We start from the raw sequence: 144,179 nt of genomic DNA, 5'->3' as shown, positions 1-144,179 counted from the left end.
CGGCGGTGGCGGCGGGCGGGCGCGCACGCGGCGCCTCCGTCTCACCCGGCGCGCGCTGCCGCGGGGGCTTTTTAACGGCTGCGGGCAGCGGCTGCCGGGGGCCGCGCGGAAGGCAGCGGCGGCAGCACTGAGCGCGGGAGGGGAGGGAGAGGGAGCGCGCGCGGCGCAGCGGCGGCGGCCGTGCCGTTGGATGGCGGGGGGGGAGAAGGGAGCGGGGGAGGGTGGAACGAGGAGAGGGCTCGCGCTTACCTGCCGCGCGCGCGCGCGCGGAACCGCAGCTCCGAGGGAGCTGGTGGGGGCTGGCGCCGCCGCCGCCGCCGCCGCGCGGGAGGGGGCGAGGGGGAAAGGGGAAGGGAAGGAGGGAGGATGGGGAAGGGGGGGGGAAAATTGGGGAGGGGGGGGCTCTGCGCGCGTCTCTCCGGCCGTCGCCGCCGCCTCCAGCACGAGCGCGCAGTGCGCGCGCGCGCGCGTGCGCGCGCCGGCCCAGCCGGGGGTGCGTGTGCATGCGCGGTGCGAGCCCGGCGCGACCCTGCCGGGGAGCGTGGAGGAGGGGAGCGCGCCGGCTCCATCTCTTCCCCTTTCGCGGCGGCCGGGAGGGGGAAAGGGAGGGGAAGCATCCCTCGCCGAACGGGCGCCAGGGAGCCGCTCCCGCCGCTCCGCGGGCACCCGCCCCGCCCGCGTGTGCGAGCCCGGGGCGGGAAGAAAAGGGGAGCGAGCGGTCAGGGGGCGCCGTTGAGCCGCGCTCGCGGAGGCGGGGCCGCGCGCCGGGCCGAGAAGGGCGGTGGCGCGCGGCGGCGGCGCGGGAGCCGCGCTGGGCGCGCGGCGGCCTGGGGGGAGAGGGAGGGGCGGGGGGAGGTTGGTGTAGGCGGGATTTTCAAATAGCCGTTAGCCGGGAGCGCGTGCCCCGCCTGTGCCCGCGCCGCGCACGGCGCGCTCGGGGCAGCGGTTAAACGGCGGCGGCGGGTGACTGATTGTTGTGTCCTCTTGAAGGAGGAAATCATAGAATGGTTTGGGTTGGAAGCGGCTTTAAAGACCATCAGGCTGCCCAAGGCCCCATCCAACCCGACCTTGGACACCTCCAGCGTTGGGGCAGCCACAGCTTCCCTGGGCAACCTGTGCCAGTGCCTCACCACTCATGGTGAAGAAATTCTTCCTAATGTCTAGTCTAAATCTGTCCCTCTCCAGTTTATACCCACTCCCCCTCGTCCTATCGCCACAAGCCTTTATGAACAGTCCCTCCCCGGCTTTCCACTAGCCCCTTCAGGTACTGGAAGGTTGCTGTAAGTTCTCTGAGCCTTCTCTTCTCCAGGCCCAACAACCCCAGCTCTCTCAGCCTGTCAAGGATTTGTTATAAGATACTAACCTATTATATAGTTGAATAGTATGTATAGGTTTTGTGCTTTTAGAACTAAAATGTAAGATTAGCTTGAGTAATAACTTTTAGCTAGCCTGTGTCTGGGTACTTATGCTTAAATAGGGAATCTTAACAAGGCTTCAGTTAGAAAGAATAGGAAAGAATGTGCCTTTATCTAAGCCAGATAACAAGGACTAGCACAGTGATTAAAAAAAAAAAAAAAAGAACCAGCTAGGACTAGATGCAGCCTTGAAGAGGTGCCCAAGGAGTCTTAAGAGCATGCGCAAGGAGAGTTGAAAAGTTCAACTGAGGAAGATCTATGGTCTTCATCCAGACACCCCTGAAGAAGACCCCCAGAGGGCAGAGCACATGTGCCAAAGGGAGGAAACTTATGTAAATAAATTCTAGGAACTGATTATAGTAGATACACCTGTTCCAGGAAAATTTATGAATATGTATGCTTTGTGTATAGCTTTTGTGAGTTGTACTGGAAGTTGGATACTTATTAGGTGGAACGATCCCGTGCATGCCTGGCATTGCATTAAAGGATACCTTAATAATCAAATTGACATTGATTACTGAATATGGCTTTTCACAGCATCACCCTTGAGTGTCACAGAGAGAAACATGCCTGCCTTCCAGAACGCGCTGTACGCATCAGCTGATGTTATGTTGTTTAGGCATGTGGGGGTCTGAATTGTAGAGAAAAAACATCCTCACTAGAAAGAGGTAAAAGCTGGTTTTGCACCACTCATTTTCCAGCTCTGACTTTTCTTTTCAAAAACAGTTCATGAGATGCTAATCTGGTGGCACAGCATTCAGTAGAATAATTTGTGGATAAATAAAACTTTAAAATGTTGCCATTAGTGTAAAATAGTGCAATTCTAGGAGAAAAGTGAAATCTCAATATAATAACTACTTGTGTGGAAAACTACAGCACTTTTAACAAGTTACTGGAATACTGGAATCAACATCTGGGCACAAAGTAGTAGATACTTTCATTACGAGGATAACTCTTGCCCTTTCCTGAGTCACGTGCATGATGTTTTTTATAATACAGGAACATATGTTTTGAATTGCTCTCTAGCTGGGCCATTCTATCTATTTTAAATTACTAATTAAAAGTTATCTTTTTTTCTAGGCGCTTTTAGGTACAATGAAATGGAAAATCTACAATTTTCTTGGGCATTAGAAACTGCTAGGCTTTATTTGTAGTAATATTGGTGGTTTTCATTCAGAAGGCAGAACTGTCTTAGGTCTTTTAAGTGTTCCTGAATCCTGTACAAGAATTCCCTCTAGAGTGAAAGGAGCTTCCCTTTTACCGTTTCATGAAGTGCTGTTTGTTTCTTTGACAGTGCTTCAGACACTCCTGTGATACCCTTATTAATCTTGAGAAATGTTAATGCTGGGTCTACCATGCCAAGCAGCATGTTCATAGAATCATAGAATGTTTTGGGCTGGAAGGGACGTTAAAGATCATCCAGTTCCAGCCCCCATGCTGTGGGCAGGGACACCTTCCACTAGGTCACATTGGTCAAAAGACCCATCTAACCTGGCACTGAACACCTCCAGGGATGGGGCTTCCACAATATCTCTCGACAACTCATTTCAGTGCCTCCTTACCCTCACAGTTTAAATTTTCTTCCTAATATCTAATCTAAATATCCCCCCTTTCTGCTTGAAACCATTACCCCTTTTCCTACCAATGCATACCCTGATAAAGAACTCCTCCCCATCTTTCCTGTAGGCCCCCTTTAAGTACTGGAAGGCTGCTATAAGTTCTTCCTGGAGCCTTCTCCAGGCTAAAGAACTCCAGCTGTCTTTGCCTGCCCTCATATGGTAGGTGCTCTAGCCCTCAGCCTTCTGATCATATTTGTGATTTGTGATTTGCTACTCTCAATCCATATTATGTCTCTTTGTTTTATTAAGCTCTCTATTTCTACTTTATCTTTACATCTCCTGGCACAGTATGGATACACATAATATCTAGGGCCAGGTTATGCTGTAGTGTGAGTAGTAAGAATTAAGCTGATGATGGAGAAAAGCGTGGTACCATAGGAAAGGTATGGCGATCTGTTTTTTCTCTCAGGTTTTCTGTGTCATAGACTACTTCTGAATGTGTACTGCGTGTTTCAAATGTTATTGTTAGTACCTTTCACTGAGGCACTGAAAGTGTTCAATATCCAGATGTGATCCAGCTATGAATTCTGTAGAATGAGAAATAAAGCATTGTTGCTGCCTGTGTCATATTTTTTGTTAGCTATGATATCCCAGGTATTTGCCCTCTGGTCTGAATTTGGCAGTGCTGTCTGGTGTGCTTGCAAGCAGAGGGAGACTTCCTTATTTCTGTGTGGAAGTGCTGCAACACTGCTAGATTGAAAATGTTATAGATAATATTAAAAAGCATGTACAGTATGCAGCAGGAGTAAACATTAAAAATTAGCAGTTTCAGGTAATAATAATAAAATGGCTGGCGCAGTTCAAACAGTTGTTAATAAGTGGCTTATTTAAACTACGCTATGTGAGACAACACATTTCCTTGTGACTACTTTTGCTGAGTGATTAAAGTGGACAAGAAATAGAAACCAGAGGCACACCAAACTTTTGGTGAAACCTGCTTGTCTAATGTGTACCTTTGAACATGTATGGACACTATGCAGAAAAGTAGCAGAGGAGCCTACAAGTCATCTCAAGTGCTGGTAACAAGTCTGAATCTGTGTGTGTTGCACTAGGTTTTGGAAATAAAGGACAAGTTAAAGGTCGCAGAAATTTCCTTTGAAACTACCTGGGATTGATAATGTATATTATTGAAAGTAAAGCATAAGAATAAGAAAAGACGTCTCCACTAGCATGACTGTGGGCTAATATATGTAGTCATGTCGGTTGCCCAAAGCAGTTATTTTTTCAGTCTACTGGAAAATACTCTTCTGCAGAGAAAGTGTAACCAGGAGGAAAAAGTGTCCTGACCATGTATCTGACTGAAACACTCTTCCTATGAAATTACCCTGTACCCAGCTAACACAGATATTAATGTTTGGGCTTTGAAGTAGTTTTGCTGTTTTCCTATCTGATGAACCAGACTGTTGATACTGTGGAACTGTTTAATCAACAGGCTATTTCCAGCCTGTTTGCATTGCAGGGATATCTGTGCAGGGCATGAGCCCTTTGTAGGATGTGCCTGTTTACTTAGAAAATGTTGCAGGAGCGAAGAATGACAAGTGCCACTATCTGCAGCCACGTGTGAGGCATAGGAGACGGCATACAGGAGAGGTTGAAGGTTTACATCTAATGTGTTCTAAGTGGTTTTAAAAGACTGGTTTTAAAATGTATATTGTCAGTGGGTTCTTGAGTATTTGTGATGGTTAGGTTTATAAAGTCTTTATGAGTTACAAACAGTGATACAAACATCCTAATATTATGGTTGGTTTTCATGTATTCAAATTGTGATTTGGTCTTGCAGAAATGGTCATCCTACAAGGACATAGATTTTCTGTGTTCGCTTTTCATGGGTCAGATTTCTCATCAGGCTGAGCAGGCAAAAAAAAAGTGAAGATACAAAAAGTCCGGTGTTAGTGAGAGGGAGTCACAGAGCCTGTTAGTTTATTCCCACATGTCTATGTAAGTCTCCACAGAGTGTAAGTGAATGTGCTAGGACAGAGGAGGACAGTCACGGAGCAGATGCTCCTTGCAGTGTGTGTTTCCCATAGCAACCTGGCAAATTTCCCAGCAGAAATTTGCATGTGAGTTAGTCATGTTTTTGCATCGCTTACTCACTTCTGTATTTTCAAGTATCCCCACAAAAGAGGGAATAGTAGAGACAAATGAGGAAGAGCGGAGCATAGATGATGGAGGCTGGCAGCACAAACCTTGGCTAAGTGATACGAACATAAAGAGTTGGTGAGAGGCCATCTTTGCCCTCTGAATGATTGAACAGCACTCATAGTTTGTACTTGTGCCAAAAGGGACATAAGTCCTCTCTAAAGAACCTATTCTCTAAAATTCTATTTAATAGTATTGTATTCTAAGTAGAACATCCTGATTACATGCTTTTCTTTCAAATTAATTCTAGTGTACCTTGTGATATGTTTGTCTACAGTCATGTATGATTTGCATTTGTGGTATAGTAGTTAAGAGATGTGACTCTGTGAACATCACAGTTCATGTTCTGTGCGTGCACAAGGCACTCGATATTCTTTTTGTTTCTGAACAAAATAGTCATGTGTAGCTGTAATTTGAATAATTTTGCATGCCTTATTACTGTTACTGTTGGACTGTCTGCCTCCATCTTCCCCCTCCCACCCTTTTGTTTTTTATATATTCATGGTTTGGGGTTTGGACTCCATTTCTTTACTTGTTTTCTCAATTTCTTCCCTGTATCCTCGCAATCCTTTCATTTTTCCTTTTCCTTTTCCTTCCTCTCTTTCACCTTACTCTACACCCACTTCAAGGAGCGGTCTCACCAGTGCTGAGTACAGAGGGAGAATAACCTCCCTGGACCTGCTGGTCACACCGTTTCTGATACAAGCCAAGATGCCATTGGCCTTCTTGGCCACCTGGGCACACTGCTGGCTCATGTTCAGTCGGCTGTCAACCAACACCCCCAGGTCCCTCTCCTCCAGTCAGCTCTCCAGCCAGACTTCTCCTAGTCTGTAGCACTGCACAGGGTTGTTGTGCCCCAAGTGCAGGGCCCGGCATTTGGCCTTGTTAAACCTCATGCCATTGGACTCTGCCCAGTGGTCCAGCCTGTTCAGATTCCTTTGCAGAGCCTCCCTACCCTCCAGCAGATCCACACTTCCACCCAGCTTAGTGTCGTCCGCAAACTTGCTAAAGGTGCATTCAATGCCTTCATCCAGGTCATTGATGAAGGCATTGAACAGGGCTGGACCCAGCACTGAGCCCTGGGGAACCCCACTTGTCACTGGCCTCCAGCTGGATTTAACACCATTTAGCACCACTCTCTGGACCCGTCCATCCAACCAGTTTTCCACCCAGGAGAGTGTGTGCCTGTCCAGGCCAGAGGCTGACAGTTTCTCAAGCAGAATGCAGTGTTCGAGGCAGTGTCTTTCAGTACACAGTTAATAGAGGAGACTGCCATTCAGTGAATTATTTATGTGGTGGCCAGTTTGTTTGTATAAGTAAGGCAAACAAGTTTTTTTGGATGAACGATCTGCTGATGTGAGAATGGGCAGGGCAGAACAATTTAACTCTTCTTTGAGGTGGAGTTGTGGTTACCAAGTTATCACGAATCTTGTCATAGCTGTGCAAAACTGATTTTTATTCAAATGTGAATTTTTGGACATGACATTTTCTGGAAGAAGCCAAGCCTGCCAAATGTAAACAAGTACTGTTTACTATGATGGATTTGTTTTGTCAGAAACCTCAAGCCTTTAACTTGTGTTTTTTTATTGGAAATTGTCCCTCACAATTACGAATAGGCTATAATTGAAAAATCAGTCATCTCACAGCTATCTCTACAGCTCATTCTTTGTCTACCTCACGTTTTGTTAAAAAAAGTTAGATGTTTATTGTTTACTACATGTTTATTGTTTAATAGGTCATGAAATTCTCCATTGCTGTTTTTGTTATGTAATGCTCTATAGATAAACTAAAAGCAATATCTGCTTTGATAGTTTCATGTCAGTCAGCTACACAGGGCACAATGACAGGAAGAAATGGAGCCTTGTCCATGCTACACGAAACGCTTGAAATTCCGTAGCTGAGACTGAATGACCAGCATTCATAAACCTCTCACAAATGCCACAAGTAGAGAGGAAGCAGGCAGCTTGCCTGCTTCTAGGTGATACAGCTACTTTCTCCATTAATTGATTGCAGATGCTTTTGTTTGTGGATGTCTTTCTAAGCAGTTGAGCATATTTTGGTGTTCACCTTCTTAAAGAGAGGTGGACAACTTTGTGCAGTGAACAACTTGTGTGGCTCTCTCTAGGATATTTTATTTAAAGGTCATCAGGTTTTCTGCACATTTGCAAATAGCCATCAACTTTCGTGTTTTAAAAAGTGCAAGTTTTAGAATGGAGAACACTTTCACTGACTGTTCTACTTTGCACATTTCAGGCTTTCATCAGCACTTTCCCCCAATGAGATCAGAAAGATTTTAGCCTTTTAACACCTGCATTTTTGATCTCACTGTTGAATCTGAATATTGAATCTGGAAACAATTTTATGATAATGTAAGAAGACTTCAGAACTGATCTCATCTAACAGCAAAGTCATTAAAGATCACTGGAAAACACATCACTGAAAAAAGCATAACCACAGAAAAACATCTGAACTGAGCTAGATTCACACTAGAGGCAAAAAAGCTCAGTGCTCTGTCAGAACTGTTAAATATCATTGATTGTAACCTGTTCAAGAATAAGAAAGATTTAGATAATAGTAGAAGTGTTTGATTCTTGTTGAGGAAATAAATAAGCCTTGAAAGCTAAAAGAATTATCCTGATGTCATACAATATTAAGGAGTTAAGATTTGGCTTTTTAACTTTTTCAGTCCCATGGACTACCACGCAATCTTCCTAGCTGGTCATTAGAAGTACAGAAAAGGAGGAATAACTTCTTTATACACTTCTCTCCCTGAGCTGTCTTTGGTTGTATTAAAGGTGCCATTAACTCTTCTGGAGAACAAATTAATTCTAATTTCAGTTATTCAGACTAGCTTCCTTATAATCACCTTCTAATGACAGGCATACATAGAATAATAGCAAACACAAATAGAAGTTGAAGTTCTTCTGGGTCTTACTCTTGCTTACAGCCTTTCCCCTTCAGAAGAACAAACTTCACACGTGTCCTTCAGGCAACTCTGAGATGCAACTAATTTGCACCGACACTACAGCTGTTTAAGATGCTGTTAGAAGCAGAGGAGAAATAGGAAGAGAAACAAAAGAGGAAAAGCTAAGGTATAGAAGGAAAACAATACAGAAGTAGGAAGGTGAAACCTAAGGTAAGAACCTACAGGTCTGGTAAAGGCAGCAGTACCAGTGCCCTCCCCTCAGCTTAAACTAGTCAGAGCATCCTTGGAGCAATGACCAGTGTTTCCACAAGGGATCCTGGCTTTAAAGCAGTGGGAGGTCTCATGGTAAAGTGGTCCTGTTACCGTCTGATTGTACTTTTACTATTGGTGGCAGCAGGCTTGTTGTTCAATGAATTTGGTTTAAGAGGCTGCATAATTTTTGCCCCCGCCTCCCCCCGAATATATATATGGGTAAGCTGAGATAGGGAGGTGATGACAACATGGTTGCTGTTGGTGAACTTGTGATTGATATCAGTTTCTCATTTGCTGTTGAAAGACAGCATGCAATTCTGGTTCCTATGTTCTGAAAAGGATGAAAGAAAAAAGGTAAGAAAAAAGACAAGAAAGGAGCTTCAGGAAGTGTTTTGCAGGAGAGACTTTAAAAGCACAAGCTATTTGGCTTCCTCAACAAGAATGCATTAGGGTGATTTGATTACAAGGACTAAGACACTTACTTAACTTAATGGACAGAAAACACCAAGTGAATAAAGGGATCTTTAGTTCGAAGACAAAAGACCTGAATTGCCCATAGCTGGAAGCTGAAACCATGAAACTTCAGATAGGCAATGAAGCATACATTTTTTAAACAGAGGGAGTGATTAACTGTTGGAACAAACCAGCAAGAAAACTAATGGATTCTCCATCTCTTGAAATCCTCAAGTGAAGAAATGAATGCCTTTGAATGTTATGCTTAGTCACACGCCAGTTAATTGGCTCGAAGTAAAAGCAGAAAGTGACATTGTGTCCTGTTTTATATAGGAGGTCAAATTAGATCATTATAATAGTTCCCTTTGGCTTGCTAGTCTATGAAATACTGCAACTGCCTAAGGCCTACATTAGAAGAAAAATAATGCTTTGAAGTTAAGCACTTCAAGGGTAAAGAAGGCAGAATTAAGGTTACTCTATTAATCTTCGCTATGATCCTCTGTGCATTTGCATTATGATGCACTTTTAACTGCTCGGTCACTCAGATTTTCCTCTCAACATGAACTATTACGAAAGTTAAAATCTTAAATCCTTAGAAAAGAGACTCTTCTATTGCTTGATTTAACTAAATAGCTCCTACTTTCCTGTTATGTGGGTCAGCCCATAACAAAGTGTGCAATGAGTTTTATAAAGGACTGCAGAATGAAAGGCACTTTGTATCAATGTCAAGTTAAGGAAAGCATGAGAACTCGGGATCTTGAAGCAAGGGATACCCCATTAGGCCATCGAACTTGTCCTGCATATTCTGAAAGGCAGCATGGGTATGGAGAAAGCACAATCCTCTGATATTAAGATCAAATATTCTGTATATAAATGCAGGTAGAGGACGTTAGTCACAGCCCAATTGCAGAATACAATGTATTTTTGCAGGGAGAATTTTCTTTCTCATATTTATATATGTTACATGAGATGCAGACAAACGTCATGAGACTACCTTTTAGGAATAGGAATGATATTGGGAAATTGTGCTCCCTGTCAATTTGCTTCAATCCATTTTCCTTACAGTTAGTCAGAACGATGCCACTCATAAGGGAACTAGATATGAACCCGTAATTTATTATCCAGTGTACAGATTAAACTATCTTATCAATTAATATGAATTTTTGAATGTGTCTCTTCATATTTAGAAAATATCAAATTTTTATTGAGAATAATGAATAGATCTATGCAATTATCTTTTAAACCCGTTATAATGATATCCCTTTCTATGGCTTTGCTCATAATAGAGTATTTTGGAAACAGATTTACTGATTTAAATAGATTTACTAATTTAAAGTAAAATAATGGAGTAAGTACATTTTTAGGGGAAAGGAGAAAGAGAGTTTTAATTTATAATGTTGCCTGTCTCTGTCTCTTATAATCTCAACTTTAAGTTAATAAGTGGCACATTAGAGTATGAAAGAAAAACCTAGAACTATACCCTGTTTATTTCTAGCATGAACCTATATTTTTTAGGTCTGCCCAAAATTTCATAGTTTTCAGAGATCTTGTCCAACAAAGTAACTAGAATGGCTCCCACTGATTTCCATGCGTGACAGCGTCAAACTGTGTTAAGGATATGACTGAGCACATTCTAGCTCTTTCCAGATGTAGTAGAGTTTTATTCTGCTGAATCTAAAGCTATCACTATCTTATTTAATAATCTTATTAACAATAAGATTATTGTTTAATAATCTTATTTAATATAAGATGAAAAAAAACCCTACTTCTCCATTTAGTTTGTTGAGAGATTGGAAAAAGAAATAATCCCATATTAAAATCAATATAAGTATTATTACTGTCCTTTTTTCTCTGCTTTCTCAGGACTGGATTTTGCAAAAACTATTTAATTAAATGATTACTTCTAGTAAATGTATTGAAGCTACTTGCATCCTTCTGTCTTACTCAATGTGAACAAAGTTTGTGGAATAATACAATGACTATGCTGTATCCTATTAGATTTACCATTTAAAATGGAAACAAGTCCTCATGAACTGGTCTGGATCTCCTCCAGTGTTCATTGTTAGTATATGCTTAATCTCTGTATCATGTGACTAATTGCCCAAAAGAAACAATGCATTAATTGCTTGGTGGTTTTAGCTCTGTCCTCTATTAAAGTTTAGCAATCCTAAGAATTCCCAAATACTTTTACTTTTAAATTACTACTATGTCAGAATATTGGAGCTTTTTAGTAGTGTAGGATCACATGGTTAATACAACTTTATACTTCTTTGTTTTTTAAAGAGAAATAATAAATAGTAAGACCATTAACTTCTTACATGAAAATAAAACAGTAAATTACGTATTGAAGAGTAAGACAAAAGGGAAAGTATTTGCTATGGTGATGGACTGGGAACTCGGCTGGGAATCAGAAAGCTGTGTTCTGTCTTTGATTCTTTTTTAAGAGGTCATGACCTTGGTCACTCACCTTTATTTTCTTCTCTTTCTTCCTTTAAGCTGTGTTCATTTTGATGTTTAGAGTATAAAGGTTACTAAAAGAGGCATTAGCTCCAATTATATTGCCCAGCACATAGGAATAAAAATCCTGTAATCATTTTTGGACCTCATTGTGATATTTCAATGTGAAGAGAAATTAACTGTAGGTTATGGGATTTGGTGGGTATAGAGAAACCCCTACTGATTCACAAGTATATATACTGTAGATAAGAATTATTTGCATTATCTCAGGAACACCCAAAACCACTTTACATAAGATCAGAATTTAGTGTCATATTAAGTGAAAGCTGTAGGCAAAATAGCTATGGGAAAACAGTTGGCAATAACTCACTTTTTGTATGCCAGCCATTCCTCTTGTAAATACTTTGAATAATCTCCCAAATATATCCAAATTAATAGTTCTCACTTTAAATTCAAAAACATATCCAGAAGGAAAAGGATTATCTGATAGGGATAGTAGATTAGAACCATGATCAATACTTCTTTTGTTGTGCAATCTTTAACAAATTGCTTTGCTGCAGTTTTCTAAATTATCAAGAGATCCAAAGATGAGTATGTCAAAGTGATGATGTGCAGAAAATACTAACTGAAGACAGCATAACTTAAGTAGCTTTTCCTTCTGCTTTCCTCCAGTTGTTCCTTGGTTGCTCAGCATCTTCCAGAGGCTTGGCTTGTTAGAGAGTCCTCAATATTTGCTGCCTGCAAAAAAAAATGCGGTAGTGAGCAAATAATATGCAGTGCTCAACAAAGTACTTACCTCCACTGCTAGTATGGACCACAATAACAGGTATGACAGGTGTTCACAAGTGATTTTAAGGGATTACATTATTCACTAGTTTAAATTCTCCTAACTTTGTAGAGACTTATTCATTTTGCCTTTATATGACCACATCATTTGTATCAAATCCCTCAAGGAGTTACCAAAGCAGGATATTCCTAGTGAAGTGACTAGGGTTTGAGGGGTGGAATTTATTTGTTTGTTTGTGGGTTTGGTTTTTTTTTCCAACCTGGTCTTACTGGAACTAGATTCAGAGCATACACCACCAATTCGTTTTTTTCAGCTAGTTTCTTGTGAAATCCAATGCCAAAACACCTAATACTATGGCTTTCTGAAGCTTAGGTCTGCCTGTGTCTTTGCTATTGACTTTAAGTACAGTACTCTCTATCGGAGAAGCTTCAAAATATCCCAGTGTATTGTAACTGGTAATGTTTAGTCTATGGCAGAATAATCTGACTGTGGCCTCTGAGAGAACTGTTTAGATGTATTTGACTGATGTACAAGAATATCTAAGGACAATGTATGACCTTACATGGTTGGTAAATATAGTTACCAAAAGGAGAAACGAAATGACTACAGTATCAGAAAAATATAGTGCAACAGGTACTGCAAACGATTAAATATGCAATTGGTTTGCGGCAGCAAAAAGTTACAGCACTGCAGTCTGCTTCTTGCTGAGGCCAGAAACCTGTGAATTTTCCAAATCTGAAGAACTAGCAAAACAGGGGAAGATTGGAAAAGGTCCATGGGATGTAGCTGCTGCATGCTAGAATGATAATTGACTGTGATGTGTCAGTTCTCCTAGTGTGATGATATTGTACAGTTGGATTTGATCTGAGAACATCATTAGTTGTTCAGCCACAGGATTGTCAAAATATCTGCCAAAACAGACTTTTCTTACCAGCTTGTTTGACCAAAGTTCTTTTAGCTGCTTCTGTCTCCACTATATGTGGATGTATTAATATGTATAGTTAACTCCAGCTGGAGGCTGGTCACAAGTGGTGTCCTCCACGGCTCCGTGCTGGGTCCAGCCCTGTTCAATATCTTTATCAATGACCTGGATGAAGGCATTGAGTGCACCCTTAGCAAGTTTGCAGACGATACTAAGCTGGGTGGAAGTGTTGATCTGCTGGAGGGCAGGGAGGCTCTGCAAAGGGATCTAAACAGGCTGGACTGATGAGCTGAGACCAATAGCATGAGATTTAACAAGACTAAGTGCCAGGTCCTGTACCTGAGACACAACAGCCCTATGCAGTGCTACAGACTAGGGGAAGTCTGTCTGGAAAGCTTCCTGGAGGAGAGGGACCTGGGGGTGTTGGTTGACAGCCGACTGAACATGAGCCAGCAGTGTGCCCAGGTGGCCAAGAAGGCCAATGGCATCTTGGCCTGTATCAGAAACGGCGTGACCAGCAGGTCCAGGGAGGTTATTCTCCCTCTGTACTCGGCACTGGTGAGACCGCTTCTTGAATATTGTGTTCAGTTCTGGGCCCCTGGCTACAAGAAGGATGTTGAGGCTCTGGAACGAGTCCAGAGAAGAGCAACAAAGCTGGTGAAGGGGCTGGAGAACAAGTCTTATGAGGAGCGGCTGAGGGAACTGGGGTTATTTAGCCTTGAGAAGAGGAGGCTGAGGGGGAGACCTTATTGCTCTCTACAACTACCTGAAAGGAAGTTGTGGAGAGGAGGGAACTGGCCTCTTCTCCCAAGTGACAGGTGATAGGACAAGGGGGAATGGCCTCAAGCTCTGCCAGGGTAGGTTTAGACTGGATATCAGGAAAAAATATTTCACAGAAAGGGTCATTGGGAACTGGAACAGGCTACCCAGGCAAGTGGTTGAGTCACCATCCCTGGAGTTATTTAAAAGATGGGTAGATGAGGTGCTGAGGGACATGGTTCAGTGGCAGATAGGAATGTTTGTACTTGATGATCCAAGAGGTCTTTTCCAAGCTGGTGATTCTATGATTCTATTTTCAAACTGATACATGATGTTGAATGCATGTGGGCTTTGTGGTCAAGATCAGGTTGCGTGCTTCTCTACTGCCCAAGCTGCATGAAATTCAGGGACCATAATTTGCCATAAGATTTAGACTTGCGTGTATTATTAGTCCCATGGAAATAAGCAGAAGTTACATTTGCTTGGTTTGAACAATTTATGTCTTATAACCACAGTCTGTTAGAGTCATTTCCACAGAACACATACAAATATTTCCAGCATTGATAACTGCCAAATTACTTGGAGCAAGTGAACATTGCCCAGTCTCTATAAGTACAAAGTGATTAATAACAATCATGCCTTATGCTCATCCCAAACATTCCTCATTCTACTTTACCTAATGCATACTTTGGCCTTAAAATGCTCACGGACATCTCAGCCAAAGTCGTTAATGGTATAACTACAGACTGTGATGATAATATAAGAAGACCTTTTGCTTGATATCTGCTATGATTTCAAAATAAGGTAAGGTTACAATAATCACTTATAATACATCTGCAGCAGAACTTGCAGACTTACAGACAAAATATTTTATGCATTGGCAACTAATCTAATCTGAACTTACTGTTTCATCCAAATTTATTATTTATGTAGTTCAAGGTGGATGTCTAAGAATTGTCTGCTTTATAGTTTCTGCAGTTTTCCTTTGGTTTTTTTTTACATGAATGCAGAGAAATGGTCTCAGAAATGGGGGAAGAGAAACACATGCTAGAAAAATAACCTGGTTTTGGAATACCTTAGAGGAACTTCACAACCAAGAAGTCAATAACCTGACTGTGATACTGAAAAGATAGAGCAGCTTATCAAAGAACTTGCATAAATAACACAATATACATACTCAGTTCAGGAATTATTATTACAGCCCTTCTTAGTCCCAATATCTGTGTATAATACAAGTCAAAGGAGGAAAGGACTGGGAAGATAAAGGAGAACAGTTTTCATAGCATCAGCCTAATAGCTTCAGCCACTGTCTGTCAAGTACTGCAAGTTACAGAAAGTAATACATTTGATATGGATCATTTTTGGATGATGGGTCTCATGCAAGTGATGTCAATGGAAAATCTGGAGAGATTCTGCCCCTACATAAACTTTTCAATTTCACGTATCATCTCTCCCTAAACCAAATGCCACTAGGCACTGCTGATGTTCATACCTATGGGGTGGAGATATATGCAAATAAAGCAGGTGTGTGGTGCACTGCTATTGCATCTGGACTATCATTCTCTGAGCTTCTCATTGTCAAAAGAGCATTTTCCATATGCTGGCCAGCACTGTCCATAATGGTGGCACTCACTGAAATTATAATTATGGTTATTTATGCACTTTTTTAGTAAGAGGTATTTTTTAACTGCAGCAATTTCCACATTTGCTCTGATATTAATGAGGTATAGGTTTAGTAATGGAAGAAAACTGATTTTTTTCATGAGCCTTATGTGCATGCAGTTACATGCTGTCATAGCTGATAAAATAACAAGCAAATTTCCATACACGTCACGTTAAACAGGTGAGATTCTGACAGGTGGCTAAGGAGACCCTTCTGTCACATCACGAGATTGAAAATCTCAGACTTGGTTGATGGTTTATGACTAAAGGGTTATGTGTGTGTGCTTATACGTGTCTCTGCTGCAAGTCAGAATCTGTTTACCTGTGAGAGTCTCCTTAGACACTCATACTCAGAAGGTTAGTTTGATTTGGGGCCCAAACAGGGTGGGATGGGATGTCCAGCAGCCACTTGCAGAAAAGCCTATCCGAGAGAGAAAATTTCACAATGCTGGAGGCAGTAAGTAGTTTAATTCAAGTGACAGATTAAAACAATTTTGGAATTGCCTTGATAAATTCACTGCTGCATTAGCACTTGAACACTTACAACTCATTAACAAGTAGATTCAGAGCAAGTAACAGTAAAAACTTGAGTTAGTAGTTATTTTCCTGTGGAAACATCTGACAGAGTCAGAGACACGATTCTTACCAAATCATTTCTTGGTGGAGGAAGAGAGGTCCAGGCCCGTCAACCTGTCTGTCTTCCCCAAAGAAAAGGGTTTTCAGGTGTCAATTTTATACGTTTTGGAAACCTTTAGGCACCTCTTGGTGAGGCGGGGACTGAGTCAAATAGTGTGTGTTGATTTGCCCTTGGCAAAGCCACTTGTGTTTTCAGAAGTGGGGACTCAGCTGTTCGCCACACCTTCTAGGTGGGGAGCTCGGTCTGTGCTTTTGGGGTTGTCTTTTTTTTTACCTGAAGTAACACCAGGCTGTGAGGCCTTGTGTGGCACCATAGGTGCCACTTAGCTGATATGAATGTCAAGCCACCTCCCAATCTCTTTTAAAGAAAAAGAAAAAGAAAAAGAAAAAGAAAAAGAAAAAGAAAAAGAAAAAGGAAAAGAAAAAGAAAAAGAAAAAGAAAAAGAAAAAGAAAAAGAGAAAGAAGTAAATTTATTACCCTAAAAGCATACAGGTTGGCAAGTTAGTGCCACTTTTAACCTTTTTTTTTTTTGTTTAATTAGTGGCTTTACACTCACAATATTTAGTTCATGCACCACACAACTCAGGAAAACCTGTTAGAGGTTTGGATTGGTATGCTATTAGCCTACTACACTGAGTGTTAGCATTATTATATATATTTTCATGTTTTGCTGTGATAGTTACAAGATTAAGTTAAACAGGGTTGTGTATGATCAGTTTGGTAGCTAAATATATCATAACAGTCTTAGGCATTGCAGGCTGCTTTTTTTTTTATTCTCTTGCAGTCCTCTAATATATATTAAAACTTTTTGCTTGCTTATTTTGCAGGAACAATTTAACCATGAACTCTGCTCAACCAATTATTTTGCTTTTTTTTTTTTTATTCTGAAACATGCAGTATGTCGCTTCCAGGAGTTTCACATAACTCAAGTAAAACTTGGGTGCTATTTCTCCCTCATAAGATCACTTGTGCAGAAAGACTAGAGTAAGGATGTGGTAGCATTCTCTTTCTACTCTTCTTACTTTCAAATGCTCTTGCCTGCTCTGACTTTCAGAGCACTTGATCTCACCTGACTGTTCTCTTGTCATCTCCTAGGTACCTAAGCCCTATAGGCTCTGTCTCCAATTTTGACTTCCAGTTCTCTGTTGAATGTCTTTCTCCTCTTCTTAAGGCCCCTCATTCTCAGATACCCGTGACTTCCTTGTTGATGACTCACCTTAGGTGCCCATTTCCTCATCCTCACCTCTGTTCAGCTTATAAGCTTGGCTCAAAACTCCCCTCAATGCTAATTACCCAGTTTGGATTTTCACAGTATATGTGATCTCTGTGATCTTTAGTTCCATTCCACCTTGTAATGGTTAAGTCTCTTACATCATTGCTCTTGGACCCCATCATTATGTTCTGTTACTAGTGCAACCCATCAAAATTTGTGTCTTAATTTCTTTTAATTTACCTGGAACTTAAATTGAGATGGTCCTTGGTTTCCTCAAGATTAGTTCTCTCTCTGCAGAAAGGACTCATTTTCCCTCCATTCTGAGGTCTGCTGCACCCTGACTGAAGCTTACCTCTTGTCATTGCTTCCTCTGCTCCTGCTTTCATTCCACAGAATATCTTTGGTGGAATGTCCTCCCCCTCTAAATTAATTTGGGTTTTTTGCTTCTGCCACCTTTCTGGCTAGAAAACCCTGATGTTCTCAGTTCTTTTATTTTTCTCTTAGGCAGGCCATTGTAGGATTATTTTTGGGTTTGTGAATTCTCTATAAGCATGCATAAATTATTCCTCAAGCCTCACTTAAAAATTCTCCTTTCAAAACACTTAGGAAAGCCACGAGCAGTGGGGTCCTTTATCACTAACATACCTTTGCAATCACCTTTGCGTCTTTATCCAATCATCTCTTGTACTACTGTTTGACTGTAAGCTGTTTGGTGGAAGAATTCACATTCTTGTTCTGTATGTTGCAAAGTGGTATCCTGGTCCATGACTGCAGCTCCAAGACAGTATGGTAAAAGACCCATATACTATAATGATGATGAACTTAATTTGTTACTACTTTCTGTCTTTTTACAGTGTTACGGTATGAAATAAGTCAGCAAACATCATGCCAGATGTACAACTTGTGTTCAATATATTGGCTTAAACCTAGTGGCATGACTAGGATGTTCTCAATTGTGTGTTTGCACTGTTTCCCATAGGAGAAAAAGCATAAGCATACTCGCATTATGAATTACATTCACACGGTAAAATTAGCTTTACCAGTTCAGACCATCAAATATATATGGTTTTCTGACCATGGCTAGTTTTGTTTTCATTTGAAATCTGTGCTATAATTATGAGGCTGCTCTGTAGTTTTAGTAATTTGATCTGGGTTACTGCTAGATACCAGGTGGAAACACAAACAGTTTTGTGAAACATTTGGAGTCATATGCTTTTAAAGGGAAAGAAGGCTTTAGAAGGCATAATTGTAGTTCCTGCTAATAGTGGAATGTACACCTTCTGTATAAAGTTTACCAAATACCCAAAAGACTGTACCTAGAAACAGAAAAACCTTGCAGAATTGTTTGCTGCCCAAACAAAATATGCCACAGCAGAATTCCTGTCTTCTTTTCTCACTCAATTTCAAGTCGTGCTCCAACTGTTTTTTTTGTTAATAACACAAATAATGTCTCCTGCAAGTTCTGTTCATATGTTTAGATCTTACAGCACGACCACTTAATGAAAATTCAGTCCCAAATAACTTTTCTTGCTTTCAGTACAACCTTCCATACAACCTGTATACTGCAGCCTTTTCTTAGGGTTATATCTTTCTGATCCATTTGTTCAGGCTAGTTCAAATCCCAGAAGTCAGGGTCTACAGACCTTCTCTCTAAACTAAATATCTTTTTAGAGACAAATATTTCTGTTTATCTGTGTGATATAGACAGATGCTATATTTTCTTCTAGATCTATCATAGCTCTTTCCCTGCCTGGCACTGTAAAAAGGAAATTGAGTTCTTTAATACCTATCTTACATGTTTCCACGTCATGAGACAACATCTCCTGAGTGAGATTTCCCCCTGCATATTTGAAGCTGTGCACCCCAATTCCCGTTGTTGTGCCTAATTCATTTGTACTTGAAGTGGGAGAAAGACACAGAAAATAATATCAAATCAGAATCATGGGTTTCCATTTAGCTGATATTTTTTTGTCACAGGATACTTCTGGCTCTGTACAATAAGACCATGGAGAACATATTACAGGCTGTACAATCTACATACTAATAACATAATAACATATAATAACATATAATGTAATAACATATAATAACATAACATATAATATATAAAATATATATAATACCCACAAACTAATCTCCTATATTTACACTTGCCAGTCACAGATAACTTTCCCTGCCTGAAGCATGGCTTTATAGACCCCGTGTGCCCAAACTTTACCACTTCTGTTATAAACACCAAATCAACCCTAGCAGCTGAACCCACTGAGCTTGTGCAGAGAGTGGCACTGTTATAATTTATAGTGAAAATTTCATCAACTAAATTCTTATTCTGTTTTACTTGCATATCAGATGAAAATGATCATTAACCAAGAAAAATGCCATCTAACCTGCACTGCTGAGCTTTCAGCATTGCTGCCTTGTGTTGTGTTATTAACAGCCATTGGAGTGCTGTAGAGCAATGAATGCAGAGAGAGTCATCAAGAGCAAGATCTAGAAAGAGAAATTACATCAGAGGCAGTATTTTGGAAGGCCTGAGAGCTGTTACTTGCTTCTCAAATGTATTTTAGGCCTAGAATAAAGTTTTAATAGGTCTGATCTGGTAATTGATAATTGTGTTTAAAATGTGATGTATAATACTATAGAGAAAGGAGAAATAAAGGAGGTGTTCTTAATGTTTTGGCAGTCATAGGATCTGCAAAACAACCGAGCTTACTGTTGAAGTTGTATATGTAAATTTGAGAGAGCTGGCTGTTTCTGTTCACCAGATGATGGAGCTTAGTTTAAAAGACATTCCTGTTAAATATATTAGACTTTGTTTCCATCAGCCTTGAGATTAATCATTGATACTTTAATATTTGCAATGGGATATGTTGAATTCAGGCTTACGTTAGTTTTCTGATTGACTGTAGCTGGCAGTAATAGTAACAGACCCTGCATTTGTGAAGTTCTGCTCATCAGCCATAGCAGAAGCATATGAATAACTATGAATAATGGTAGGCATTCCTAGGGAATATTTGTTGATAAATGGCTATAGACATGTTGTTATAGATGTCTATAATTGAAAAAAAACATTCAAAACTTTGGAAGAGAGAGTTACATTATTTGGGTGTGAGCTTCTATTTTGGTAGGTATCACATGCATTTCTGTTCAGCTCACAAAAAGATTAGTGGTCAGTCATATCCACCAAGAGGCCCAACACCCAATATATGCATTTTCATAACATGGGAAGATCCTAGTCCTGCTGTGAATAGCTGCAGGTATTGGCTGACAAGCAAGTAGGCATGAGGAAAGTTTCCCTGTCATCCAGCATGGATGTGGCTGCCTATGAAAGTTTCTGTCATCAAGATGGTAGGAATATTTTATTTACAAGTTGAATGCAGAAAACTAGGAAGGTTAGATATTAAGGTCTTGTGATTTGTGTCACTGTTTTCTTTGCCAGAAAAAGCTCAGCAAGAAGTGTGATCATGACTCCATCCCAGAGAGTAAGAAGCTTTGTTAGAACAAAGATGACAGTGGGTGTTGAATGCCAGGGGGCCCATCATACATTGGAAACATTGAAGAATAGAAGGTGGGGGTGGGATATAGAAAGCAGAAGCAGAGCAAGAAGGGCAGGTTTCTCAGTTTCTTCCCACTGTAGTTCTAGATTAGTTAAGATGTAATTGAGCAGGGAAGGCTGCTAGCCAGATAGAAAAAATACCAACAGATCCAATGCTCTCAAATACAGGCTTGCCCTGTCATAAGCAAAGCCTGCAAGGGGTTATGACTTCTATCCATCAGTAAGTTCCTGGGAGAATCAAGAGAGAAATCCTGCTGTCTTTGTCTAAATTTTCCTTCCTTGGGGGAGAAATAGATGCAGAGGATTAGGGATCTATATTAGAAAGTCTTAGAAATAGCTGTTTTCTCAAAAGATCATTATTAGCCTCTCTTTGGCAGCAAAACATCGCAGGAGGTAGGATGGTATGGAGGAATTTTAATTGTTGGTGCCAATATAGTGCACATCAATCTTAACAAATAATATTTGCTTTACCAACTGATATATAACGCATTTGTCAGTGTTGCTGAGCACATAGAGGTTTGCTTTGACCCAACAAAGATTTTAAGATGGACATCAATAGCCAGGAATGCACAGTGAGGATTAGATCACTTTGGAGTCTCAGCAATAGACGCTTTGCATAATTTCATGTAGGTATAGAGATCTTACTAGCTTAATGTAGAACTAATTTGAGCTTGTTCGCACAAATTTGTAGTTTCATGCCTGCTTATGCCGGGGCAAATGCATATAGGCATACTACTGCATCGTGAATCTAGACATCACTTGACATTTGCGCCTGTGACTGAGTCATCAGCAGTAGCTTCACTAAGACAGTAACTGGGGCTGTGTGTGCATTTGATATTGACACTCTTTCCCCTGTTACCTCCCTGGTATGTGTCAAATATATCATCTAATAATAAGACAGTTGTCATTATCTAAAGACATGATTAGAAATATGGTTTAGTACTATATACACTAAAAAAATGCTTTAGAAGTTACCAGCATTTATGTGGGTGGCCTTTTCTATTCGTACGTCTATTCATCATGATTTTAAAGCAATAGCCTGAAAAGATGAAATATGCCTGTTTAAGATTGTGGAAGGATATTAGTCCATCACTATTTTAACTCTTTTTTGAGACAACATTACTGGTAATTTATGACTGCAGTGAACACTAGGAACACATCAAGCTATTTTTATATGATACATGCTAACAGAAGAGATGTTCTCTTGCATTTAAGAACATATTTTATTACTCCTGCAGTACAAAATTTTGGCTGATTTAGTATTTCACTAAGTGTCACTTGGACAAGTAGGTTACATTCTCTCTATGTAAGCCTTGAACTAGCACTGTACCCAATACCTCACTGTCCATAAAAAAGGAAGTTTTACAAACCCCACCTAGATACTAATTTTTCTGTACCACCTTGAAGTATCTAGTACAGTAACTGTACTCCCTTATTTTACTTGCATATATCTGAAGAGGGTTTTTTCCACATGATAGTTCTCTTAGGAATAATTACTAGATTTTTCTAAACCACCACCACCATCATTTTTGTATTAAAGCACAAAATTCATGCTATAGATAGAGCACGAAGTGTGACATTATAACAAAGGGATATATAATGCTAAAATTTGGGTAGGAAGCCAACTGGTTCTACTGTTTTCCCAACATCCATTAAATTTAATTGCTGGAGTGATTGATGTATTTGACAACACAGTTGGAAAACGCAGGGTGTCAGCCAAGGTTTCTCTCATCCACAAGGCTATGTCAGAGCTTTTGCTCTGGCTGTCTCTCCTCTGTTGTCTCTTCCTTCTCCTAAAACCGCTCAGACATATATGTGAATGCAACATTAAATGCACCAAAGAAGAGCTCAGTGGCATGGCTGAAAAAATAGTGCTGATGCACCATTTCAGTACAAATGCAGTGAGCTGATACCTGACTTGTTCAGCCTGTGTCACAGCAGCCTGCCTCACATGGATAGTATAGTTGCACTGCATTCCTAGGGTTCATGTAAGGGTCATGTGTACAAGAATAAGAGAAGACAGTCCCATTCCTCAGCCCGCACTCTGAGCAGATCAGGCAGAAACCAGCTCCAGGTCAGAGGCTGTGCAATGCTCGGCCCCAGAGAAGATGCCCTTTTGGTCCTGGGGCTTTGTCATCAGCCGAAATAAAACTGGCCATTTATTCCGGAACAGTTTAGATCTCAACATAGCAATGATATTATCTTTTTAGTTTCATACATTAACAATTATCATATTTCTCAGTGGTGTTTCCATTTTGCCTTCACACAGGAATTGTACTGGTCATGTGAGTGACAGAGTGACAGAGCTCTTTTGTTTTTTAGCTGTAAATTCACATGAATTTGTTAAAGAGAAGCAATACTATCCTTACTTTCAACAAGTGAGACAGAAATGCGGGCTGGCTGAATCCATATTCATGGGGAAGACTGCAGTGAGTTGGTATAAAGGGGGATTGGATGCACACTATGAGATCCTAAGATTCCTACAGAAAAGTGGATTGAAAGAAGGGGAGCCTGCTGCTAGTAGAGTTGTTGGAGAGTTAGGAGGACTTAACTGAACACAGAGAGGAGGACAGGATTCAGATAGAAAAGTGGGATATGTGTCTACAGAGAGGACAGATCATGGAGGATGACAGTAGAGTACTGGTCCTGAGCTGGAGAAGACAAACAGAGATGCTGTGGTAGCTGCTGTGGGGAGAAAACATGCTGGCCTGTAAAGTACGAGAGAGCAGCTCTAGATAATGCCAGCAACATGGTCCTGGATATGAAACTGAGAGTTGGTGGGGATCAGAGCAGACGTTTTTAGAATTAGAGGAACTATAGGTTTAGGAAATAAACCTGATATCATGAGGGCAAACATTCCTGGGGATGCATATGTTGAGGCTGCCAGAAGTGGAATAAGACAAGATATTTCTATGTCTGTGAAAAGGGCAAGTAGCAGCTGAGAGTGAAGAAGACAGTTTGAGAGGGTGATAATTCTGCTTTAAATCTGCTCTCCTTGGAAGTTATGGGCAGGACCCCATTCTGAAAAAAGTAAAGGCAACAGGGAGCATATATATTGTCTGTTTGGGGGAATTTATTTAAATAGAAGAGTGTTGTTTATCATTGTAGAGAAAATAATGTTTATTGTACTGAAGGGAAATTATCTACAGGTTTTTCATCATGCACGCTTTTCAGTGATGGGTCAGAAAGAGGATTAGGGAAAATAGGGATAGGGTCTGAAAGGCCTGAAAGCATATAACAACCCATCAAAGCTAATGGACCAGAAGACATGACGGGGCCAAGTGTCATTGTGAGAGAGAATGGGCTGATGCTGAAAAAGATCAGGTGATGGCTGAAGAGGAAGAAAGTGGCTATAGAAAAAATCAGAGTACTGCGTGGTAAAATCAGTCATGGGAAAGACATCAGTGGTAAACGAAGAATCAACCAAGAGGCTGAAATTTGGAGAGAGATATGAAAGCAACAAAATATGCACTTAAGGGTTGGATGTATCATGATTGTAGGAGCTGAAGTTGTTAAGGGAAGACTGCAGGAGAGAGGGAATTAGCAATACTCTAAAAAGGGTTGATAGGATAGAATGTAACAGCAGAATGGCTGGTGAGAGAAGCAGCAGATGCAGTCTGCTCAAAAGCCAGGAGAAAATTTATAAAGGGGAGAAGATTACAGAATCACAGAATGGTAGGGGTTGGAAGGGACCTCTGGAGATCTAGATTAGTCCAACCTCCTTGATAAAGCAGGTTCACCTACATCAGGTTGCACAGGATTGTGTCCAGGTGGGGTTTGAATATCTCCACTGAAGGAGGCTCCGCAACCTCCCTGGGCAGCCTGTTCCAGTGGTCTCACAGTCTTAGTGTCACCCTCACAGTAAAGAATTTTTTCCTCATGTTCAGGTGGAACTTCCTGTGTTCCAGTTCATAATCATTGCCCCTTGTTCTGCTGAGAAGAATCTGATCCCATCCTCTTGACACCTGCCCCTTAGATATTTATAAGCATTGATAAGGTCCCCTCTTGGTCTTCTCTTTTCCAGGCTAAGTGGACCAAGCTCACTCAAACTCTCCTACTAAGAGAGATGCTCCAGTCCCCTCATCATCTTCGTGGCTGTCTGCTGGACTCTCTCCATTAGTTTCTTGTCTTTTTTGAACTGGGTAGCCCAGAACTGGACACAATATTCCAGATGTGGCCTCATTAGGGCAGAGTAGAGGGGGAGGATACCTCCCACAACCTGTTCGCCACACTTCTCTTGATGCACCCCAGGATACCTTTGACTTTCTTGTCCACAAGAGCACATTTCTGGCTCATTATCAACTTGTTTTCTAATAGGACTCGCATGTCCTTCCCCACAGAGCTGCTTTCCAGCCCATCAGCTACCTAACCTGCATTGGTGCAGGGGGTTACTCTTCCCGAGGTGCAGAACCCTATGCTTGCCTTTGTTGAACTTCATTAGGTTCCTCTGTGCCCAAATTTCCAGCCTGTCCAGGTCTCATTGAATGGCAGCACAGCCTTCTGGTGCATCAGCCACTCTTCACAGTTTCCTATCTTCAGCAAACTTTCTGAGGGCACACTCATCCAGGTCATTGATGAATATGTTGAACAAGACTGTGTTGAGTACTGACTCCTGGGGAATACCACTCACCCCAGGCTTCCAACTAGACTGCTGATGACAACCCTCTGAGCTCTGCCATCCAGACAGTTCTCCATCCATTTCACTGTCCACTCATCTAACCCACACCTCCTAAGCTTATCTATGAGGATGTTATGGGAGACAGTGTCAAGCCTTGCTGAAGTAGACAGCATCAAACCTTGCTGAAGTAGACAGCATCAAACCTTGCTGAAGTAGACAGCATCCACTGCTCTCCCATCTATCCAGCCAGTCATGACATAATGACCTGTAGAACAGAGGAGCCTTAAAGATCAAACACAAATGGGTTAAGTTGGTCAATATGAAATAAAGCAAGAAGGGACAAAGAGAATTCAAACTAACTGTGAAGTGCTGGGATAAGCCACCATTACAGGCTGTCTTCCCAGAGCCTGCAGAAGCTTCCTCATCACAGGATCACCTCATGCAAACGTTCAAGACAATCCTTTATTTCTGTGATGGCAAGCCACATGTTGCAGTGTTTTCATGTTACAAATTCACTTTAATAGATCAATACGATAACAAGCATTTGTACTGACATACTGCATCTGAATTCAGGAGAAAAATAATCTTGTGACATGTCAATCACCAGATGGCATTTTGAATGGAAAAAGAAACAAAAAAAAATCCATTATTTAATGCATTTTCAAGGATGATTTCATAGAAATACTGTTGGAACAAACAATGTTCTGTGGGAACACGTGTGCGTATTTGTCCAGTAGCTTGGTATTAAGGAGATCTAACAAGTAGTGGTGAAACTGTCAACACTGTGACTATATAAAAAGATTCATAGAATCATAGAATAACCAGGTTGGAAGAGACTCACCGGATCATCGAGTCCAACCATTCCTATCAATCACTAAACCATGTCCCTTAGCACCTCGTCCACCTGTGCCTTAAACACCTCCAGGGAAGGTGAATCAACCACCTCCCTGGGCAGCCTGTTCCAGTGCCCAATGACCCTTTCTGTGAAAATTTTTTTCCTAATGTCCAGCCTAAATCTCCCCTGGCAGAGCTTGAGGCCATTCCCTCTTGTCCTGTCCCCTGTCACTTGGGAGAAGAGGCCAGCACCCTCCTCTCTACAACCTCTTTTCAGGTAGTTATAGAGAGCAATGAGGTCTCCCCTCAACCTCCTCTTCTCCAGGCTAAACAACTCCAGTTCTCTCAGCCATTCCCCATAAGGCCTGTTCTCCAGCCCCCTCACCAGCTTTGTTGCTCTTCTCTGGACTCGCTCCAGAGCCTCAACACCCTTCTTGTGGTGAGGGGCCCAGAACTGAACACAGGATTCGAGGAGCGGTCTCACCAGTGCCGAGTACAGAGGGAGAATAACCTCCCTGGACCTGCTGGTCACGCCATTTCTGATACAAGCCAAGATGCCATTGGCCTTCTTGGCACACTGCTGGCTCATGTTCAGTCGGCTGTCAACCAACACCCCCAGGTCCCTCTCTTCCAGGCAGCTTTCCAGACAGACTTCTCCTAGTCTGTAGCACTGCACAGGGTTGTTGTGCCCCAAGTGCAGGACCCAGCATTTGGCCTTGTTAAACCTCATCCCATTGGACTCAGTCCAGCGGTCTAGCCTGTTCAGATCCCTTTGCAGAGCTTCTCTACCCTCCAGCAGATTGACACTTCCACCCAGCTTAGTGTCGTCCGCAAACTTGCTAAGGGTGCACTCGATGCCTTCATCCAGGTCATTGATAAAGACATTGAACAGGGCTGGACCCAGCACTGAGCCCTGGGGAACCCCACTTGTAATTGGCCTCCAGCTGGATTTCACACCATTTACCAGCACTCTCTGGGCCCGGCCATCCAACCAGTTTTCCACCCAGGAGAGTGTGCGCCTGTCCAGGCCAGAGGCTGACAGTTTCCGAAGCAGAATGCTGTGAGAAACTGTGTCAAAGGCTTTACTGAAGTCCAGGAAGACCACATCCACAGCCTTTCCCTCATCCAGCAGCCGAGTCACTTTGTCATAGAAGGCGATCAGGTTAGTTTGGCAAGACCTGCCTTTTGTGAACCCCTGTTGACTGGGCCTGATCACCTGGTTCTCTTGCATGTGCTTCATGATAGCACTCAAGATCACCTGTTCCATGACTTTCCCTGGCACTGAGGTTAGACTGACAGGCCTGTAGTTCCCTGGATCCTCCCTGCGACCCTTCTTGTAGATGGGCACAACATCAGCCAGCCTCCAGTCCAGTGGGACTTCCCCAGTCTTCCAGGACTGTTGGAAGATGATGGAAAGGGGTTTGGCCAGCACATCCGACAGCTCCTTCAATACCCTTGGGTGAATCCTATTCGGCCCCATAGACTTGTGGGTGTCTAGTTGGGCTAGCAAGGCTCTGACCACCTCCTCTTGGATCATGGGAGCCTCATTTTGCTCCTCTAACTCCTGGGTTTGTACACAAATGGAATGACTTTCTTTACAATTAAGGACTGAGGCAAAGAAGGCATTAAGTACCTCAGCCTTTTCCTCATCCCCTGTCACTGTTGTTCCTTCTGCGTCCAATAGGGACTGCATATTCTCCCTAGTCCTCCTTTTATTATTTATATATTTATAGAAAGATTTTCTGTTATTTTTCACAGACTTTGCCAGTCTGATTTCTAGCTGAGCCTTAGCCCTTCTGATTTTTTCTCTACACAATCTCCCTTCCCTCCTGCAGTCCACCCAAGAGGCCTGTCCCCTCTTCCATAGCCCATAAACATTTCTCTTCTTCTTGATATCACTCAAGATCTCTCTGTTCAACCAAGCTGTTTTTTTCTGGAAAATGGGGATGGCTTTCTCCTGAGCTGCTAGGATTTCCTTTTTGAAGAGCTCCCAGCCCTCATGGGCTCCCTTGCCCTTAAGGACTGTCTCCCATGAGACTTTGCCAACCAGCCTTCTGAACAGTTCAAAGTCTGCCCTCTGGAAATTTAATGCTACTGTCCACCACTCTAGCCACCCTCTAGCCACCCTCTTCACTTCACCTAGAACAGAAAACCCTGTCATCTCATGATCACTTTGTCCTAGGCATCCACCTACTGCCACATCCCCCACAAGGCCTTCTCTGTTCACAAACAGCAGGTCCAGGAGGGCAACCTCCCTTCTAGGTTCATTCACCAACTGTGCAAGGAAGTTGTCTTCCATGCACTCCAGGAACCTCCTAGACTGCTTCCTTTCTGCTCTATTGTACTTCCAGCAGATATCAGGCAGATTGAAGTCTCCCACAAGAACGAGAGGCATTGATCTAGAGATTAACCCCAGCTGTTTATAGAAGAGCTCATCAGCTGCTTCTCCTTGGCTGGGTGGTCTGTAACAGACTCCCATCACAAAATCTACCTTCTGGTGGGCTCCTCTGATTTTAACCCACAGGCACTCAATCTCCTCATCACCACAATCCATCTCAATGGTGTCCAAGTCCTCCCTTACAAAGAGGGCTACCCCACCTCCTCTCCTACCTTTCCTATCCCGCCTGAAGAGTTTGTACCCCACCATAGCTGTACTCCAGTTATATGAGTCATCCCACCACGTTTCCGTGATGGCAACGACATCATAGGCTCCTTGCCCTACGACAGCTTCCAGCTCTTCCTTCTTATTCCCCATGCTGAGTGCATTGGTGTAAATGCACTTCAGCTGAGCTGCCAGGCCTTCAGCCCTCTTAGAGTGAACAGAGTTCATTCCCAATTGCCTGGTAACTGGAGTAGCTAGCTCCAGAGTGCCTGTATCTCCCTTAGCACCCCCAGGTGTGTTCTCCCCCACTTTCTATGTGGTGAGGTACTGGTGGTCCTCACCAGCACACCCTCTCCCAATCACCATTGCCCCACATCCAGGCTCGCTCCTGTCTAGCCTGGTTTCAACCCCTCCCCCTTCACATCTAGTTTAAAGCTCGATTTATGAGCCTAGCTAGGTTTCTAGCAAGGGCTTTAGTCCCCCTAGGAGACACACGTGTCCCATCCTTAGCAACAAAGCCTGGGGTGCGTGAGCCACCCCATGATCAAAGAAGCCAAAGCCCCTCTCCTCACACCAGGCTCGGAGCCAGGCATTAATCGAATTCTTCTTCCTGACTTCCAGCTCCTCTCTATTTAGCCTTGGGATGGAGCAGAATACTACTTGTGCCCCAGAGCCCTCCATCATTTTCCCAATGGCCCTGAAGTCTTTCTTGATGGTTTTGGTCTTTCTGTTTACTAGATCATCATTACCAGTTTGGACTACTATCAGAGGATAGTAGTCTGTCTCGTGGACCAGGGAAGGAAGTTTTCTAGCTACCTCCTTCACTGATGCCCCCAGTAAGCAGCAGACCTCTCTGTGGAGCGGGTCTGGTCTGCAAATGGGTTCCTTCGTTCCTTTTAGGAGGGAGTCCCCCACAACAGTCACCATCCTCTTCATCTTAATGGAGGATGTTTTTATCTTTTCCTGAGGATGGTGCGGCCTAGGGAAGGATTCTAGGCTGTGGGAGCCATCATCCTCATCCTCAGGGTTGGATTCCACCTGCAGCACCTGGTACTTGTTCACCAGGGGGATCTGGGGTTTTGGTGTCTGGGTGAGGGGAGCAGGTTTCTTTCATCTGACAGGAACTTGCTGCCATTCCCCATCTCTTGTTCCCCCAACCTTGCAGTTTGCAGGTGGATGGTGTTTGGACACACCAGCTCCAGCAGGCTGCTGAGTTAGTGAGAGGGCCCTGCTCCACTGGTCTATCTCCCTCTCACACTCCCTGATGGCCCTCAGCCTCTTTACCTCCTCCCTTAACTCCTCCACCATGTGAAGGAGCTCTCCCACTTGAGTGCAGCTTTCATAAGTGGAGCCAGTACCAGAGGCACGAGCTGGTGTGGGAGGGGGGCACTGCCTGCAGCCCAGGGTCTGGGTAGCTGCCTGCACCCACTGTGGCTCTGTCTGGGTGGCAGCATCCATCCTGCCTGCTGCAGCACACGGAGCAGCCTTAATCTTCTGCCGGGTGGCCACCATGGTCTTCAGCGTCTTCTGTCTAGTCTCTAGGTCCTCTCTAGGTCCTCTCTGCACCCTGCTCACTCAAACTGCCCCACCCCTCCTCGCGGTGCTCCCGGGGGACCGTTTAAATCTCCCGCGGGGGCCGCCGGGACCGCCCCTCCCGTCAGGCCCCGCGCGGGACAAGCGTGTGGGGCTGTCAGGAGCCCCGCCCCGCCTGGGTTTTTCTGGGATTTTCCCGGCTCAGGGAAGCTCCCACCGCCTCAAAATGTCCCCCCACCACAGAACTCACCGTCCTGCTGCCGGGTGCCGCCGAAGAAGCCACATTCGTCTAACTTGTATATGGATTGGAAATTGCACTAAAGGAATATAAATGCCTTTAGAAGCCTCTATATACCAAATCCATCAACTGAGCTTGGTCAGAAAACCAGTATGTTCAAGAAACAGCCTCGTAAATCCACTGAGGAAGGATATCTGTGCTAGTAGTACTCTTGATTTAAGGAAACGGAGATCATAAGATTAGCTGGACTCTTCCTACTGGAAGAAAACTTTGTAAGTTTCTTAATTATTTGCTTTTGTACCTTCATATATATTGCTTTCATTTTTTCCATTGCTCCGTTGTATGATGTATGATACACCCTTCCCTGAGACCTTTAATGTTTTGTCTAATATTGTATCTTTTATACTGTAGTCACCCAGGATTATCTGCCCAAGAATTCCTACCCAGCACTTAACAGCAACAGGTGCACAGTAGGGCAGAACTGGTGTGGAAACACGTCACTCTGTGTTATAACTCAGGCAGCTCTAAAGCTCCACATTCTCCAGGATCTGTGTTTTGCAGTTCAGATTAGTTGACATCGTTGCTCCAGCTTTGGTTTAGTACGGAAGTTAAGAGCCATGGCACACCTCACTACAAAAGCAAACAGCAAAGATACTACTAGAAAATGACAAACAAATTTCTACCTCTCTGGACAAACAGAAACAAGAATAAAAGGTTCTTATTAAGTTCTGTACTGGAGAAAACAGAGCTGGCATGGTACACATAAAGGTCAAATGTGTTTAAAAAATAATTTATACTGTCACTACTCTTTTTTTTTCTCTTTATAGAATCATAGAATCATAGAATAACCAGGTTGGAAGAGACTCACTGGATCATCGAGTCCAACCATTCCTATCTGCCACTGAACCATTCTCCTTAGCACCTCATCCACCCATGCCTTAAACACCTCCAGGGAAGGTGAATCAACCACCTCCCTGGGCAGCCTGTTCCAGTGCCCAATGACCCTTTCTGTGAAGAATTTTTTCCTAATGTCCAGCCTAAATCTTCCCTGGTGGAGCTTGAGGCCATTCCCTCTTGTCCTGTCCCCCATCACTTGGGAGAAGAGGCCAGCACCCTCCTCTCCACAACCTCCTTTCAGGTAGTTATAGAGAGCAATGAGGTCTCCCCTCAACCTCCTCTTCTCCAGGCTAAACAACTCCAGTTCTCTCAGCCGCTCCTCGTAAGACCTGCTCTCCAGCCCCTTCACCAGCTTTGTCGCTCTTTTCTGGACTCATTCCAGAGCCTCAACATCCTTCTTGTGGTGAGGGGCCCAGAACTGAACACAGGATTCGAGGAGTGGTCTCACCAGTGCCGAGTACAGAGGGAGAATAATCTCCCTGGACCTGCTGGTCACGCCATTTCTGATACAAGCCAAGATGCCATTGTCCTTCTTGGCCACCTGGGCACACTGCTGGCTCATGTTCAGTCGCTGTCAACCAACACCCCCAGGTCCCTCTCCTCCAGGCAGCTTTCTAGACAGACTTCTCCTAGTCTGTAGCACTGCATAGGGTTGTTGTGTGTCATTCTCAAAGACAGGCCATTAATCCTACTTAAGAGTCAGTGATGGTCATTTCACCTGCAAGAGTGAAGTCATTGATTTATGGAGGTTACAGCTCCATTTGGGAGCACGAGATGAAGGAAGAAACTTAAATGAAGCTTTAAAATTATGCAGCCATTAGTTCTAGCTGAGAAGCAGGACTGCTATGGAATGGGAGACAGAAAAAAAGACTGGAGAAGGAAATCAAGTGTCATAAACTAAAGTAATTTGGGGTATGAACAAGAGTTAACAGTATTTCCAAGATAACAGATTAATCTGGTTTCATTTAATGAATAGAGTAATTTAGAGAAAACATTCTTATATAAAAACATGCCTCATTGTTTAATTTAAACCTAAATCCCTATTTGGGATATAACTAAAAAGATTCATAAATATTAGCAGCCCTTCTAAGTGCATGACCAAGTTTTTATTAGGATGGCTGGCATTCTATGTTGCTCTAAGGGAACCCAAACCAACAATAGCCAACCCCTTCCCTGATGTGGCTTAACACTAATGACTTTGCAATACAGCAAACCATTGTGAAACCTCATCTGGAGTATTGTGTCCAGTTCTGGAATCCTCAACAAAAGCAGGATATGTAGCTGTTGGAATGGGTCCAGACAAGGGCTACAAAGATGATCAGAAGGCTGGAGCACCTCCCATATGAGGACAGGCAGAGAGAGTTGGGATTGTTCAGCCTGGAGAAGAGAGAGCTCTGAGGAGACTTTATAGCAACATTCCAGTACCTGAAGGGGCTACAGGAAAGCTGGGGAGGAACCTTTTACAAAGGCTTGTAGTGATAGGACTAGGGGCAATGGCTATAAATTGGAGAGGAGCAGATTTAGATTGAACATAAGGAAGAATTTCTTCACTATGAGAGTGGTGAGTCACTGGCACAGGTTGCCCAGGGAAGCTGTGGCTGCCCCATCCCTAGAAGTGTTCAAGGCCAGGTTGGATGGGGCCTTGGGCAGACTGATCTAGTGGAAGATGTCCCTGCCCATGGCGGGGGGGTTGGAACTAGATGATCTTTAAGGTCCCTTCCAACCCTAACTATGCTATGATTTGCAGTGTAATACTGATACCACCTTTGGAATATATACATTAAAGAAGTGTCCTTCACTTCCTCTTTCTTTAAAAATGTGTACAGTTGAGTGTTTCTCATATTCATCCATTAGTCCATTTATAGTCATCTCATAATCTGTCAAACCAGCACTATACCTTGGGATCTATACAGGATTTTGGGAGGTAGAGTGCAGCTCCTGTTGTCATAGAAAGCATTTCTTCATGTTCACCCAGCCCCAGATCCTGTTTGAAAGGACTTTGGTCTTACTCCAGTTGATGGAGAGTTTGTGTTCAGTGTCATTTCATTAGCACATAGCCACAGAAAACATCCACACTGGAAGCCTGTAGCTAGAGATAGTGGGTTTCAGGAACAAAAGAAATTGCAAAGGCATCTCAAGAGATTAAATTAGCAGAGTTATCTGAAGGAGGATCAGTACCAACAAGTAATACATGCTCCTTTATGTAATGGAGGGAAACGGAAAGAAGAGAATCTAGGAAATGGTTTTAATCTCCTCTTATTAGCCATGTGTTACTCTTTCATGTAGTTCAGGACAAAATGGATCTCAGACTTGGGAATGGGAAATTACCCAATTGAGAATTTTCTTTAAGGTTAACAATGTAGAAGAACCGATATCAATTTTCAAAAGTGGGCTGTAGTTTGGGACACATATAACTTCAAAAAACACTCTTAATGCTTTGTAATAGCTAAAATCAAATAAAAATATGACTTCCTTTGGTATTGGTTCGAGCTTTGTTCATAGGAGATATTTTTTTTGAGTAGGGTCTCTGACTGTATGGTAACTAACAATATAAAAATGATGCCTGCCAGTTTGATCAAATGTTTTGTTAACTGAGTGGGATTTTGTTTGGGCAATACAGTTAAGAGTATATATGCGTTAAGCAAACGTTAAAAAACCTCACACAATGCATGTCAGCATTGCCTCGGGCATGTTGCAAACTTTTAATAGACTAGACTAGGAAAAAAGATCACAAATTAAGGTTTGTTTCCTAGCTTTGCAGATCCTAGACCACTACTGCTTCTGTACAAAACGGGGGAACACATTTCCTTAACTCATGCTTATTACCTGTGAAGAAGGAAGATGCAAAGGTGAAGCTTGTAATTGGTCCTTGTTATCTTAACTGACAAAACTATTTTGGGTTAAGGTAAGAAATCTGCAGCAAGATTTGCCAAATTGCAGGGTGTTTGCCAAACTGAAGCCATGAGGAAGTATTTATTAAGGAACTATAATTTCAGCAGGTACAAATTGTTGTACAGGTGAGCCACATTATCTCACCAGCTGTCTAAATCTGTGCTGGGAAGAAAAAAGAGTAAGCTGTGAAACCCCTGCTTTGATCCAGTATCTGGATTTAGAGGCCCATTAAAACTTTTTGGAGCTGCTTGAGCAGCTCCGAAACGGCCATTACTTGCCGTTTATGATGGGATATCCTTAAAAAACTTCAGAGATAAATGCTAAGTGATTCCAAACAGCATTAAAAATAACAAGGCAACGTATTCATTCTTTCCGTATCCATAATGGTTACAATTGCTGTGATTGCTTGCTATGCCCATTCTTGCTTGGTGTGCAAAGCCCAGCCTGGTCATCCTGGTCCGTTACGTCTACAGCGCAGAACAGCCAGGACGCATGGGGCTGAAGCTGTGACTCCGGGCTGTCTCCTGTACTGGTGTCTGTGTCATCAATGGTGCTTTCAGATAACACAATATTTGATGGTTTGTTTCTAAGCTGTCCTACTTCAAGAAGCGAGAGAAAGAGCAACAATAAATGAAAAGAGACAGAGACAAAAGATGGTTGGTAGAAACAGGCAGGTGTTCTTTATTTCATGTGGCACAGCATTAGGCAGACAACCCAAGAAATAGTTTCTAACAAAAACCAAAACTGTCACTCCCAGGAACCATCCCCCAAACAAGGGTCTACTGCCAACAGTGGCACTGAGATGTCCTTGCCTGTCCACTCTCATCTCATAGTTTGCATAAGCTTAGGCCGTATCTTAGCTGTGAGCGTCCTTTCCAAGGAGACTAACTTCTCGAGATACAATATCTTTAGACAGCGTACATACTGCATGGTATCACCAAGGTACAATCTCCTAAAGCCATGCTAAAATACAATGCTAACTCTGGAGAGAAGGCTGTCCAATCACCTTGCGCCTCTTTGAGGTAATACAATGCTGTTACTTAGCTGACAACGTGAGGGGCACCTGAGGGAAGATCTATATGGCTTCAGAGTCTATTTTTAAACTCCTGTTGCAGTAGCAAGAACCTGGCATGCTGTCTGCTGAGACACAGGGTGAGTACATCCTCCATCCCTGGCTGCTGCTGGGTCTTGGCAGCACCAGAGAGCTTGGCCTACTATCACCAAGACAGCTGAAAACATCTAATAAATGCTCTTGGACTAGTATGGGGAGAGGTCAATTGAAGATCACAACAGAACATAATCTTTGCATTGGTCATTAGGCAAGAGGTAAGCAATGATGGCGGTAAGGGAAGTTACATAGTTAGCACTCTGGATTAAAGGCATAAAGAATGACTGGTGGAAGGAAGACATTTTAAAGACTAAGAGCAAAGCTTTAAAAGCCTTGGGATATTACTTTTAATTATTATCTACAGGTTATTCTCTCTGTATATACTATTTTTCTTTCTAAATTAAGAAAATAAACATTTATTAACAAGTCACTGGGTCAAATCCTACTCTCCACTGATGCCAAATCCATTGACTTCAATGTGAGGAAGCCCCGTGTAAACAATGAAGGGCAAATTTGGCCCTTTATATCCTGAAAAGTCTGCTTGTACCCATTTATTTTAATCCTGCAAGGAAACACATATTGAAGGGTGAATTAATTGTTATGAATTTCTCCTGAACTACTAGGGAAGTGCCAGCGAGACATGGCAAAGGAGCAAGAAAAAGGATCAGATAAATACTGCTATAAAGAGAATTTTAGCCATGTTTTGGAGCAAAAGTACAAAAGAAAATGGATCTGGATCAAGTGCTACTGGCCTTTACTTCCTAAGCAGCCACAAAATCCTTGGTTTAGCTTCAGTGAAACTCTACGCAACCAGAGAAAACAGAAGGAACCAAATACTCCTTTTCTTTTGCAAACATCATTTGCCCAAAGGTGCACACTGTCATCCCTTTGGATGCTCTGCTAACTCCAACTGTCTGTGCAGTGCAGTGTCAGTCGCTGAAGACAAAATGTGTCTACTGTGTAGGTGAGTAAAATCTGTGGTGTCTTACAAATATAACTTAACATTTTGAGCATTAAAAAACACTCAGTGCTTTTAGACACAGAACAATACGATTTTGGATGCATTTACCACTTTTATTTCACTATGCAGAAACATACATTCACCATGTGTTGTGATGCAGCTGACAGTGTGATGGACGCTATCCCTTCGATGGGGATTATAGCTGGACACTAACGAGTTTTCAGTGGATGTTCTGTACAGGTTAAGGCTTGACTGAACTAGATAGTAAATGCTGACCAGATTCTCAAACAGACATTTTTTCTTTGTTTCCTCTGAGAACAAAGGGGAAATCAATAGAAAACCATCACGGTTATTTCAGATTAATAGTTTTCTAATGTTGCAAACTAAGTAAAATAACAGATTTTTCTTCTCCAAAATAACTACATATAATTTACAAGGTTAGGATCTGTGAAGGGTGACTGGAAGCTGACTCCGAACAATGCTGACAAAAATCATTAAAGTTAATATACTAAAATCATTACTACCTCATAAGGTATTCAGTCAGGTATACAAAGCACACTTTGTAAGCATTTAAATATTTTGGTAAGAGTAAAGAGTCATCATTGTTTATCGGGCAGTAATAAAACCAGATGAAACAAATATAAGATTCAAGTTGTTTACCAAATAAACTGTGTTATTGGCACATCTAATGTGTGGTAAAACATTATACACAGTACCTATACAGCTTCTAGCATTTTTGGGGTAATCTTCATTTATAATATCTGTAAACAACAGGCTTGCCACCTAACAAATTTTAATTTGTTTAGACTTTTCATAAAGTGTGAAAGGCATGAACTGTTTATGTGTTACATGAGATCACTGTTTATATTGTTTATGAACGTGCAGGTATAGCAGAAAAATTTGACATTTTAAGAAAATTAAAAATGCTGCTTTTCTGTAATTTTATCGTTGCTTCATGCAATATTGTTTAACTGCTGCTGATTCAGATTGCTTTCTATGGGAAGGTATCTCTGCCAGTTTCTTTGTTAACGGCCAAGATCAATTCTTCTGTACTGAAATTTTCCATAGACAGATACAAGTCAGTCAGGTTGGAACTGAGACTCCATATAGGCTCTCGTATTCCTACTGGTGTGGATGTCTGGATTCATATGGAATCTAGGTTATTCCTGCAGGAAAGAGAACCAAGTTAATTAGCTGAAGCAACTGCTCTCTTGCAAAAGAGATTTTGTCTATTTGTTTTTGTGGCAAAAGCCATTTGAAAATGGCATCATCCCAGTATAAGCAAGTTGGCCCAAATCCAAAGTCCAGTGATGCCAATGGGAAGAATTATTAACACTGATAGTCTTTGAAGCAAGCCACATTGTGTTGTCTCCGAAAGAATTAGCAGAATACCACAAGAATCACAGCTACTCACTCCTCAGTGAACTGGTTCCATCTTCCAAATAAATAAGATACTGACATTCAGTTTCCTTTAGAGTCTGTATATCCAATAGCAGGAACAGCAAAACAGCTTCAAAAGGTGCTGTGCATCATACTCTGTTACTTACACCAAATGCTAGGGAATATATATTGTTTTAAGAATATAATGCTGCTATTGATTTAAACAGAAAAGCAGCTTTTTTTTTCCCCCTTCTGCATACAGCATTCAAAGCAATTGAGCAATGGTGCTGGCAGTAACGGCTATTGCATAGCAGGTTAGTATGCATGACATGTTTTTGCACACAGAATAAATATAGTAATATTAAGATATCTGTTTAGCCAACCACAACTAGACAGCATGCCTTTACTGAATAAAAGCTTGACACAAGAAAAGCTGCATTATCATCTCATCCTGATAAACAATGCTGCTTTAAAACATAAAACGTTCTTTCAAATACAAGAAAGCCGAGACATCCAAATACTGACACACTAATTCACTGGGTTTAAAAGAAAAATTAAAGGCAAGTTGGACCATACCTTTGCAAGTTAGGAATTAAAGTTTAACTTGTAACAAATCTGCATAGGACATTTATAAAGCAGCTGTTGGTTTTTCCCTTGGCATTTTAAAACAAAATGCATACCTTTAAGAACAAATAATTTTTGTTCTTAAATGACATAAAAGCAGACAACAGTTTGACTTCAGAATTAAAAAATTAAGACTATATCAAAGCATGGACAATGAAGACTTTCTAGGGAGCCAACAAAAGCAAGTGAATAGTTTCTCCAGCTGGCATCATTAAAAGAAGAACAACATTTAGAGCTGAATGTGGTTTACATTCAAACACCAGAGCTGGTAACCAGCATAAATGCGATTTGAAAATGCCAGTGAGAGAAAGCAAACAGTTAGAGGTGAATTATGGTAGGAAAACCACCTTTGCAACATGCCAGCCCAGTAAATGCCTAGAAAAATCATCTAGTCCTCTTACCTGTGGTCAATCCTCTCCATCTTCTGGTGTGATTTCTGTCTCTTTATGTACCACTACTTTGGTCACTGACATGTCAGGGTGCTGCTCTTTGGCTTCTTTAATTGCCTGAGCCAGCGCCTATCCCAAGGAAACCACAGAAGGGCAAAAACAAAAAGGAGGTGGAACATGCATGATCAATAGCAAGGTGGAAAGATTCATGAGATATTACACGATTTCCAAATGAGGAAAATGATTAAAATATGAAATATACCATCACTGATTTAACTACTAATCCAGTTTGGTTTAAGGCATGCCAGTATGAATAGTATCTTTTAACGCAATGTTTAGAACTGTTCTCTTTGGCAGTCTTCAGGGAAGCTTTTAGTGGTTTATAGATTTTACCTGATCATGATCAATATCAGCATCTCCTGTGATGACTATTCGTTTTTCAATTCTCGTCTCTGAGATGCCTCCTTTCACAGTCTAGATGGGAGGGACAAGTGCACATCAGTAATCTACTTTAAAGAGTGCTGCTACTCACACAGAGAATGATCAGTGCAGGAACCCAGACATGACTGGCCTAAACTATTATCTCATGAGTAAAAGATTGGACATAAAGACAGCTTATATTGAGACCTTGTTAAGTCCACCTACAGCCTTCAGAAGGACACAGAGAGTGGAATGGCCCTTGCACAGCTCATCTACTGAAGGGTGAATTTCACTACAGAAAAGAATGAAATCCTGTACTCAGTGAATATTGGTAGGGGAGCTGTCACCCCACTAACAGTGTTTCTGCTTAGGGAGGAACCGTTACTGAGATGCTATCTTGGAGCTTAGACGATCCAAAGTCACTTGTCTGTGCAGGCATACGCGATGCAACCACAGCATCTGAGCTGACTGTCCTATTATGACTATATGATACAGATTTACCACGTGCTTTCAACACTGTGTAACCCAAGACTCAAAGGCAGTACAGTCATGTCAACAGGGCTTCATGCTCAGGCAAATTATTGCTTCATGGATACCGTATTATGCCAATGTGGCTAAACCACTTCTAGTTCCAGACAGTATTTGCAGTTAACTCAAGCATCTCTGCACAGCAACATTTTCTGCTTGCATAGACATACCGTAAGGGTTTATGGCTCTGGGGACTCTTTTCAAGTCCTTGGATGATGCAGTAATGAAGCCAGTATGGCAAAAGACAGATGAATGAAGACAGGTACCCAGAAAAGACATGACTTCTTCCAGAGAATATTAGCACGTGTCCACATTTTAAAATAATAGAATTGAAATTAAGAAAACACAACCCTTGTAAAAAAAAAACAACCTCTCCATGTTCTAAGGACTCACTTTGGTGATATGTGTAGTGGTTGTAGTGCTGGTAGTTTCAGATGTGATAGTTTGTGCGCTCATCAATACACCCGGTTCTAAGTCAGCACCACTATCCACCTAGGGGAACGAAAAAAGAAAACCAGACATCAACACATGCTCCTGAGAACAGGGGAGGCAACAACCATGTAGGCTGAACTTCTCTATTTCTACATAAAGCTCTTCATAAAATGAGTATCTAATGGTCAAGAACTAACTGCCGTTAGGGTGATCATGTGTCAGTATTTCTCTCTGCATGTTAAGCCTCCCCTTCCCTTCTGGAAGGACAGATGAGTAGCTGGGGCCTTGAAATCTATAGTTTCATCAATGTTCTCTAAAGGCCCTGCATGAGGACATGAAAGTCACCCTCAGGTGAGCTACGCTTACATACATCCTCCTCATGGTAATATTTAACACCTGAACAACTTAGAATATTTTACAATAAAGGCATACACGTAAAGATGAGTGAAGAAACATGGGTTCTTTAAGGCCATGTTGAATTAGACTCTGTGTTTTGCAGAATTTCTTACCTGAGAAGACTCATACGTAATAGTTTTTGTTTCTGTATGGACTACTGGCACTTCCTTTGTTGAAATTTCAAGGTTTTCCCCACCAGCAGAAACACTACTGAAACTGATAGTCTCAGTCTTCACAACTGGTGACTGCATGAACAAAAAAATGGAATTGGAACATTAAGCAAAGCTTATGGATTTCTCAGAATAGTTTGTTTTGTTTTTTTTTTCTCAGGACAAGGAGGTAAACCAACTAAAAAGTGCTGTGCATTGTTCGGTTTTTTTTAAAGGAAAATTCTCTTCAATATAGCTGTACAGACGTGTACATAATGCTGGCAATGTTTAGCACTGTCCTGGATTTCATGAAAAAAAAATCAGAAAACATTAAACTCTACACAAGTAACACAGAAGGTTCCCTCTGAACATAAGGAAGCACTTTCTTATACTGTGAAGGAGTCTCAGCACTTGCACAGCTGGCCCTGGAAGATTATAGAGTTTCCCTCCTTGACTCAAATGCCATGTGGTCACATCTCTTGGCAACTGCCTCTGAGTGACCCTGCTTGAGTAGGGGGGCTGGAACAGATGACCTCCAGAGGTCTCTTCTAACCTTAACTAGTCTGTGATTCTGTATTTTCTTAAAATGACAAGAGAATGAATCCTCTTCAGGCTTAGACTTCCATTCAGCTCTCAGAAAAAAGAATTAAAAAAAGGTTTTTTTAACCCCTCTGCAGAATAGTTCTTGAAATTTTGTTAATGGGGCTAAGATAAGGAATCTGTTCTGTTTAAGACACAGTGAATTTATTTACAATTGTGCCAAGCATGGAAAAATCAACACGTTTTCTGACTTAGAGGACGTATGAACTTCGCCAATCTTGATGGACTTCCCCAAAGAGAATGCCAGCTGAATTCCTGTTATCCAATGTACAAAATGCCACTGAATTAGGCATTTCACTGTAGCATGAAAAGCACTTTTAGGTAAAATAGGCATGGTACTTGGCCAATAAAGGAAACCAGCAACAACCCTTGAAGGTGCTGTGCAAGGAGGAAATAGGAGGAGAAACAAACTGCCTGCTGTAAAGATGGAATCATACAAGCCTGATACACTTAGTGCACTATTGCCTACATTCACAGTTCAACAGAAAGTTTAATTAGGAGTTACCTCAAAGTGAGGTTTTCTTTCCGAAGACTCTGAAACGTGGACTGTTGTACTGTGCTCTGCCGCTCGCTCGCACGAAGCAGCAGCTGTAGTGACTCCTTCCTGTTTGGTTAGGGCTTTCCCAGCCTCCTCCCTCTTTTCCTCCTTTACCCCCTCAGTCCCAGCAGAGCCCTCCTTCCCTTTCATGCCACCAGCCACCGCCGATGTTGTCTCAGCCTGGGCATCCAGTACAAGTCCAGCCGCTTTAGTGGGATCCCTGCTCACATGAGCAGGGATCCCATGTCTCTCCTCGAAAATAACAGTCTCCTGTACAACCTTTTTCACTGTATCTTGATGTGGCTGAACTGCTTGCTTCATTTCACTGGAAGTTATCTCCTGAGATGTTGTTGTGTCTATTCTCTGCAGGGGATGAGAATAAAAACCTCTCAGAATCAGAAAACACTACTTGTAACAGTTCCTCAGCTTAATGTACTGTGAACATAAACAGAAAAATGGGTATTACATTTTGCCAATTTATTTTCCTCATGTCGCATGGATTTTCGCTCTCAGGACATTATCAGAACAGAAGAAAAGGAAAATAAAGCAAGAATCACAATTTTTAGAAGTGAAGAGAAATGCCAGGGTGTTCTTCTCATTGGTATTTTTGCATGAGTTTTATAAAGGCAAAATACAGCACCCTGCAAATGATCAAAATAAAGTGAAATGAGACAAAACCTGGAGTTTTTTTTGTTTTTCTTTTTGGTGAAGCTTCCATTGTGGTCTATTTTAACAAAGGAAAAGGCACACCAATACATGCACTAGTTATATAGGTTCCAAGTTACATATAAAAGCAGGAAATGGAAGAAAACCAAAAGTAATCAGCGTGCAGTTATAACATTGATGGAGGGAATCAAATGGCCACCTGAGCCCAGCTATGTGAAGAAGAAGAAACCCCTCCTATGAACTCAGTCGGTTTTCTGGCAGACTCTATTAAACTGAAGATATCTGACCCATCCAAGGTTTTTTCACCGGTGGACTGTTTAGTCTAAACAGACAAAGAAATGTAGAGTCACACACAGAAGAAAGGCAGGCCCACACGTACCGACATCAATTACCAAAACTGGAGGCAGAAACAGAGGAAAGGGAGAGAAGGCTGAGGGGGGGCACAGAGAGGTTGGAAACAGGAAAAGAATGGGAAAATAAATCAGAGCAAATTCATAATGGCTGTAGTAAGCAACAGTTATGAAGCACAGTTGTTAGCATTGGCATTTTGCTGGTTCAAGCAAACCTTTTATGTCCTTTTATTAACAATCCACAGCAGCAATACTACATTTCAGTAACGTGGATCTTTAAATAAACCGGAAAGGTTGAAAGCCTTACAGAATGTCCACTTCAGACTGTGGGTCAGATTCAAAGTATGAGGGGGAAAAAAAATGAGCTGGGTTGGCTGCTGTCAACATAAAGCCAGGTAGCAAGAGAACCGAAAGGCAGGGTGGTGCGAGGGGATTGCCTAAAAGAAGTCATGCTTTAATCTTTAAACCATGGCATGAAGTCAAAGCCCCTTGTTACCACTACTTTTGACGCAGATGACTCGGTAACATAGTGAGCAGTAGCAATGGTAAATGGCTGTTCTCTGGAATATCTCCACTCAGACAGGCTCTTATCTCTCCGGGCAAATGCCCCTGCTTTTACAGCTTCACTGCCAAGGTGTTTTTCTGCTTTGCCAAGCTGCAAGCTTCCCAGTGTACCATGTAACTGCAAATCCTGGTCCATCTTTAGTGTCTTTTTCAAACTCGCTTCTTCAGGGCTTTGCAACTGAGATTCTGCTTCCTTTATAGGTGTCAGAGAGTCGGACAGCTTTCTTTTCGAGCTCTGCACGTCGGATCCCCACCTGGCTTTCTCATCAGTGACAGGCTCAAGGATTTCATACTCAGCCACTACTGGAATGACTTTCACAGATTCTTGCACTTCCCTTTCTTTTTTTTGCAAAGCTTCTACTGAAGGCTGTAACGCTTTCTCGCCTTCTTTAGCTTTACTTGTCATGGTTACAATTTTCCCGGATACTGTATCATAGGACTTTCCTAGTGTGAACATTTTCTGCTTATTCTCTTCCTTAGATTGTATTTCACTTTCCAGGTCCTCAAAGCTCTGCATTAGAATGGTACTGGATTTTAAGATCTCAGGTGGGAAGGCAGTTTTACTGCTCACAGTCACTACTTTGTATGCCAGATTTTTTTTCGATTCACCATCAACTATCTCAGAGGGTATTTTGTCTATAATAACCCAATCTTCAGAGCCCTATATTTGAGATATAAAAGCTAAATTAGAATATCTGAACGTTTATCTATACTTCAGGAGCACTGAAGTATGAAGACTTCTAAGAAATCAATACTGTCTCTTCTGAAAGCATATAGTAATTTTTACCATTGTACCTCTTAGAACAGCTATCAAACAAATAAACAGAATCACCTTAGGCAAAGTATGATTTCTTTGTATATTCCCTCCCCTTATTACAGACCTATATAATGTGGACACAAAAGATTACTTTTGCCACACTATTTCTGTATTAATTGGAAGCTGAAGAGCGTTTTAGTGCATCATTTAAAATGATGATTGGAATCATCCTGAGGTTAAAAATCATATATCACCATGGTTCAGAACACTACAATCAAAAACAAATTACAATAGAAAGCAAATAAGTCCATTTAACTATTCCCCAGTTGTCATGGACACAATGTTGTTGAGATTTTAGAATAGTACACATTTATATATAGCTGTAGCTTGCATTGAATTGCCTTGTTTTTGTTAAGAGTAACATCAACCCCCTTCAGGATTTTTTAAATTGAGAATTACAACACAGTAAACACCATACTATTAAAGATCACAAATGGAACTTAATGCAGCATCTTTTTTTCCTCCTTATGCAAATATTTTATGTGATCTGTTTTGACTCTGCAGTCAGCATCCAGTTATCTGACCTTAAGACTGTAACTTCTGTATTGAACTAAGCACATGAGGTAGTTTGAAATCGAATGAATTAAAAATGACCTCTAGGGATGATGGGATACTTTTCTGGATAATGATTTGATGAGAAGTAACCAAAGTGCCAGCAGATTCTCCTTCCTGCAGCTTCTTCTCTATGACACTTGGCTAATAGAAAAACCAACAAGAACACAAAGTTCACCATCACTCAGCATAATCTAAATTTACTTGACAGTAGAAAGGAAAGTCATTCTAGTGACAGAAGTGCCCCATTCACCACAACATTCTCAGTGAAGCTTATGCTGGAAATGCATGCACAACTGAAAACAATACCCACAAACAGCACCATGCAAGTAGATTTTTAACTAGTGGGGAAATCAGGCTCTACTAGGAAGACACAAGCTCTGGAAGGGACTCATCCATCCGAATTTGGCCCCCAGATTATATCTCTCTTTGGAACTTAGGAAATAATAAAAAAAAGGGAAGCTTGAAAAAAAAAAAAAGATAATAATAAATCATTGCCAGCCTATCTGACTGTATTTCAAGAAAGCATTTATTTTACCTGCAATTCAATGAATGTAGTACCTCCCTTCTGCAAAAATATGAGTTTTTCTGATTTTTCTCTTTCTTCTGTGGTCTAATGTCAGGGGAATAAATGGTTTCAGTAAATGTAGGGTATAAAGCCCACTATACTTTACAATAGCTCATCATATTTCTCTAATCTACAAATCATTAACTGCATGGTAAATTAGGAAACAGAATTAAACAGAATAATTTTACAGCAAAAAGGTTTCCAATCAAAATTGAAATCAATGTCTTTCTGTGATGAATGCGAAGGATACTAATTGTATCTTTTACGTAGCAGGAAAAATAGTTAACTGAAGAACACCCTGGTGTGGATGCACTGTATTTGGTGCCAACATCCATGGCTTCCATCAATAGCCTAAGCCAGGCCTCTCTCCCTTCACTCTGGACCTAGGTCTTTCCTGAGTTTGCAGCCTTCCCTGCTGAAGCAGGCAGAAGGTGTGCCCTGCAAAGATTTCAGCTCTCTTTTCTCTCTGCAGGTGTAAGAGGTGTCACAGTCTTGTTCCCACACAGGAAGCTGACCATTGCTATATTATCCTGTACAGAGTGACACCAAAACCCTTGTCACCTTTATCCCATCTCTGCCTTTATCCCATCTCTGCCTTCCCAATGCTGTGAGAATGAGAAGAGTATCTCTGCAACTTGACCAACTGAGTCAGTTTTAAATGTTGGTTAAGACTTATTTTCCTAAGTTACCATTCCTAATCTACCATTTTAAATAAGTGTACTCCACCTATTCAAGCAGAAATGCACACATTTGGAGAAAGATACAAAACTTCTAGAAACTTGAGACAGAAAGACACCCCCTTGACTGTTAGAAAATGCATAAACTCTTTATTTCTAAAGTGCTGGTTTAATCCAACCCAGGTCAGACTAAACATTGTAAAGGAGTTCATTACTATGATGGCTTTCATGTTCTGCAAATATCTGGCCACCAATATGGCAGATATTCTAAATATATTTTTCACAACTGAAGGAAAATAAAGTATTTCCCCTATGGTTCTAAGAAACCAGCTGTTGACTAGACAGGCTGAAAGTCAAACTGATCGAACACACACAGGTGCCAAATGCTCAAAGTACACATTTTGAAAAGGCATATTTTTCTTTCTGTTCTTGTTTTATTATATTAAAGAGCTATAGGTAACAGCACTGAATACATTTTTAAAGTAGATATGCTAAGTTAAATGAGTAACTTCCTTGACCAGAAGAAGCTACTGCATAACACAGTTCTATGTTCCCTCTATCCCGATTGCCTCTGCATTTCTTAGAAGACATCAAGGTGCTGATTTTGACCCATACTTGGCTTCTTTTTATTCTTTTCCTAAAAAATTCCTCTCTCAGCAGGACATGTGAACTGAAAACATCCCACTTAGCTGTACCAAAGAGGATGGTCAGATGTTACGACCAGCAGGCACACTTTAGTGCCAGGAGTCACCTCAGAGTTAGGCTCTGATACCTCAAATTCATTAACATTTTTTCCACAGAAATGCCTTCACTTGGATGATATTCTGTGGGACTGCTGTAGTTTACTTAGATCCATAGAAGATACAGTAACTGGATAGTGCTTGTGAACGAGTACTTTTCTTCCACTAAGACAAGAGGTACCAGATAAGGATAACTCTTGCCATTTTCCTTTCCAAATGAATGATTAAATTCAGATGTGTTTCCTCAGGGTGAAGCCTATTTAACCGTGAAATGCTTTGCTCCTGCTTGTGCGTTTTAATTAAAAATTGTTATTCAATTTCTAAAGTAATAAAGACATGAAATGAACTGGGGAGGTATATGTTTGCTTCACCTGCACTCCTTTGATTCAGGTTCAGCTACCCAGCTGCTCCCTTTTCAACAGTTCCTTCTATCATTAATAGATTAAATACATCCTCTTCATGACACTTACAATTTACTTATAAGAAAGAAAGCCCTCATTTTCAACTACAACCAAGCATCTATTATGGCTTCTGAAAATAGCAGTAGAAGCAACATAAAGACTCTCAGTGCTCTCTCCTAAAGGTAAGTTTTGGGCACCGAGTTCGCCTTTTAGATATTTTAATCCAGCTTGACGGTCACTCTAACACATCTGAAACCTGTACTGGCCATTGGTTCCATGAATATACTGTGGGGCAAGAGGAGCTGGGGTCTTTTACTTGGCAACATCCCTTTCCCTAAGATGAGAAGTTGATATGCTAATTGCATGTCTCCAGGGATCCATTTCCCATTACAGCTGTGGGTCTGCCTCCAAGGTGGGAAACCAGAAGACTCTTTTGAATTATACTTTCCAGCCAATTTTTGCTGAGTTCCTTACAACATTACATCAGTGCTGGGAGGACAGAAGCAAATTTTATGACCATTTATTAGTCTGTAATGCTAAAAAAAAGTGGTGACCATAAAGATGATTCCTGTGAGACAGAAACCAGACATCCACAACAGAATAAAAAGACTAACCTTCATGCAGCGCACACAAGCATATTTCTTTTGGCTCCACTGAATTTAAATCAAGACTCTTCACTTTTTTTTGAAGTTCTGTGTGCTTTACAGCAACATGAATGTTACATTGTCACCTTTACAACTCATTATCTACCCATAAACTAAATAAAAGCCATTTTTTTAATTCGCAAGTTTCTTGCAAACACTTTAAGACTGCACAGTGAGCAAGGCTTTTTCATGCATGCACACTGCATGAAAATGCACATGCTTAGCAATCTGTGTTGGGTCTTCAATGAAATGGTACCCAGCAGACTGCAGCAACAATCAGTTGCATTATGGAACTGGTCAAGCAGGTCTAATTATCATCATTATTTCTTCCCTGTCGTCAAACGCTGAGAGACTTCTGCCTCTTGCTCTGTATTTTCTTGTCAAGTTTGGTACTGTACCCCCATCAGTCCTGCTACACAGCTGCTCCCAACCCGTCACCACTATTTAAATTTTCTCTCCATCACCCTCATGGTTTCTTTCACGCATGGCTGGACTTCCTCAAGCTTACTGAACCTGTAAGAAAGCCTGCATTTTGCACCCTCAGAGACACCCAGTTCTGCCACGTGGCTTCCAGTGAATGTTATACTCTTAACTACACAGTAGATAGATATACATGAAAAGGGTATCTGTTCTTCCTTGCATGCCTGCTGCTACAGCCTGAGTCCTGAGTAAAAGAGAGCACCTTAAAGTGGGGAATGGCCTCTAAACCTACTGAGCACTAAAATAAGTGAAAATGAATACACAAATACGTAATGAAGACTTTCAGCTCACGCTGACCTCTTCAGGCACTAGTGGTTCAATCATAGGAGCTTCCTCCTGCCTTGCTGCAAGCCGAACGGGAGATGTGGAAAGCCTCTTCTCCCACTCATTAGACACAGTCGTTTCTGTGGAGGTTTCCAAGAAGGTGCGTTTCAGCTCGCTTATATTGGTCTGATGTTTCATCAGATCTTCCTGGGTTTTGTCTAGGTCCTGGACAGTTTTAAAAGAATAGAGCAGTTTGTAATACATCCTAAGCCAACCAAATTTTAGAGCCAAAACACATAATTTGGTAAGTAAAGAGGGAAGTAACATCTCAAGGAGCCGGGTTGCACAGCACTAACACAACACTCTGTGAAAATGTGGCACTTTGAAAGAACAGCATAGCATATCTTGTACAAGTGATATAAATACACTCTCTTAGAGAGCTTAACCATATCGGTATAATTTACACCTGATAAAGTGGCTTCAAACAAACATACATATGCGCGTGGACGCACACACACATATGCACACGCTTTTATATATATTTATAGTACAAGTTAGAGGAGTCGTCATAATCTGAGAAAAAAGTTCTATTTGATTTATTAGCAGGTGGGAATACATGGTTCATGCATCATAGTGCAGATTCACAGTTTACCACTAAAACTAACACACATGTACGTACATGCACTGGTATATACCAATACCAACCTCTAACATAAGATTACTATGTTTGACATACACATTTTCACCCTGTATTCGCTTAATCAGACTATTCTGAAAGAAGTGAAAGAGAAAGGGAAAGGTAAGGGACACAGTATTGAAAGGATACAAAATGCTCTTTCTACACATTTCTTCACAGAGAACTGACAGTAACATGCTGAGAGAGGTGAACACCTCCAACATTGATACTTGAGCAATATGTGGGCCTTTCATTTCTGTACCTGTGCCTTTAGATCTCCATCCTCCTCTTGATCCGACTGCCAGCATGAGAAAGATTGGAAAAAACACCTTACCCACTTGTATGGTTGAAGGCTTTACAAAAATGGTGAGTAGAACACGCTAGGTTAAGGTCACATTTTGTCTATGCAAAGAGTTTAAGGAGAGAGACAGTACACAAACTGGTTTATCTGACTCACAGTAAGCCTCTTCTTTTTAAATTTGTTCATTGTGAATGAAGGAATATTAAACATTTTCCTTTTATAAATATTATTGGTGGGCTCTACTTTATAGATCTCTATTTAGGAGCAGCAGCTGGACTTTCTCAATACGATGATGGCTGGTTTAGGACTGAATGGCAACAGCAAATTCTTTGGAAGTCCATGATCCCAGAGTTTAAACAGATGACATCTCCTGTGCCACAGACAAAGCTTTGCATAAACTTGCTGTAGAATGTGGGTAGAATACCCACAACACTTTCCAGGGAATGAAGCACATTTTATTCACTTTAAATGCTATTTCCATAGCCACAGTTCCTTTCCTTATTTATATAATTTCTTCTTATATTTCGCTTGTATCTATTCTTTCAGGATCTATCTGCAGTGGTGGTCTTCTGGAATGGCATACATATCACATCTGCTTCAGCTCACATTTTCAAAAGCAATGCAAGATGGACTGCCTAAACAGCCCTGTTTCTGAGGGCTGAATTTTCAAACAGCAAGTATACCATACTTTTTGAAAATCAGCTACCCATAAGGAAAACTGAGATTCGCATAATCTTCTCCCCTAAAATAAAGATGGCAGCTAGGAAGATTATTGGGCATTTTTTATTAATAAACTGGTATTTTTAAATGTCTCAGTTTTAGGATTATGTTTTACTTTCTGCATGGCTCAAGGTCTGAAGCCATACAGCCCAAGAGACACTTTAAAGCATTTGGTACCCCTGAGTCATCTCAACATACTTTATGTTGTTGCTCCATATGGATTTTTTAATGCTTGTCCCACTATTATATTGTTACTTTTTCATGTATTTCTAATTAGACAATTGTCCCATGGGAAAACCTGTATATGTTCACTACGTTATAATTCTCTTCGAATCTATTCTCTTTACAGCCAAGGCTGAATTGCCATGACACGTCATAGAGAATTTTTCCTTGATGATAATTTTAACAGTCTGAAATATTAATGAAATCCTACTGAAAGCCTACAATAGTGTTTGTGGCAAGACTCTTGTCTTCTACCAGATGTCAGACCAAATTCGGATCATGTTTGCAGCTGCAAACATATTAATTATGAAAGCATTATATGCACTCGACTGGAGTCACATAGGGTTGAATTTGCCTGCATAGTCTGTCTACCATGTTGTGGATATGAGGCTTTTCAGTGCAAAGAAAATAGCAATTTTTTTTATGTTCCTCTTCTGAAGACAATACCTGGGCTACTGGTGGCAATATGTGAACATGACATGTGAAGTTACATTCAAGGAAAATCTTAGTTATTTATAAACCAGAAATTTGAAAACTGCTTTCTACTGTCTTTCCCTCCCTCCCTCTCTCACACAGGCTGTGGATTATATGAGCAAACAAGCAAACTGAACGATCCAGGGCACAATCTGGCCAACACGACTCTCCCAGGTGGGTGGCATTGGCATGGGTGACACTGCCACCACTCCACTAGTTGCACAGCACAGAGGCCTCACAGTTTCCAAACCAAACACAGAAATAAGAGGAGCCCATAGGGAGCACTGAAAACTCAGCTCGCCGAGCAGAGCCCTTAAACTCGCACACAGGCACATGCACACACGCGCAGAGAGGGATCCTGAACTGCCGTAGGAGACATGCAGTTTGGCACTCAGGGCTGGGAAGAGATGAGGCAAAATGCTCTCCCCTGGCATAACTGGGTGCTGGCAACTGTACAAACCTCGGTGGCAGTGGTCTCACCATCAGCTGCAGTATCCGTCTGCTCACTGTCAGTCTATTTGGTTAGACAAGTAACCGGATCCCAAGTGGAAGGCAGGAATAAAGAATAAACCCAGCTCATCAGTACACGTGGCTCACACGGGGAACTGTTAAACTCAACATCCCTGCGAACTGCATTAGCATTGCTTTTCAAACCATGTACAAGTCAAAGAAGCAAAATAAAAATGCTATATTAGTAAACAGAACAGACTCAGAGGAAGACTTGAGGCGTACTGTACACAGTATATGGCTTTACTGGAACAAATTTACAAGCCAAATGAAACATTACTGGAAAAGTGTTATTTGAATAGCAGGTTTTTTATCTTAAGAAAGCCAGGTAGCTTTAAAAAAAAGAGCTTTAAAAAATAAGAGCTAATATTTTCTAAACAAACTTTTCCTCCCATAAGGTTTTTTCAAAGAAAATTAATAATAAAAATTTTGTTCTAGCCAATATAGATTGATGTGGTATTTGAGTTTTTATCCGGAGGGGGAAAAGATAATTAAAAAAAAGGCTACTTTAACAGTCACCTGACTTTCAGCCCCTCATTTATACAGAAATTGTTCTTGTCTCCACATCTATGCACCACGAGGCTGTCTGCATTACCAAGAAGTTCAACTAACCATACCCCCAGCCCATCTACTGTCTGTCTGCAGTGTAACGGTAAGGTTAAGATCCCACTCTGTTCCAGAAAAGAACAGCTAATATTGTTAACAATAGTAAAAAGAAAGAAAGCTGCCATTAAAAGAATCAAAAATACTTCTCATTCCATTTAAGAATATGGATGAAAGCAAGAGAAAAATAAAAGTACACCTCCCCCCAAAAAAACCCACTTACTAGGAACAAGTGATAAAAATGAAACAAAGCACAGCATTGCACAGACTGATCTATCCCTGCTTTGCTCGACACTGTGAAGAACATTTTAGTGATGAACGCAAGTGTCGAGATTTAATAAACAGAGAGTCAAGTGTAGGTTACTACAGGCTGAGAAGGGAGTTCAAATGACTACTTTTGATGTTATGCAAGCTTATGGAAAACTAGCGAGTAAAGAAAGTATTCTTTACTTCTCCAGACTAGCACATCCAAGTTGTTTTAACATCAGAGAAGACTTTGGTTTTGATCAGTGATTTTTTGTGGTCTTAGATAATCTAAAGTAACCCAGGCAGGTAATTTAAAGCTATGACAATACATCTCATTCTCAAACCACATCAGCATGAAATAGGAGAAAAAAAGCAACCCCACTGGTGGATGGAGTATCAGTCTTAACTTTGAACTTCCTATCTTCTGTCATTTTCTGACAACTCCCATGTTTCATAAAACTGCTTTTTGGGGGGTATTTTTTCATTGCTTTGCTCTTTATTATTCCTTCTTTTGAATAATCTGTATTGCTTGTATGACAGGCAGAAGAATAAGTGGGCATCTTGGACTCTTCAGTAAGTGCATGAATCCAAGTTTTATGCAATTTTTCAAGCAGTAGCCACTTACTAGGCAGACCACTTTCATTTTTTAAATGAAACTGTAATGCCTAAATAGTTTACCTAGCTGGTCAAATTGCTTCCACTGAAGTGTTACAAAATTGTTTCTTTACTAGTGAAGGTTCTCATGTTTTTGTAACACTATAAGCAATTATAAAGTTATGGCAATATAAAAAAAAATCTATCCACTGCCACTTCTGTTTACAAGGAAAAAAAAAGAGGAATTAATCAATATACACATTTAGAAGGAATTAAAAGTGTCAAGGCACTGTAGCATGTGAGTCTGGCACATGGGGTTGATTTAAGAACTTGAAGGTGGGAACATTAGAGAAAATCAACAGAAATATTAGCTGCTAAGGTATGAATACAGAATCTAATAAAATCTAGGAGAGAAATTGTGCCTCTGACTGTATGAACTACCTCCAGGTGCACTGCTCAAGGGAGAACAGAGATGAGCAAGTTATGAGACTGACTCAGGATACTCACTGTAGACTTTTGCATAACTGTATTCTACCTATTGTGACTGGGGGGCGGGAGGGGAAGTTTTCTATTTCTTTCACCATAACAGCAATAAAATCCTAAATAGGCATAAAATTCAGTTTATTGCAACATACATGTCTGCTGACAAGCCAATCAGCAGCCATGGCGTCAAAGTCAACATTACTGAGTTACTTGAAATAAAGATCTGGGGTTATTGCAGAGCAGAAAAAGACAAATTAAGGCTGAGCAAGGCAGGTTTCCTCTGGAGTGAAGAGTAAGAAAGGACAGGCTCAGCTCCAAGATGGGATGTAGTGCAGCTGCTGGTGGGGCTCACAGGTGGGCGAGGGTCTGAGCAGGAAGGGAAGGCAGCTGTCTCTCCTGAGATGCTGCGGTTGCACTTCCTCTAACTTGTGATTGTAATTGCTGTGATTTGTTTTGCCAATGTAATGTAGACATGCCCAGGTTTAAAACATATTCACTTTCATGCAATATTTTGAACAAGAAATACCCTCTGGATTAGGCACAAGTCTGTGTTGTCTGCTAGGAAGCACTGCCACAGTTATCACTCTCATAGAAGAGTGACAGTAAAAAGCCTATTTTGTAAGTTTTTATGCTCAATACTTCCTAACTTTATTAACAAAAAGAAGTGCTCATTTCTGAAAGAGGAACAGACCAATGTATTACATAAGCACTGTCTCATTATTGCCTCTGGAGCTGGCACCGTATTAATGCTGTTATTGCTATTAGATTAATCCAAGTGCAGAGCTAATGCAAATTGAGATCCAAAAGCGTTCCCAAAATGAGGACATGAAATGAGACAGCAACATTTTGGACGCTTTTTATCAGGAACTGCACATTATTATTTAGTTGTTAGGCATCACAGAACTAAAAGCATCTAAAGATAATGTTTTTACCAGATAAATTTATACGACTTTTGGCTTTCTATAAAAAGAAATTGAAATTCTGTACCATGTCTTACAAAGCCAACAGTGGCAGATTACACAAATGTTTAGATGTGCAAGCTGGTTTTTTGAAGACAACTACTGCAACAGCATTGGCAAGTGGCCAAAACAGCTTTTTACACATGGCCAACTAGTCTCTGATTATCTTATCTGGGTCTCCTTTACATACAAAGCAAAACTGTATTTTCACATTGGAAGATGAAGAGGGGAAAGGAAAAATAAGGAGAGAATGAATTCATTATTTTATTCTATCTATAACAAATAACTAGGCACAATAAAACTGAGATGCCAGGCACTATGTTACTCAATTAAGAAGATGCCTTTCCTTCTTCTGGACAGATCATGTCCACATTTCTCAGAACCACTGTGGACTCCTGCAGTTGGTTCATCTGCCTGTGGTAACCCTGGTGGCTTGAGGCATTGTTTTTGGCAGTGCTGATACAACACTGCGAATGGCAAGATAGCCCATGTGGCATCCTTCCCTGAACAGCTGCAGCAGAGCTGTCCCAGCCTGACCTCTCACTGATACACCAGATTTAAACATGGGTAAACAATTCAATCTGTCGCAGAGATGAGATCAAGGCTGAAAATCCAGATCCAGGTTCCACTGGACCAGAAAGCCTTTTTTGGGCTTGGGCTAGTGTTGATGGCCTCTTGTAAAAAGCTAAGCTCATGTGAATTTTGAATACCTTGAAGTTGGTGAAGGTACCCATTATTATTGGCTTGCTATTCATGTAAGTGAGATGTACATGCATACACATATATATGCATGCATATAAAACTATGCAGGAAATTCTGAATTCCCATTATTTAGGTAACTATTCTAATCCTAGTATAAACCTATATGAGTAAGAAAAGGTCTTGGTGGGTTCAGATACAATACTTCAGAGCTGATCAGTGGCAATTTGTTTATTGCAAGTTACTCTGCATCAGCCGACACGGTTCAAACCAAGCCACTTCCACACAGTGTTGTGCCTAACCCTGGGCCCCAAGCTGCACTCCCAACACGAGAAATAAAAATAAGAAAGAAGGAAAAAAAAAAAAAACCCAACCAAAAAATCAACCCCACCCCTTCTAACATATCAGCACAGACAGAAATGAGGCTCTGAAAGTAGGACCACTATTGCAGCAATCTAACACTGGTTAGGACTGAAGCACTGAACACAAAAGAGTGTGTTCGATGCCGAGGTACACACCTCTTCCTCTGAACTGTCACTCAGGTCATTGGCAAGTGAGGCACTCAAGGAGGCCGCCTTGGGCTCCAGGTAGCAGAGGCACATAGCCAGAGGAAAGGAGAGAGTGAGGGCATATGGCACTGAGAAAGAGGCAGAGAGCAGAAAGAAAAAAATGAAGAGGAAGCAAGGCACCAGGGAGGGGGAGCGGATGGGAAGGTAGTGCTGCACGCTGGCAGGCAGCAGGTTGGTTTCGGAGAGGTTAGGGAGCGACAGGTAGCCATCGTCATCCAGAAGGGAAGGAAATGACTCTGGAAGTTGCAAGGAGAAGGAAAACAATGTTCCGCCTTTGCTGGCTTTTTGCTTATAGCCAAAAGCCATGTCTTGCTCAGCAGAGCAAACTCGTCCCTTTCTGTCAGAATCTGGCTCTGACTCGCTGTGCTTTGAGGCGCTCTCTTTGGGCGTCTCACAACCTAAGGACTTCGTTCGAGCACTCTCCTTGCATCTCCTGCGAAGCTTTGCTGAAGATGCATGGTGGCCAGGCTGCGAGGATGGCGAGGGGTGGCGGGAGTCAGTGCCAAGCAAAGATGGCTGGTGACAGAGAAGGAGCAGCAAACAAGGCGCAAAAGCAAAAGGACAAAAAGAAAACTGTAATTAGTTAATTTTCTTCCGTGATGATAAATAATATATATATAAAACATTATAAACAGTATTTTAACACGTCAGCTTTCCACTAAGGTTAAATGGCACATATTCCCATGCCGCGCACCACAGGTAGTAGTGAATCAGGGTTACAGCTTACAAAAGGCAACTTCTTGATTCAGCATTTGTCTAGTCATCTGCAGCATGAGATTTACATAAGAACCTTCACAATCATATCTGGAGTTTCAGGTGATGCCAATTTCCACTTACTGTAAAATTGGCTTCAGATCATAAGGAGCTTTCAAACATGAAATACACGGAGAGCAACAAAGAAATGAGGGAATGTATTTCTAATACCAACACTGCTTGTGACAGCACTCCTGCAGTCAGGAGGAGGCTTAGTGGGGGCCAGACGCTTACCCTCTATGCCTCAGACAACCTCAGCAGCAATAACTAAACCCTTTGTGCCAAAATTCCTCTATTACAATATTTGTAAAAAATAAAATAAAATAAAAATATAGGTCCTAAAACTAAACAAAACACTTCCTGGTTTTGGGGGGCATAAATCCATCTGTTAGCTGTCACCAATGGAAAACACCATACTAGCTCCCATCACCGCCTGGGCTGGTGTCTGCTGGGTGCTTGCATAGCCCTGCCCTTACTTCTGCTTATGCCATAAGCCAGAGCAGGCAGTGCCAGGGGGCTGCCCGCCTCCCAGCCGTGCACTCTGCTGCCCCCCACTATGCCGTGGCCCATTATTTTGGTAACATGGTGAAAGAAGGGAGCTGACAGTTCTGGCCAGGCACACCCTGCGTTCTTTCACTGGGAAATCTGAAGGAGGGTTGACCAGAGAAAGGTCCATGACACAGAGCACTACATCTCCCCACAGTGAAAAAGTGATTTCTTACCCATAGCAATGAGGTAAAATGCACGCAATGCTTTTGCTACAAATTGTACCAGAACACAAAGAATACTGGCTACCAACAAGCACGATTTGCTTTGATACATCATTTTTAGTACATCCAACATTTCTTTAAGGAAATTCAAGGACAAAAAATTGGAGCAGGGAGGTGATTCAGCAGGAGGGGTGCTCACAACTAGCTGACCACCAGCTAACAGGCTCTCTGCAGGCAGCCTCAACTGCTCTTTAGGAGGACAACAGACCTCACCACCAAAATACCCCAGCACAATAGACTTGCCACATGCTGACATATTGGAGATGTTTGGCCAAAGTGAACTAGGTGCACTTAGCTGAAGTGGCACAGTGGCTCTGTGACAAAACGGTAAGTGCTCCATTCACCACGTATCTTCCCATGAAGCTATAAAAGGCATTTCACTCCCACTGCCACTCCCAGCTCCCCAGAGCAGAATGACTTCAAAGCCAAAACAGCATTTGCCTGTACAAGCTGGTGCCAATTCTGAGCCAACAAGCAGGGTTTAGACAAATGTTGCACCAATGCTAGCTACTAAGCCTAATCTTTACCATGTATAGTAACACTAGGAATGAGACTTAAGCTCAATATTTACTCAGAAGAGCTCCTTCCCCTCCCTTTTATTTCAATTCTGTCTCTTCTCTAACCAGAACAGTTAAAAAAACTATCAGTTCAGGCAATATACATACCCAAATCAAGCAATCAAAACCAAGCCTAACTTCAAATCACTTACAAGCATCTTCTTTAAGGGCATAATGCAGTAAGCTCAAGTCAAAATTTAATGCTGCTAGACTCATAGGACATTATGTGAGCTGAATACACAGAACTTCTCTTTATATTGTAAACAGAAAAAAGGCAAAAGTAAATTTATTCTTTGCTAATACAGACTGTTCACTTACGAACATCTTTGCAGTGTTAATATTTAGAATAACTTCTAGTACCTAAATACATATGGATAAAAGAAAGGAAAATGTCTTAGTGGAAAAGCTGAAACCTACCTATAAGATTGATATACCTGTAAAAAGGAATTTTATTTCTATTTTTTCTTATATTTCTTGAGACCCCATTCTCTTTCTAATGAATGATAAAAAGTGTTAGCAGGTCTGGTGGAAGCAGGACCAAGATCTCCATAGGCTTACAAAACTGAAGCTCTCTTAGCAGGTGGTTTAAACAGAACCCACCTCTGGGAGATGGATGAGTGGGGTCTAAAAATCATTCATTTGTGAGTTTTTAAGTATCATCAAAATATTCTTCTAAAAATATACTGGACTATTTCTAGCCATATATAAGGAATGGATAATCTCCAAAATGCAGCTGATCTCTCCATTGACTTAAGTTAACAACGCTTGGAAAATAATCAGTTTCTATTGGATATTTTCTGCATATCTGATTTTCATTAATGCTTCCTCATGCAGAAACAAATGGAGTTTCAAGAAGAATTAAATTTTGCAGATTTTTTTAATGTTAAATTACAGTTTTCAAAAGAAAATTCTACCTCACCTGCAATGTCAATAATCCATTTCTGATTTTTGGTACCTTAATTGCAACTCTTTTTGAGGAACTGATCCTTTAACTACGTAGCTCATTGTGGCCTTATATGATAAGGCTAGAAGTTCAGTTGCTAACATCTGTATGCATGACAGTTTAGTGGATGCAACAGTATTCATAGAGGGTTTTCCTCATAAATGAAGATGGTAAATCTTACGTTGTTAGAAAGTGCATTTCATACTACATTTTTTGAAGAATATCCTAGATTCAAAATTCCACGTTCTATTTTCTTCTCCTCAATGTAAAAGAAACAGAGGACATTCCACATCTGATCTTTTCTGATTCTACCTTATTTCTCTTCATTGTCAGTCTCTGAAATTCAGTGTCTTTTCTGCCCCCCTGTTAGATTTGCCCTATCTTAATAACTTAGCGGATACAATACACAAATGTGTATACGTGTATGCTGTGGTGGAAGGATTGGAGATGGTGAGAGATGAATGGAATTTAACAACTGAGTAGAGAATCATAGCAAAAGCAGTTTTCTTCAATGCAAAACTTCAAACAAGGGAAGCAAATGCTTTTGTAAGCCAGGGAAAAAAGGCTTATAACAGTATATTAATACTCCAAAGTTAATAGAGAAAAATGCTCACTGAAGTAATTGCAAGGGAACAGAGCATTATGAGAAGTAAACAAGGAAAATAGAAGAGTTTAAAGCACAGAGCTACATACAAAGAACATACAAGCATTTTGCTGCCTTGTCAAAAAATTAAAACCATGAAGTCCACACTAAATACAAAATACAACTGAAGACCAAAGGAGCAAAATGTGCACTGCTAAGCTACTGTTAGGTATTTCTCAAATAGTTCTTGAATGTTTTATGAAAAACCATTGCACTGACTTTTAAGCGGATTTCACAAAACAGTCTGAGGCAGGAACTAACTTTTACAACATTATATGAAATGTGTAAGAACTATAAAAATATTGATCCAAGACGTGTATATACACGTACATACAACTGCATTTATTCTAGTTTCCTTTAACTGAATTAGGTATCTTCTTTCTTCCTAATAATTCTGTGTTTCTCCAAGCCCTCTCCAGGCAGATCAGTTTAATACAAAAATCTCAAAACTCTACCTTGGTGTCATGGCGTACTGCTGAGACTGGAGTGACTTCCTCTGCTCTTTTCTTTTTGCCCTCTTCATCATCTTTCTCTTCTTCTGCCTTTTTCTCTGGAGTCACAGTGGTTATCAAGTTGGTCTGAGAGATGCCCTTTGTTGTGGCGTACTGGCCAGTACCAACCTCTGCAGCAGACACAGAATCCTTCATGTACATTTCATGGTTTTCATTCACTGATGCTAAAAGCAAATATTTAAAGAGGGAAAGTCTGAAATAGCTTTTGCTGAGAAGCTGCATAAAATTAAAAAGCTGGGTTAGTAAAACGCTTGAGATATTGCTGAAAACACAACTATATCATGTTTTAGAAAACCAGAAGCATGTGCATACATTTAAATAAACTGCTTACTTGAAACAAAGCTTGTAGCTTTTATATGCATAAACATGTATTATGGGTGTGTATACACACATTACTGTAGCTAATGTGTGCATTACACAGTTGTTAAATGTCAGCAAGCCATTAAAAGTGCTACTGTAGTAAAACATCAGAAAAAATTCAAAGCATTGCCACAGTTATCAGGCAGACAACATAAGGAAAGCCAGCTATGACATCAGCCATGGGGGTGGAAGAGATTTTTTTTATAAATCTGTCAGAATATAACAATGCAGATCAAATGCATGGTAAGTCACGCGCTGCATTGCAGGAAATGGCAATATTGATATAACACAGGCATAATATCTGAGAATCAAGAAATAGGATCTTCATATTATTGAGTATTCATGTCTGCCAGTAAAGTGAGCTCATTATCCTAAAAAATTCTGGGAAGTAATGTCCTTCGGTTCAGTGGACTAAATACTCAGATTATTTTAGAATGTAAGTGTTTGACGCAAATTTAAATCTATAAAAATGATTTTGAAATGAATAGTAAATTGAAAAATAGAATGTAATCAAAACAGCAGTATATATTCTGCTCTTAGCTATCATGTAATTAACTTTTAAGTCAAGGGGGCTATTCAAATTTATAAAGTTACTTGTACCTGCAACAAATGACAGGGCTAGGATCACAGTGTAACTGTGATGCAGAATGTTACAGCCACCTTTACATTACAGTAACAACATTGGTGAAGAAATCAAGAGGATCGATTTAAAAAACCTCTTTTCCCCATTTGCAGTTACACAAATTAACATCATGAAAATCTTGCAGAGTCTAACAAATGCCAGGGAACTGCATTTCAGGTATCTTGTCTCTTCGGAATAAGCTTAGGAGGCAGGAGAAAGCAAAGGGAGTAGAGGGAGACATCTTGTTTAGATGTTACAAACAAAATAATGCAGAAGGATAATTTCTCTTTCGAGACACATGCACAGCAATCAGGTCACCAGTTGCTTGGTAACGAGCAAGAGGCACATCAGAATTAGAAGATTCCAAAATAATTAATGACAAGCAGCACCTTTAGGGGGAGGAAAGAAGGCTTGTCACTAGTACTTTAAAATCAAAGCTTCTCCCCCTCCCCACCATCAGCCATATTCATTGCAAGTTGTTTGTGATATTCTGCAGGAGAATTCACCTCTTCTAAAAAAACAGCAGCAATTCTGAATTTAGTCTCAGTCTTTTTTTTTCACAAAAATAAACTACCACCTCTTTTTACTCAATAGCCGACAACAATAACAGCTGATGAAGTAGCTGAGATTCTGAGTTACACACTGGTTTAACCTAAAGGAGCAGCAGCACAGTGACCTCCAGGAACCATGGAGAAAGGGAGGATGAAGAAGACCCGCATATGTTACTCTACACCTCACCCCTTCAAAAGTAATGTATGGAAAAAGCCTGTTAGCACTCATATGACTAGGACACAAGGTAATAGAAGGCAAATGTTACTACTCCATCGGGGGAAGTAATTAATTTACAAACTGTAACATATAACTAAATGAAAAACCTACATAGGAAAAAAAGTAAAGTTAAACCAAAACCCAAACAGTTACTCACGCAAACCCTGAAAAAGCACTGATGCCCGACTTCCTCAGTCAGGCAGGTCCAGGTGCCCCATCCTTCTCCAAAGTGGGGAAGTGCTTTGCAGGCATGAGGTCAAGGAGAGGGGCTCCACAAAGAGTGGACTCCCAAGGACCTCTTCCAGGCAAACATGTTTTAAGGACCACAAGCAGTACATTTAGCACAGTATTTCTCCCCTAGCCCTGCAGTGAATGTGCAGGTAATCACAGCCTCCATTCTGCCAAAACTCAAGAAGATGATATGACAAGAGTTTTATACCTAATCTGAAGCAGTGACCACTGTGATGATGAGTTTTGACAAAGCCAGTTAAGAGGAGGACCTTACCCCCATCTAAGCTGCGAGACATAGTGTAACGTTTACTAGAAGACCGCTCAAAGTAAGGTGCGGGGCGGTCTATGAGTGCGCTGGCTCTTCTTGTCTGGGCCTGCGTCCGACCACTGTAGCGAAACTTGGAGCCCAGCGTGAGGAACTTCTTTGGAGGTGCTTCTGGCAGCAGGAGCCTAAAATACACGAAGCAGTTCACTTGTTAACGCCTCCTCCTCTGAAAATTATTCCACTATTTCTGTAGTGGAGAGATGACTCCTGTCGGGTAGCGCTCTCCATCGTAACCTGTGCCTCATAGGTCTGTGGCTAAAAGGGAATCAAAGGATGCCCCTCATACAGCATGAAAAACTTCTTAGGTAGTGCCTATGAAGAGATGACTTCTTCCTAACAAGCAAGAATGGCTCAGTCCCTTCCCGCTTGAAAACCAGATTTATTATTTTTTAATCAACAAAACTAAAAGTAAGGTGTTCCTTGTATCAGGGACTCTGATCTGGGCTGAAATACAGATGTATCTTTCATACTTCAAAAGCAACACGGTGGTCATGCTAAGGACAGGGCCAGAACACATTTCCAGTGGATGCAGGGCAATATTCATTCACAGGGATGCAGACATTTCTCACATTAAAGCCTTCCCACCCTCTGCATTTTGCCTATGGATGCTTGCTGAAGAAGCCATTCTCCTGCTATGGAGTTTGTTTTAGACATTGATTTTCTATTAAAAAACAGACAACACCAAAAAAATGCACAATTTCTTTTTTGATAATTTCCCGCTAAGACTGCATTTCACATGAACATATACACAACCTGAACCAATGGTTTTAAAGAAAGGAGAGAAAATCTTCAGTCCTCCCAAACATCTTGAGAGGGGATTTTAAGTGCTGGATGACCTTTCACACCACTGAAAATCTCACTCTCTTGAGCTCCCATCGCTAACCGTCTCCTTACTGACTACCCCACCACAGACTAATTACGCCATTTATTCCACTACCCCAAACTTTTCTCAGGTCGCCTTAGATGTCAAAAACATAGATGCAAAATTCCTCAGCAATACAAAAATTGCAGTTATGGACTGGGTATTCTGGTGACCAAAAAAGTACACCACCTACAGTGTCTGTATTTTCATATGTAATTAACTAAAAACCTCCCCTCCTTTTTTTTTTTTACCCGAAACTCTTAACACACATTCCCCAATAACCTTCCATATAAGTTGTTCTCCTTATACAAGTGTATGTGCAGAAGTGCAGCAGAGTCCTTCGCCTCTATAGTTATAGTGACTGATGATATCATGGCACAGATAAAGAAAAATGATTAGCTGGGACCATATGGTGATTTTAAACATTCAGTATCTACCTGAAATAGTACGAATAATTTGGCCGAAACGTCTCACATTTTTAAGCACCAATAACCTTCCCTTGTCTGCTCACAAATACCTCGTGATCGAAAAGACAAATTCGATTTAGAGGGTCTTATATCTTTGCTGACATTTCTGCTGTATTTTATGGCACAGCTTTAAGAAAACAAATCCACATACCTGAAAAACGTATGGTGCTCAACACACACTTTCCATAAGCGCTTCGCAGCACGATGATTTGGCAACTTAAACCCAATAGTGCTTTCAAACTGCTCAAACTAGGTAGGAAAAAAGAAAAAGGGTGTATTTGATCCTGTGCATCTATTTTTAGGCAGAGCACACAGGTTCATCTTCATTTCATCCATCTATATTATCTCACTGCAGAGATGAATGTATATGCTTACGTATACAACCAGATATATACATATCCTACAGATCAGCATCTGGAAAGGGAGCTGTGAGTGATAGTCAAAGGCAACCTTCGAGGATTGTTTTCTGGATAATGAACAGAAGGTTTTTGATGGTGATAGTGATGTTGTATACCCTATAGCAACAAAGATATCAGTTAAGATTTGTGAGGAAACCATCATTTGAGTGTTTTAACGCTGTTGTTTCAACTTCACCAGTTTAAACAGAAGCGGGGAGCCTGAGAATAGTCTGCAGGGAAGCAATAGTCCCCAGGGTTACACAGCCTTAGATTAATATTTACAGCGAAAGAACTAGAGTTAGTAAATCACAGTGGTTTTAGCTAATTTATCTCCTGGGGAGGATGAGGAAAAGAAAGGTAATTGAAAGAGTCAGCTGGGGATAATAAGAGACCTTTTCTAGGTTGTGCTGCAGATTTATATATTTCAGATGCAAAAGCTGTGCCAGCTACAACCACTGTAACACGTTGATGGCTACACACAGATAGCTGACTAGGTGAAACGGTGTTGCTGTGACTGGGGAAAGGAAGGCAGAAGGGCACTTGAAAGGAAACCTGGATCCCTGCAGGGACCTGACAGAGAGAAATGAGGCAGGAAGTAGAAAAATAATAAAGATGATATAAGCAACACGTGGGACGGTGAAACACACTATCATCAAATGTGATTTGGAATGAGACTGCATTGATTATTTTGCATAAGGAACTATGACCTGGTCACAGAATGCTAAACACTAAGACCAGCAGAGCTCAATGGGAATTCAGTGCTGGAGAGCTGGAGTGCAGGCTCTTGGAACATAAGCATCTATTCTTTTTTTTTGTTGTTGTTTTAAATCGAACTCAGGAGTGGAATGTTGGTTACCAAAACTGTCTGCTGAGAGGCCGGAGATGTAGGTTTGTGGATCTTGGTTTAGGACTCTAAAAAAAGGCTCAAGACATGGGGCTGATAGGGGTCCCCAGCAGACTTCCCAGGTCATTTAGGAAGTCAGTACTGGAGACAGTGGCTCGGGACTCCCAACTGCCATGCTGCACGAGAGGAGAAATGTCAGTCCTCACCCAGGTGATATCTGTCCTTCTGTACAGCTCCAACCTTTAGAATGGATCTTGGTTTTTCATCTATTACAGACTGATTATTGTTCCAGCACTTAAAATGGAAACACTCCTTTGCCTCTGATTATCCTGAACTCCTGAGATTTTTCCAAAGATTTATCATCTTATATTTGGGTCAATGCACACTCAGCCTGTGAGGTAGACATTTGCTGTGCATCCATCTGAGCCACGAGAGGGCACTCACCGTACGAGATTTCACATCACCTTCTTCAGAGTCAGAACACAAGCTCCTATGGGCTGGGGAGAGCTAATGTCCATAACCACCAAAAATGCTGAATGACGGATGCTTGACTCCACTGTTATCTGCCTCCAGATTTCTGCTCCAACCCTAAATGCACTAGTGTGCTATCCTCACAAAATTTGGTATGGCCTGTCTACAGCTCTTAGTGGGTAAGATGGATAGTCATTTATTTAATATAGAACACAACTGTAGATGATGAGCACTCCATGAATAAGGTGGACGCTACTTAAATTCCTGAAGTATTCATAATATATATGAGCTGGTTAGATGCAGATGGCCATATTTATTCTTTACATTAGTTCCTGGATGTAAACAGAAGAACATCAAAGATTTTACCTGTATTTTAAACAAAGTATTTATCTAATCTTTACTATGAAAATCAGCACAGATTAAAAAAATATATAAATGGAGAAGAATATCAGACATGACAAATCAAAAAATCACTGTGAACATTGGTTTTTTGAAAAGGTTCATTCATTAAAGAGTGTCAGGGTGCCCTTACCTCCCCTGGTCGGATTTTGATGTAAAAGTTGTTCCTCTTGTATGAAATTTTCAGAACCTTTGGCCAGGCAAATCTATTTATTCTGAGTCTGTCTCGATATATCAAGAGACCACTCGCGCAAACTCCCAGCATGATTTCCACTCCTTCAGAATCCTGGAAAAGCAATCAATGCACTTTGTTGAGTATTTTTCTCCTTACATCCTACAGTACTACAGATTCTTGCATACTGTGTTTCTATCTGAGCTACATCTTTTTAATGCATCAGCTGTAGCGACCTGATTTCTGAGCTACCCTACTCACTGACTGCATTCATGCTAGCTAGTTTGGGCCCAGTAAGAGAAACTTACCGTTACAAATGTTTCCTTTTATTATAGAAAGACACCAAAAGGAGGGGGGATGGGGGGGAACCTAGATATTACTAAAATAACGTATTAACCATATAGCAAAATTTTATTAGCATAATAAAAAAGTGTTAAATAAATAAATAACAGATTGAAAGTAAGTAGAACAGCATACAAATTTACTTCCCTGGCATCACTCATCTCCATGATTAAGCTTTCTGAATCCTTAGACAGATTTTCCTTCTGCAGTTTGCTTGGCTTGGCTTTAGTTGGTTGACTAGTTTCTTTAATGCTATGGTGCCTACACTCAGTATTTTCACTTTGAAATGACCAGCCGGCAGAAAGTCAGACATTTAGACCAGAAAGATTCTTTTAAAAGTGTGCAATTGTGCCTGTGCTAACCCATTTTTGACAGGGAAGCTATAAGTCAGACATGTTAGCACTGTAAAAGATTTGGCCACAGTCTTATCAGAATATACCTATAAATATGTATTCTTTAAGGTTTACACTTCTCTTTCCTTCAGAAACCTTCCAATCATCTAAACCCAATCTTCACTGTTTGCTATCACCACTAGATTGTATAATTCTGTTTTTTCCATTTATCTAAGTACTAATAGGGCTGGAAAAAAAGAAGGAACCACCTTAAAATGCAGAGTTCTTCAGTGATTATTTAAAACAACTTAAGAGGTACAAAAGTCTGACAACAGAAGCTATGAAAATGCTGGCCCTCTGATAATTATGTAATGAATTCATTGCTTTCCTCTGCTTTTCCCAACAAGCCATCTTTTAGGCATACAGTGAAAATCCAATCACATTTTAAGATGAACCCAAAGGCATGCACAGTTAGTTGTGATGAAAAGGCTACTGCACAGCTTGAAATATTAAAAAAAAAGTTTTAAAATCAGAAACACAACATAGAATTAGTGCCACAAAGTCATTTTAGTGTTGGAAAACATACTGATAAAGGATGTATGTCCCACCAATGATGTTTCTAAACAAAGCTCTGGCGCGACATCATTGTGAGGTACTACAGAAAAGACATTTTTCATTGGGCTTCAATATTAGTTTCCTAAGCAGAAAGTAACATCTAAACACACTGAACACATTCTAAAAAAGAAAATTTCCTTGTCAATAATCCCACTACCTGGCAAGCGCCTGAAATGCACACATGCTCGTATATGGCACATAGCTGCAGGTGCAAGGGGCCCTTTCTTTTCATATACTTTTAAAAAATTCTTGAGAAATACCTTCTTCCCTTATGCCCAACTTTGCAGCAGATCTAAGTGCATTCACGGCTTCCGTTACTTGTTGGTGTCAGAGACTGCTTTTCAATATCATAGAACTGGCATAAAATGAAACTCGAATAAAAGGATATGGGTTTTTTTTTCAGGAGCGATGCGGTTACACAGAACAGAAAACTGTTAGCTTCAATGTCCAAGGCACAAGACGCTGAGCTGCACATCCCTGCAGCTCTGCATATGAATGGGGGGCTTCATCAGAGCAGTGACAACCCAGAGGACAGATCAGTCCATTTGAACACATTTTTTATTGTAGCCTGGTATTGGATAATTGAGAAGTGTTTTAACAGCAGCTGCTAAGTCCAGAATCTGCTGAATACTGAAGATACTAGCACAGCCTTAATGAACTGACATCTACACAGAGACATCTGCCACAGAGTGACTTCAAAAACACTTCCACAGAGATACTTGTCCCCTAGCCTGATACCATCAGATCTCATTGACAGACCTAATGAAAACTAAACATTACTTCTCACGCAGAGTCTACCTTTCGCACCTTCAGGTCAGTTTTAAAGATTATTGTTGGGCTTCTTAACCCACAGATAGACACAATTTGTTTAGCATTGCAGCTTTTTAAATTAAGAACATCACTTCAGAGAGAGATGGGCTTGTCTACCAACTTCTCTAGCTCTGAGTCTTGCCGTATGAAAAACAAGAGTAAAGCTGGATACTAATATATTTTTTAAAAAATGGTTTTCTCAATATATCCTATCTTGAATTTCAAATTCTTTCTCCAAAATTCTGAAAAAGAATACTTAAGCCTTAATGCTATGCTACGTTAAATTTTCAGTAAGGGAAGCCTGTAAAGTATTTACAACAGGAACTCACTTTGTTGCTGTTTTGTAGATTTCTTTATGTTGGATGAAAGATGTTGAAAAAAAAGCTACTGAGTGACATTCACCAACCCGTTTCTATCTCTGCTCCAAATATGCCTCAAGATTTTGTTCCTGTCTGCAAGACACAGGAAAAGCAGTGGCATGCCTCCTGGTAGAGCACTGCCCGTTGAGCCATACCCAGATTTTTCATTTTCAGTGAAGGCAATTAACAGAACACAAAAGAGTGCCTTGAATTTTGTAACACATATATGCACAGCTACTACTAAATGCCCCAGGGACATGGTTGCAGGCCCTTTCAAGATCCAAGCTGCAGATTTATCTTGGTTCTTGAAAGAATCTACTGCAGCATAAAACCAGGCTCTCAATAATTTGACCTTTACAGAAAACACTGCTCTCCACAGCTCAGGATTCTTTGTTCAGCATTCATTTGCCAAGGATGCCTGCTAACCTCAAAGATGTTAAAATCCATTAGCCTCACTTTGAAAAGCAAAGGAAAAAAAAGTAATTATTTATTTGGGAAAAAAAAACCCTTAAACCAAAAAACAGACAACCAACAAAAGGCTCTCCCAAGCCACGACAAAAATGACCATGTTTTATTCATAACTTAACCCACCAGTGATTAGAGAAACAGCTTCATCATGGGAGAATGTTTCCAGCAGAATTGCTGCCCTTCCAGTCAACTGCAACGACCACATTTCAGGAGAAAGACAAGCCACTGTCTCCCCATTAATATCAACCTGACTAGGTTTCCAGCATGGCTAAATAATTGCTTGAAAGTTCCCTGTAGTGTTAGAAATGATCTCCTTATCTAATTAAAATACCATAGTTGGCCTTATTAAATTGGGAAATGTATATAAATGAAATGACAATTGATTACTCTCTGGACGGCTTCTACTATTCTTCCTCATTACTCAGTCCATGCAATATTTTCCCAAAGGATTTGATTGTTTAATCAACATGAAAGGTTGATGTGCAACACTTTTTATCTATAGGCTAGGGTTTGTTAAAGTTACATCACATATTTATGCTTATCCCATGCCTTTCTTCATTTATCCCACAAAATGACCATCTCAAAATAACAAGAAAGCATGCATCAGGTTCAAGTACTATGCCACAGGAGAAAGATGACCACTGAAAGAATTACAGCCCATACCTTGGCATGATGGAGATCTACTCCATACATTGATAGTTTTTTGGCATTCTCCAGGAAATGCATCTCAGCCTCCGCAGGTGTCATTCCCCTGAGGAAAAGCAACCAATTCCAGCATGACTTTTAAGGACATAGAGACCGAAATAAAATCCAGCACCTGGAAAACACTTTCAGTCTGTTAGAACTATAGTCATACAACTATGATGGGTGGGTACCTACCAGAGCCAATGCTCTGGCACAGAGCGTGTTATCTTTCATTTTGCAAAGTTCTTCTCTAAGACACTAAGAGTAGTCTTGTCTGAAAAATATTCTTATTAGGTATACTGCAGCAGGTTTTAACATTTCATGATGCACCAGGACAGGACCTGAAGGCAGGCTACAACCCACGCTGACGCCCTCCATCTACCTGTGGCTTTTGTGCAGCTCGATCACTTTATCCTCCAGCTCTTTAGTGTGATTAGGTGCAAAGCGAAATTCGCTGACATAGTCACTGCCGTACTCATCAGGGTCATAGTCACCAAGCTCTGACTGCACAGTGTAGGAACCCAGCAGGGCCAGTGTGACAAACGAGCAGGGCAGCCGACCCGACACGATGTCATCTCTCAGCTGCAAGCAGAGGTAGTACCTGCAATGAAGCAACAAGCCAGCTAAAAGAGTGCTCCTCCACCACTGCCCTCAATGGAGTGCCACCCAAGGACCAGCAAGAGGCCTTGGCTTGTCTACTAATTTGCAGACAACTCCCAAACCCAAAGTATTGCAGGTGCTAACAAGGATAATAATTTTGAACAAAAAACAACAAAAAAACCAAAACCACCCAAACCAAACAAACAACTGGCCTAACTTATGGGTAGCCATATCTAATTAATCTTCATAAAGCAGCACAGAGTTTTCTTTGTTTAGTGACCTAGATGGATAATTACTCATTAAGCATACAAGGTTTCTATCATAAATCATGAAGATTTATAGCAACTTGGTAATTATTTTTGTTAAGGAGAAAAAAATAAATAACCCCCCAAATACTATTTATTAAAAGGTAGCTGAACTCCAAGCCATTCAAAAAACTTAAGTTCTCTCTTAGAAAACTGTTGACATTTCTCAAAAATACACTTAAGCAACAAATGATGTTAAAACCGTGGTGACATTCAGTATAAGGGATGACTAGATCAAAGAAAACAGAAAAAGTGCAAGCATTGGCTAAGTGATGAAGTCGCAGAATTCCCAGGGGAGATGTGAGGAGGACAAGAGTAAAAAAGCAATCCTTTCTTTTGGAAGACCTCTGTTGAAGTGTGAACTCTTGGCACACTGTCTTTCTGCACAAAGCCCAGCAAAGGGAAATCTGATCTAAGCCAAAGGCTTCATGCTATCTTAAAGGCAACAAGTAGTCCACAAAGCAATGAAGGTTAAAAATATCCATAGGCTGCAAAATGTTGTAACAGGCTAGGGAATGTCTCGTTGATGGCATAAAACTTGTCATGGTTCCAGTGTTTTCCTGCCCTATACCAAGATGGAAATCAGGTGAGATGTTTTTTTCTTGTTGTTGTGCTTGCAGTCTGTATAAAAAACCAGACAGCAGAAGTGCAGATTGCAGAGCTAAGTGACTGGGATAGCAGGAAGCAGCTGTTTATTACTACCATCAACTGCTTACCTCATCAAATGACATACAAAATTTACATGCATGCTTATTCTAATCCCACTTCTTTCCTTTCACAGTTATGATTTTACTGACAACAATATCTTGTTACCACTGGCAAAACTGGGAATCAGGCATCTTTGTGTAAATTACAATAAACTCTCAGGAATATGTATATTGGAAAAGTTTGGTTTTAGGGTTAAATTATAGAAAAGAAAAAGTCGTCTTATCTCAGAAGACAGACACTATTTACAGTGCCTTCTCTGCCAAAGCACTGTGTGTTTTCCATAAGCTTATAAAGGAAAGGAAGACAATGAGAATACAAAAGATTCCTTTTCTTGGGCAATTAGAGTGCAAGCACATCTATGAACAGCTTTTAAGCCCCTTCCAGAAAGGTATTTAATGTTTTAAACACCTGGTAATATCTTCAGATAGCTGGGCAGGGTCTGGAGGGTAGAATTTCACATTAAATGCAAACTGCCAGGCACCACCTGGAAAAGAACACAGGTTGACTCAGTACACTACAAGTGCAGACAGAGATGCTCGTGCTGTTTGATTACCCATAGACTTAAAAAAATACCAGTCAAGCAATTACTAAGAACAGGATAGTAACTTTTTCCCATTGTATTCAGAAGTCACACAATTACAGAATCAGATAAGGTTTTACAGCTGTTTTCTTAGATAGTAAGATTTCCAATGAATTGAGATTATTACTAACACTAAAAAAAGTGTCTGAAAATACTGTTTACTGGAATTAACCATCTGAAAACACAACCTATGTAAACTTTAAAAACCAATAACACAAAACACAAAGACACTGGAAACACCACAAGCTGAAGTATGAAGAGGCTCTGCAGCAGGGTGATGGGCTCAAAGTCTGGCTGGCCAAACCAGCTCACAGTATCCTCTCAAGTGTGCTGCCTCAGCACATACCTCCTATCTCCAGCAGACATAAATTACTGTGCAGACAAAACTGCAAGGACAAACACAGAAAACATGACTGAAAAACAGTACCTAATGCTAGGGCATTCTCCTTTAGTAACTTCAGTAAATGACCCATGCGACGGATACTGGTTTGCACCACTAGTTTGTGAAATTTTTTTGGAGCGCTAGCTTTAGATGTTGTAAAGAAAGACTATCAAGACTAAAATAAAGAGAGCTGAATAGAGTGTGTAAATATAAAAGCTATTCTGAAAAAAAGGACACCATATACTTGTGCATGTCTCAAATGCAAATAAAAAGCAGTAACAAAACCCCAAACCACAGTGTGCTAACAACAAACACAGTGGGTTTTCAGTAACAGGACTTTTCACCAAGGCCTCTGTTATGGAATACACCTCTTGCAAGTATTTCTACCACATAAATTACAGTATTTCTGTAGTCAAGAAACCAAAGCAATGACACTGCTGTCTTCTGAAACACACTGATGTCAAATTACAAATCTAACTATAAATAAATAAAAAAATGTCTTTTAAAGAGATTGGCTGTGTAATGACAAAATGCTTGTGAACACTGTGAGAAACAGGACTTCCCTTATAAACTCTACAGGGTAGGGCCTTCCCATGATCTTTAATCCAGTAGCATGTTGTGCCTAGCTAACTCCTAAAGAATATGAAGTTGAATGTGTGTCTGGTGTACTCTCTGGTAAGACAGCTTATACACTGGACAGGGTGAACGTTCACCTTCCTGGAAATACTGTATGGTTGTCCTAATTCGGTGTTCTGGAATATTTCTTTAAAGATGACAAGGAAATTTTACTTCATACAAAGCCCCATCCACTCTGGTCATTCACACATCCAAGAAAACAGGCTCAATGTGCATAAAGACATCGACATTTACCATTAGGACTTCAGCTCTTGGTGATACTTCTGGGATCCTTGATTTTAGGAACTGTTCTACTCTCTTGAACCAAAAAAAGCTGATGGGAAGAAGATTTGGCTGGCAGTGAGGATGGGGCATGGTTCCATCAGGAAGCTGTCTGGCCCCAAGGTGTGCCTATGGGTGACACCTGGGCCCATGATGAAGGGAAGAGGTCATGGCCCAACAGTCTATTCCTCTGTCACACACAAAATAAATCAAACCTATAACACAGCCTATCATATAGCATGGCCAGTTAAGATACCCGAGTAAGAGGCCTTCAACCTTCGCTTACCTGCAAGTTAGCAGGTTACAACTAATGGGGTGCAAACCAGGGCCATATACATTGAAACAGTCTCAGTTCTTAACCACTGGGATGAAATCCTTGTGGTCTGCAGTAGAATAACGGGTACCTGAGCATTTTGAGTATCAAAGAACATTTAGCAGCATCATATATATGCATTTTGGAAAGTGCCGTGGGTAACAGCCCTACTTTTTCACCGCTGTCCTGTTCCAAACTTCCAGGGTGAATTGTACAGAGCAATTATCACTGTCATCTTCTGCAAATACAGCTGTCCCCCATGTCATGTGCAGGATGAGACTCTTCTGCCCTGTTAATCTCTTGCTCTCACAACCTCTCATAGTCTATCTCATGGCTTGGGCACATATTAAATGCATTTCAAACGAGCAGCGTGTAGTTGAGTTGCTTTACCTGCACTGACTGTCTGCATAACCTAACTTATTGGGGTCAACAGCACCTTCCCCTCCAGATCCACCTTCTCAAGAGATTTTTAAAAAAGGCAGGTTTTTATTACTTTTTATTGCAGATCACTTACTTCTAATGAAAGTAACACTTGTAGAAAGGTGGGGTTGCTCATGGTAAGTGGGGAAGTTTTCCAGTCAGTGTGAATTAACCCTTTGAATCACAGACAGGGAAGTGTTTCATTCACCAGGTCTGACCCAAGAAATCTGAACTGCCATCGGGCTGTGAAAGCACAGGTACTAAAAGTATCATTTACAAAACATGCAAAGAAAAGAATTACTGATGTTTTCCTGCAAAAAGAAGAGTCACAGACACAAACACTTGATCGATTTTAAAAAGTGAAGGGGGGGGAAAAAAAAGGCAGGTCAAATTTCGAGCCTGGCAGCCTTGACAAGGCTTTCCTTTACAAGAGTAGACAGCTAAATTTAATAATCAAGTTTTTTAAAATATTCATGTGAAGCAGAAAATTGACTGGTTCTCTGTGGAAGGAAGGGCCATTTTAGGAGCAAAGTTCAGCCTTTTGAAACACAGGAAGAAAAGACATTTCAGATAGAGTGCTATCTTTGCATCACTGAACTATTTCAGGACGGGGCATGAAGAACATTCCTGGATACGATATAAATATCAGTAATGCAAAGAAATAATTTATATACATGGCCTAGTTCCTAAGGTTACGTTGCTTAATGTCCAACTTCAGATTTTTTTCATCTCTGAAAAATGTCAAGTTCTTTTCAGCAATACAAGTTCATGTACTACAAAAGCCTCTGTACCTGTCTGCACTCATTATGAGGTAAAATACCTAAACTATGCAGGTAATTCCTGTGCCAGAGACTTGGGACAGGATGCAAAAGATGACTATGAAACAGGCTTTATTGCCTGGAGGGAGGGCAGTCTCCTGGGGGAAGGTAGTGAGAAGGGGGCTGTCCCCCTGTCCTGCCTGTTCCCTCACTCTGAAGGCAGTGGGGCCAGGGAAAGGGGCTGGGACAAGGCGGCTGCCAAGCCCCCAGTGCTGAGGGTACCCTGGTGGAATGGGCCCTTTGACCCAAGAGCTGTGAGTTACCCCAGCCATTCAGGAAAAACCCCAGAGGATCAGAGGGGCTGGGCAGTGATGGGTGCCTGGTGCCTGTGACATCCTGCATGTGAGCTCCTGCTGTCTCTTGCATTCCCACCTGGCACCACAGGAGTCTGATGCCTTCTGAAAACACTTTGGGAAGTTTAGAGGATGAGGCTTCTTTAAGCAAATTTTTGGGGTCTGGATACACCAGAATGAAATTTTTCCAGACTCCCTGAAATTACCACACAAATGATAACAAACTTACTTCGGATCTGCTTCTTGATTTCCTTGGCAGGGTCCAACCAGTTCTGCAAAGAAAATGTTTCCTTTTTTTCAACTTGAATTAGAAAACAATAAACATTATTTCAGAACAGTGCTACAAGTCAAAGCCAGAAAATGTGAAGGTCTGTTACCCCTTTCTCCTTGGAGCAGCAGTAGGTAGGGATAACACTAACTTTCAAGTGTAGCCCTGGGTAGAAACAGGGTTTTTAGTAAACTTTCCAGACATTATGGGCCTGAATGGTTTGAAATACATATAAACCCCAGAAATTAGTAAAATAAATCCACAGAAACCTTTTTTCAGATTATCACCTGGAAAAATTAAATATCTACAAGCTTGTTAAGAAGGGGTTTTTTTTGGTTGATTGGGTTTTTGCTTTAATCTTGGAAGGTCTGAAAAGCCTTCCTACAGGATAAGCAAGCAGGGTGCAGGGCATTGCCCTATATGTGATCCAGCATGGGTGTAAGTGGCTCCCCAAGGGCAGAGGGAGCACAGGGAGAAACCAGAGGCAGAACTGTAGTACCAGGGTTGACCCACGCTGTGCACAGCCTGGTGACTATGCAAGACAATAACCCTGCCAAGGAGGTAAGGAATTAGCACGGTGATGTGTTACTACTCCATGGATGCCAAGGAGCAGATGAAATTCCTCTGGAAGAGATGCATAGCAGCCTGGGGTCTCTTAGAGTCACTGCTGCAGCCAGAGTTTACAATTAATTGAGCAGCCTACTCTGTACCTGCAAAGGCCCTGCACTTCTGCCTTGTCCTCTAACAGAATCAAATTTATATTTAAAGTGCGTCACACAGACCAGAACAAAATGATTGCTTCCCTTAGGAAAGTTCCACTTTCTCCAAAGAAAGATAAACAGATGTATCAGATGAAAAAAACATACTAAAGAAATATCAAACAAGTAGAACACAATAATCACCCCCAATAAAAACAGTTTGCAGCTGTCCAAACCCAGTCTATGGTGCAAAGCATGAGCCTGGTGAGCTCCAGATACTTCTGAGCACAAAAGAACACTCTGTTCCAAGAAATTAAAGATGCATTAGGATTTCTATTTTCAAACATGACGTGTGATGTGGGCACATATATTATCTGTCTGGAAGTTATCTGGCAGAGGATCGAGGTGAATTGTTAAGCACTTTGAAAAGTAGGTATGTTACTGATCAATAAATGTGGTGGCAGGCAATGTTCTTTTAGCTTTTCAGCCCTGTAAAGTAACTGGTGATGTATAAATGTTTAGTCCCTCTAAACCACCTGTTAATAATAAATGTGTTCTGTTTCCAGTACAGGAAAACACATCTATCTGGAAATGGACAAACATCTCCCTGTCTTTTACTATATCTCAAAACTAAGCATTTGCTATCTTGCACTGGCATGGATCAAGTCTTTGCTTAAGTGATATTCTTAATCAGATACAAAATCCTCATATTCAGAAGTCTCTAAAGAAAGGAGAAAAGACAGGAAGGAAAAAAAGAAAAAGAGTTATTTCTTTTGTATCATACATAAATGAAACAAAGGGAATCCTCAAAAATAAAACTGTTATTCTCAGAAGACATAAACAGTTGAAATAATAAGTTTTAACTCCATCAGGGAAGGTCTTTCAGGCCACGCAAAGCACAATACACCTTCACCTGGTGAGGTCTCTTGGGCTGTAGCATGTATGCTAAGCAGTTTTCTTACTGGTTTCTTTCAAAATATTTTTTTTTAAATGCCAAAATTACACAGCATATATTACATTATCCTTTGATACTCTCTTACATTATAATGCATCCAAAACAACCCCTATATATAATCACCTGAACATTAGATCATCTTGCTCACTGTTAACACACAGCTTATTTAATACTAAAGCTGAGATGCAGACAAGCAAAATGTGATTCACTATTGCTGCCAACTGCTTCTGAAGACTAATAACTTTAGCCAAATCAACAATAATGCAAAGATACGTAAGTCACGACTTACAGCCTTACTTCATCTTAGCAGCTAGCAGGAGCAGTCAATCAATTCCTGCCTATCTGTACCCCAACCATAGTATTATTAAGACATATTTTAGCATTATATGTCTAGTAGTCTATCTATGAATGTAAATCTGACTTTCAACTATGGCAATAATGAAATAAATCATACTAGAAAGAGAACAAGCTACATGAGTAACGTCTTTCGTGTCATAAATAGCCAACACAGAGGGAATCCAAGGAAACATGGGGGATGGTCTGGAGAGGTAGGGTGTTGCAAAAAACAATAGCTCAAGCTATGTCTATGACAGTTGGCAAGGAAATGAAAAAAACTTCTGGACTGTTTGCAGCTGTTTGGTGGCTGTTACCTTCTGGTTTTCCGTGTCTCTGTATGTTAGCCCAAAGTAGTCTTTTTCCAGAAGATTCAGATGCTCACACACTTTGTCAAATAGCACTTGACCTCTGGAACGCTTCTGTGGGATATGAACAGGAAAAAAAAAATCATGTTTGAGAAATAAATAAAAGCATTAAAATAGCATCTTTTTTGTTTAATCCTCAAATGAATAACCCCAAAATAGTTTAATACAATTGCCTATATTTCAAACCTACCGATCTGGAGGTTTATAAAAATCTGCTTGAATGGGGAAAACCTGATTTTCATAGAAGGTCAGGTCTTCTTGTGGAGTCAAAAATAAGTCAATACCTACCATGTTTCAAGATCTCCTGTCTTTAGAAACTTCAACTTGAAATGCATGCTGAGGTCCTATCTCAGCGAACTGGAGCATTCTTTGCGTGCAACAGCAGCAACAAACAATAGTAAAAAAATATTTCCAGTCAAGGACTAATAGAAATGTGACTTGGATCAATCCACTGGAATAAAACCCAAACATGGCAATATTTTGTGGCTTCAGGAACAATGCAGACTAATTCCAGGATCCTTTTTTGTCTAATATACAGGGAATCTGATATACCATCTACCGAAATCATCGAAAGAGCCTAGTATCTCACTGGGAAGGCAGCTGGGTAAGAAAGCAGCTTTTCAGTGTCCCATTAACCTTCTTTACTGCTAACACATTAGATGAGAAGATCTCTCACTGTCAAGAGCCAGAGCCCTCAGCAGAAGCGTTGTAGTATCTCCTGTATTATTGGACAGTAACGATCCAGGCCATCCTTGTTCTTGATGTTGTATGTGACATTGAGAAAAAAAACCACCAAAAAATCAAACATAAGCAGAAATGTTCTCTTTATATGGTACATGTGCCAACTCTAGTAAGCATTAATTATGATAAGCAATTCAAAATTATTTGGGCCACTGTTTCATCACTGCCTGATTCCCTAAGTGCAAGTCAGCTAAAGGAAAACCTCTCCCCACTTTATATCAATCACACACATAGACAAATATTTTTGTTGATGTCAGCTCCTCGTTTTCTTTATCTGCAGCATACACATGACTTGAAGCAGACTGGAAATACATTACTTACTTCAAATACAGCTCAGGAGGCTGACACAAAAGAGGAGAGAATGCTGCCTCTGAATTTATGCACCTCTGCTGACAGAGCTGTGCCTGGACTGCGCTGCCAACCCAGCAGCCTTGGCTGGGAGGGTGAATGTTTCACAATCCAAGCTGACATAGCTATGCCAACAAACCTGTGGAGCCCAGCGCTGGCCTCAAACTATTTTAGAAGTGGTAAACAAGCCAAGAGAAAAGAAAAAAACCCCAAACAATTGAGGGTTGTTGCTTAACACCCTGTGAAAACATTACAAGAGATGATGAAGGGAGTTGTGCAGCGTAACCTAATTTAGGTTAAAATTGGTATTGCTACTGGGGCTCTGATGGTATGCTAGAAAGGAAGCAGGGAAATATCCTCTACATTTTTGTCGATGGGGAAACTGAAGAGTGTGACTGATAGAGTTTAACAAGTCAAGACAATTTCCTCCAGCCGGGAAAAAAACAGGAACAGAAGTGCATTGCAAGCGTATTACTGTAACTTCATTTATCGTGTATTCCAGCATCACTTGAGCAAAAAGCTCTAGGGCCTTACTCTACAGTAACATGCTTTTCACCCTTTTCCACTCTATCACAGACCCTTGAAGATTTCAAACAAATATTTAGTTAATTCTTCATCCCCCAAACATGGAAGGAGATAACAAGAGATCAGTGGTTTTATACTTGATGCTCCAGAGAGAGGATCAGGGAGATTAAAAAGATCTCACCACTAATGTGCAGAGAGGAACCAACTCAGAGCCCTCAAGTCAAAATAGCCACATTTCTGCTATAAGCAAGCAGTACCGTATTTTGCCAAATTTCTTGCTTTCCTACTTGGTAACAAACTAAGTGGTTATATCAAATGGAGAGAAATAATCAGGTTAGGTCTAGAGGATACCTAACTTTGAGAGACATTTTGCCTGCACCACTGGACCATTTACATGTATTTGAATTGTGATACTTCCATGTCCTCTTAGTTTGAAGTCAAACAAGGCCAGCACAGAAGCTGTTTTATGTGGCTGATTCGTGCAGCTACACAGATGTCAGCTTTGAGAAACAGTAGCTAGCAGCTGCAAGGTCCAGTGTTTCAGCAGGGAATTGCAGGAAACAATTGTGTGGGGCTGTGCTGTCATAAAATCCAACCAATAAAAAACAAACCCAAAAAACAAAACCAAAATCCAATTATCAGGATTTCTTGTTTGGTTACACATTATGGGCAAGTAAGAGTAAATATAGCAAGCCTAGAATAATTTGCATGGCTCGTTTTTTATTCATCAGTAAATATATGCTCCTTCTCCTATAGGAAGATGCCCAAGTTGTAACTTGGCCACTTTCCACAAAATTCGTGCTGCATCAGGACATGGGAAAGCCATGCCAGTGCTTCACGAAGATGTTAGAAATAACACATATAACTGACAGCCCTTCCCAGCTGGGATCCTCTCTTCACCAGACACCAGGTGTGAACTAGTGACAGCTGAGGGGAAGCCTTACCAGGACCACTTTTCCTTCTCACTTTCCACAGAAACGCCCATCAGTGTCCAGACAGCTGAGTCTCTTACATTGCAGAGTCATTGCTGCCCCTGAACACCTCTTCCCAAGTCAAAGTTGAGCTTGTGGGAGCAGGGTTTAGAAGGCTCCTTTCCTACACAGAAGGGGGCTGCCACTGATGCCCTCCAAATCCTCGTGTACCTGCTTACATGCGGCACTGCTGCTTTGTACCAATGCAGTATTAGCACACTCCCTCTTTCTAAAACAATGTTGCACAAAACCACAGTGACGGGAAGCTACTCCATTAATCCATGGGAAACTAAGAGGTTTAGTTAGTAATACACAATTAGAGCAACCGAACAGACCTCCCATGCTCTTGTTAATTGCTTTTACTTTACTGGATTCCCAAATAAGCAAGCCAGGCAAGACATGGGTATCATTGCTTTTGCAGAGAGAGAATGGGAGGAGGAGGAGGAGAGATAAGTCAAGTTACAAATTAATCCAGCTCCTCAACCCACCCTAAATGTTTGCTTGCCACCATTTTGGGGTGAGAAGTCTAAGGCAATGAAAGACTGACAGCCTGCTGGTTACTGTGGATGACAAGTTAATGTCAAAAATGCCCAGCAATTGTCATCAATCAAAAAATGTGGATTAAAAAAATAAAAAGGATAAATCAGAATATCATGCTATAAAATACTGGCCATATAATGAAAAGCTTTTCTGAAAGGTAAATATGGCAAGAGTTTCCTTCAGAAAAATTCTTGGCTAGTTTTCAGGCACAAATGGGATGAAATGAAACGTGTAGAGGAGAAAAAAAGAGACACTACTTAAAATTTTGGGAAACCAAGACCACAGAAAGAATTCAAAACATAGGTTGAATGGTATAAATGAGTACAAAAGTTGAGGAGCAAAATCTTGACACTTTTCACATCCTGCTCCCTGCAGCTCCATAAAGGCCAGGGCTCTTGCTGGAAGCTGGAATGGGAATAAAGAGCCTCCTGGTCAAGCTCCCAGTGAAAAGAGCCAGCAGCAGTGAACTTGGCAAGCCTGTGCCCTCCAGCAATTCCCACATGCAAGGGAAAGGAGAAGCAGCCTCCCTCCTCCTCACCAGCTTCTCCTTGGTTTTGGAGCTGAGCCTCTCCCTCCTTGGAAGGACAAAGGCCACAAACAGCTGTCTCATCCCCTATCTCATTCCCCCAGAAAAAAAATGCATGCTCAAACGCCTCCATGTCAGCTTCTTCAGTCCATACCCCTCCATCAAACCCTCAACCACTCACAAGACCATCAGACTAACGCATTGCACATCACTGAGTGAAGAGCTCAAAAATAAGTATCTCCATTTTAGCTCTGCCTGGATAATAAGATTATTACAAAGTCAATTATTCTTATTGGCAAACATTTGGGTACAATGTCTGTTATTTCTTAATGCAGAAAAATAAGGAGAAAGGTTTCTTTTATTATGATTATGCCTATAAGCTGTAACATACTTAAGAAAAACATTAATAAAGCAAAATACCACAAGACTTTGATATACGTACATTGTCACTTCAGTCACAAAATATGTATTGTGCATTAATATAATCACAGAATCACAGGCTGGCTGAGGCCTGCAGGCACCCCTGGAGATTGCCTAGCCCAACCTCTTTGCTCAAGCGGGGCCACCTAGAGCAGGTTGCTCAGGATCACGTCCATTTGGGTTTTGAGTATTTCCAGGAATGGAGACTCCATAGCCTGCCTGGGCAACCTACATGGCCATCCTCATAGTAAAAATATTTTTACTTTATGTTTACATGTTTTTACCTTACGTTTAAATGGAATTTCCTGTATTTCATACTGTGCCTATTACCTCTTGTCTTTGCACTAGGTACCGCTGAGCAGTCTGTCGTCTTTACTTCTCCCATCATCTATTGATACACGTTTCTAAGATTCCCTTAAGTCTGCTCTTGTCCAGGCTGAGCAGCGCCAGCTTTCTCAGCCTTTCCTCATAGAAGAGATCCTGCAGTCCCTTCATCATCTTCGTGGCCCTTTGTGGAACTCTCTCCAGCATATCCATGTTTCCCTTGTACTGAGAACCTCAGAACTGGACCCAGCATTCCATCTCTAGCCTTACAGTAGCTGAGTAGAGGGGGAAGATCATTTTTCTCAACCTGCTGGCAACACTGCCTAATGTGGCCCAGCACAGCACTGGCCTTTTGTTCTACCATGGCACATTGTTGACTCTTGTTCATACTGTTGTCCATTAGGAACCCTAGACAATAACAAACCCTGTTTGCAGCAATCAGGCCACCTGATTGCTGCACCTGATACATTACTGTAGGGTAATAAGCAATGAGGAAAATGACACAGGGAATGAGCAACCAACAACTTAATACAATGGTGTGACACCAACTTCCTTGTCACGAAGATGCTAATAAGATCCCAGGAACCCTCTTCGCTATTTAGTGGAATATACGGAAAAAAATCAGGAAGATTTTCAATGTTATGTGCTGGATGGTGCTTCTCAGACTGGAAGCTAGTTGTGGCAGAGGAAAATACATCAGAACTGCCACCCCTAAGAGGTAAATCTCACTTCTTTGGAAGTGTGTAGGCTTGGCTGGGGTCTAGGACAACTCTTCATGGCCAGCTCCCTGTGGCCAGCTCTCTGCAGGGACAACTCTCCATGAAGACAACTCTAACCTTAACCCTAACTCTAGTGGCTCACGATGGAAAGCTGTCCCTCTAAAGAGTTGTCTCTTCCCACTTGGCTGGCCATGCAGGAGGCACCACCTCTCAGAAACTTGTTCTGCAAGCTGCTGTGGTTGCTGATTTGTCAGTCTTGCGCTGCCCCCAAAACACAATCATTTGCAACTGTCTTCGGGGCATTTTGGCACCCATCTTGGTGATGCAGCTTGAGTCTCTCTTCTGACACATCCTCACCCTGAATAACACACCTTCACTTGCTGCATAACCTCCAACCTACCAGACTGGTCCTCTTTCCCAGCTTTATCCAGTGGAGAGATGTCCACGCTAAGGACACGTCACCACTCTGTCTTCTTCCAGTCCAAATCCAACCGTCTGTGTGATGAATTTCTCCCTAGAGGGTCAATGCTGTACTGGGACCAGTATCTCAGCAAGGCTGAAGAGCTTCTGTTTTCAGAGGGTTTCAAGGCATTGGCCAGGCAATGCCACACGTGCCCTGACCCAGTGCCGGTCATCACCCTGCTCAAATCAGGGACCTTCTCAATCTCTTCCAAACAGCACGACTGTGATACTGGACTTCCATGAAACTCTGCAGGTGCTAAGAGGTTAATCATCGTGCACCTGATTAAAGTGTAGAGTGTTAGTCTCATACTCTATTTTCACTTATGAGGAGATTACCTTCCTCTCACTGATAGGAAAATAGGATGAGGAGCTGAAGGGCAGAAAACAGCCCTCTCAGCTTCCTAGAATGGAAGCGATTGCAGCCTCCAAAGTGCCGCATTTGGTGCGGTTCTATTTTTGCATCCGATACTGCAGTCTCATGCAGATGCTAAATGCTGAGCAAGAGGTGGGGGAGGAATCTGTCTGCAGCATGCAGGTATGCCCCTCCCGTTTGAAAGCAATTACAAGAGAACACATTCAGACTGAATTTTACAAAGATAAACCCGAAGAGAGAAAGAGTCCCACAGCCAAACAGCTGTAAAGGGATTAATTATTGCCCCCAATAACCATCATGTCCACTGCATAGTATCTAGAAGGTCAGGGCACCCCAGTGAACTGAAAATTTGCCCTTCTTTTTGTTCAGTCAAGGAGCACAGCAAGACTAACAAGTGTCAGAGCTGCATTTTAAATGGAGATTTTGCACATATCTTTCTGTGTGAAAATACATGCAAACACAGCATCACTACTTTCCCTGAAAAAACTGTCAAGCAGCCAGCAAACAACGCAACACCAGCAACAGCCTGGCATTAAACTCTATGCAATTACTGTAATAACTCCAGTTGGGCACGATCACTGGAAGAAGGACAAACAGATTAGTATCATGAAATCCTGGTAGGAGTAATTGGACTTTAACTGATGTTACCTGGTTCACATTCCTAATTAACATTTGCACTTTTCAATGGACCTTAACCATGCACTGTATAAATGTGTGGGCCAGCTCTAGCCTTGCATATGATAATGTATTTCGGCATGTGGCTGTACCAACCTCTTTACTTTCCTCTGTTCTTTCTGGCATGGAAATATTACCTATTTTTTTCATTTGCAATGCACATGATGAAAAAATTCCAATGGTGTCTACATCACTGATTGTTTTATTTTATTTACTGTTTCAATTTAAATTGCATTTTGCAAGCTTGGACAACACTTCAGTTACTACACTGCATGGGACACATGTTGGTCTCCTCTGCACAAACGCAAGGAAAACACACAGAAAAGTTAAAACATACGTGGCAACAAATAGCTAGCACACACACGGCTAAGTTTCTCTCTCCCCATGTTGCAGCTTCTGCAATTATTCTTGCAACACAAACAAGTGTAAGTGATTAGCTGGTTGTCAGGAGTACTTTGTACTCACCACAGTGAGCACTCTCTTCCCATAAATTCCCCCAGCTGAGTCTCCAAATTCCAGCCTTTTGACAACATCCTTTCTCATTCTTTCCTCAGAAATTACCCAGCCTATACAAAACTGTGCCGAATCCCAGAAAACAACATTACTTGTGCAAACAGCCATTAGTTGCAAGCTAAAGTGATTAAGCGTAAACAAAATTCCCATATCACTTACAGTGTGTCTTTTGAATATGCACAGGCAAATATGTGCATAATTTAATACACACAGTATGTGCACACACAAACATACACAAATAACACAAGTGAACTCTCCTCCCCTCTCTGACACAGATGGACAGAAAAGTTTAAAGATAAAAGCAATAAACACATCCAGTCTTTTTACACCAACCATTTTATGTTTCTCTGAGAAAAATCTTGAGTTTGGTGTACATAGTGTATTATAAATAAACATTTATGAGGACACACATATCCCTTGGATGGACATTTAATACTCTCATCCAGTTTGTTAGCAGCTTGCTAGCAGGTATAGGAGACACCGAACAGACCTTTCTGCCAGTCTTTCAGGTGACAAAAAAATACAGGCAATGAAAAGAAAAGGTTCAAAGCAAAACATGTTTTTTGGTTCTCAAATGGAAGTAACGCTTAATTTTTTGACGTACTTCAATGATAAACTACAATTGGAAATGTCCCATGCCACAATTGCAAATGCAATCTGTTGAATAAATAATTTAGCCAACTGTAGGGTGAACTAAGTACTAGGCAATTTCAGAAAGGTTTCATTCAATAAAAGCTGTGTTAAAAAGACTTCTTTTTTCTAGCGTGAATATATTTCATATAAGGAAATGCTCTTCCTGAAAGCTGCATGCCAATAAAAGCTCTCCAAATATTCTATTTCTTCATTAACTTTTTTAATGTGTGAACCTGCATATGCATCCCAGTAGGTGATAATTATATTCTAATAGTCTAAAATAAAAACTGCAATAGTATTTTGCCTGTCTCCACTTTTTAATGTGGAACATGATCCCATACAATTCTGCACATATAAACACCATGTAAGAAAACTAAGCAGACTAGAACGTATTTTGACATACACTGACAACTAATCATCACCGTTATTTTCCTCCACCAAGTTAGTACTATAGTGTCAGTTTACTGAAACTGATAAATACCAGCTTACTGATACTTATTGTAATATAGCATATTGAAATGTATTACCATTCCTAAAAATAACCTTTTCTGCCACCTGTCTCCTAAGTGTTTAATATAAGTTACAAACCTGCAGCAAGTGTCAATGATATTGTGTAACATGACATAGTTTTTATCAGGGGCAACCTTCTTTAATGCTGTTTGAGCTTGCAATCCTAAAAAGCCAGGACTAATCTAAAATAACCCACAGGACTGCTAAACCCCAGTAAGAAGATTGGTGACCTAGTCCTGCTTCTGGCATCAAACCAAATTAGGTTTTTTGCCTTCTACATCATCATCAGAGATCACACCAGCACTGGCATCGTACAAGCTCGTATATAGTGACACATGCGCTACACAGTTTGTGTGCTTAGGAATAAAGCAGAAACTTTCATGGCAATGCAAAGCAGCAAAAGTGGGCATCTGAGAAATAAACACTCTGGAACATGACTTTATAAGTGGAAGTGTAACAGTCACAGCTGCATGTGCACAACAGCTACAGAAGTACCTGTGAAATGTGATGACCATCAAATGCTTGGGCATCACAAGTGCATCACCAAAATTTATGCTGTAAAACTAGTGATCTGGTAAGAGCCTACAAGCACTATTCTGCAATAAATGGGGAAAAAACCCCAGTGGATAATATTTCTCAAACAGCAGTTCTCAGCACATTGATTAGTCTCATAAATTTGCTAAATCCCGACATAAACCAATAAACCACATTCCATGATTTTGGAGGCTTTTCAATAGAGAAACTACCCCACTTGCTCAGCTTTCTTAAGAACACAGATTGTTTGGGCTGGGATTTTAACTAGATGTGCAGCTGATCTATTGCCTTAATGCCTCTTGATTGCCCTACGCTTCCTGCAAAACACTGCAGTAACTCAAGCTTGGGATTCAATACAGCAGTTGAAGCTTTCCAGTGGGGTTTACAGAAATAAACATTTTCCTTCTTCTACCTCTACTTGGATGAGCTCAGCAAACACTCATCTCTCCTGTGTAACTGCTATCTGTTCACAAGCCCAGCACCAACACAGCAAGAGCCAGCCACTACCTGTACCATAAATAGTTACTGGCACAGATTAGCAAAAACCAACCATAAATATTTTGTTTATTTTCAGCTGGAAAAAAGCTCTACTTTCAACATAGTCCGATTTACAGAGTAATCTTGCCATATGAATATAAAAGCCACAGAGCTCTCCCTGACCTACATTGCCAGGCGGCAGTGAAAAAAACCCCAACAAACAAATGACCCACTTCACACAAACGACAGCAGAGAAAGATGCTCTTGAGGCAGGAGAGGCAGCACAATGATCAAACTTTTAGATTTGGGATACCTTAGACACTTTCACGCCATGAGTGATGGGGTTGTCAAGAAAAATAATGAGCGTACTCTTAAACTACATCCAAGTTTTATCCACTTCAGATGAAAATCGCTCCTGCCAGAGAAAGATAAACCATGAGAGACAGACCTCGCTGCCTATCAAAGCTCTGCTCTGCAAGCAGGTGCTTCCTCACCACTCAGTCCCATCTCTGATATTTTGTTCACTGTATTAACAGACAGGCATAAGAAAACATAAAAGCAGCTCAGTGAACACCACACAGGGCTGAGTTGAAAAAATATGACCCATATGACATGTTAGGATTTTACATGACATTTACTTAGTTTTCAGATGGAAACAGCAACTCTGTTAATGTGGGGACAACAACTACTATGTGGGAACAACAATCAAGAGTTGGATATTAATTCAAATGGCTTGGTGGGGAGCTGGAGCAGGTAACAGGCACTCAAGTAATACAGAAACAGGGCAGGAAACATGATAAAATGCACTGGGCCGTCACAATAAAATCAGCAACTTCTCTGGCAGGATGGGCATGGTGGAGGTGGTAGAATGGCCACACTGTCCAGAAATAGGAAACTTTAAAATCTGAGCATCTGTTTGGAGAAGGGAAAACCCTTCATCCATGGTTTGTGATTTATATTGCAGTAGCACTTAAAAATGTACGCAGAGGTTCAGTGCTGCTGTACCAGGTACCCTAGTAAGAAGTGCAGGGTCTCTGGGATGAGGAGCATCCTGGGCAATTCAGCTGGAGAAGATAAACTTGGTGGGATTGATGCAGTCTCACCCTGGTGAGGCCATCAGCAAAGACGGTGACAAGTACAGGACTCCTGGAGCCAAGTGACCTCTATTTGTCTGGGGCAAAAAATGGGGAAAAGATCATAGCCTCCTGGACTCTTGCAAACAGATAAACCTGCCATGAGCCAGTATCTGGGTTTGAGTGTGCACAGCCAAAAGTTTTTTAAAAAATTCATCAGATGAAGAAATGAAGATTTTTTGTTTCCTAAGCCCATCATTTCACTGTCCAAATCATCACCAGAAACTATTAATGAAAGGCAAGAGATAAGAGCATTAAATGAATAAAATGGATGTGGAGAAGGCTCATACTTTTGATTTTTTTTAATGTAATTCAACGTTTTTGGCATTTATTTTGATTGCAACCAAGTCCTTTGCTGTGCCAACAGGTGGAATTAAAAGCCCAAACTGCTGTTTACCTGGTATGAAGCCTGATGGAGGGACTTGGGTTTAATTCTCGGCTCTTCTTCAGTCTCTGTAAAATACTTGCATATTAACTGGAAGAAATGAAAGAGCCCCAAGGTGTCCAATCATTTAGGTGTTTTTTCCTACCAAAGTTATGAGACCTTTTCTTTGAATACCACACAGCACAGATATTCCTAGCCATGAGGAGCACAGGGGAACCAGGGGAGCTGAGCACCTCCTGGCAAGCCCCACAAGTGCCACAGCAGCATCCTCCCTCTGCTTTGTGGCATTTCCACAAGGATTGCCTCAACTTTAAGTGACTTCTTTTGATTTAGATTTCTTCAGCTTCAGTGAAATAATAACAACAATTATAATACCACCATCATAATAATCATCACTAAAAGGAAGCACACACATTTTTGGTTTTGTTTCAATTACCAAAGTGAAGCAAAAAAACTTCTTCTCACAGATGATTATTGTGAGCTTGACAATACTGGCATCGATTTGCAGACCATTGCACTTCTTGGATTGACAAGTAGTTTAACTCATAAAAAGCTACCTACACTATTTTAAAAAAGCAAGCCAGGAGAGTTGTATATTAACTCTACTTAGCTGGAACACATTCAGACAACACTCAGACTCCTGCTGACATGTGTCAGGTAACATAGATCTTAACTGAATCCCCTGGCTAATCTAAGTCAGCCCTAATTAGCGGGTCTGGGGACAGAAAACATTCTGTGTAACAACAACGATGCATCTCAGCCCAGTAACATTTACTGAAACACGTCCTGGGGAAGAAACAAAAACTTAAAACAAAGCTCTTCATATTAAATTAACTGAAATGTAAGCAATGAGTAGGTCAAAAGGAAAAGACTTATTAAAAAAATTCCCTCTTGCATTCAGTAATCAGTTTCACATGGAAAGACATTTGCAAAAGACTGTGTGGAATTCATTAAACAATTAAAATGTGCAAGGGGTAACTGAAATGCTATCCTTCAGAAAGCAGAGTGAATCTTATTACAGTGGTTTCCTTCCTGACCTTAAAGCCTTCCTCAAAATGGTTGAGAAATTCAATGTTATTAAGCTCCGTGTGCAAAAGTGGCACACAGACCCAGGCTGAGATGGCTTCTAAGGAGGGTCTAGCTTGGATGCTTTGCAGGGAGGTGGACAACAGAGCCATACGTTTCCCCATTGCCCTAGAGAAACGCAGAAGTGTTTTGCTTCTGGAGGTAGTCTTGCAAGTCAGGTTTGGAAAACCAGGAAAAGAAAAACCTGCAGCATTGAAGTCAGCCACTGCCCTTCTTAATTTCTGGCAATGGTAGCAGAGTAGAAATAAGTCTGCTTGTTCTCTGTTCTTCAAAACACATCCTGTCACCATCTTTAACAACTTCTTTTTTCAGGAAGCATCCATGTACTCTCACTTCTCTACAGTAAAAAGAAAAGTTCATGTGAACACAATACTTCATGACCATTTTGTCTCTAAAGGTGAGTTTCAGCACATTCTTGTGCAGGGCAGAAAGGGACTTGTTCGCTCCAGTCTGCCTTGGTTGATGTTATAAACCCTGCTTTTGAATGTACGGAAATAAACCATCTCACCATTGCAACTCAAGCATGCTATTCTGAAGTGACCTGAGGATGAGGGGAAACCTGCTACTTAGTAAGAAAATGGATTCTCCATTTCTTCACTGGAGGTTCATCACAAATGCATAGCAGTCTCTAGAGTGTGGCATACCCAACTACTGCCCAGGTCCTAGCAGCAGCTTGACTGAGAAAATTTGACGACAAAACTCTAACCAACGGTGTATTTTTATGCATCTCCTCCCACCTCTGCTGACCCCCACACACCAAGACAAGGGGATACCAGTAATGTTTTCCGAGATGTTGGCTTTTCATGTGCTCTGCAACCTATCTGAATCCTATGGCAACTCACTGTTTAGAGTAGTGCTGTAGAGATGCCACAGGCAGGCTGCCATGGAAATATTTGTTTTCATTTACTGATTCCAGCATGATAAGAAAGACTGAACCATGACACAACTAAGAAAGAGTATAAATTACCAATGAGATCAGACAACTGAGCCTTCAAAAATGAAATCTAATTATTTTACCATTTATTTAGACAGATTACGTTACAGCTTTCTGATCTCACTCTTTGATTAATAACATGTATATGTTTAGAGCACAAATGAAGAAGGCGAATTCCAACCTGCTTTAGGAACACACTTCAAATTAGGCTACATGTAAGAGAGGGCATGACAGCTGGTTCCACTTACATCTTTTAATTATAATGCAGTAGTCCAGATACCAGAAAAGTGACAGGGGGCAGAGAGGGAAAAGAAGGGAAATAAATCCTAGAAATAGCGTAATTGTACTACAGCACTTGAAAAATCCCTAGTTGAAGTGGGAGGAACCCAGAAATAAGTTGGTTTTTTGTATCTTAGGAAAAACTTGAGTAAGTGTGTTCACTGTCTTTTTTTAAGGTTATCCAAATTCAATTTGCAGTCTTGGCTCTTGCTTTATCTTTAGTTCTTCAAATCAGGAAGTGCAAAGTACACGCCTAACTTGCTTAATGGAGGACTTTTCAGCATCCTCCCTGCAGTGCAGTTTTGGCTCCAGCTGTGGACTTGGCCACTTTTGACAAACAGCATTTGTGATCCTGATGCTGGCTGTGAGAGTGCAATGAAGAGCCTATGGAAAACTGCTTCCAGCAGGGCGAGACATCCAGGTGGAACACACCGCTTAGTATCCCTCTGAGCAGACCATATCGACTCCTGTGACTCAGTGAGTGCCCATTAGAAACCTCCAGCTTCTTCAAGACAAAGGAGAATCAATTAGTGACCCTGAGGCTGTTTTAATTTGATGGAATATCAGGGACAACGTCAGCATACAGTAAATACTACTCCAAAAGCCAACAGCTGTCCCTAGACAGGCAAAGCACCAGGCCATCCCACCTCCAAAAGGAAACATACCTCTTAAATAAGCCTCTTGCCACAATCTCTAGGCTCCCAGACAAAATCGGCAGTGGGAATACGGATGGTGAAGCTTCCGCTTTATGATTGTGGAGGAGGTTGAATGAACAGGTTGGGCTACCTCCTTAACTTAGTTTTGGCTTGTAATATCTTATTGCATGAAAGACTTTCTGGGTCAGGATAGATACAGCAGGCAGGCAACAACACTGTGGGGCCTCAAGAGAAAGCTTTTTTTACCTGGTACTTCCTTAAGATCCTTTCACTGAAAAGACACTGCATTAGATGAACCACTCAGCTTTGATGTTACCTCTGCTACGTTTTCCCCTCTAGATACATCTCATACAATATGAAAAACTCCAGTGTCACAAATGCAAAGTACTGGACATAAGAGAAACTGAAAGATACAGCAGAAGGGAGTTAAGATGCTCAAGCATTAAACATGGAATAGGGAAGAGGGGCTTCTGAAACAAATGACATCAAGAGGATAATGGATTAACGAAACCTGCCTCAGAAGTGTCTCAATCTATGAGTATGTGTAATTTTGGCTGTCAAGTCATTAACTGGATGAACACATAATTGATAAGCTGTAGGTTGTGCTTACTTGAGAGCAATAAGCTCCTTTAAATGATATTAATATTCAACATATATAAAAGCATTTGTCATTTGCAGAGTTGTGGAGTTACTACAGAGTAACTGATGTATTCTATAATGATCATTCACTCACAGACTAGGGAATGCAATTCTGGAAGGATAAATATCTGGCCCTTGCCCAAATCAAGATTCACTGACAGAGCTGTTATTCTAGATCAAAATTAGGTTTCTAAGTTTTTGTTCCTTCTGGATTACACTGCTTTGTAGCCTTTAGTAAGTGGAAGCATGACACACAGACAGAGCTCGAAGCATGATACAGACGGAGCTGGAACACGGGCGCTGACAAAATGGGATGACATTTCTGACTCACACCCACTGATTTTCATATCCCTACCCTGGGCCACCATCTACACCAAAACATGCAGTTAAGCAGGTCAGACAGAAGGACTGGAAATACTGATACATCTGATTGTAACGTATTGTTTGCTCCTCTCCCCTTTCTTTTAAGGAATTAATCTTGGGGAATTTACGGACCTCCATAATTCAAGAGATCTTTCAGTATACTTCTACTTCACCTTTAGACTCCTACACAGTTTCCTGAGATGTCTCCTGAGTCAGTCTCTCAGTCTCGCTGCCCAACTCCCTTTGTATATACTTTTTCTTCCCAGGAGAAAAAGCACAGCACATCCTCACATAATTTCCTTCTTCCACATGATCCACAGGGCATCTTTTTGCTGTATCTGTACTTTATGCACAAGGAAAGTGGACTCCCTTGGAGATCTATCAAGTATTTCTGTGGGCCAGCATGCCAGAAAAGTACCTGCAGTTGCATCCTCAATACACACAGTATGCTGACAATACCACCTAGGAAGGATGCAAAGTCTAGATCATCTGTTTAAGGTATCTAAATGCATATATCACCCCAGCTGCACTTTTCCCCTGAAATATCTTTGCCTTCTAAATGACTTCTTGAAATATTTGTGCCTCCTAACTGACTTCTGTTCCAGTGCACCCAGTGGTCTGCTCATCATCATAGCTCTGTCATTTGAGGATTCATTCTTTTAGGAGGTCTATTCTTACCAATATTACATTCTGCCTAGGAAGTCTAAGTATCTCAGAAGCAGACAAAATGATTATTTTATGACAGTCAATACAACTTCAAAATATTTCAGCAGTGTAAGTAGAAAAAACGCATATGAAATTTATATTAGACACTACTCAAAAGCTATTCAGAACTTGCAGAGCAGAGAAATCTGACAAGCAATAATACGTGATGGCTTCTATATGTTAGAATTCTGACACTCCAACAGAATCCAAGTTTAGCAAAAAAGTGATACTTCCTAAAAGAAAGTATTATTCACAGCATGTATTTGCATATGTGGAAGTCTAATATAACAAATCTCCCCTTCTGCTCCATCTTATATTCTCATAAAGCTTAGACAGCTAGACAAGATTTCCATAGAAATCCTATTTGGTAAAATTTCCTTGATTGTATTCCAAAAAGTGACTCACATTTTCTAACCAAGTGGCAAAAGCTGAAACGAGTTTGACTCTTTCCATCAAAGCCAGTATTAAGTCACTCTTCCAGTTTAATGGTTCAAACACTACTCTTGACAGACAAAACTGGACCACAGGTCAAGAAATGACAATTTAATAGTCGCAAAGTATGTGGCCAGGTAGCTCTTGCTAGCTGGAAGGAAGCAACACAGGACTTGGCCAGTGAAACTAAAAGATAACCAACAGCATGTAAGAGTTGTAAAATCCCAGCTTCTGGGTTTGCATAGAAAAATTTGGCTTAAACAGTAAAGTTGCGGTTAAATAAAGGTCACCAAGTTCCTCCTCATCTGCCATTCTACAAAGCACTTAAAATAAGTGCAGCTGGAGTATGCAAGGGCTGTAAAGACATCAGGATTTCACTCACAGTGAGATACTCCTTTCCTTCATCCCTTCTCCTTCTTTGTGTCTCTGCGGGTTCCCCTTTCAAGCCTGCAGACTATCCCATCTCTATCTCCATATTATTCTGTGCCTCCCAGGTGGCTTTTCTTCTCTGTGGTTGCCTGAAGGAGGGCTGGCTTTGTCAAGCCCTCCAACACACATCCTTTCCCTTCTGGCCACTGCTTGTGGTCTCCTGACCTAAAGGAGGCTCAGGACAGGCTGGTTCACTGTCCAAGCATCATCTTGGTCACATGGCTGGAAAGGCTGAATGGAAAAATGGGCTCACTCTGAGATGCTGAATTTGCTCATGCCCACTGTAAGATGCTGAATTAACTCACACACTGCTTCTCCATGGCCTTCTGGAGTTGAAGGCAAGGTATCCTTATAGCATGGGTGCACCCAGAGGCTCAGACCAGTTCCTAAGTGACAGTGGACAGAGACTATTCCTCTCAAAAGTAGGCTCCTGCAAAGTTCCAGCAGGGAAGACAAGTTTCCTTACAGAAAACCACCACTCAGGAATGTTCAGATACACTTATGATTCACAGACATTGTGAAGAAGCACATGAAACTCACCACCCTCACTGCTGTTTGCTCCTGACGCTTCCCCTGCCTCCCCTGGGCATCTCTCATGCCCCCAGCTAATATCACAATGGTCAGAATTACTTTTTGGACAGTGACTCAAGCTCAGTCTTAACTCAGCGGAGTACCAAGGAAAAGAGAAGCCCTAGGGGATTAAACCCATCTTTGTTTATGGGCTTTGCTGCCTGTAATTGATTTTCTGCATTCTGTTGTGGCATGTGCTGACATAAAATTAATCCAAATTCTCTGGCTGTTCCAGGGACAGCTCACGATCTCTCACCCAGCTCAAAGCTGTGCAACATCTTCAAGCTCCACAGAAAACAACAGCTCTTTGCCTGACATTGGCGAAGTATGAGGCTATTCATACTTTTGCTTAAATTAGGAATCTGATTTCAAATATTTTCCTCCAGGCAGAATCAAAGAAGACAACAAAATGGAATTTACCTCTACTTCACACGCATATTCTGATCCATCCAGGAGTGTCACTTTGCACTGCATATTTTTCGGTTTCTTAACAATCTTTAGAGGAGACTTGGAAAGTTTGCTAGATGATGATTTTTGAGAGAGCTTGTCGTCCTCTAGCTGTTGATATTCCAGCTGTTTTGCACTTGCAGCAGCAAACTCCTGTTCTTTGTCCGTGGCCTGTAAAGAGAAAGAAAAACACATTTTGAAGTGAGATAAACCAATCATGCTATGCAGTATACTATCACCCTGCACTCAAATCATTTAACTGTTCCCAGTGCAGGGTTAGGATGAGAAAGCCACTGATGCAAAACGGTCATTATCTACTGAAAAGATTTCCCATATTTCAGCCAGCCCTCCCTTCTCACTCCAAAATGTACAGAATATCCATGAAGAAGGGGCATATATGAAAATACTTTTGGCTTCTACTTTTTCCATAGGTAAAAACTCTCACTTGGACTCCTTGGATACATGTTTTTGGTCTGTTGGAAATGCTAAATCAGTAGTAAACATGGCAAACAGATATTCCTATAGTTTCTTTATATTACTTTTAAGTCCTGTACCTATTAAATCACATGGTGCTTCCATGGTGTCATACAGAATAGGAAAATACCATCACATTTGCAATAATTTCACTGGCAGTGAGTAAACAGTCCTGTGCATGAGGGGACAGACCCAACCACAACACTGTGAACTTGCAGGGGGATGCTGACATACTTGGGAGAGCAAAAGGCTCCCCAAGCACCCAAGCAAAGACTCAAACAAACAGGACGTAAGTGAGAAGCCAATGACTTTTATGTGCAGTGGGCTGGCTAACGGACGATAATTACAGGATGAGAGGCTGATTTTTGCTCTCCACAGATGCCTGATAAGTCCCTCAAGCTGGTGAGAAGTAGGTCCTGTTTGAAAGACAAATACACTACAGGGCAAAGGGGAGAGAAGAAACAACCACGGTTACTTTTGCTTGGGTTTATCTGAGGGTCAAATCATTTGAAGAGTTCCTGTGATGCACCAAAGCTCATGGTCCTCTCCACAGCACTAGATGAAAGCCAGAACAGCTCTACAGCATTTCATCTTTCCTAGCAACAGCACTATGCTGCAATCATTACCTATCTCATCAATTATGCCTCTGATAGCGTCCAAACAAAACCTCAATGGGAGTGCAGTAATACTTAAGCTAAAGCTTAAATGGAATTAAAACAAAAGGTAAAACCAAAATCTTTCTGTTATCTCACTACAAGAGAAAAAAAAACCCCAAACAAACCAACTGTTTTGCCTCTGAATTATTTCAGTGTAATAAGCAACAAGCATCACTGGAAATAATACTGTAAATTCATCCTCCAAATCTGTTTCCATATATATAACAAACCTTCAGGAGAATGGAGAAAATCCATCCAAAAGCTTTAATCTGCTTTGAGACCAGAACAACCTTGCATCACATAACCAGCAAACAGCAGTGTACCACTAAATCACAGGGAACTCTCCCCAAGGGGTTTCATACAAACAAGCCATAATTTCCTCCTCTGCCTGGGTGAATGGGAGAAAAAAACCCCTGCAATTGGCTCTGCTACCAACAGTGCCAGCTCTAGCCCTAGCAAACTGCAAAGAGGTGAGCCAAGACCCACACTCCCCTTTTCCCTGTGACAGAGGGCATAGCAAAGGCCTTTTTGTCTTCCCTGAGTGGGGTCACTAGAAGAAAGTGGGACTAGAAAGAGAAAAAAGCAACAGAAAAAACCTCTTTTCAAAGTCTGCCTCATCTCCTGAGCTAAGGATTCTTCCCCAGGAGCAGCACAGTGCCAGATGGTTCTCCCCCCAGCTAGCTCCAGCACTGGAGCACTGTTCTCCTTCCAGTGCTTGGACACCAGCTCTGTGTCTAGACATGAAGGTTCTCCCGTACCTTGAAGGCTGGCAGGAGATAAAGACATAGCGTATGTCGGCAGATTAGCTTTTTGCTGAGCATTCAATGCTCACAGTGGCTGTGACAAAGGCAAAGAGTCCCTCCAAGCTCAGAGCATAGCTTGAGGCCAGCTACCTCTCTACCACAACCGTGGCCAGCTGGCAAGTGGTCCAACCTACTGCACTGAGAGAAATACAAGACTGAAGACGCCTCCTGCTACGGCCTGTGTGAAGAGCTGTGATGCTGCTGATGGGCAGAGGAGGTCCTTGATGATTTCCATATGCTTTGTTAAAGAAATCTGTGAGGCAAAGTACACACACACACGTGTGGGTGCAAAAGACATTCCAGGGCTGGAAAAGATATACTGTTATACCTGGCAGCTCATCAGCTCATTTGATTTCTTACGTGTGTACTAACACCCTGCCTCAACAAACAAAAAAAAAAAACCAAACGAAAAAAACCCAACCCAGATGCATCGAATTAATCCTTTTCAAGCAAATGGGAAAGCTGCTTGAAACAAAAGCTCATAGCAATGAGGGCACCAAGAAGCTATTTCAATTTTAGAACCATCTTCAGTCTGCAAACAATTCCTGTGACTTCTAAAGGATTGGTGATTGTTTTCCTTCTCAAAGACATTCAGCATCTCAAGACTACAGCAGATATTTGTTTACAGATACTTAAAAAAATAGTATTGAGGTTATTTTGTTTGTTAAGCTTCCCTTCAACATTAAGATCAGGGGAATGTGTCTAGGTTAAAATCATATACAGGATTTTCTCTCTTTTGTCTGAAGAACAAAACATGCCAAGAACTATTAGAGAAGATCTCCCAAACTATGCTGACATGTTCAGGCACTGAGGTACTTTCAGACTGTATTAAGCCTTTTCTTCCTAAAGAGACGTGACATCCTAGTATCTCAGAAAAAAAGAAGTGGCTAGTGAAAAACCCATGTACTCAGTGAATTATTTTGAAATCTGCAAGCATTTTCTTCTAAATTCTTCCCCAAGATGCCTCTGTGCTGTATTTCTGAAGTATTTTCAGTGTCACAGACTCAATTCTAGTACAACACAAGTTGCTTCAGGGTTTGTGGTTTTTGAACATAAGCTGTCTCAACTCTACATATGTTACTGTACCTTACTTACAACATGCTATGTTCAACCCCTTCTGAAGCTGAACCCCCTCTTGAAGCAAAGCTTTGATGTCACAGGATTTAGCAGCAATGATGTTTGACGCTTCACAGCTTCTCACTGAGGTATGAAGTTATATTATCAGGCTTGCACATAGCATGAATGCTATCTACTTATAACATAGTTACTCAGAAATGTCAGTGTCCAAGCCATGCAATGCCTTCATCCTCATTTTTAACAAGATAGGAAGGCAGGAAGACACTAAGATTGCATTATTATGCCTGATAGAAATGACTCATTTCTGTAGCAACAATCTTAACATGAAGAAGCCTTTTTGTCTTCATTAAAACATTTGGGGTTTATGTGTCGAGAACGACTACAAAAAGTCACAATTGTGGACTGGTAACTTGCATCTTTCTTCCCAAGGTTCTCTCACATGAGTGACAGCAAAAAACATCAACTTCCTCCTTACAGACAGCAATAGAGGAATGATACCTTCTACTGCTTCATTTTTGGGCTTTTTTAATGACACCACTGCCAACAGCTCTGTCTCTCAGGTCTGCATTTAAGTGGTTCTTTCCAGTGATACAGACACTTAAACCACTACAGAATTTACTGGGCAATCACGGCAGCTGGATCTGACAGCCAGCTTACAAAAGGGACTTTATGATTCAAACTGGGAACCTCAATGGCAAGGTCTCACATACCCATTCACTAACCCAGTTCTTCAATCAAGGCTTCTGTAGACACTTGCCCACAAGTGACCTTTGGGAAAAGAGGGGACGATGCAGTACATGAGCACATTGCAGATCTCCAAACTCACACCTCCATAAACACAGACAAGACGGGTTTGCTGCCTAAATATATCCTTTTTTGTTGTTATGGCTATTTTGGGGGTTTGTTTTGGTTTCTTTAAGATGAAAAGAAACTCAAAGAGAAAAGATTACTGAAGATACCTGGAAGAATAAAATTAGCAATAATTATGCCTAGGCCTGATGAAATTATATTTTCAATTTTCAAATACCAGTTTGCGTAGCACCTTCTCTACTGAAGAAGCAGCCCTGCCCCTTTCCCCCAAACTAAATACATGCCATTTCTGATCTATTTCAGAGACCAAAATTGTCCTAACACATAACCAGTGAATGTGGGAGCAGGAGCACAGAAGTCTTTGGTGGGCGTGCAGTCAGGCTGATAAAGGTTTATCAATGGCAAAAATTATTAACAATCAAAAAAAGAAGCAGTTATTCCAATGGTTGAAATTCAATAGCAATAAACATCAGAAATCCTGCCCTGCCATGTCTACCTCTTGAGATATTTGAAGTAAGACATAAGATACCTCTTTTAATTTGGTACTAGAAGGATTTGTTGTCCCAAGCATTTTGGCAATGCACACATAAACCAGGAAGATACAAAAATACTTTATTTGTATCAGAGCATGCTTATGCCCCCGTTTTTTTCCTGACCAACAGTGAGTTTGCGCTGTAGCTCTATGGACAAAAGCTTACAGTCTAAGACCACAGACAGCCCCAAACAGCTTCTATGGGAGCACTCATGCTGATTTTAAGTAACACTTTATATTTGCTTGCTTCACCAGCACTGTCTCCCAACTAGGTAAAATAACAGGATGTCACTTCAAACAAACTGATTTTTTTAAAGGGTGGAGGAAAGGAGGAGTTAGACCGACTTATTCCACTCTTCAAAGGTGAATGCAATCAGATGGGGGTCATAACCTTATGGAGCTAACGGATGCGATTTGCCGGTATCTCATTAATTGCATGTCACTTACCCATGAAGAACAATCAACTCCTGTTAATCCTATTGACTGGAAATTATTAACAGGAAAAAAAAAGCAGCTTCCGCAAATTTAATAAGTATAACAATGAACCAAATGGAAAAGAATGTGATAGCTCTTCTGAAACCTACTACATAAAAAATTAAAGTAATTATAATGCAGTCATTTCAGAACTATGAGAAGCTTAAGAGACCACAGATTCTTCACGGATCATACATCAGACAAGCAAGCATGAAATCAGTTTTCAGCAGGTGTCAAAGAAGAAATGAACTCTGAAAACATTTTTAGATTCTTCTGTTTGCTCTCTAATGCAGCTAGCTGCATGGAGTGAGCATGCATGCATGGACTCCCTTACCTGCTCCTTTTTCACTGGTGTGCTGTGGGCTGCCACAGCCGAGAACTGTTCGAGAGCGTTTTGATGCTCTTCAGTCAGCTGCTGCTGCTGGTCCTGTGGCTGGGTCTCTGCTGCCCCTTGCTGCGCAGGGCTCTCCTGTTGATCCTGCTCTTTATCCTTGGACTCTGAGTCCGATCCCGATTCTGTAGTCATGGTTGGTTATTCTGTAAAACAAGGTGAGCAGACCTACTGAGTACAATCATGCAGCCACTAATTTTCAAGCTAGGCTTACAAAACAGAGAAACACCAGATGCAAAGGTTTAGTCTTAATGCGTCCAGCCTTTAAAACTAAAGTGGCTATTATCAGCCCAATGTGGATCCTTAGGAAAGCTTTCCTGGAGCAAAAGACCAGGTCTAAATGCATCTGTGCTGTAAGGAAGAGCATGTTGCCATAAAAACTTATTCTACTTTATATATATTCTACTTATTCTACTTTAGGTGCTAAGGGGCATGGTTTAGTGTTTGATAGGAACGGTTGGAGTCGATGATCTGGTGGGTCTCTTCCAACCTGGTGATTCTATAATACACAGACATTTCCTGTACACTGGACATTTTAAGGCTCAGCTTGATAGGGTGCCTGGCCACTTCACTTAGACTATATTTCACCTAAAAAGGTTGGACCAGATATCCTTGAGGTCCCTTCCAACCTGGCATTCTATGATTCTGTTATTATAGGACTAGTGTTTAGTTCCCTACAGTTCTACATAGTTTGTAACTCATAAAAGGAGAGTAACACATTGAGAAAAGCTCATGCGATTGACAGTCCTAAATCCAACCCACTTCAGCACAGTTTTAGTTTCCTAACCATGTGGAAACTTTTGGAAACATTACACTTTTTGCTCTTTACACAGAAGTCAACAGGGCTTGAAAACCTCAGCAACTCTCCTTTGGAAATGGACTCAAGTACTTTTGATGCTTCCAGGCAACACAAACACTAGAAACATCTGAAGTGGGCACATCAACATCAGTTGCAAATGTACAATTGTCTGTTAATTCCTATCTGTCCTTCCCACTTGAGTTCACCCTCATTTCTATAATTTCTTTTTAAGTGCTAGAATATCCAAAAGAAAAGACAAATACTTCCACTGAGTCATACTAAGAGCTGCATTTAAAATAAAACAAGTTTGACTTTCCTAGAATCTGAAATGTCTGTTTGAATATACTATGTCCAGTACTAAATCAAAATTTAAATATCACCAATATTCATTCAAGATGATGAATATTTAAATGGTTTCATTACAAATATGTAGTTGGCACCCAACAGTCAAATTATGAAGAACCTAAAGCCAACTTAAAAAAATACTGTGATTTTGTCTCAAAACAAAGACTTGAAAAAGCAGACTCTGCCAGTTCAGCAAATAGTGTTCTTATGGTTTTTACTCATACACTCTTAGTCATCTTGGTCTTATCCTCGAGCATTTTTCTTTTAAGCAACTCAAAACCAAACCATTCTGCTTAAATATACTCCTTTTCATCATCAGGCTATGATTTTGTTAACCTGGTAACCATAGTTACTATATAATTATAAGCAGTTCCACAGAACACACATTTGCTAATTCATTTGCTAGGAAGGCATTATCAACCCTTAACATACACTACAATGCTTACTAGTAGAAACAGGTTTATTAAAGATCATAAAGAAGTACTGGCTTTTTTTTTTAATTAAACTTTCTGTAAGTTATGTGGCTTGACAGAAAATGTTTTAAATGAGGCCAATTACTATTTTCAAGCTCATTTATGTATTCTGTACTTTCAAGGCTAAGCTCTCCAGTGAATACACGTCTCTGCACAGGAAGTGCTCAGCTTTCAGCCTGTGCTTAGTTTACACATGAAGATGGGGAGTGCATGCCACAACAGCACAAGAGAGAAGCAAAGCAAGAAAGCATACGTGGCAGATTTATGCTTCAGGCCACATTTTCAAGGTACTAATGTGTGACATACTTGTTTAGGAATATATAATCATAAATTTCTACACTCAAAATGACACAGTTGTAACAAAAATACCTTTTAAAATGTATTGTTTAACAAATTGTGTTTAGCAATTACAAAAAAACATGTGACAGTCAGAAAGGCATTTATCTAATCAAGCCTCATATGTCCACATCTGAGATAGTCACTTTAAACACAGATGAGAAAACCAGACATTTGAGAGAGCGACTCATCTGACCTATTTTAGATGCCTGCTTTAAGCTGAGATAAATCACATACTAGCATGACTTCATCTGACTTGCTACATAGGAAGGCTAAACAAGTTCCTTCGAAGAAGATTAAACAAACACACCCTCCATGTTCAATTCTGTGAAGCCACTCTTTTTTTGTATGCTTTAAAAATTAAATTGTAGAACATTGTTAATCTCTCAGAATTTCATTTTGCCCATCTGTCAGATCAACATGGAATAAACTATTCATCTGATGCTATTACAGTTACCTTGCTTTAAGGCACTCAGGTCTCCATTGAATTAAAACTTTTTTTCCTCTACTCTCAAACTGTGTTTTGTATAAGTGTATTAAGATTTTAAACAGAAATTAATAAAATCATTAATTCAGTAAACCCAATCTATGCATTTGATTTTCTTTTCCATAAGCTATGAATTAGCAAGTAACAAAAACCTGACTTACAGTTGCAAAATCATTAATAAAACAACTCCAAACAGCATAGATGACCAACACAAAGTGCACTGCATGGAAGTTGCAGTACAAATCCTTTGGTTCCCTCTTGATAGGAGTTAGAGCAGTGTGAACAGAAAGCAACTATCTAACTTGCTGTCTTGAAACACAGTCAACCCAAGTATCTTGAGGCATTAATCTATATAGGATCAGATTGCCAGTCACATTTGGAATAAAACATCTGTCTTCCTTCAGCTGCTGTCACAGAGTCCCTGGAAGCTCATTTTTGCATCCTATATGCCCTCTTTCCTAATGGACCTTTGTATCCTGGCTTTTTGTGAGCATGGAAACACAGCCATTCAAATTAGTCCTATAAAACTCAACTTCCCAGATCATGAACTGAAAACAAGTTTTACTTTTCTTGCCAGTTTTGCATCTCAAGGAACAACAAATGTGTTTCTTAACCTCTTCTGGGACATTCTTGCATGAAGTAGAGCCTTACAATACAGAGAGTTACTCTGTGGGACTGTTTTTTTCTCCAGTTACATAAGTCCTCACTTTCTCTGAAACTGCTTTGTTAGAAAACTTCAGCGTTACTAAATCTTTTAGCATAAGTGATTCCCTGGATACAATATTGCTGTCATTAGCCAGACAGCAGATGGATTTAATTAACCCAAGGTTACCTATTTCCAAATGTCTTCTCTATTTTCCTGCGCACATTAATATGTTTAATAACAAATACCGAGAACAAAATACTATTGATTTCACACTGTTATCTTACAGATGTAAATAGAAGGAAAGCAAACACATTTTCAATCCAATTTCTTACAACCTCCTCAGATGATTGCGTTGTTAAGATCTATCTCATTTCATCTAGTGCAGGCTGGAAATACCTAAATTGCAAACCAGAAAACAACATTCCTCTCTCAGAGCAAACCAATAGGTTGTTTTGACTTCTTCAGCAAACAGCTGCTTACCAAAATGAATTTTGAAAGCATTTCATTTTTATAAGTGGCACAAAAATCCTCCTAGGGTGACGGCAGTTTCACTTATTGGAAGAAATAACAGCAATCTTAAGAAATTTAAAAACATAAATGTTACTCTACTTTTGTTTGTACACAGCAAACCTCACAGGACAGGTGGTAGCATACATATGCTTGTCAAACACACATAACTGGTTAAGATCTTTTTTCCTTATTTTCTTGGTTTATTTACTATACTTGGCTATATACCAAAACCATCACTTTTAATATGAATTTCAGTACAGGAAGAAAGAAATCACTGAAGTTCCTTAAATGTTTTCTGTTGCCAGTACAACCCCAGTACCAAACTCCCCTTTCTGGCAAACAGAAAACAAACTCACGAAACTGTCCCAGTTTAACCCCACTCCCAGCTTGGTCAGTAGCTTACTGCAGGCAGTTGTGGTCCCAATTTTCCCTCCCACCTCCCTGGGAAGTGGAAATTAGAGAGGGAGACCTGTGGGTTTGAAACTAAAACACCTTAATGAAACAATAATAATAAAAAGGAAAATAATATTAATAAGAAAATAATAAAATAATACAAACATATGAAATTGAAACCCCCACCACAGATGCTGCAGGGCAGGCACAGGGAAAGATCCCAGACTGGACTCAGCAGCAGGCAAAAGCTGGATTAAGGAACTGGATTCCAGAACACACATATCCGGGATCGGGGGGCAGAAGGACAGACCAGATCCTTACTGGATGACAGCCACTGAAGAAGAGGGCTTCACCCTGGTGATCTCTAAGCTTTATACTAAATATGACATATATGGGATGGAATACTCTGTTGGTCAGTTCAGGGTCACCTGTCCTTTCCACCCCTGCCTGCAGGTGCAACCCTTTTTCACTGTTTTGACTCATGGCATTCCACCAATGCGAGGATGGCCTTGGTTTCTGCAGGAATAAGTATAATCATTGGCCTTTCTGCATACCAATGCCCCATGACTTTGGTGGTAACTATAAACATCAAGCGTTATCACTTCTAGAGGCAGTCACTGTCTGAAAAACATGTTGTTAACTTTCAGAAAATGAAGTTGCTTAGACAAAATTTAGCTGAAAAGCTAGAAAATTAGTTTTTCTTTAGCTCAAACCAGCAGAAACTAAAAGCATTACCTTATATAAATGAGGTAACACTATGCAAGTCAGATGTGCTCTTGGATAGCTCAGTTTTGGCTTACAATCCAATATTCAAAATTCCAAAACATCTTCTGAGTTGCAAACTTAACACAGATGCTGCTAATACTGGACAGTCTAAGGCTAAAGTCAATTGACTACAGAATTCCATTAGAATGAAAATTGAGTCTTTTAGTTAAAGGGAGGGGGAAGAACTCAAGAACTATTTGGTTTTAATGTGTTGACTACTTTAAAATTAAGTTAAAACTTTAGGTACTTTGAGCAGAGCAAAGGTCTGAAATAGAAGTGTTTGAGAGTGCTATGGAAGAAGAATTAGGCAAGATAACACTAATACACTACTAAGGTAATAAAAGACAATTTCAAGAAAAATGCGATATATTTTAAAATAATTTTTGTTAGATCAAATCACGGAAAATAAGTATGTTTATACTTTTACAGCATACAAAGGAAAGACATTACACATGGACTGCAAAACCTGCAAACCACTTGCACAAAGCCTACATCCTAAAACCTTTCAGCACATCTAGTCCTTGTTACCTACACCTACCAACATACTGCAGCTTGGGAGATTACTATTTCTATTACAAATTACTTGCTATGGACTTAAAAGCACATAATTTTCTCCATATGGGAACCAAAATCATGTTGTTCTCTATTAATAATTCTCTGAGCAGACAAAGCCTGGGCTATGACACCTGGTTCCCTCCAATTAAGTGACAGTCACAATCTACTGTGTATATTCATGTGTCTCACATGTTACCCAACTCCTTGCCTCCCACTCTCAGAGCACAGACCTTCTGGGTTGCATCTACTAAGGAACAAAATTCGCAGCTAATTGACAGTAGAGTTTGCAGTTTAATCAACCCAGCAGTCTTTAATAAACCTTTATTTATATATAAATACATGCTAGTGAAAATATCAACTATATTAAGCAAACGGAAATCACATTACAGAAGAAACTGCAAATTACTTCTGAATAAATTATGATGTAATGACCAAATAGAATTGCATCAAGTATAATTAAATGAACTATACATAGCCACTAACTATTTCCTGCAATGCACAGATTAATAATTTACATCTAAATGCTTCTTTGATCTAATTAATTCCCTTTGTGGAAAGTTCTCCTTTAATTACAATAATTTCTGAAGATTTTTACAAACCATTGCAAAGGTCCAAATTTGGAAGTTACGTAACAAAACGATTTCATAACTCAAAAATACTATTCCACATAATGAGAGGCATATTTATCCCATAACAATGAGATGCTGACAAGAAAAGCATATGGAGAACAATATTGCTGCCCTAAGCAGTAACAGAAAAGTCAATATATGTTTTGAGAAAAGAATATATGCCAGAACACTGACTCCTAAGCTTGAAATATAAACTGTTTTCATCAAACTGCTTGAACTTTCATCTCACTTCATTCCAGTTTGGTTCCTTATTAGGAAAACCACTATTTTTTTGTTGATCTTTTTTCATTTGGGTGAGTTTTGCCCTCATGTGTAGGAGGCACCTAAGCCACAAAAGCCTGGCATAGGGTCCCTACCTGGGACAGGTGAGAGGCAGGACCTCTGCTGCACTTCACCACGAGTTAACACCAGCTCTTTCTTTACACACTGTCATCTCCATAAGAGACCTTACAGAGGTGTTATGGCTTCCCCTGTGGGCACCAACAAGCCAAAGAAACTGCAGAATTGCAGCCTGAACAGACACAGGTGGGAAACTATCTCAGAAAAGGCAACTGGATGCTCCCCCTCAACTGCATGCTCCTGCCACATCTCTTGTGCTGACACTAATTTTGTGGAGTAGGCACTTGACTTGGAAGGGCTAAACCTCCCCAGCATGGAGAGTGGGGAGCAGCACTCCTCCTTCAGGCATCAGTGGACACCCCATCTGTTTCACATGGCTGTGAGCTTAGAGTTGCAGCCTAAACAGATACACGTAACAAACATAAACCTATTAGAGCCAGCACACGGGAAAAAAAAAAAAAGTCAAAAAAAGGTCAAAAAAGTAATAACAAGAGAGACCAGAGGAAAAACAACAGAGAAAGCATCAGGATGAGCTGTAGTTGTGCTCTGGGTTGAATAATTTAACAGATCTGGTGGCAGAAGCCATGGACTCAGGCGCAAGTGTAGGAGAGAATTCAGGGAGGTGTTAATAATGAATAGTAAATAAAGGCTGGTTGGAGATGTTACTACACATAGCATGAGTTAAAATACTTGTTTGGCCTTCTAGCAAGATGCATGGTACAGATGGCTTTAAAGCTTCTCGAAGAAGACAAAAGAAAGGAAAATAGAGGCAACATCTGAAGAAGGAGTTGTTTAATCTGAAGGCAATGGAGGAGACACCGTAAAAACAACAGACACATCCTTCAGAGGGGACAAAAAGGCAGTGGCAGACTTGAATTACCCATAAAGATCCAAGCCTCCCCTGCCACAGGCACACATGCACCTCTCCAGCACCATCATTGAAATAAAATGCATCCAAGTGTTTCTGGAGAGATCATCTTCCGCCTAGCAAGGGTGGGGATGGGAAGCGTCAGGAGTCTTTAAACAAAGGGAGTGGTGGTGATGGTGGAATATATCAAAAAGAGATTGTACACCAAAGCAGAACCAAGGACACATGACTGAAGGATGAATATAAAAGACCAACATCAACATAAAATAAATAATGAAGACTATGAGGCAAAGTGACTTACAATCAGCAAGTGATGCGGCAAACATTAAGAAGAGAGTCTATAAATATATTAGAAGGAAAGCCAGGCCTGTTACTGAACACAAGAAAGGCTGAATTATTCAGTGCCTCATTTCACAGCAGCTATCTGGGACCAGACACTCAGGGCACCTCTCATCTGACGTGCAGGATATGCAAGTGCAGGCTGGATAGAGTAAGGGAAGAACAGACCAAACACATGAGTAAGCCAGGTGGTTTCAAGTCAGCAGGAAACACTGAAAACATCCCTACAGTGCTTGGGGAAACATCTACCAGCAACCATCTCTAAACCATTAACCACCTCCTTGCAGTTGCCAGAGAGGCCAAGACAGATCCAGATGAAATTAGAATACTTAACACAGCATCTGACATAACAGAGAGAAGTGGGGATGGAAAAGCCAGAAATTACAGGGGACTTCGAATACCAGAGAAGTTACTGGAGCACACTGCTAAAGGATTTCTAATCCTGCAACAATAATGAGACTAGAAAAAAAACAAAAAAACCAACAAAACAGTCAACATGAATGTATGAAAACTAGTATAACGTCTCTCTTGCTCTCTGACAGAGCATCTGTCCCAGCTGATAAGAAAGTGATACAGGCAACGGAGCCTATCTTTAGAAAGGCTTTTAAACCAGAAATAGTTTAAACGATTAAAAGAAAGTAAAAGTAAAAAAATGTACAAGTGATTAAAAGAACCCAAGGCCTAGCCTACAAACAGTCATCAGTAGCACAATGACAACTTGCGACAACGCATCAATTTGAAGAACTGCATCCCTTTGAGCATCAGTGAAGGATGGGAGGATGCCCAAACCATGCTCAGCATCACCACAGGGAGACTGGAGCACACTGCTGGCATCCTTACCAGACTCAAAGAAGAGAAAAGCAGTCTGACAGAAAATCATAGAAACACTGAATCTGACTACGTTTCTGTAAGAGTAACGGCAACAGCAACAGAGACCTACTTAGAAGTGAAAAGCAATGAGGAAACTATGGGCTACGCAGCAGAAATGAAACAGCATACGAGTCTGAAGCCATGCATTAAGCAAGACAAATTTCAGCCTGGGATACGATGCTGGAGCTGTTCTGCCTTCTGCACCATCAGGGAGCAGTATACAGCATAACGTATTTCAGTTTGGATCTCGTATTTTTTGAAAAATACACATTAATGAGTGTCAAGAAGAGACTAGGAAGAACAATTGTAGGTTTAGAAAACGTGACCAGCGGAAAAAGGTTTAAGGAGCTGAATTTGTTTGCCCTGGGAATGGGAATAGAGAGGTGAGCTGATAAGAGCCTTGCAATATCTACAAGCTCCTTGGCAGACAGAAAGTAGTCAAGCACTTGCTAACAGTGGAGCAAGAATTTGATTGGTATCAAGTGGGATTTAGAGTAGATGGCATGTCAACTATTATGACAGTCAGGAAGAGGTTACCTATAGCTGTGTGGAGTCATCACTGGAGACTTGTACAGGTAAAGAGCAGCAGCAAAATTCTTCATTTGCAACTTTAAAAAGCACAAGCAATTAAAATTTTGATTATTTTGCTACCCCCTCCACTTGGGCTGGTGACTCTGAATACATGAAATGTATATTATTTGCTTCAGCTTCAAAGCATCTGGATGCACAGGATAACACTTTTATTTCCTGTTCACCTTTCGTCTCTATGATTCAGTGAAATTACCCATGTCTGTTTTACTCTCTTGATGGGTGCCTTTCCACAGCAATAAAACCCGGAGTCACTGCAATTTCTGTTGCCCCTTTGGCATGCAAGCTTTGTGAGTTGATCAGGTTCCCTGAAGACAGCAGATCACCTTCTGAAGGTTTTATCACCTATAGCACCCCAGGGCTACCTTAATTTCTGAACAGAACAAGAAAAATCAGGCCACTGTAACACGTTTTGGCTGTTTTTTCCGATCCTGCTGGTACAAGCAGTTTTCCCCGCAACCAATACAGTTTTACCAGAGGAAGAAGGGAACTACATTATCCCAACAAACTCTCTGTAGAAGTCTCCAAGCACTAGGTGCAGGGGGGCTACCTCTGTTCATACTCCCTTATCTCCTGGTGCCAGTATTCATCCACCAGTTCCAAATGCAGGATCATAGTCACTGCCCACCGCTCATGCTGCAGTTCCTGCAAGCCAGTCCTGCTTAGAAGAAACTGCACACACAAGCTGGCAAATGCACACATGCCTGGGAGCGCTGGGAGTAACTAAAACTATAAAAGAGCACAGTGATCAAATAGAAGCCTGACAGCTATTTCATTAATTTACAAAACCAAAACAAAACAAAAAAAAAACCCACAACACATCATAAATGACACTAAAAAGACACCTTCTAAAATGTAAAAGGAGAACTCTTGCGTATGACAGACTTCTGCAAGTTTCCCTCTCAACCGCACAAGTACTGTGGTTACAGGAAGGTAAGGGGGAGTAGAAATAAAACACAAATAACTCAATAAATACGTCTGCTGAAAAACAACAGGGAATCACAGCAGGGAAGCAGATGTGAGGAGGAGATAGAAAATAAAGGAACACTGCAGTAATGAAGACTACAGCAGCAGCCCACAGATGCTGGTTATGAGAGAACTGTATAAAAACATCCCCAACTTCACCCTCTCCTTACCTCAGTCAGAAAGAAAAAAAATCCAGGCAAAAGAAAACACACCAAAATGGCCTGTAGTGCTGTGATTATGACTGACTGATGGATAAATAACTTCAGTTAGCAACTAAGAAGGCCAAAAAGACCCCTCAAAGGCACACCCTGATTTTCTGCAGACAAGTGACTTTGATTACTTGGGTTACATTTACATGAGGTTTTGACCTTTCTGAATCGCTCTGGAGCCAAATATTCACATGAGGTCCCCTGTGCATCATTCACTGTTTAAAAATTGCATTTAATGCTACAGAGACCGAGTATGCTTCTGGCATCAGACCATTAAAGTTCATATTCTCCTATATTGAGCAGAAAACAGAATCAAGTCAAAATTTAAAAAAAAGGGTTGCATGAGTTGCCGACACATAGCAGGTGTGCTACATTATCACACTACCCTCAGGCCAAAATACTGTAACACCTGTGAACAGTATTTTCTGTTTCATATACTACCTAAACAGACTGTGCTTCAGTGCTCCCGAGCTGGTGATCTGCCTAACATCACAGAAACAAGGGAATCTGATAGGCAAGGTACAGATCAGAGCATCAAGCCCATCTCCTGGAGCGAGTCCAGAGAAGAGCAACGAAGCTGGTGAAGGGGCTGGAGAACGAGTCTTATGAGGAGTGGCTGAGGGAGCTGGGTTTCTTTCGCCTTGAGAAGAGGAGGCTGAGGGGAGACTTCACTGCTCTTTACAACTACCTGAAATGAGGTTGTAGAGAGGAGGGAGCTGGCCTTTTCTCCCAAATGACAGGGGACAGGACAAGAGGGAACGGCCTCAAGCTTTGCCAGGGGAGGTTCAGGCAGGACATCAGAAAAAATATTTCACAGAAAGGGTCATTTGACACAGGAATAAGCTGCCAGGGAGGTGGTTGAGTCACCATCCCTGGAGGTATTTAAAAGACTGGTGGATGATCTGCTCAGGGGCATGGTTTAGTGTTTGATAGGAATGGCTGGACTTGATGATTGTGGAGGTCTTTTCCAACCTAGTGATTCTGTGATTCCTCCAAGGGCTTCCTGCTCCCTTCCACCAGACATTTATCTTTCCAGTTCAGTTGATATAAAGGCTACAAAGTAAAACAAAAAATGATGAACTGCAATTGAAAGTATCAACACGGGTTTTCTGATTTCCTGGACAAGTTACTAACTTGAATGCAATAAAGAAACCAGATATTTTTTCTGCTGTATTTTAATGCGTGGTGCTTGAAAAAGTCACAAAGGACTGCTCACTGGTGAATTAAACCCTTACCAATCTATTACTTGCAAAAGAGATGTAGTATTATAATTTTTTTTTGCTTTTGCAGTGAACGGATACTTTTAACCCTTTTTTATGGTTTTGTGAGGATTCCTTTTGACATTTTTGTAGCCTTTTCTCCAATCCAGTGTGGTTCAGAGATGGAAAAAAGAAAGCATTTGAGGCAGAGAAGACAGAAGGTTTGCAGTCAGCTGGCTAATGCCTTTTCCAGCCAGCCACTGCCTTTTCCATCCTCTGCCACCCCTCAGATCCAGCAAGACACACATCAGCATTGCAGCCAAAAGCTCTGCTCCCTGCTCCGCCACAGGCCCACACCTGCTGCTGCCCTGAAGCAAGCTGAGCTTCAGCAGGTCACAGTGCTTTCCATAAACCTACCCAAAACTGAATGTACTTTTTAAGGGAGTCATCAATCATTTCTTCTTGGCAACAGCCATCCCACACAGGTCATGCAAGCCAGGGGCTTGAGTGATAGTTTCCCCGTGGCATCCCAGACCAACACCCACTCTCCATCACTGGGGTGCTCCAGATTTTCCTGAATGCTGGATTAAATTGAGAAAACTTCAAATTCAGAAGCTCAGGCAGACACAAAAAGAAGGAAGAAGCCACAGGCAGTGACAGAAGTAGAACAACTACACCTAAATCTATACTGGGTCCTAGTCAAATAAAGGTGGCTCTGCGCATGAAGAATGATCACACTGAGGCCTGAGGCTGAAAGTGCTCCTCCTTTATATTCCTTTTTTTTTCCCCTCAAGTATCATACATACCATTTTTTAACTTTTGAAGGCATTAAACAGGTCTGATTCAGTAATGCCATATGATGAGACATCACAGCATGTTTAGTCATAACAGCTTTTGTTTTTCTGAAATGGATTATTCACTTTGCATTCATATTTTAGTTTCCTGGGCATTCACAGCAGTTTTGAACATAAAATGTGTCCTGCAATATCAGGTAACAGACTTTCCAGTTTGAAGCACTACATTAGGAGACCCCTGGCTCCTCAAACTAATTTAAGTCTTGTGAGCCTAAACAACCAAATCCATGGCATCAGACAGGTTTTTATACTTAAACTCTCCCAGGATCCCTGTGCTCCCCAGTGCTTTAATTACCTGCTACAGATTACACAAACACTATTCATTTGGCACCAGCAGCTAGCCTGCAACACTCCTGCTGCGAATTTTACTGTCACTTCAAAACCATCCTCCCAGCTCTACCCAGATGACAGCATGGCAGACCATCAACTAGGAGAATCTGTCATCTCTGAAAATGCAATTCAACATGTGTGTTCCCAGAACTCAAGTGCACATACTAGCAGTCAGCCCAGATACCTAAAAAAAAACAACCCAAAACCCAAAAAAACCCCCAAAAAACCCCCAAAAAAACAAAACCAAAAAAAAGAGTTCCACCCATGCAGTGCCTCAAAGCTACCAGCTGTTAAATAGTGTGTTGGACACAAATCAAGACCTGCAGATGGTGTGGAAGCAGGGACTTCCAGAAACGAGTTGGTCAGAGTGGAAACACAAAACAACAGCAGATCCAGGCATACGCAGAATAGAGCGATCCCACTTAAAATCACTGAGTAAGCAGGATTCTCTCCCAGCTTCAGTTACATTTTGGTTATAAGTTTTAGGACTACTTTAGTTAACATGTTTTCAAAGCACAGGAAGCGCATGCCTATGTTTTCCCAATGAGTACTACTTAACTCCTAAGGGTCCTTTGCGCAAGCTTTTTGTATCTTCATGCAACATCCCAATAAAGGCAAAACCTTTCACCATCTGTGCAGCTAAACCACGGGGATTTGAAGATCAGCATCCAATACAGCATGGTAAAGAAAACAGCTATGTATAAGGAGGGTCTAAACTTTTTTTACCTACTAAACCCTGAAATGCTACACATACAGCTAGTATATTTTTATATATAGTAAATTACATATAGTAATTACATTCTATACTCGTGACCCAGTATTACACTGGATTACGCTGTCTCTGGAGATGGATGTCACTGGATGTGGCAACACCTCCTCGATGTGTACGACTCTCTTGGACTTCAGACACACAGAAATGACAGCAGCTCAGAGAGGACAGGAAGGGTTGAGGCAACTGGGACAGCCAGGTGGCCTGAACTGCCCCCACAAGACAGTGGTCATAAAAAACAGGGGAGGAAAGGAGGAGTGGAAGAATGAAGAAGTAGAAAGCAGCAGTGACGTAGCTTTATCCCAAAAATGTGAGTAAGAGGGAATGGATAAACTCTTGCATTAGAAAGAGGAAGAAAAGATCTTTGCAGCTAGAAGTTCAAAAAAGAAAATCACGTAAAGCATTATAGGTTACTTAGAAGGAATCCAGCATTTAAAAAAAAAACCCTATTCTGTATCAAGTTGACCATCTGAAAACAGAAGCGAAGGTAATTAAGCTAGACACTGCTATTTCCTTACTCAGGAATGAATGACTTCACAGCCTGAATTGCTTCCTCCCCTACCTACTTTTACTTACACATACCTCTATTAAACGTTTGACAGTGTGTTTTCAGGGTTACAAACCACTAATTCAATAGGTGCTAAAAAATCCAAATGATCTACCTTAATTTATGTGAGACTCCTATAATTCAGAAATAAAGTAAAAGATGCTGATACTAGGCCCTGTTTGGTGCGCTGGGTTTCAAACTTGTCTTGTGTGCTAACCAGGAAAGTGTCCGAATCAGTGAAACAGGTCCATAAAACATGGCTTTTTCCATCCTTCCGCTTGATGTAGAACTCAAAGCAAGACTCTGGGCATGTGACAAAGGAAGGCTGTGTGCTGTATCTGCTGATTATTTTATACCAATCCATTTATTTCAGCGCCCTTCAGATCACAGCATGTAAAATTCAACTTATTTATATTCTACACTATGTGATTGTGGGGGGGAGGAGGGGAGTCACTGTCTCACTCCTTACCAGAAAGATTTGCCCTGGAAGGCATTTATAATTTCAAAGCTTAACTTATCAAACAATTTTGATATCTTAGTGTGCAATTCAACCTTCACAGGAGCTAATAAAGATGTAGAAAATACAGAAAATTGCTCCCTACATCATCATAAAATGTGGTTTAACACACCAGAATTTCTTATAGTAGCTATGGCTGATGCTAGAAAAATGACAGAGTTGCATTTCACCTCTCTTTTCCCTCTTCTGTTCATTCTGCAGTCTGTTTGCTGTGGGGACAGAAATCTCCATGCCAATATTCACATGGCCATTACATCTCAACCAAAAAATGAATGAAGTAATCCACCCCCTCCCTGGATGTTATGAATGCCCTGGGGAAGCAGTACCATGCAGCTGGGTTCCAACCCACACTGCTATCTGTCGCCTGCACTATATGCATGTGTTTCACCACAGCTGAGCCCACAGAAACCTTACCCTTAACAAATAACTTTTAAAAGGTCTGCAAAGAAGCAAAAAAGCAACTAATCTTTCTCCTAGCTCCAGAACACCATTAATTATCACTATATCAGCAACCATCAAACTTTTTTGGAGATATAGCTACACAAGTATGCCAAAAGCATCACCAACAAAACAAGGATAGCAGATACATACTGGATCTTAATTAGTAAGGCTCACCATCTCAAAGCATCTTGCATGTTGGCATCGGTGCTTCACGGTCCTCTTCCCAGCCCCCCTTGTCTAAACTCTACCTGGTACATATTTATGTCAACTGTTACTAAATTCCCATAGTGCTGAAGTTTCCGCATTCCCTGTAGGTCATCTATTCTATCAGCTCCCTACCCTTACTCTTTAGGAAAACTTCCTCAAATGTCTGACCTAATTCTTCCCACTTGAAACGCAGGTACACTTCTCCTCACCCTGACAACAGTGGATGCGAAACATGGCTCTGCAGCTTACGGACAGCTGCATTCTTCCCTCAGACTCCTCCCTCCTCTGCCTCTTCTGGCAAGTCCTATTTTTAGTTCTCTCTCAGGCTCTTTCCTCTCTCTTCTGTTCTCTTTCCCACCAGCACAACTCTTTCCTGAGCAATAGCACCCAAATCCTACTTTCAGCTGAAGATCAACTGTGCTTACCCGTGCTGAACAGATTGCAAGGATAGCTTTATGTCTGAACATGATACTCTTCTTTATACCTCCTTGTAGTAAAGAGTTCAGTATTTTTGCGGTATCATGACACTTATCAACTTACTTTTAACCCTTGATCCCCAGCTTTCTCCAAATTCCCGCCTAGAAACCTCCCAGCAGAAGAAAACTTATCTTAAGTACATTAAATAAAAAGTAAGGAAGGGAAAAAAAAAACCAAACCCCATGTCCTAGGTAGATATTATTTGATTTTTTTTTTGTTTTATATTCAAAAAGTTCCTACTCTTGTGCTGAGTATTATCCAAACAAGTAAAGCATAAACGTATGAGATCTAGTTTCACTGACAGTGCACACATGATTTACATTAGAACAACTGTGGCTCCCTCTGTCCGAAGTACATTCAAGCCATGACGCTCTCCTATTTATTAAAATGTTACGGAGTACCAACTGGAAGCATTTCCATTTTCACTTTCGGCTTCCATTCACTGCTAAAATACCCACACCAGAGACAGCCACCTCAGTCCCTGGCAGGTGTTGGGGGCATTAGCAATTTGACTCGGCCAAGTTCTCAGCATGTTTCCTACAGTGGTTTTACAGAAGCTGAGAATATCTTCCAAAAAATGCTGGAACCTGATGTTCACTTTTAAGAGCCACAGAGCCATTATGGCGACCTGAGTGGCAGTGCTGGCAGTGTCATAACTTATTAATAAATTGGGAGCAAGCTCACATCTGCTCATAAAGGAAAATCTAGTCTATTCCATTTTAAGGTCTCTAGCTGAGTTGAGCACATTAAAATATGTATTACTTCTGTCTACCTGTCATGTCTTATAATACGCTTAGGTGAACCCATGGCTGCAAGCCAGAGCCCAAACTGTTTCAATGCAAGAGTGCTTTTGGGGAAATGCTATTTGCTACATAAGTGTCAGGTCCCTTTTCAGTATGCTGGCAAATGTTTGCCTCAACCCTTATTTAGCCAAAGGTAAATGGTGAGGAAAGACTGCAATTTCAGGTTAATCTGAGCACCTTCATACGCTCATGAAATTAACTACATGCTATGCCTCACCAATGAAAAATAGAAAATCAAAAGACTGAACGAGTTTGATTCCTTTAACTTGTATTTTAAGAACAGGACTGATATTGGTTTCTTATGAAGGAACAAACCCCTAACCTATGTTACAACACTAAGGAGAACATCTACTTTCATGATCCGTGGTACTAACAGTAAATATGCCATGGGGACATGATGTTAAAGACTGTGCTGACAGGTCAATATAGGATACATTTTCATTCAAACCAGTTGCTAGACAATGGCTGGTGTTCAGGCAACTGAAGCTTGCAGAGAAGCTAGTTCAATCTGGGTTAAATAGATGCAAGTGTGGGCTTGGATATTTGGGAGTTCTTAAGAAAAGCAGCTTGCAATACTTCAGAGTGGGGCTCTGAGACTTTTTTTGGTTTTTTTTGTCTAATCCATTAGTACCAAGTAAGATCAGAAGCATGGCAGGATCCTTTGTGCCCAGAACTTCCACTAAGCCTCAGAATTACAGCTGTAATTAATGGGTTTTCCAAGCTGGGAGAAGAAGAATCAACTGAAGAAAAACCTAAACCAAAACAACCCCCAAAAACCTGGCAGCCTACCATCTGCTCACACATACACAAGCATACCAGAGAGGATATGACTCCAAAACACATACTCAAGGCTGTTCCTACTTCCATCCCAACTTAATCTCTTATGGTCTTGTAAAAGTGTGCTACCTTCAGGAAGATGAGGGTTCTTTTTATTTCTTATTATTTCATCTGCAGTTCAGCACGATGCTTGACCTATGCTGACAAAACCTTAAGTAAAACAGGTTCAAGTATGCTGTTTCACTATCCTTAAAGAGAGCTGTATTTTATTAAGGTTTTTTTCTTCCCCCCCACCCCCCCTCCCTCCGCTAACACTTCAGAGGAGAGGAAATGCCTGCTGTGAATTCGTGTCCAGCATGAAGCACTTTCTTTCCATTGCCAGAGAGCTTCCCAGGGACCATAAGCCCTCCAAGAGAGCTGTAAATACCTTTGTACCGCCTCAGTGAGCAGGCAGCCACTGGTCTAGAGGGGGAGCCAGCAGCCCCTGGGCAATATAGCACCCATTGAGCACTGGGTGCTGCCCAAGGCCCCTCTGCCCATGCTCACAAGGACAGAAAATCCCATCAGTGGGGAAACCATCCATTCCACTCCTCTGCCAACCTGCACCAGTTGTTACCAAAACAAGCAAGTACCCAAAAGCTACCAGTTTTTGGTATAAAGATGACAGTTATTTTTCAATATACTGTAGCCATACATTTATTATGGTCAGTCATATTGAATTATGTGCAGAAAGGCTGAATTACAACTTTTTTTGCAACAAACTTGGTGTTGTAACACACAGAAGTTTCATATGGGACAGTTTAGCAGATTATTAAACTAGACACATTTTTGTTTTATTGTCAAGGTAGATCACATACAGCTATAAATCTATGAAATGTATTATAAATAATGCCAAATGTTCAAATTAGTTTGATTTTATGGGAAAGACAATTTCCTTAGCTTATTTCTTTAACACTCAGGCAACACAGTCTGTAAGGTACAGCAAAACTATTACTGTAGCTCAATAAAAGACTACCTTAAAACTCACATCCAACAGGGATACTTCAAACTTCTCCATATATGCTATTACCATTCAACATCAGAACAGAAATTCCACTGAGTCACTATTGCACATCTGTTTTAAACACACTTCAAAACAAAAAGACTGGATTTGCTTTGGTTTTGTGATAGGTTTTCTTTTTTGGCTGTTTTTGGGTGATTGGGGGGGGGTTGTTTTGGTCTTGTGTTTTTGTTTGGGTTTTTTTTCCCCAAAAGGTAGTTCATGTTATCATTCTTTGTCCTTTCAGAGTATGATCTCTGGTTACTGTAGTGTGTGAGAAAGCAAATTTGTTAAGTCATGTATGAACCTAGCAAGCTTAAGTCTGGCACACATCCCTTCCAACTCCTCCTTATTCAAACAAAATTTATGTAGTGAAAAACCTGTGCCATAGAAGAAAAAAAAAAAAGCATTGCTATTTTCACAGCAGTTCACATGGATTTGAATGAAGAAAACTAAATTCAGTTCAGAGAAAAATGACAGCAAAGGAAGACTGATTCAGCCAGAACACTGTACTGGCTGCAACTGCCTTGGCAATTTTTACCATCGCTAATCTCAGCAGTGATACCTGACCTGTACAACAGGATTTATAGGTACCCTAAGCAGACGCAGAACTATTTTCCAACCTATATACTTTTAAAGGTAAAAGGATTTGGAATTTTCCTTTAAACATCCAGTGCGGATTTGCAAAATGAGCTACAGTGAGCTTATAAACCCCACATTGAGTAGCATGGGTTTTCTAACTTGTTTTAATTTGCAGGTCTCAGCTGACACAGGCAACATGCCGTTCAGGACCAGAGGAAAGCCAGTGCAAAGCTCGTGGACATCAGGTCCTCAGTCCCAAATGTTTCATTGTATGGATCTTCTTCTTTCAGGCCAACACCCCTTCCCTAACATGGATGCATGCTTCTCTCCCTGTTTATATTTATCCCTGGCCCAGGTGCTGTTTTTCAACAGTGAACACAACCTCACTCATACTGAGAGCTCCGAAACAAAGGAAGGAATTCTTCCCCCTCTATACACACCTGTCTCTGTCTATGAGCCGTTAAAATGATTTCATATAAATCAGGTTCACGTGTCAAGGAACAAGTGATCTGGAGTTTTTGAATGTTCAAAGCCAGCATATGTTTGGCTGTACACTTTATTTATGTTCTATATGTACTTTGCCTCCCTGAAGCCTACAGCAAACAGCTGTCATTAACATTCACTCCTTCTGCTAACACTTTCCTTAATCCCTAACTGACTTCCCAGCCTATAATTAAACTTTCCAGCTGCCACACTCAGAGATGGCACCAATATCCATAATTTGTTTCTCAATCGTCCCTAAAAAGCTCTTTTTCCAATTTCCAAGACCATGGGCTAGGACAAAAGCCTCTTACACTTACAGGTTTTAGGCTAAAAACCTTCCATTGACTTACAAATTGCCCCATCTTTTACTAGGGAAATTACATGGCCAAGTAGTACTATCTTAATAATTAAACTAATGCATTTTTACAGTGCCAAGCAGTGGAGTGCAAAGAACTTGAAAATTGATGGCTAACAGCTGCAAGTACTTCCACATTTTGCATGGAAAATACACAAAAAAGCTGTATGTCTACCATGACTTAAAAGTCCAAACAGCTGCTGCAATGAAAGAATCAGATTTTGGAACAACTTTCTGAATAAACATAATGAAAAACCCAAACATCTTACTTCAGACTGCAACCGTAAATTGAGGTTAGCACTGTAATCTTGAAAATCTGTTTTTCACATTCCTTTAAATGATTACTTGAAGGGTAGAGATAGCTGGCAACATTTTTGTCCGATGGTGTTGTTATAGTGTTTGAGAGGACTTGATATTTTATGAAGAAATTACTAGCTTCACAGTTAAAAAAAGGAAGACAAAAGATGTCTGAATTGAACACTGCTTTGGGGTAACATGACATAACGCAACACTGGGGCAACTGAGCAGAGCAGGTCAGGACAGCAGAACAGTCAGTGCACATACACAACGGGCTTCAGGAGAACAATGATCCACAAGCCCTGGAGATTCAGGACAGGAAAATTCCACCAGCCAGCCACAAATTTGTGTTACTTTTGCGAGCCCCAAATGTCTGGGACATCTCCTGAGCCTCAGAGTCCACAAAGCTCATCCACCCCAAACCTGAAGCCTGGATAACCATGCATGGGCATTCTCAATCCCAGAGTTCTGCAACTCTGTGCACCGTAAAACAGAAACCAGCATCTCCAAATATTATCTGTTATAGATTAGGGCAATATCTGCTCGACTGCCAAAGCACTACCATTACAAACAGCAAGTGGCTCCATTCATAACATGACTGGTGAGCATCTACCAGCAATCCTGACAGTGCACCAGTCCACAGCAATCGTGTTGCCTACTCATGAAGACGTGGGGATGTTCAGTGTCAGTCACCCCTGTGTCTCCTCTTAATGTGTTTAGGAATCACAGCATGCTTTGGCTTTGCCTTTTGCCTCACGTGGCAGAGATTAATTGAGTGCTTAGGTCCAGCCTTCACATTTCTGACACTGCAGGCAAGTTTCACAGGGGATGAAGGCTGCAGCCTTGCTGGAAGATATCTGCTACTTAAGTGGGTTCACCTTCAGGAAAGGAAGGCATTCATTTTCCATTTTATCCTTTGGGTGAGGCTAAAAACTTAACATTGAGGCTTTAATGTTGCGAAGTACGTCAATAACTGTGCAGGATTTTTCAGCTACTGTAAGGCTATTTTGGTAAGCTACCAAAAGATTAATCATTCGTATGTTGTCAAGTCTAGAAGCATCACTGCTCAGCAAAGAGATCATACCAGACAGGTGCAAAAATTCAAAGCTTGGACAGCTATGGCTTAGTCCCAGTGCCAAGGCAAAAAAGGTCAACGTTTTAGGTGGAAATTAATACGTTTGCAAGTCTATCTAAACTATAGATGAAACTTTCCACCCTCCTTACATTAAAGGTATAACTTTAAAAACGAACTTTGAAGAGTACATGACACGCGTAAGCTTAAAATACATGTGCTCTGAGAGGTTAGGAGAACGCAAAAACAGTGTTCCACTGAAAACTGTTTGTCATTTTTAATCACAAGATAACTCTACAAGAAGAGGTGTGATGGATGCAATTTAAATACTCACCTGACAATTTGAATTACTTATCTTCACAGTGCCTACAACAAAGGATTAAGTGGAGCCGTCAGTCAGGTACCAGCCCCAGGAGCTACTACAGCACATCCTTGAGACGAGAACCCAGCAGGAGGAGCTGAAGCCAGAAGGGCTTGGGACTTGCCCCCACTGCCACCTCTGAGCTTCAGTTTTCCAAAGCAGGGGAGGACTTTGAGCAGCACCACTGGTATGCTGTGGTTTGCAAGGAAGGCAACAGAGAAACAAAGTTGAGGGCTTTATTTGCACCTAGAAAGAGGGGTTTGTTCTGGGCTGGCAGCTCTGGCAGGGAGGACCAAGTTGCCTGAGGAGCTTTTCACTGACATCTGAATTAAAGTCTTACCTATTCCCAGCCACTACTTCCATTTCCCTACAGAAGGCAACAAATACTCCAATTTTCCACTAAGTTTTCAAGGTGTTAACTTTTTCTGACAGACTACACTTCTCACACTGCCTTGCCACCCCAATTCTGTAAGATACTATGCATTTTGTGGAGCCGTCATCTTAAGTGATGTTAAATATTATTCTTAGGTACTAATTTTGTATCTCTCTAGTATTACTGATCAATAATTTCCTTATTTCGTGTCTAAATGAAGTTCTAAAATGTTCTAAATATTTCAACAAAATGGGATTTCCCTACACCACAATTTCAGAATACTTCGTTAAACCAGAGTAGGTTATACAAGGTCTTAAAATGAAGGCCAAATGCCAAGCAGAAAGTAGGATTCTGTGCTTGAGAATTTCAAGCTGTTTGGCTTAAACTTATCACTAGACAAAAAGTGACTTCTGCACTTCTCAAACTAGTATGTTTTTAAGTAGGAATTAAACCTGTTCATCACAAACACTTATTCAGACTCTTGTTAATGTTTGTGCTGTCCCTTCTCGGTTTCTATACAGTTTCTTTCAGGCTCAGAAGACAGTATTTAATTAAGAAATATTTAACCACTAGTACTTTTTCAACAACGGCATGTAAGCAGAAATAATTGCTTATCACATCTACATTACAAAATCAAAATACAGCCAGTGGGAACCAGATACAAAACACTTGTCTTAGGCTGAAGTACTTTTGTTTAGAAAATGAACAGACGCTTTTCCTTGGCTGAGACCTTGACTTGTTTGCCAAGCCCCATCCTGCAGTGTTTTTCCTTCTTACAACATCCCAGGCAAAGAGGACACTATCAAGGAAGCAGACTCACAGTTCTGTGGGTAAAGGAACAATGACAGCCCTGGTGTGCCTTAAAAGAAGGTAGTGTAATAAAGAAACTAGCACTGTCTTAACTTTGTGGGTAACCCCAAGCCCACGCCATTTTAAGTCTGTTCCAACAGCAAAGCAGATGAAGTTGGCAAAAATTTAAGAACAAGCTTTTTTTTAGTCTTCATATTTGCCTCCTTAATTCAACTACTGTCCCCTCAGGCTGAGAAAATGACAAGCCTTATTGCTCTGCACTACCACATTAGTAGAGAAGCTGCAAAATCCAATATTAATCGTTTATATATCATGTGAACATAAGATAAATAGTTTGAGATTCACATAATGAACAAGTCAAAATCATCTGTGTCGCACCACTACCATATGAGGATAAAACCTCTTTAAACTTTAAACATGAAATTCTGGATGATTTGGTTTGGCTTTGCAAGAACTGTGGTCAATGGGTACAGATCAGAAATAACCTCAACACCAACACTCTGAAGAGAGAGGTAGGAGGCTTTTCCAGTAGCTTTTGAGGTATCAGCATTTCTTCATCACCGTAATCAATTGTGTGGCATATTTAGTTATGTGCTAATGCAAGCAGGCACACAGTTTATGCAGATGGAAAGCTTAGTTGAATACATTTAAATATATTGATGAAGGCAGTGGGCACTGTCTTTTCTCCCTGCCTTGGACAACCAGTGGGGGTGGAAGCACTGTCTATCAGCTCTTCTCCAACCCATCACAGGTGGAAAGGGATTCCTAAGATCAGAATAAACAAAGAGAAATCAACTGTTCTCTAGTTCCTGAGGGTGTCATTAAATAAGGTGGTGTGAGAAATGGCCATGGTGGTAGTGATCATTTTTACTCTTGTTTTTTCCAAAATATCTACTATAATACCTTAATATATTATTTATCGTTATTACATATACATGTATAACCTACATACAAGACTAGAGGCACTGAGAGTAGGACCGAGCACAGAATGCCAACCAGGGTCTACAACAGATCTAAAAGGGAGTAGAGCCTGTCCACAACCTCCATCTGCTGCAGTGAATTGCCCACACTACCCCTGCAAGTAAGTCATCAAACCCCGACAACGTCAGCATTAAAGGACCCTCCCAACCGCCACTGCCTCAAATTCCAGCTCTAAGCTTACTAAAATAAAGTCTGCAAAACTCTTCAATAAATCATGGAAATCAGAGATGGAAATTAGGTCACCTTGCCTGTGTTTCCTATCTGCACCATGAGTTTGTACCCATACACAGTGCTGCTGAGTGCTCTGTCTTGGCAACTCCTAAATGATTCAAGTGCTGAGGTTTTTCCTAATTCCCTGGGCAGGCTGTTACACAGTCCAGTGAATCTTGCTGTCCCTACACTTCCCATCTACCAGCCTTGTCCTTTCCACCCAGTTTTGCCTTCATCTCATTTCATTTTGTTCCTATTTATATCTCCCAGAAACTCCCCCAAAATCCGCTCTTGATGCTACCAAAACCACCATCCGGCAAAAATTGTTGCTCAGGAAACATTCTTCTGCCTTTCCTGCAATCCCACAGTAATGTGATGCTATTTTTAGGAGAAAAAGGAGGTGGTAAGGGAATGAAAGGCTGCCAGCTCCCGCTGTACAACAATAATACTCCCGTACACAGAAACTACATTACAGTGTTTCCCTTTAAGCACATGTAATTAACCAAAACTTTCAGTCTTCTGGATTGACAAAAAAAAAAAACAGAAGAAATGGAAAAGATGAATTCCAAGATAAAAAACCTGCCACCTCACTTCACCTTTAAGCCCTGCAGCTAAGCTCCTCACTCCATGGTTGTTCTCTCTCACACTGGTCCTTGCTTCACAAGCCACATACTGCCAGAATGAAGTGATCAAGAAACCTGCTTACAAGAAGAGGCAACTTTGCCTAGTGCCAGCCCCTCAAGCAGCAGCAAAATCTGTGTTTTGCTCCTGCTTCGAGACAAGGTGACATGCTGACCTGTAACAGGGCAGCTGCTTGTCACCTGCCTTAACCTGCCCAGCCAACACTGGTGCCAGGTGCCCCACGCAAAGGGCTCTGTGCAACCGGTGCCCAGGCCACCAGGACCATGTGGTTAAACTGGATATCCCCTGCTTTCCCAAGAACACATTTTCATAGCTCACCCACCGTCTTTACCATTATCAAACCTCTTGTTTACTGATATGCAAGGTTAAGAACCACAAGTAGGAACAAGCCAGACATACTGGGTTTCTTGCTGCTAATAGTTCCCAGGGGCAAGCAGCAATGTCTCTCTCCATGCAGAGATATATATTTCTGTATACTGACACCAGCACAGCTGTGGGGTGCAATTGCATTGTAATGAGGAGCAGAGGGGCTCAGCACTGCCTGCCCCAACTCTTGCTCTTTGACAGTAATAATTTAATTGAAAGAAAACAGTGACGTATTCAGTGGACTTGGTGAAGTAATCATCCCTAGGGTCCTCAGAGGGATTAAAGCTTCCTGACCTAAGCTATGATTTGGTAGGGTCAGATTTTGATACTTCTAAACCAAATTGAGCCTTGCTTCAAAGACAGGCTTACCAATTTCCGTGGGAAGACTGGCAGATAAAGATACTCCCTGATATGAGTCAGGGTGCAAGAGCAGGTCTCTCAGTTAGCATAAACATATGTTTCCTAGGTCTGGAAGAGCTGTTTTGTGGTTGTTGTCTTTTTTTCCCCCGCAGCCTGTTTGCTTTTGCTGGCTTATTAAGCAAGATTTTATTTGCAGCCAATATGTCCTAGGAAACTGGAAGGTGTTACACATAATTGCCCTCAGATTCATACGGAGTACACAAAGTAATCTCCACCACCAGCGATTCCTCCTGCTCCACTGTCACCAGCAATGCCATGTTCTCCAGCTGCTAGGAGCAGCATCACCTCCTGCCACCAGGGAGAGGCTGCTACTGCACGGTAGGGTGTGGTTGCCTCCCAGGATTTACTTGACCCCTCCACTCCTCCAGGGACCTGCAGAGTGCTGAAGCACTACAAGGGATGAAGCTCTTAAAACAAGGAAAATGGAGGGATGACCCCAAACTGGGAGGAGGAGAAGTAGAGCAGCTGCTTGGCACCTTCCTAGGCGATGGGAAGGATGGATGGTGGCAGAGGGCTGTGACAGGTGGCAGGGACTCCACGAATGAGCCAAAAAGAAGGGGCACTGAGCTGGTGACTGCAGGCAGAGGAAGGGGATGTATGGTGGGAGCAACAGGCAGAAGCCTGGCTGGGGGAGCAGAACACAACTAAGAAGAACAAAACCACAAACGTAAGGGTGCAGCCTGCTCTGGTCTGACAGGGTTGGAGAAAGGCATTTTCCCTTCCCCACTCCCATGAACATCCCATTGACCATTACCACAGTGTCAACCAAGAGCCCACCAGCGTCAGCTGTTCCCACCTCAGATATATTACCTTGCTAGCTACCTGCAGGCCATCTAGTATCAAACCCCAACCTTTGTTTTAGAAAGAAGGCTGCAGTAGAAGCCAAGCGACACACACTATACCTTGGCAGTTCAGATTTTAACACAGCCCAAAACCAGAAACATCAACCATTCTCTATTCTTCCTCCCACTACTAACTTACTGAAGCAGTACTATTACTTTTCCCTTCTGTCACATTTGTCAGTAAACATAAACTTCATACAAATACATGTATGTGAGCATGCATACAGAACTGTATCTTGCTTTTTCTCTTTACGCTCCCCCTGGCTTCCCAAAATATTTTTTTACATTCACATATGCTTTCTATTTATTCTAGCCCTTACCCCCGCACACGCTGCGTGTCCCTAGTTTCACGCCCTTCTCTAACCCTCTAAACTATAAAGACTTCTCTCAACATGATTAAAGATCTGGTGGATGATCCTCATGCAGATTTCAGTACTTCTTTTGTTTCTCAGCTGGCCAACAGATCAGTTTTGATAGGTAGTGAAGCCACTGAAAGGGAATTCTGTCTGTGGCACACAAAGTATTTCCAAGATCTACAAAGGAAAGGGTAAAAATTTTAGAGGCCTATGTAAAAAAAGGGGGGAGGGGGGGCTTTTTTTACTTCTATGTAATTTTTAAACTTTCATTTATGTATTGCGCTTTCATGTGCTGAATCCCATTGGATGCAAATAGATTTGTGACTTAGAAGATTATTATAATTTCTTTTTTGTTTTTATCTGCTTTATTCAAGAACCAGCTCTGCTGATGCAGTCAAAGAGACCAAGTACAAAGCAGAGATTTCATTTTCCTCCAGAGACAAAAAGCTGACAATTACTCAAATTGTATTATATCAGTTACCCAGGGAAGGTGCAGGAGATATCAGGTTTCCTGACTTTACAGCACATTGTCTCAGATTAACTCAGTTGTCCCAAATACTGACCCATTTCTGCTTTTCCACAGACATTTGTATCCTCACAAGTTTCCTCTGCACCAATGCTTTTGGTGACAAAGACTGAGGATGGCAGGGGCAGGAGCAATGGGCCCACAGGATTTCTCTTACTGAAGCCAAGATAGTTCCTCCACTATCTGTGCTGTTCGTTTTAAGAGATGGAAATCTTTCCAAAGAAAACTCTTTGGGTGTTTCTAGACAGCTAATGCAAGAGGAAGTGCTATGTGTCCTTTAGACACATTTAGACTTGGACTATTCCCCAGTCATACAGATTGCTAATACTAGAGAATAAAAATCGAGAGAAACGCGTGATAAAAATCTAGCCAATCCATCATCTTTCCAGCATATCATCTCTTTTACAGGCTTCCTTTACAGTACTGATTCAAACTGCTTAATGATGCTCACTGAAGTCTAGTTCTGGGTAACACACTTTTACATACTCTGTAACTACTATATTAAATAAAAACAATCCATCATGATCCTTCAAAATAAACACATTTTCAGCTTAATTTACAGCTTAGTTGACAGCAATCCCATTTTTCAGTTATATGCACGCATTTATTTTCACTTGATTAGAGTGAAATTGTCTGAACAAAACACTCTGAAAATTCAAACTCTGCAGTCATAACACATTTCCAGTTAAAAGTGTGATGAATAAGATGCTAAAACACAGTATCCCAGAGCTATGCTACCCAAAGTGAAAAAGCACAATCCTGCAGACTCACGGAACAGCCCTCCCTGCACCTATCAGCCCTTTGTTTTCAAAGCCAAATATACACTGAATTCGTGCTGAATGTACAGATTCTCATCTCAGAATATACTTCAATGTGATAAAGTCACACGGTTATTAGTACTGTCACATTGAAAGTGCTGTAACTTGAGAGATAATGATGCTTAATCTTGTGAGAAATAAGTATCCTTTTGCAACTACTAATAAGAGGTTTCATGTTTTCCCTTAGACAACAAGCAGTCATTTACTGATACATGAGATTTCCATGAAACAAGTCTGAATGTCACTGGCCACAAACAACACATTTAACACATTTCAATTAGTTTCTACTCACTCAAGTTCATGCCTGAAATACAAAGAAACGACATTTTACATATTTAAGGGAATAATCATAATCATGCATAGCGCCCAAAGAATTCACAACCGCTGCACCAAACAACAAATCTAACAAATATAGGTGTGAGCATGTTGTTTTGGGTCAAACCTGCCACCAGAGCGCATAGTATCTACAAAACCCCTTCAGCCTTCAAAGGAAAACCTGCGGACAGAAATCCTTTTTCATCAAAGAGCAAATATTCAGCAGTTTCTCACCACAGCAAAAAAAAAAAAAAAAAAAAGAAAAAAAAAAAGACCTCACCCTGTTTAATTCAAGAATTATGTAAGTTATAGCTTCACCTTCACTTGCTCCTTCTCGAAGAGAGAATAAAACCCCAACTATAATTAGAGCTCTCCAGTTTTGCTGCAGTTCCCCAGCAGCCAGCCACAGCCCTGCCCTGCCAGGAGCTACCAAGGCGGAGGCGCTGGGGGTTCTGGGGATGGTGCCACACCCTGCTGCCTCCTCCACTCCTCCTCCTCCTCCTCAAGGCTAATCCTGCCTTGGCTCCTCGGTCATACAGGACAGCTTTGGGGAGAAGAGGCCACCAGCTGCACCATTAACAGAGAGAGCGGACTGCGTGCTATTAGTTTGGGGAGAGTCTTGGCTGTACCAGTGTGATTAAATAAAGCCAATGTGTTTTGTCATGCTTCCCAATGCCTTTCATGTTCTCTGCTGCAGCGAGCAGGTCTGCAACACGCTGACAGCTCAAGGAGTCCTCCTGCTCAACTGATGTTGTAAGGAATAAACTTCTAGTGCCTCTTACTCTAATGCGGTGCTCCCTTCCGCCCTTATTACTATGCAGGTCTCATCCTCACGTTAGAGCTGAAAGTTTCCAACCCAGGGAGACCAGCATAGCAGTATTTGCCTATGTTATATTATGCATGTACACACACAAGTACAGCAACAGCCATTAATTTAACCACATCAGTGATGCATCAGGACATTCTTGACCTTTTAATACTCTATGAAAGGACTGATCTCCATAGATTTAGAGGAAAAGCACACACTCAACTGTATCTGACCAAGACTTACTAGTCAAAAACTTACATAGTTTGCTTACTTTCTTGTTTTCCATGAGATTTAGTTATAGTTTTCTCTATACAAATCATTCTGCCTTCTAAGGACAGACAAATAGTGGCGATATTGAAAGTAAAATGAGAAAGATACCATTCAGGTTGCTACACTAGGAAAAGATGGATGCACGTGGGACACACCTCACCCAGAGCCTTTTTGTTGGCACCGCAGGCCTCTGACTTGCAATCACTTTGACAAAACAAGACTTTAAACATCGTAGGTACCTTCCTCTCAACTTATAAGCCTTCTGAGCCGAGAAAACAGTTTTCATCCCTGCCCCAAATGCAAGCACGCACCGCAGAACCGCAGTCAGAACAAGAACCGCCTTTCCCGAACAGAGAAATAAAACATCACGAAACCGCAAGGGCCAGGTTAGCCGCACTTTGCTGCTTGTGACTGAGTGCGACTTTTCGAGCTTCTCGGTGCATCTCATAAAGTTTCAACTCGCAATGAAAAATAAGGTAACGTGAATAGCCAGGCGGCTATTCCCTCCCACCGGAGACGGGGAGAGGCGGCAGCCGGGATGCGGGAGGAGGGTCCCACCCTGGGGGTCCCGAACCCCGCAACCTGCCCCGGGCGCCCCCCGCCCCGGCGGCTCCGACCCCCCCGCAGGGACCGGGGCTGGGGGGGGGATGAAGCGCTGCTGCCACTGCAGCGTCCGGGGCTGCGATGTGCACATAAACCACACCCACCGCATTGCAGAAGCCACCGCCGGGGGGGGGGGAAGGAACAGCACCCCCCCTCCCTCACTTCCCCAATATTCCTCCCCCCCCCCCCCCCGCCACCCTGCAAGAAGCGCAGCTCCAGCCCGAGCGGGGCAAGGACGCACCTCGCCGGGGATGCACCCGCTGTCACACAGGCTGGCAGCCCCCCTAAAGGTGGGGGGGGGGGTGTGGGGCGTGTGTGTGTGTCTTGGGGTGCGCCCAGCCAAACCAAACATATACCTCCACCCGCCCGAAGTTTCGCACGGAAATGCGTTATCACCTTAAAAAGGAAATTAAAAACTAAAATTGCAATTCCCCCCCGCCTTCTCCCATTCCGGCACAGCTGCGGCGGGAGCAGCCGTGTCCCCGTGTCGCCTCCCCCCCCCCCGATGTCACACACACCCCCACCCCGGTGCCGCAGCGAGCGGCCCCGCCGCCCCCCCCCCCGGCACGCACAGCGCCTCCCGGCCCCCTGCGGCTGTCCACAGAAAAAATGGCTCCTAGGAATGAGGTTTATATAAATACGTATATATTAAAAAAAAAAAAAGCGGGGGAGTGGATGCGATCTGCCTGCGCTCCCCCCCCCCCTCCCCCTTCCAAGCATCACCCCCTCCTTTCCAGGCATCTCCTCCGCTTCCCCTTGCCGGGAGGGCATCGCAGGCACCGGGGACGGGGGCGGGGGGTCGGATACCTCGTCGGGGGAGCCCGGCGGCAGCGGCCCCGGCCCCGGAGCCGCTGGAAGAGGCGCTGATGCCGACGGCAGCCACGCGTCAGCGCAGCCCGGCTCTGCCCAGAGCGAGCCGCCGCCGCTCCCCAGCAAATCAGGGCTGCGGAGGCTCCTCCGGAGAGAGGGAGGGAGGGAAAAAGGAAAGGGGAAGAGAGGAGAGGGAAAAAAAAGGGGGGGGGGGGGAATAAAAAGAAAGGGAGGGAAAGCCCGTGCCGTGGAGGACCGCAAAAGCTGGATGCCGGTAGGTTTTTTGGAGCCAGACCCCCAGAGTGGGGAGCCTCCCATCCCGGCACCGGGATCCCTACCTGCGCCCTAAGGAATCCGGCCGCTTTTGGGCTCAGTGAAATGAATTCTTCTATACAGATGAGGTTAGCTGCTGCAGTTGCAACCAAAGCCTGGCGATGGAGAGACTCCCTGTGAACTTGGAAGCAGCGAGCTGCGTGCTGGCAAGGTCTGGCTTTGATTTGTCCATGGGGTTTTTTGCTGGGGGTGGAGGGAGGGGATGTACCAGCCTTTTCAGTTTTAATTTCCAGTGACAAACCACATGGTCTTAAAATGCGGACCCTATTCCACTCAACAGTGTCACTGAAACAGAAAAAAACAGAGGTCCTGCCAAACATCGGCTCCCTATCCAGAAAGGGTAATGTAAAATTGAGGATGACTTGTTAGTTTTCACTACAGCACAGACCACAACATGCCACGTGTCAGAAAGCATCAAAAATTCCTAGCACCTACAGAAGCCGTTTAGGAGGGGATAATCCTACTTTTCCCGGTTCATTTTGGCAAATACCGCAGCTCCTCTTACAGTATGTAACGGAGTTCTCCGCTAACTACATGCGTACAAGCAGCTATCGGGTCTGAGACTCTGCCGCACCACGGCGCTCAGAGGCAACTGCTCCTTCACTTCTCTGGGGGATCAGAAACAGCAGAACTTGCTCTTTTCCAGGGGAAAAAAGTGGCCATGGGAAGGGTAGTGATGGCTGCCCATGAGAGAGCTATGAACTGACACGCCCTGGTGATGCTGCACCTTCAATCCTGTTGCAACAGTGGATAACGTGGGCTTATTCTCTCTTTAGACAGTGTACTTCGGGGTCTCCCAAAAATTATAAGATCAAAATTATACTGAGGCCTCTGATATAAATCAGAGAGGAAAACAAAAAGTCCTCCTTTAATTTGCAGCATCTCTGTGGGATTTAAGATGGGAAAGAGGTTTTGACAGTAGGCAGCAGACATCCCGTTTCTCAGATCTGCAAAACTACACTGCTCTGTATTTAATGTTGAATTGTAGCAAGGCATTCTCCCCCCTCCACCTGCTATGCAGGAACGTCACTTAGCAAATCTGGCACCTTCACATGCACAAAAAGGAGAAAGACTTCAAAAGGAAAATGTGTGCTATCAACTAAGAGAGGGCATACCACTAGTCATGCAGTTGAAATAAAAAGACTTGTAAGCTCTTCTCCACCAGGAGCTCTGGAAGTCATCGTGAATCACAAGGGGACGGACTTGACAGCTGACACACATTAAAGTTAACAAGGTTTGATTTTGGCGGGGGGGGGAGCAAAGAACGAAAAGGATTGAGTTGGTTTGAATCAAATCAAGTCTCAAAACAAGGTAGGAGACTTGAGAAATATTACTTGAAAAAACAATGCAAGATTTACCAGCTCAGCCTTTCGCAGAGCTTGTACTGCATGTTACAGAGGCAAGTGTTGACACTGCTTTTAAGCAGAGATACACCACTGGAGCATTAGTGCTTCACAACAACAGACGCTGTCCTTGCACAGTAATGCAGATGGATTTGCCCCATGCTTACAATATACCCTGTGATCCTTTCTGTGGAGATACTGCATACATAATAACATCTTTCATCTGAGGATCTAGAAGGCTTTCTAGCGCATTGATTTAACCTCAAAACATCAAGTGGTATTAACAGGCTGTTCCTACAAGCAGGAAATCTTTGCAACAGACACAAAGTAGCTGGTGCCTCTGGGCTACCAATATGGACCTAAGATTCATAGTTTTCAACACTCTTATTTTTTTTTTTTTTCATTTTCAGTTGTGACTTTCTAATTCCAAAGTAGGTTAGTTGGCCAGCTTGCCCTAACTTCTGTCAGATGAGAGCTCCATGGAAGTCGAGGTTTCCATGAATCAGCAGCTTTTAAATATTATTTAAAAGAACTGTTCCTCCAGTAATTTATAACAAGCCTGAACTCATAGTCTTCTCACACTGGTAGGAAACATGAATGATCCCTCTGCACTTCACCAGAGTTATCCCAGTGTCCACTTACATGAAGGCAAACATGGATAAGTCCAGGCAGCACTAGAAGAAACACTGTTCTCCTGCCCTGCTATGGGACAACGGTTTTATTTTTGCCATTTTCTCACCTTTCTGGAAGTGGTGCTTCAAGATCTATTGAGTTCAGTAGTCCCATTTAAGCTTTTTGTCTCAACTCTCAATGTGTCAGGCTTGTTGCAGTCCTTTCTCACCTCCACAGAACACCCCACCAATAGCCAGATGCACAGCCTTGCTGCCTACCATGGAGAAGTTTTTTAACTCCTACATTCTGCTCATTAAAAGCAGCACTGGCTTGGGTGGGTTGTGAGACGAGACCACACTCATGGTTGCCCTGAACCCAGAGCCTTTGAACCTGTCACATCCTGCTGCTCTAGACACAAGTCCCCTGCGTGTTGCTGACCACGCACCATCTCCTCTCCATTGTGGTGACTGCAAAAAATCGCTCCTACCCTTTCCACTTCCTATATCTAGCATGCCCCATTCTTCATCCCCACCCAGATGCTTCTTCCCCTCTCTCCATACCTCTCAGACAGGGACCTGCTACCCCTCTGTCCCTCCTCTGCCCTTACAAGAGGTATCTCTTAATTTTCCTCCTTTCCAAAGCAGTTTCATTCTCCTTGTGCCATATAGCTTCCCTGAATTTCTTTCATGACAGGATCATCCATCTCCCATCCATGCAAAGAGCTAGATGCACAACCAAATTGCTTCTGTGCTGGTGTAGAAGCCAGGCTGGTCCCAGCACCCTATCCTTAGGGGAGGAAGACTCTGTATGAACAACAGAGTCACTCAGGAAACAGACACTAAGCTAGGAAAATAGGTAAAACAGGTGGGAAGCCCTGCCTTTTCCATCCATCCATCCATGTCTTTCAGGTTTTCCATTTTCTCCCTTTGAGTGAATGCATGAAACTTGCTTGGGAATGCCTTGCAAAGTGAGGGATAAAGGAAAGGAATTGTTCCTGGCATGAAAACCCAGGGGAGAATAAAGGCAAAGGCAGCCTAATATACATGAAGCAGGTATATTAGAGGTGGGGAAGGAAAAGGTGCCAACACACACAACTCCCTTCCTCATGGGGTACCAGTTGGTAGAGGGCGGCTATTGGGAAAATACACCCACACAGAGTATTTAGCCACAATAAGGGCTTTTTTTTTTACAGGAGAAGGGAATGGGGAGACACGCGATCTCTGCCAGGAAAGGATGAATAGGCAACCCTTGGGAGAGCAGGGACAAGGACTATTGCCCAGCCCTGGGAACTGCTGCCTAAAAAATTCTTGTGATTCCCTAATTGATTGGACATGGCATTCAAAATAGCACATTACAGAAAAGCAAGACAGAAAAATGCTATCAAACTCAGCAAAAGGCTGTCTCAAGCCCAGCCAAGGATGAATTAGCTGGGTACAGCACTTCAAAAAATGGCAAGTACTGTAAAAGTAGCAGCATTATTACAGCATTATTAAGAAGATATTTCTTAGCAGACAGAAGCTTGGCACTATCTGTCTAGACGGGTAGATGGGTTTGGAGTCAAACTGATTTTTTTTCATTATTACCATACCCACTTCCATTTTCTAAAAGCAAACTGTTCTGCCCATGACTCATGCTGCTTAGCTTTCTGCATGGAATTGAAACAAAATTCTCATAATTAAGAGCGATCACTGTGAGACAGCAGATGCAGGAAGATATAGATATCAGACCAAATCTATTTTTGTCTTTCCCCACTGCAAACATAATGCCCACAGACCACTAATTGGCCAATATTACCATTGTCTTCAAATATGTAAGTAGTAAGCCTTCAGGTGAGATATCCCTTAGTGCGACTAAGTGACACAGCAGGTCAGATTTATTTTTGATGCTGGCTTATTGACCTCAGTGCAGGAATTTATTCAGTCTGTCATTTTGAAGCAAGTCTCACTTTGCCTGTCAGTGCCAAATCCACCCCATTTTAAGACTACTGAAATTTACTGCCTTTAGAAGATTTACTGCAATTAATTCAGCAGTGCCCTTTGCCACTTCCATATTTGCAGCCTCTTTCTGACTGAGAGCATTAACTGGATTATCAAGCAATTACCTCCTGCTGTAGTTGTCCAGGCCCCACTATGAACAAGAGGTAACCAAATTTTGTGGATCTAAAATACTTTGGGATGTATTTGAGGTTATGCCCAAAACAGACAAGAATTAGTTTTCAGATAGAATAATAAACTGAAGCTTTTTATCAGTTAAAGTTTTCATTTTTAGTTTGTCTGCACATTATCATTAATATGGTTTAACTGTACTCTCATTCAATATACACTGACTATAGCAAAAAGAAAATACAGAAGATATGCAATATGCAGCTAATATATATTTATTTTAATTTAAGTAGGGTTCCTACATTATGAGGGAAGCAAGGACAACTCTCATTTTTCATTCTCTAGGACTGAGAGCTTCCTAGATGGTGACCACCTCTATAAAGGTCAACATAGCTCATGCTTCTTTACTGGCACTCTTTCTATTAAGTCCCTCTATTTCAGTCCATGAAATGCTGTATTTTTGTCCTTATACCCTCACGCCTGACTTGTGGGATGTTTAACAGGAAAACAGATACCTTCCTTCCCCTTTTCCCAGCCATTAAACCCAGTCTTGCATTTTATTTACAAATATATCTTTAGCACTTCTACAAGGTCTGACACAAAAACCCCCGCAACTCTTTATTTACAAATTAAGAAAACCAACTACAACCATCTTCAAAAGAGTTCCCTTCTGAGTTGACACACATGATGCTGCGTATGATGCTGCTAATGTTCAAAGTAATTCTGCATATCATTTTTTGAAAGGCTGCTGAGAATCTCCACCATTTTTGCTTGCACATCTTCTACCAACAAAAAAATGGGTTCGTTTGAGCACCAGTCTGATCTTTGGTATCTCTTCACCATAAATCTCAATAACTGATAAGTTTCCAGTTTCAAAAGACTGTGACAGGCTAGAACATGTTCTATAACCATCTATTTGTCTCTCCCCTCCCACTCTAGGTTCCCAAGTTATAGGGTTTTCTGTGTCAGACCTCATGTCTTCTTTTCCTGAAGCATCTAATTCAGATAAGGATTTAAGGAGGAGTTTACCTTTAGCATAAGCTAAAGTCTCACTGACTCAAAGGAGAATTAATTCTCATATTTATTAAGTACTATCAGAATTAGAAATAACTGCCTTCTACAAATCTTTTTTTAAGATACCTCTTCCTCGTGACACCTATAATAAAACAACTCAGTGGCCAGATTAACAGGCACAGCCCTCAGCTGCTTTTATATAATTTATCTTCATAAACTACAAGATTTACCAGGTAGCAAGGCACTTTAACGAGTGTTTGCATAGCACCCAGTACAGTTCACCTCTCATCTTAATAAAGGTTAATAGCAATTAAGGGAAGTACTAGGAGATTCTTATTTCAAGTACAATGAATAACTATGCTTATCATAATACTGAAGCGTTATTAAGAAAAGTTAAGAAGTCCTGCTCAAGAATGAACCCATTTATCCTATGTCTGTATTGTCTTACAGTTAAGCATGCTAAGGTGTCACAAGTTGTTTTATTCAATGGTTAAATGATTACTTTAGTTCCAAGGTTTTCTTAGAAGTAAAACATTTCTCACCTGGCATGTCTGAAGAATTCTTCTAGGTTCCTTGACTATCTTTCCTGTTAAACTATCCCTCTCCATTTCCATTCTCTCAGAGTGCCAGAGGAGTAGAGAACTCAGATTACTTGGCAATAAGTAAACTTTACTCACAGAAAGGGAGAGGGCTGGTGTTTTTAATCTATCAAATATGCTTACTAAAGAAAATAAGAAAGCAAATCCCCAAAACACACAGTGCAATTTATCTGACTTCAGTTATAAAAGCACACATTTAAAAGGTCCTGGTACACTGGCTCTTCTTGTCCATCTTCTTTTCCTGCACAATGTTTTAACAGCCAGTAGAAGCGGCTGCTCTTTATAAACCAAGGACACGGGTCTGTGTCCAGGCTGCACCTGCCTGCTCCAAGCACACCCAGCCAGATGCAGCACTTGCTTCTCCCAGCCTGCCCCTGTCCTGCAATCTGTTACACTTTCCTAGCCAGTTAAAGGTCTGCATTTTTCCCCTTTGGCTGCTCCTTCCCACCTCTGTCCTGCCCTCTTTGAGTCACTACAAGCACTTACTGATGGCATGGGACGAAGCAGGCAAATCCATCCAAGTTAAAACTAAAAAGGGAGGAGAGACAATAAACCTGATCAATTCCTCACCATGATACTCCATGAGATGTGATCAATATGAGACTGAAGGGGAGAGTCAGGGGATGGTGTGACATAAGAAGTGCGGATGATGGTAGAGTCATGCTGCCACCTCTTTGGCAGCCACGCCAGCCTGTGCTGGAGTCAGACTATGGTGTTGGCTACCAGCCTGTATTTGTGTGAGCGGCTGCTCAAAATGATATTCCTAACCTTCAGCCCCTGCCTGACCGAGCTCTCAGAGACCAGTTCACCTCCAGCTAACAGACTGCTTCTGCATGTCACCAAGAGATCCTCCACCTTATGTTTACAGGTACTAAGGCACTTTCAAAATGCATTACCTTTTTAAAACATGCTCTAAGGCACTTTACAGTTTAAGTCTCACATTCAGTTGATGGAATAGTGCCAGTAAAACCGAGTTAAAGGTAGTCAGGAGAAATCCATCCATTCCCTCTGTTTTGACAGCTTACTCCTTCTGCAACTCACTCTCATCGTCAATATGCATAGTGAAAAATCAGGGGGTACTGATCCAGGCTCTCTCTGTCTTTCCCTTGGCAACATTACAGAGGCATACTTCAAAGGTAAGGCTCTCCCACATGACAAATGATACAGATTTGTGTCCTAGGCACTGAAAAATACCTAAGAAAGGCATTTCAGCCTCTCACCTTTTTGAAAAGCTTTTTATACTTTGCAAATAATGAGTATGACAAAGAGCCTCTCACAGTGCAAATGTTTAATTTACCACATATCCCCTGAACTGAAAATTTTAGGACTGGGTTTGCTTGGTTGCCACCAGGTTGCTCCCAGTCAGCTTATGTGCAAACATCTGTCCGGTTGCTCCCAGAGAGAGGCATGCACAGTCCAAAGTTGCCAAGCAACATCCTCAATGCCTTAAATATCAGGCCAATATTGCCTGTTTTAAAAAAAAAAAAAGTTACTCAGGAAAAAAGGCTAATAGGAAAGCACAAGCTTGTGTAAGGAGCCTGCACGTAGAAGAGGTGCTGTGCCTCTTTCCCAGAAAATTTCTGGGTGCACAATTTGTTCTTGATGGTAAAATAAGTGTAGCAATTCCTGTTACCGCCTTCCAAAAAATGAAATATTTTGTGTGCTAGAGTTCCTAAGACTGAAAGTGAAATCTAAAGAATGGTTCAAGGTAAAAAATCCATTTTCTGGGTGACAACACAAAGTATACTGCCTTCCCATCCCTTACCCAAACCAAGGAACAAGCAAATATTGACTTAGCATATCAGGGAGGCAACACAGTGCCACTCATGACAGTTAAAGTGGCAGCAAACGAGACATAAAACAAATGTATTAACAAAAAGCCTGTGAACCAGAGATCCAGGCTGTGTTCTACCCCACATCTGAACTCCTTTTGCTCAAGCCCAAGTCAAATTGTTTCCCAGGTCCTCTCTACTCACTATATCTATTGTGGCAGCCAAACACCCACACTTTTCAAGGTGTTAGTAGTAGCTCCTCTCCCAAAACAAAGTAACAAACAGGAAAAGTGGACTGGAATCTCTATTGCAGGATAAAATGATTTTAACATTGTTAGGGGTTACAAACAACATGGGTCCTCTGTTTCCCAACTTCCCTGCAGGACTGATGAGATCAAGGTGACTGATTGCATTAGTTGGCGCTTTGGTATCTTCACCCATGAAGTTGCTTAGAAAAAACTTGCAATTGCCATTGTACCTATTAACATGTGTCACGAACTATCTGTGTTCTTAACAAAAGTAACCAGACTTCATGGCATTTGGAATTTTACTGACGCCTGAGGTGCCAGACAACTACAATAAGGCTGTAAAAGGAGTATTTTCACTTTAAGACTTTTTCTTCTTACAAGAAACATAACTGCAGGAATAATGAAAGCCACAAACATTTTCACAAAGGAGAACCATGGTGGCATAGATACTAAGCACAGCATTTACGCAATACGTAGTGCACAGTTGATTCCTCTCTAATTTTAAGAAAATTCTATTATTCAGTTAGTTTGGAATAAAATGTACCCAATTCTTCCAATTCTGACTTCAGTACTGGATTCATTTGTGAAGGTTTGGGCCATTTTGTTGCTTTTTGACAAAAGCTGAACTAGAGTCAGAGACAGATTTTAAGAAAGAAATAAAAAAGAAACATAAGCGAGCCAGATAAATGAACTCATAAAACAGCCTTCAAAGAGTTCAGTTGCTCTCTGATGTTCCCTTCACATTTTGAGAAGAAAAGTTGGAAAGATGAAAATTAAGTACGGGAAAGATTATGTTCATAATGTTTTATTATTGCTCCTTGTCCTCTATGCTTCATCCTTTCCACCGCCAAGCTCAGCGCTCTGAATACCCCTTCTGGTATTTCTGTCAGACAAGAGAGAGCATATGCAGTAGCTATGCACATGCTGTGCATCAGCACTGAACATGCTGATCATCTATCACAACATACGCTTTGACTAGTCAAAATGCTACCTGCCTGATTAGAGCCACACAGGGCATTTAATGGCTGAGCTCATGCCAAGGTAAAACATTTTCTTTAGAGAGGCAAGATTTGTCTGTAGACTCTTCCAACCCACCCCATGGCTACACCATCACCACTGTTCTTTATTTCTCTTATCACTATGCAGGGTGGATTTGAAAGCATGACATCAAAGATGCTTTAGCAGTGTCTTGTGGAATAGAGCCTCCATGTCTTCCCACGTGCCACTCACCCTCTGCTTTGCATTAAGCATACAAAATCCTGCTTTATTTTCACTTCTGGGTGGGGGGAGGGAGATTTTGGCTGTCTTGGAAGGAACTTGAACGTGATTATATAGGTGATGATGAAACCTGAACTCCTGTTCTCACGTTCCAAAAAGGCAAGAGATGAAGTGGCTTCTTCTTGGTGAACTCAGCCACAAGTTTCCTCCACAAAAGTAGCAACATATTTTTTGAGCTGCAAGAGAGCCAAAAGCACTTCAGACAGCAAGACAATTTTTGTGTAGTACTCTGAAATGAATTTCAATGGAAAAGTGTTTTCATGTCATCAGTAAATTGCTCACTGGCAGGTTTTTGGTTTGGTTTGGTTTTTTCCTGTTTTTAATGAGCAGCGATTAATAATAATTTATAATGAACATTTCTTAAATAACATGATTAAAAGTCTATCCTTTGGTTGAAATACATTTTCTCTACTCCATAATTCCCATGAAATCAAATACCCTGACATATAGTCATTAAATTTGGAAAAGACCTCTAAGATCATCAAGTCCCACCGTTAGTCCAGCACAAACAACAATGCCTACTAAACCAAGTCCTGAAGCTCCACTTCTACATGTTTTTTGAACACTTCCAGGGATGGTGACTCCACCACTTCCCTGGGCAGCCTGTTCCAATGCTTCAACACTCTTTCAGTACAGAAATTTTTCCTAATACCCAATCTAAACCTGCCCTGTTCACTACTATGTTTAAAGCAAGGACTTGTAATGTTAAACTGCACAGTGACTAACTTAAAAAGTAAAGCACAGCAAAATTTTGGTTTTATGTAATTGACTGGGATCTTGAAATGTACATGAATTATAAGGCCTTTTGCAAGGCTGCATCATTCATGTGGATATTTTATTCACTTAACTTCTTCAAAGACTTTCTAGAGCTAAAATTATGTTCCATATTGGTCTAAATAAAACTGATAAATGACAATCAAATAAATTTTTCACTTTGTAACACCCCAGACATCGCATTATGTGGCATGTCTGAAGTCTGTACAGATTTCATCAGTCGCTGAACTTAGCAAAGTAGAGCAACTTTCAGCAGACAATTATGACATCTGGAAAACTTGCCATAAAACAGCTTTATATACTTGCAAACTGAGCTATTATTGTAAGATTATGTAGCATGTTACATCTTATTTTTTTATCTTTTAGGTCCTTAATACCCTCAGCTTTTGTATTGGGAGTACAGCAACTGCTCTTAACTACTTGTTACCTTTTTTGGTGTCCGAAACATATAGACAACTTCTATTGTATAAGGGTGATCTAGAAAAAGTCAAGTCAAGCTGATGGCTACTTGGAGAAGCTAGGATGCAAAGTAGTAGGGCAAGAATGCATTTTACCCTATTCAAACTTCACTAATTTGCAGTCTGAACATTTTTAATGTATAATATGGTTGAAGTAACTCTCTTTCTAAAGTAAATATACATTTATATCACTTTAGCTAAATGAAAACTTCAAAATATATTGGCCTGCACTGCATTAGCTGAAAGAAGAAAACTTCCACCAAAACACTATGTTCAAAACTTGTCTTGGGAGTCCACACTCCAGAACATGAGAAGTTTAGTTGTATAAGCTATCTAAAAACAAAATTAAGATTTCCAGAAAGAAAGGCAGAGAGGGGGGAGGGAGTAAGAAGAATTGCTTGTTTTTATTTATTTACAGAAGAAAAAGGAAGCGATGAAAAAGAGGGGAATTATTAAAATATTTACAGCAGCTGTTTACCAAGTCTAAAACTTACTAAGTTAAGGATAAGGAAAGTTTTGGGTACAATTTCCTTAGCCCACAGAAAGTAGCTAGAGCTATAGTTGGGCAATCCCAAATATTTGAGTGAGTTACATATGGGGAACAACTGTACACTGTGTGCACAGAGATGACACATTTGAAGTGGAATGTGAGAAAGAAATAACAGCTGTTTACAACTGTATAGCCAATGTCAAGCTTGGACAAGCCTGCTGAGCCCCTTCACCTTCTCGACTATCAAGCTGGAGACCTGAAGTGGGAACTCATCTCCCCAACTGCAACACTCGGCAGCAAGAGGGCAAGAACACAGCCAGCATCTTGGGCACTGAGCATACAAACCTGAACATGACTCCCAGTGATACCGGGAGAGAGATCACATCTCAGGAAGCCTGTATTTTAAATACTGGGATGTGGTCAACCTGGTTCACTTTGAAGGACTAATAACAAACTGACTTGAGAAACCCAGATTCTATGAAGAGACTAGCTGCAAATACCTATTAGTGCAGAGGACTAAAAGCAGGCAGCTGAACATGAGCCAGCAGTGTGCACAGGTAGCCAAGAAAGCCATCAGCATCCTGGCTTTTATCCAAAATGGTGTGGCCAGCAGGAGCAGGGAAGCGATCATGCCCCTCTACTTGGCACTGGTGAGGCCGTATGTTGAGCACTACATTCATTTTTATGCTCCTCAGTACAAGAAAGGTATTGAGCTCCTGGCACATATTGAAGCTGATGAAGGGTCTGGGGAACAAGTCTTATGAGGAGCAGCTGAGGGAACTGGGATTGTTCAGCCTGCAGAGGAAACAGCTGAGGGGGGAACCTTATTGCTCTCTACAGCTACATGAAAGAAGGTTGTAGTGAGGTGGGTGCTGGTCTTTTCAACCAAGTAACAAGCAACAGGATGAGAGGAAAAGGCCTCAGGTTGCACCAGGGGAGGTTTAGATTGGATATTAGGAAAAAATTCATTACTGACAGAGTGGTGAAGCACTGGAACAGGCTGCCCAGGGAAGTGGTGGAGTCACCATCCCTGGAGGTGTTAAAAAAAATGTGTAGGTATGGCGCTTCACGAGATGGTCTAGTGCACACTGGTATTGTGTTGATAATCTTAGAGGTCTTCTCCAACCTTAACAATTCAGTGGTTCTATCAAGGCATTTCCATGTAGCAGTAATGTAATTTTCAACTGTATTGTATATTCCCTTCCTCAGATTTCCATTGTTCCTATACCTGTTTCTATACTAGGTTCTCTTTATATACATATATTTGGGGAAATAAAAACTACCAGGTCGTTCTGAGAGTTTCAATACCCCTTCTTCCTCTCACCCACATCTTTACAACTCCTGGTTTTGCTTAAGCCTCGTGGCTCCAAAGAGCAGTAAAATAACTTGTGGATGGGAAGCAGAGCTTTGTAACATTTTGCCACTAGAATAAAAAATTAAACATGGAAAGAAGAGGCAAGATGAATCTTGCAGAGTTACATGACATTTCTTAACTCAAAAAATTATTAACTTTCTTAGAACTTTTAGTTAATAGAGCAACTTGGACTTCCCAGTGGACAACTGGTATAACCTGTTTGGGATTCACTCTCATCCAGGCTTTTTGTATCTCTATAAGCAATAATATTTACTTTCCTGTAGTCTTTGTTGTACTGAGGTAACATTTACTTTCTAGCATAAAAGGAACTCCAGCTAATTATGTGTGTGTAGGAATGAAAAAAAAAATCAAGACATTTTGTCTAAATGTTCATCGTGACACTGGAAATGCATCAATAAATTTTTAGTATCTATTATGTTTTCTAGTAAATATTTTTAAGAGGTGCTATCCTCAACTCCAGTTATTATCAATATAAGCCACAGAAGTATTTTCATAATGAGAAAAACCAAACTGTTTGCTTAAATGAACAGGTTTAAAATCTGGTTTGAAGGCTGCACTGAAGCTAAGCGCATTGACTGGAGGAAAGGAGGAGGCAGGCAGAAGCAGCCCATCCTCCTCCATACCCATTTCCTAATGGATATCCTGCTTTCAGGCAGCATCTGAAAATTATATCAGATTTTGCAGGATCACTTCTCTGCATGAACAGTTGTATTGTTTATAAAACTCTGAATTAAAGTAGTGTTATAAAAGATGCAAATAAGCAGCCTCTCTGTCTTTTTGCACATAGATTATTCTTGGTAGCATCGGTGCTACTGAAATGACTTATCTTTATGCATTCTTTTCAACTTTAGAGAACCAAACAATTGAGAAGCAACAGAGACTTTCTAAACCTCTGTTTGAAAACCTTATCACTCACTCAACAAGAGCCTGAAACAAACAGACTATCAGGAGTTCCAGAGAACAGCAGAGGTGAAAGAAAATAATAGAATCATTTATACCTATAATATCTGCCGCAGTAGTCAAAACTACTGTGCATCATAAGCAAACATGATACTCCCCCCCTGCAACAGAACAGGTCTAATCTTGACAACTCAATGAGTGAAGTCCAGGGCCATTGAAATGGATGGGTAAACTCATCAGCTTAATGATGCAAGGCTATTGCTGTCCCATGTGGAGCGACAGTCGTGGTCATGTGGTTCGCCCAACAAATTCAACAGAAATACAGTGTCAAAATGAAACAATGCATTGGCTGACTGTTCTATTTTACAAACCAAAGATAATTTCAATAGCTGTACAGTTGTATAAGTTTGTACTACGGGAAATTAAATTCATCCTCTTATTTATGTTTTACCCAATAGCAATAGCAGTATATTCACTGATGATTTTTTTTAAAATCCACATTTTTTTTTCTGTAAATAAATGAAAAAAAGCACATTGGAGAGAAACAGCTATGTTATGCCTAATAATGAAGTAATTATTAC

General features: G+C 41.3%; 2 protein-coding genes across 25 annotated transcripts in view; both read right to left on the bottom strand.

The window, feature by feature from the left end:
• The window catches only part of ZBTB14 (zinc finger and BTB domain containing 14), a 6,500-nt gene extending 6,210 nt beyond the window's left edge, over positions 1 to 290 (bottom strand). The window contains exon 1 of the mRNA XM_069853932.1: positions 250 to 290. The gene's annotated coding sequence lies outside the window, so the exon portion shown is untranslated. The remainder of the gene's footprint in view (positions 1 to 249) is intronic.
• A 36,831-nt stretch (positions 291 to 37,121) lies between these two features.
• EPB41L3 (erythrocyte membrane protein band 4.1 like 3) lies at positions 37,122 to 130,798 on the bottom strand. Of its 24 annotated transcripts, none has more exons than XM_069853897.1 (27): positions 130,639 to 130,798; positions 99,867 to 100,069; positions 94,680 to 94,877; positions 77,307 to 77,411; positions 74,965 to 75,007; positions 71,441 to 71,516; positions 69,802 to 70,020; positions 69,399 to 69,486; positions 65,771 to 65,923; positions 63,677 to 63,774; positions 62,146 to 62,321; positions 59,834 to 60,054; positions 55,662 to 56,228; positions 51,513 to 51,566; positions 49,598 to 49,633; positions 49,365 to 49,430; positions 48,693 to 48,884; positions 45,424 to 45,498; positions 44,928 to 45,029; positions 43,449 to 44,177; positions 42,802 to 42,924; positions 41,904 to 42,299; positions 40,763 to 40,894; positions 40,215 to 40,313; positions 39,267 to 39,347; positions 38,886 to 39,002; positions 37,122 to 37,646 (listed from the first exon to the last, which is right to left on the bottom strand). In XM_069853897.1, the coding sequence occupies exons 2-26, from the start codon at positions 100,056 to 100,058 to the stop codon at positions 38,892 to 38,894; spliced, it is 4,332 nt and encodes a 1,443-aa protein (XP_069709998.1). In that variant the 5' UTR covers positions 100,059 to 100,069; positions 130,639 to 130,798; the 3' UTR covers positions 37,122 to 37,646; positions 38,886 to 38,891. The 24 variants fall into 24 exon arrangements, with proteins under 24 accessions (XP_069709998.1, XP_069710003.1, XP_069710000.1 ...); XM_069853902.1 differs by having other exon boundaries at positions 59,834 to 60,000; XM_069853899.1 differs by lacking the exon at positions 130,639 to 130,798 and adding an exon at positions 130,298 to 130,443.
• Between the last annotated feature and the right edge of the window lie 13,381 nt (positions 130,799 to 144,179).

This window comes from Phaenicophaeus curvirostris, chromosome 3 (genome assembly GCF_032191515.1).
Source record: "Phaenicophaeus curvirostris isolate KB17595 chromosome 3, BPBGC_Pcur_1.0, whole genome shotgun sequence".
NCBI lineage: Eukaryota > Metazoa > Chordata > Aves > Cuculiformes > Cuculidae > Phaenicophaeus > Phaenicophaeus curvirostris.
This window is presented reverse-complemented; position numbering and strand designations above follow the sequence as displayed.

Bases quoted from the DNA above. Each gene is read 5' to 3' on its own strand.
- EPB41L3 (XM_069853897.1), bottom strand. From the start codon at position 100,058: ATGACTACAGAATCGGGATCGGACTCAGAGTCCAAGGATAAAGAGCAG. The intron at 40,895-41,903 runs GTAACTCCTAAT...TTGTTCATGCAG, and splicing joins AAAGAAAACCTCACTTTGAG to TCACCAGTTGTGAAGACTGA. The intron at 39,003-39,266 runs GTAAAATCTATA...TCCTTGGGATAG, and splicing joins CTGATATTGATCATGATCAG to GCGCTGGCTCAGGCAATTAA.